Here is a 144,179-nt window from a genome sequence, read left to right as displayed (position 1 = left end):
TTACTTTGGACATTGACATTTATTTGTTGAAGATTATTTAAATGAGTTATTGACAAAACTGTTGTTTACAAAGTTTCATGTTCTTTCAATATGGAGATATCACACCATTTGCCAAACCCAGTTGAGAGTATTGAAAAACAACAACAAACATTTTTAACTTGGTTAACTTTTTGTTCATGAAAATGTTGAAGCGTTGTTCGTGCTAATTGAAACTAATTAATACCACTTGTGCTCACTTTTTTTCTTGCTTTAAAAGCTCTTGCAGACACTCATTACCATGACTTACACTGCAGCAGTGACATCATGGCCTTAGTTTGGTTTGTGCTCGTGTTGGCGATATCCGTCTTGATGGAAAATGGTGAGACCTCAGATTTTGAACCAGGCTTCAGAATTATTTTGTCTCAAAGAATGCTGATGTGACTTTGTTTCTCTGCAGGCCTGTCTGCTTCTGTTGGATCTACAAAAGGTAATTGTAATGCTGTTGTGAAGAAAGGCTGTGTAAAAGATCTTTTGTGATCAGCACATTGGTTTGTGATGACACCTTTTTACTGACTGGTCTTCTGATGAGTTTAACTCATTGGTGTACATTGGCAGTGATGTGATTCTATCCAATTGACAGTGGCAGTGAATGAGCCAATGTGCAAATGTTAATTGCACATTATCTAAAGAAAAATCACAGCCAGATGGTGGAAAGAGGTGCATGATTGGATGCTTATCACTGACTAGTACCTTTTTAGGAGTTGGGGGACAATTGGAACTTAACCCTCCTTTTGGAATGTGGCTAAGTTGAACAAAGTCTGTTGCTGTCAGTGTTTGATGACCAAGGTGTAACCCCCCCATGTCATCCATTTTAAATTTGTTATTTATGTCTGAGTTTACTTGTTGTGTCATCAAGGCCTTAACTTTCTGCTATCTGAATGATCAGTATTACTTGGTCCCTGAAAATGACACAATTGTGAATGACTGCAGACTAGTGCATAAATCACATTTTATTTGTGACATTATTGTCAATTACTAGAGTAGCTTAAAATATAACGATAATTATAATTGATATGGATAGATGTAAAATTCTGGTTGAATCTCAAAGCCACTGTCTAAGCTCTAATCAGTGATTTAGAAAAGTATTCCTTGAGGTACCTGACAATTGTCTGGTTTGTAATTGGGTTAATCTATCAATTTGATTGGTATTCATTCACTAATGTGTATCTCTTTGTGGAAAGGCCAACCAGTGACAAATGTGGAATTTAATATAAGCCACCCTGACTTGCATAATGACAAAAGGAGAAACATGACCATGGTCCAGCAGAGCGACATGTCCGACTACCACAACGCCACCTCGGGCCACCAGAGCGACATGATGTCCGACTACCACAACGCCACCTCGGGCCACCAGAGCGACATGATGTCCGACTACCACAACGCCACCTCGGGCCACCAGAGCGACATGATGTCCGACTACCACAACGCCACCTCGGGCCACCAGAGCGACATGATGTCCGACTACCACAACGCCACCTCGGGCCACCAGAGCGACATGATGTCCGACTACCACAACGCCACCTCGGGCCACCAGAGCGACATGATGTCCGACTACCACAACGCCACCTCGGGCCACCAGAGCGACATGATGTCCGACTACCACAACGCCACCTCGGGCCACCAGAGCGACATGATGTCCGACTACCACAACGCCACCTCGGGCCACCAGAGCGACATGATGTCCGACTACCACAACGCCACCTCGGGCCACCAGAGCGACATGATGTCCGACTACCACAACGCCACCTCGGGCCACCAGAGCGACATGATGTCCGACTACCACAACGCCACCTCGGGCCACCAGAGCGACATGATGTCCGACTACCACAACGCCACCTCGGGCCACCAGAGCGACATGATGTCCGACTACCACAACGCCACCTCGGGCCACCAGAGCGACATGTCTGACTACCACAACGCTTGGAAGACCAGATGTTTACAGTCCTTGTTTAAAGATTGTCATTTTCAATTTATGGAGCAATAAATAAATCTTTATCCTCTTATTTTTTTTTTTTTTTCCCTGACAGAGTATACATGGACCTAAATTACGCTTCCTTGAAAAATGAAACCTAGTTTAGATGTGGTTGGTGTTGAAAGACCAAATTTGCATTTGCTCTCACATCGCCACATTAAATGTATGGTCTTTATTTAGTGAAATGGTTTTAAGAAGTACCATTAAGTAAACGCGCTTGAATCAATGTAGTATTAATTGAGAAAAATGAGGTTGGAATTAAACAAAAATAGTGCCTGGTGTTTGGGTGATGTCAAAGGATGAACATTGATTTATTTGCGTCTTGCAATATGAAACCCTGAAATGATCTGTCTGAACGCATCATGAGACTGTTTTATATTGTTTCAGTTTCTCTTCAAATCCCCCAGAACAGCTAACTAGCACATGGCATTGTAGGTACGAGGTCAAGATACAATGCCAACAAAGCAAGCACTAGCATCAATGTGAGCATAGGTTTCATGCTAGCACCACCATTTGTTGTGCCCTTTGAACCAAAGTGCCATGTGTATGGGCAAAATACTGAGATGTACCCACAACTCAGAAAGCAACCTGTCATTCCGTGTGCCTTTTACTAGTTAGATCCCATGCAGATTCGGGTAGATTCCCAAATAGATTGTGCACCGTGTGGTTGCACACTTTTGCGCCCTGCATACACAAACAACTTTAATTACTAAGGCAAAATTAAGAAAATTCAAAATAACGAAACAGATTGTGGTTGTGGCTCTCAACATTAGTTTTACATAGTTCATATTCTTTCTATATTCTCACACCATGCCAACAAAGTTAATGGTGTTGGAAAAAAACAAAACAAACTTGTAAGGCGGGGTAAAAATTTTGATCTGATATTAAAAGGTTGCAGCTGTTTTAGTGCTAATTGAAGGCAACTATTCCCATTCGTGCACACGTTTCTCTTGCTTTAAAAGCTTTTGCAGTCTGTCTTTGTCATCACTTGCTCTATAGCAGTTTGGTTTGTGCTGGTGTTGGCGAATGCCATCTTGATTGAAATAGGTGACACATCTAGTTGTAGACCAGTCTTCAGAATTTTTTACCTGACTCAATGCTGATAAGAGTTGGTATTTTTGCAGGCCTGTTTGCTTCCGTTGGTGCTACAAAACATGATTACAATGAGGTGCTGAAGAAAGTCAGTGTAAGAGCAATGAATGAGCAAATGTTCATTGCACATTTAACTAAAGTAATATCACAGAGTGGAAAAAGGTGCATGATTGGATGGTTATCACTGAGTGGTAGCTTAAGAGTTAAGGGACGATTCACACTTGTCCATCCTTTGGAATGTGTCCAAGTTGAACGTTAATTAGTTAATGTTATTTACAAGTCATTACATTTGTTTGTCATCAAATGAGTACTTGGCATGTCAACAAGACCTTGACTGTCTGTTGTCTGAAAGAACAGCATTTCAAGGTCCCTGAAAAGGACATAATTGTGCCTGGTTACTATAGAATATTGCATAATTCACATTTTTATTTGTTTAATTATTTTGCATTACAAAAGTAGTTTAACTTTAAAATCCTTTTTCTTTATGGGTAAATATTAAGTTCTGGTTGAATGTCAAAGCCACTGTTTCTGCTCTAATCATAGTAATTTAGAAAACCCACTGTTCCTTGGTGTCTGGCTTTGTTTGATTTGTAATTGGGTTAATCTATCGATTTGATGAGCATTAACTGATGGTTATCATTTTGTGTGAAGGTCAGTGACAAATGGGGAATTATGAGCCACATTGACTTGCATAATGACCAAAGGAGCTTCAACATGACCAAGGGCCAGCCGTACCACCAAAACGCCCCCCAGGGCCAGCAGAGCGACGTGTCCCACCACCACAACGCCACCAGGTCCAGCAGAGCGACCAAGTGTTTACAGTCCTTGTTTAAAGCTTGTCACTCTGTATTTTCAGCAGTAAAACATCCTGACTTGAAATACAAACTATTTCAGAATTTCATTTGCTATCACATGTTCTCTTCAAATGTATGGTCAGTCACTAGTGAAACTATTTTTGAAGAGTTTGAAATAGGTTTCAAGGGCATTTTAAATATGCTCATCTGGATATAATATATTACACTCTGATTCCTGATTGCTAACAGTATTTTAAGGACAGCACAATTTCCATGTCTTTAAACCCAGGGAAAAGAAAACATTAAAATCCAAACATTTTCAAGGAATTCATTGGCCTGTGTGTGTGTCTGTGTTTGTGTGTTTGTGTGTTTGTGCGTGCGCGTGCGCGTGCGTGTGTGTGTGTGTGTGTGTGTGTGTGTGTGTGTATACAGACACTATCAATATTTTTTTACACCATACTAAGTTCTAATTCTAGAGTGCTCAACCAGCCTATATGTGCATGTTTTTGGATGTGGGAGGAAACTGGAGTACCTGGAGAAAACTCATGAGGCCCTCTGGAAATTGAACACTTGGTATCAGAATTTGGAGGATTAGGTGCTAACTGCCAGATTAAATAGTATATAAAAATAGGGGGTTGCTTGAGCCGATCCCAGAGACTCACCTGGATATGAACCCAGGACCCCAGAGCTGTTAGACCAACATGCAAACCACTCATTCATGCCCCCCCCCCCATGAAATTTTATTTATATATATATATATATATATATATATATATATATATATATATATATATATAAATAGGGTGGTTAGTGCGTTGACCTCACAGTGGGAGACCTGGGTTCAAATGTGGGTCGGTCCACCTGTGTGGAGTTAGCATGTTCTCCCCAGGCTTGTGTGGGTTTTCTCTGGGTACTCTGTCTTCCTCCCACATCTGAAAAACATAGAGGGTAGTCTCATACCTGTCAACCTCTGCCGATAACTGCCCTTATAAATGATTATGATTCCCCTTACAAACCCCCAAAAAAACTTACAAACACCGTACGAGTCGTACGGTGTTTGTAAGGTTTTTTGGGGGTTTGTAAGGGGAATCATAATCATTTATAAGGGCAGTTATCGGCAGAGGTTGACAGGTATAAAGTCTGGTTGAACACTATTAATTGCCCCGAGGTGAGCATGAATGGTTGTCTGTCTCCTTGTGGCCTGCGATTGGCTGGCAACCAATTCAGGTTGCCACCTGCCTGCTGACCATAGTTTTATCACCTGATCATATTACAAAAGTTACCCTTGTGAGGGTAAGCGATACAGAAAATGATTCATTGAAATTACTTTTGAATGTTTAATCTTTGTTTTTGTTCATACTTCTGAATAAAATTGCTTTTGACATTGACATTTTTTCGATGAAGGTATTATTTGAATGGGTTATTTCCGAAACAGTTGTTTACAAAGTTCCATGATCTTTCAATATGGGGAAATCATACCATTTGCCAAACCCAGTTGAGAGCATTGATAAACAATCAAAACTACATTGCTGTTCTAACATGGGGTTAACCCTGTTTATGAAAATGTTGCAGCTGTGGTAGTGCTAATTGATGCCAATTATTCCCACCTGTGTTTCCTTTTCTCTTGCTTTAAAAGCTCTTGCAGTTACTCACTGTATTGACTTGCTCTACAGCAGTGACATCATGGCCTTAGTTTGGCTTGGGTTTGTGTTGGCGAATGCCATCTTGATGGAAAAAGGTAAGACAGCCGATTGTGGACTAGCCTTCAGAAATCTTTGCCTCACTGAGTGCTGATAAGTGTTTTGTTTCCCTGCAGGCCTTTCTGCTTCTGTTGGTGTTACAAAAGGTGATTACAATACTGTGCTGATGAAAGGCAGTGTGCTAGAGAAGATCATTTTTGATCAGCTCCCTGGATTGGGATGACACATTTTACAGATTTGTCTTCATTGGTGGACATTCACAGTGATGATTTTATGTAAGAGGGGGTAGAGAATGAGCAAATGTTCATTGGACACCAAACTGAAGTAAAATCACAGCCAGAGAGTGGAAAAGAGGTGCATACTTAGGAGTTAAAGGAAAATTGACACTTATTTGTCCTTTTTGGACTGTGCCCAAGTTGAAGGCTGAAATCGGTTGCTGTCAGTGTTTCTTGAGCAGTTAACAAGGTGTTTTGATGTGAGCCAAAAAAAGTTATTTATCATCAAATGTATGAGTTTACTTGGCATGTCATCAAGACCATGACATTCTGCTGTCTGAATGAACAGTATTATTTGGTCCCTGAAATTGACTGACTTGTGAATGGTGACAATAGACTATTGCATCAATAAATCACATTTATTAGTGAAATTCCATATTACTAGAGTAGCTTAAAATATAACTTTAAAATGTTTTGACTTAATATTGATCAATGATGAATTCTGGTTGAATGTCAAGTCCACTGTGCTCTGGTCATAGTACGTTGGAAAAAAGTGTTCGTTGAGGTCTGGCATTGGCTCTGTTTTGATTTGTAATACAATTTATCTATTGGTTGAATTGCCACTAATTTACTAATGTGAATCTTTCTGTTCAGGCCAGCCAGTGACAAATGTCAACTTTAAAGACCATGCAAGACACATTGACCTGCTTAATCATCAAAGGGGCTACAACATGACCCAGGGACAGCAGAGCCTCATGTGGGACCACCACAATGCCACCCAGGGACAGCAGAGCCTCATGTGGGACCACCACAATGCCACCCAGGGACAGCAGAGCCTCATGTGGGACCACCACAATGCCACCCAGGGACAGCAGAGCCTCATGTGGGACCACCACAATGCCACCCAGGGACAGCAGAGCCTCATGTGGGACCACCACAACGCCACCCAGGGACAGCAGAGCCTCATGTGGGACCACCACAACGCCACCCAGGGACAGCAGAGCCTCATGTGGGACCACCACAATGCCACCCAGGGACAGCAGAGCCTCATGTGGGACCACCACAATGCCACCCAGGGACAGCAGAGCCTCATGTGGGACCACCACAACGCCACCCAGGGACAGCAGAGCCTCATGTGGGACCACCACAACGCCACCCAGGGACAGCAGAGCCTCATGTGGGACCACCACAACGCCACCCAGGGACAGCAGAGGCTCATGTGGGACCACCACAACGCCACCCAGGGACAGCAGAGGCTCATGTGGGACCAGCACAACGCCACCCAGGGACAGCAGAGGCTCATGTGGGACCAGCACAACGCCACCCAGGGACAGCAGAGGCTCATGTGGGACCAGCACAACGCCACCCAGGGACAGCAGAGGCTCATGTGGGACCAGCACAACGCCACCCAGGGACAGCAGAGGCTCATGTGGGACCAGCACAACGCCACCCAGGGACAGCAGAGGCTCATGTGGGACCAGCACAACGCCACCCAGGGACAGCAGAGCCTCATGTGGGACCAGCACAACGCCACCCAGGGACAGCAGAGCCTCATGTGGGACCAGCACAACGCCACCCAGGGACAGCAGAGCCTCATGTGGGACCAGCACAACGCCACCCAGGGACAGCAGAGCCTCATGTGGGACCAGCACAACGCCACCCAGGGACAGCAGAGCCTCATGTGGGACCAGCACAACGCCACCCAGGGACAGCAGAGCCTCATGTGGGACCAGCACAACGCCACCCAGGGACAGCAGAGCCTCATGTGGGACCAGCACAACGCCACCCAGGGACAGCAGAGCCTCATGTGGGACCAGCACAACGCCACCCAGGGACAGCAGAGCCTCATGTGGGACCAGCACAACGCCACCCAGGGACAGCAGAGCCTCATGTGGGACCAGCACAACGCCACCCAGGGACAGCAGAGCCTCATGTGGGACCAGCACAACGCCACCCAGGGACAGCAGAGCCTCATGTGGGACCAGCACAACGCCACCCAGGGACAGCAGAGCCTCATGTGGGACCAGCACAACGCCACCCAGGGACAGCAGAGCCTCAACTTCAGCCTTGGTGAAGATATGGATGAAGGAAACTCTGATGAGGCATTTTCAGTCACTGTTTAGTGTGTAATTGTTTTATATTGCAACAAACAATAAACGGTAACCTTTAATACTTGTGCTTACCCTTTTCACCCAATTTAAAAGGGGCATGTTGAAATGGTAATCCAACGGAGATTACTGCATTTTGCCTCACAGCTCTAAAACTGAAGGTTTGAACTGTAGAAATTGCATGTTTTGCCTAACCTCGGTTTTGAGTATTCCAACGCTTGGAGTAGGATGATCCCTATTATGAGCATCTCTGCTGGGATTCTGTAGTTGTCAACTTCCATATTTCAATGTAGTACCCAGCCCCAAATTGTTTTGTTTGGTTGAACTAGGTTAGTTGTAAAAATCCTGGGTCACTTATGGAGGAGGAAAAATACAATGTGAAAAGGAACAAAGCCTGGACAAGAGTAAACATACTGTGCTTTGCTGGTGTGATTATTCAACCAGCCTTCCCTTTTCGTGACAACTGCATATGTATTTTAGTCGCTTGCAAGTTTGAAGAAGGCAATCCAGATCATTTGGGCGATGTATTTTATTTAAGTCCTAAATACGGCCTGGTGGATGAATTGATAATGTGATGGTCTCAGTGGGGGACCTGGGTCCAAATCCATGTAGATTCAGTTGTGTAGAGTTTTCATGTTCTCCCTGGGCCTGTGTGCACTGTTCCCTCTAAGCTGCGCGTGTGCGCAATTGCGCACTACTCTCGTCTTCTCTGCGCAGCAGCAATCCTATGGCGCGCAGTAAAAAAAAAAAAAGGCTTTTTTTTTTTATTTTTTATTTTTATTTTTTATTTTTTTTTACCCCTTTTGTTCATGATGGTGCCGTTTAAGCGGCAGCCAGTGGCAGTAACTCTGTCCACTTATGTTTTTCGTGTTTTACAGCATGTTTTACATGAAAAATTAGAGGGAACATTGACATGCACCTGCTTGTGGCAGGTGTGATACTGGTGTGCCCATAGCGAGCAATGATGATGTCGTGACCGGATGATTCGCCTAAAGATGTTTCGCCGACGGACGTTTGACAGACGGACAGGTCTCCGAATGAACATTCGTTCAAACAGCGTTTAATGATTAAATACAAATACTAGTATTTGTATTTAATCATTAAATGCTGTTTTCAGCTGGATTTGACCTAATTTGAGAGCATTTTGAGCCGTTTGGCGAATAGACGTATATGGACATTTTTTTGCCTCCATCGCGACATCATCGCGACATTTTACCGAGGAATTCACTTCCCTGGCCTCGGCTCTAATGTCATAAGAGCTCCAGTATTTGTATTTAATCATTAAACGCTGTTTTCGGCTGGATTTGACTGAATTTGAGAGCATTTTGAGCCGTTTGGCGAATGGACGTATGTAGACGTTTTTTTGCCTCCATCGCGATATCATCACGACATTTTACCGAGGAATTCACTTCCCTGGGCTCGGTTCTAATGTCCAAAGAGCTCCAGTATTTGTATTTAATCATTAAATGCTGTTTTAGGATGGATTTGACCCGATTGCTGTCATTTTACGGCTCGGTTCTGCTACATCTGCCCGCCCAAGAGTGCTTATTCCCGGGCTGCCATTGATGGTAGACTAACATTGATTTTTACTATAATTTGGACAACACCGGCGGCGGGCCGGATTAAAAATCCTAACGGGCCGTATATGGCCTGCGGGCCGAGGTTGAAAAACTTGTACACACACGATCCGGGGGCGGGGCGAGCGCGCGAATCCCGTTTCGGCGAAACCTCCGTTCGGCCGAATGAACGTTCGGCGGAACGTCCATTCGGCGACCTGCCCGTCTGTCAAACGTCCGTCGGCGAAACGTCTTTAGGCGAATCATCCGAGTACCGATGATGTTGCTCACACTGGTACTCAGTGCGCTCAGGGAGGTTGACTTTCTGCTCAGACCAACGAAAAATTAGAGGGAACATTGCCTGTGTGGGTTTTCTCCGTGGACTCCAGTTTCCTGTCACACATGGTAGGCTGATTGGACACTAAAGTGCCCTTAATTAGGAGTGTAAGCGTGAATGGTTGTTCATCTCCTTGTGTCCAATTCAGGGTATCCCCTGCCTCTGGCCTAAAGTCAGTTGGGATTGGCTCCAGCATCCCCACAACCTTTGTGAAGATAGTGTTTCAGAAAATGAGATGGAAGATGAGAAATTGAAAATAACCTGTGAATATGTATGGGGAAAAAAAACTCCGTTATAAGGTAAGATGCCCACTGGCTGATGGATGAAACTCAAGATGGTAGTAAAAAATGAATACAGTTTAATGTTTTAACATGCAGTCATGTACCTAGCAAAATAAGATCAAATGAAAATTCCAGATCAGTTCTAATAATGCAGAATTTTGTTCTCTGAAGTGGCAATCAACATTTGTTCTTTTGTTAATGCACTTACCCGTGCACCCAGTTCCACTTCAACTGCAGTAGTATGGCAACACATTTTTTTACAACTCCAGTGCCTCTGAATTAAATAACACGATTAGCGTCCACTGAAAATCAATTGGTTATTTCAATTTAATTATCTTAATGGTAATCAGTTTATTCCTATGGCAATTTTGAAACCAGTAATTCTGCTATGATTTATTTCATATGTACAGATTCTGATTTCTTGACTAATCCTTTGGGGGATATAATCTCGTTATTTGCAAGATACTATGCCCATGGTACATTCACCCAGCAAGTTTGACAAAGATGCAATTAAAAAAAAGTGTTGTCCTTGTACTGTATATGAGTTCATCAGTAGACTTTTTTCCTACTGTTGGAACTGTACCACAATTCCATTGTCTTATACAATGACAATAAAGGGATTTAATACATTTCAACTATGTAGTGTGTTATAGTAACCACACCACCTACTTGGCCGACTGTAAATATGTTTCATACTTGGATGAAACAGGAAATTATGAATTTATTTTTGTGTAAATTGTCAAAAAACAAAAACAAAACCATTCAACCATCTGTATAATTAGGGAGGATGACTTGTCATATCGTGTTATGCATAAAGTGCCAAGGGATAATTTTAAAAAAAAGATTCTTTTTAATGTTCTGCTTCAACCACATTATATTGAACATGCATTTTACAAATGTGATTATTTTTACTCAAAGGAGTTGTTAAATGACAACACTGAATTCTAATTATTTGCTAAGACAAGAAAACCTAGAGAAATTTCACGTATTAATTGGGAATTCAGACCTATGAAAATTTGGTGTTTTTTTTTTTTTTATCATGGTCATGGCGCTACCTCCTGGCCAAAATTAAAGTTTTACACGTTTATTATTATTTTACGCTCTAAACATGTGCTGAACATGAAACTTTGTGCACACTGATAAATTCAGTAGGGACCGACTCACCGTAATATCTCTATTCTCTTTGATGTGACAAAGAATTCTCAGAATGTTTTAATTCCATCAATTGCCTTTGCTGTTACATCACATTGTCTAACAAGAAAACTAATTTGTAATTTTTTTGCTAGATTTTAAAATGTACAATACCTGATAACTGGGAACTATTGGATGATACATTTAGGAATCCAGAATCTCCCCATTTACTGCAGATTTCTCCATCTTCCGAAATCAAATGGAATACTGGGCAAGGTGCAGAATACTACCCAATTTACCTGTAGTTTTCACAACCACTAGATAACCACTCATTCATGGGCCCCCCATGAAATTATATATATATATATATATATATATATATATATATATATATATATATATATATATATATATATATGTATATATATATGAACATTTGCTCATTCTCTACCCCCTCTTACATAAAATCATCACTGTGAATGTCCAATATATATATATATATATATATATATATATATATATATATATATATATATATATATATATATATATATATATATATATATATATATATAAATAGGGTGGTTAGTGTGTTGACCTCACAGTGGGAGACCTGGGTTCAAATGTGGGTCGGTCCACCTGTGTGGAGTTAGCATGTTCTCCCCAGGCTTGTGTGGGTTTTCTCTGGGTTCTCTTCCTCCCACATCTGAAAAACATGGAGGGTAGTCTGGTTGAACACTATTAATTGTCCCGAGGTGAGCATGAATGGTTGTCTGTCTCCTTGTGGCCTGCGATTGGCTGGCAACCAATTCCGGTTGCCACCTGCCTGCTGACCATAGTTTTATCACCTGATCATATTACATAAGTTACCCTTGTGAGGGTAAGCAATACAGAAAATGATTCATTGAAATTACTTTTGAATGTTTAATCTTTGTTTTTGTTCATACTTCTGAATAAAATTGCTTTTGACATTGACATTTTTTCGATGAAGGTATTATTTGAATGGGTTATTTCCGAAACAGTTGTTTACAAAGTTTCATGATCTTTCAATATGGGGAAATCATACCATTTACCAAACCCAGTTGAGAGCATTGATAAACAATCAAAACTACATTGCTCTTCTAACATTGGGTTAACCCTGTTTATGAAAATGTTGCAGCTGTGGTAGTGCTAATTGATGCCAATTATTCCCACCTGTGTTTCCTTTTCTCTTGCTTTAAAAGCTCTTGCAGTTACTCACTGTCATGACTTGCTCTACAGCAGTGACATCATGGCCTTAGTTTGGCTTGGACTTGTGTTGGCGAATGCCGTCTTGATGGAAAAAGGTAAGACATCCGATTGTGGACTAGCTTTCAGAAATCTTTGCCTCACCGAGTGCTGATAAGTGTTTTGTTTCCTTGCAGGCCTTTCTGATTCTGTTGGTGTTACAAAAGGTGATTACAATACTGTGCTGATGAAAGGCAGTGTGCTAGAGAAGATAATTTTTGATCAGCTCCCTGGATTGGGATGACACATTTTACAGATGTGTCTTCATTGGTGGACATTCACAGTGATGATTTTATGTAAGAGGGGGTAGAGAATGAGCAAATGTTCATTGGACACTGGCTGTGATTTTTACTTCAGAGAGTGGAAAAGAGGTGCATACTTAGGAGTTAGAGGAAAATTGACACTTATTCGTCCTTTTGGAAGGTGCCCAAGTTGAAGGCTGAAATCGATCGCTGTCAGTGTTTCTTGAGCAGTTAACAGGGTGTTTTGACGTGAGCCAAAAAAATTGTTATTTATCATCAAATGTGTGTTACTTGGCATGTCATCAAGACCATGACATTGTGTTGTCTGAATGAACAGTATTACAGACGCTCCCCAACTTACGAACGCAATTGGTTCCGAGCGATTGTTCATAAGTTGAATTTGTTTGTAAGTTGATTCAGTGCAATATTTTGTATTATAATTTATGTTTAAGGCCGATATAAGTATATTGAAGGTTTATATAAGTGCATTTGTATGTTTAAGGCTTGTATAAGTAACACGCATTGGTTTGTACTGAAAAAAAAACATTTAATAAAATGGAGAGAATATGTACAGGACTGTGGAGAGGGAGAGATTTATGTATTAGAAACTGGCCAAAAGAAGCGACCTAATGACAATTGCAGTTTTCTTCTTTTTTTCATCATAAATGATGCGGTAGCACTGTATGGCATCATTCAATTGATTTGCAAACTTTGTGCAACGTTCAATATTTGGGTCCTGCTGCTCGATCTTTCTGTTTATAAATGGTGTTGAATGTGCAACGCTCACCACTCTCACGCGCATCAGGCTTCGTTATTATTGCCACTCGTTTCAAATGAAATGGCTTGCCTCTTCCTTGCAACTCCCTCAATAGAAGCCTTTAGCTTTTTACCAACCATATTCAATATTGGATGCATGAGATATTTAATGATACAAATGAAAAAGGTTCTTTGCACACTGGAGATACATTCACGCACTTCCGCATTGCAACGAAGAAGAAGGTAGATGCTGAATGAGCTGAGCTCTCACAGCGCCAGGCGTCGGTATTAGCGGCGGAAAGAAGTACTACTCTGAAAAAGGCGAAATACAAAATTGGACTTGCGAACATTTTTGGACTTAAACGCAATTTGCAGACATGTTCGTATGTACCGTTGTTCGTAAGTTGAATGTTCGTAAGTAGGAGAGCGTCTGTACTTGGTCCCTGAAATTGACAGACTTGTGAATGGTGACTATAGACTATTGCATCAATAAATCACATTTATTAGTGAAATTCCATATTGCTAGAGTAGCTTAAAATATAACTTTAAAATATTTTTACTTAATATTGATCAATGATGAATTCTGGTTGAATGTCAAGTCCACTGTGTGCTCTGGTCATAGTACGTTGGAAGAAAGTGTTCGTTGAGGTCTGGCAATTGGCTCTGTTGATTTGTAATACAATTTATCTATTGGTTGAATTACCACTAATTTACTAATGTGAATCTTTTTGTGTTCAGGCCAGCCAGTGACAAATGTCAACTTTAAAGACAATGCAAGACACATTGACCTGCTTAATCATCAAAGGGGCTACAACATGACCCAAGGACAGCAGAGCCTCATGTGGGACCACCACAATGCCACCCAGGGACAGCAGAGCCTCATGTGGGACCACCACAATGCCACCCAGGGACAGCAGAGCCTCATGTGGGACCACCACAACGCCACCCAGGGACAGCAGAGCCTCATGTGGGACCACCACAACGCCACCCAGGGACAGCAGAGCCTCATGTGGGACCACCACAACGCCACCCAGGGACAGCAGAGCCTCATGTGGGACCACCACAATGCCACCCAGGGACAGCAGAGCCTCATGTGGGACCACCACAACGCCACCCAGGGACAGCAGAGCCTCAAGTCGGACCACCACAACGCCACCCAGGGACAGCAGAGCCTCAAGTGGGACCACCACAACGCCACCCAGGGACAGCAGAGCCTCAAGTGGGACCACCACAACGCCACCCAGGGACAGCAGAGCCTCAAGTGGGACCACCACAACGCCACCCAGGGACAGCAGAGCCTCAAGTGGGACCACCACAACGCCACCCAGGGACAGCAGAGCCTCATGTGGGACCACCACAACGCCACCCAGGGACAGCAGAGCCTCATGTGGGACCACCACAACGCCACCCAGGGACAGCAGAGCCTCATGTGGGACCACCACAACGCCACCCAGGGACAGCAGAGCCTCATGTGGGACCACCACAATGCCACCCAGGGACAGCAGAGCCTCATGTGGGACCACCACAATGCCACCCAGGGACAGCAGAGCCTCATGTGGGACCACCACAATGCCACCCAGGGACAGCAGAGCCTCATGTGGGACCACCACAATGCCACCCAGGGACAGCAGAGCCTCATGTGGGACCACCACAATGCCACCCAGGGACAGCAGAGCCTCATGTGGGACCACCACAATGCCACCCAGGGACAGCAGAGCCTCATGTGGGACCACCACAATGCCACCCAGGGACAGCAGAGCCTCATGTGGGACCACCACAACGCCACCCAGGGACAGCAGAGCCTCAACTTCAGCCTTGGTGAAGATATGGATGAAGGAAACTCTGATGAGGCATTTTCAGTCACTGTTTAGTGTGTAATTGTTTTCTTTTGCAACAAACAATAAACAGTAACCTTTAATACTTGTGCTTACCCCTTTCTCCAAATTTAAAAGGGGAATGTTGTAATGGTAATCCAAAGGAGATTACTGCATATTGCCTCGCAGCTCTAAAACTGAAGGTTTGAACTGTAGAAATTACATGTTTTGCCTAACCTCGGTTTTGAGTATTCCAACGCTTGGCGTTGGATGATCCCTATTTTGAGCATCTCTGCTGGGATTCTGTAGTTGTCAACTTCCATATTTCAATGTAGTACCCAGCCCCAAATTGTTTTGTTTGGTTGAACTAGGTTAGTTGTAAAAATCCTGGGTCACTTATGGGGGAGGAAAAATACAATGTGAAAAGGAACAATTAAAGCCTGGACAAGAGTAAATATACTGTGCTTTGCTGGTGTGATTATTCAACCAGCCTTCCCTTTTCGTGACAACTGCATATGTATTTTAGTCACTTGCAAGTTTGAAGAAAGCAATCCAGATCATTTGGGCGATGTATTTTATTTAAGTCCTAAATACGGCCTGGTGGATGAATTGATAATGTGATGGTCTCAGTGGGGGACCTGGGTCCAAATCCATGTAGAGTTTTCATGTTCTCCCTGGGCCTGTGTGGGTTTTCTCCGTGGACTCCAGTTTCCTCTCACACATGGTAGACTGATTGGACACTCTAAAGTGCCCTTAATTAGGAGTGTAAGCGTGAATGGTTGTTCATCTCCTTGTGTCCAATTCAGGGTATCCCCTGCCTCTGGCCTAAAGTCAGTTGGGATTGGCTCCAGCATCCCCGCAACCTTTGAAGATAAAGCGTTTCAGAAAATGAGATGGAAGATGAGAAATTGAAAATAACCTGTGAATATGTATGGGGAGAAATAACTCCGTTATAAGGTAAGATGCCCACTGGCTGACAGATGAAACTCAAGATGGTAGTAAAAAATGAATACAGTTTAATGTTTTAACATGCAGTCATGTACCTAGCAAAATAAGATCAAATGAAAATTCCAGATCAGTTCTAATAATGCAGAATTTTGTTCTCTGAAGTGGCAATCAACATTTGTTCTTTTGTTAATGCACTTACCCGTGCACCCAGTTCCACTTCAACTGCAGTAGTATGGCAACACATTTTTTTACAACTCCAGTGCCTCTGAATTAAATAACACGATTAGCGTCCACTGAAAATCAATTGGTTATTTCAATTTAATTATCTTAATGGTAATCAGTTTATTCCTATGGCAATTTTGAAACCAGTAATTCTGCTATGATTTATTTCATATGTACAGATTCTGATTTCTTGACTAATCCTTTGGGGGATATAATCTCGTTATTTGCAAGATACTATGCCCATGGTACATTCACCCAGCAAGTTTGACAAAGATGCAATTAAAAAAAAGTGTTGTCCTTGTACTGTATATGAGTTCATCAGTAGACTTTTTTCCTACTGTTGGAACTGTACCACAATTCCATTGTCTTATACAATGACAATAAAGGGATTTAATACATTTCAACTATGTAGTGTGTTATAGTAACCACACCACCTACTTGGCCGACTGTAAATATGTTTCATACTTGGATGAAACAGGAAATTATGAATTTATTTTTGTGTAAATTGTCAAAAAACAAAAACAAAACCATTCAACCATCTGTATAATTAGGGAGGATGACTTGTCATATCGTGTTATGCATAAAGTGCCAAGGGATAATTTAAAAAAAAAGATTCTTTTTAATGTTCTGCTTCAACCACATTATATTGAACATGCATTTTACAAACGTGATTATTTTTACTCAAAGGAGTTGTTAAATGACAACACTGAATTCAAATTATTTGCTAAGACAAGAAAACCTAGAGAAATTTCACGTATTAATTGAGAATTCAGACCTATGAAATTTGGTGGTTGTTTTTTTTTTATCACGGTCATGGCGCTACCTCCTGGCCAAAATTAAAGTTTTACACGTTTATTATTATTTTACGCTCTAAACATGTGCTGAACATGAAACTTTGTGCACACTAATAAATTCAGTAGGGACCGACTCACCGTAATATCTCTATTCTCTTTGATGTGACAAAGAATTCTCAGAATGTTTTAATTCCATCAATTGCCTTTGCTGTTGCATCACATTGTCTAACAAGAAAACTAATTTGCAAAATTTTTGCCAGGTTTTAAAATGTACAATATCTGATAACTGGGAACTATTGGATGATACATTTAGGAATCCAGAATCTCCCCATTTACTGCAGATTTCTCCATCTTCCGAAATCTAAATGGAATACTGGGCAAGGTCCAGAATACTACCCAATTTACCTGTAGTTTTCACAACCACTAGATAATGCGGTTAATACCACCTCGCGCACACAGGAATGACACTGAATGTTGATAATAATAAAAAAAAAAACAAGCATAAAGCAGTAATAATTATAACACAAGTATCCAATTTCTAATAGTTGTAATAGTTTCTCTTGATCTAATGCTCTGGATTCAATAAGATAATGTTTTCTGCTGTATGCTTTAGGCCTGTGTTTACAATATCCAAATTTAGTGGATGACAAAGTGACTACAGTGATATTGATGGAAAGAATTCAAGTATAAACTTGAAGTCTTTCCATCAATATCACTTCTGCCTCAAACCCATTGTTTGATGAAATTCCCCTTATAAGTTGTGAAAATAAATGCCTAAAAGTGAAAGCAGGTTTTTGGTTTTGCAAATAATTTCAGAAGATAATTTTCATTACTGCACAAATTTGTTTCATACCCGGTCATTTTAAAGTATATATATAGTTCTTTGTCATAAATACACCTATGAAATTTAATTGGACAGCAAGGATACATTATCGATTTTAGCCCCAAATGCTATAATTGCATTGCATTTTGGGTACAACATTTTTTTTAAAGTCCAAAGAGCAGGTGTATACTTAAATGCAACAGTGGTCATGACAACAATATGCTTAGGGCTGTGGAAGGTTTCTCTCTGTCGCCTGCTTGATTGAAAGGATCGCGCTAAACAATGCATCATAAAAAACTTGGTTTGGAACACTGGTTGGGCGGGTGTTTTGATCTATACAGAAACGATACATCATGATAGAGAATACAGTTTGCAAGCTGTTGTTCTTCTTTTTCACAGCGGAAAGACAAGAAAACCCGAAAATGTGGAGTACTTCCATCCACCGACCAGGTTGCCCTTCTCCAATTTCAGGTAGACTTTGTCCTCCTTTTCCAAATAGAGCAGAACTGCATTTGTTGCGGCCTCACGGGTTACATCCTTGTCACCAGCGAAGGCTGAGATGACGGGTCTGCCATTTAGCATTAGGTTCACCTGAAAGCCAGACATTAAATGTGAAAAAAACTCAGGACTGAAAAGGTGAATTTGGTTTCTGTTCAAAAGTAGTCAGCAAAAAGTCCCGTCTTTTAATTTTCATGAAAAGCGCTTTTTGAGTTTTCTTAAGCAAGTCAATTTCACTTACAGTTTTCATGTAAATAAATAGTCACATTGGAATTTTAACAATAGTATAAATAAGTGTTTGAATGAGGTGGCCCAGTGGAGCGAGTGGTTGGCGTGTTGGCCTCACAGCTCTGGGTTCAAATCCAGGTCACGTACACCTGTGTGGAGTTTGCATGTTCTTCCCAGCCCTGTGTGGTTTTCCTCCGGGCACTCCGGTTTCCTCCCATATTCCAAAAACATGCATGGTAGGCTGATTGGACACTCTAAATTGCCCCTAGGTACCGGTGTCCATCTACTTGTGCCCTGCAATCGGCTGGCCACCGATTCAGGGTGTCTCCTGCCTCAGGCCTGGAGTCAGCTACGATGGGCTTCAGCCTTTTGCCCGAAGACAGCTGGGTTAGGCTCTAGCAACCCCCGCAAACCTTTCGAGGATGGGTGGTATGCGTGACCGGACGTTTCGTCGAAAGACGTTTGGTCCCCGGACGTTTGGTCCCCGGACGTTTGGTCGACCGGACATTTAGTCGACCGGACGTTTGGTAGAACGGACGTTTGGTCGCCGGGTTCGCTCGCTGTCAAATTATGACAGAGAGTTTACTGTTGATATTTTGATATTAGATATTTAGATATTAAACTCACTCTCTCTCTCATGATTATAATTTTGAGAGCTGGTTTCAACAGTAACAACCCGGCGACCAAACGTCCGTTCTACCAAACGTCCGTTCTACCAAACGTCCGTTCTACCAAACGTCCGTTCTACCAAACGTCCGGTCGACCAAACGTCCGGTTGACCAAACGTCCGGGGACCAAACGTCTTTCGACGAAACGTCCGAGTACCGGTGGTATGGAAGATGAATGAATGAAAAACAATGTAATACACTGATCAAATTGAATAAAAATGGCCTATTTCAGTAATGGCACATTTTACCGAGCTTTCTTGAGAAAATAGAAATTGGTGAATGGCAGTTTAGCTTTGCTTTGGACCTAATCAATACTTATTTCATCTAAATACAATAGAAACAGAATTGCACATTAATCTGAAGAGCCCCTGGATTATCAATATTAAATGGGAGAGTGGAAATAAATAGCAATTGGTGAATGGCAGTTTAGCTGTGCTTTGGACCTAATCAATACTTATTTCATCTAAATACAATAGAAACAGAATTGCACATTAATCTGAAGAGCCCGTGGATTATCAATATTAAATGGGAGAGTGGAAATAAATAGCTCTTTTATATATTCCTAATTCTAACAGGAACAGCAATCAAGCACTTGAGTAATGTGTAAATCCATCATGACAGTGTAATTTATTTACTTCTCTATCTATTTTGTTAATAAAGAAAGGCAAAATACCACGTACCTGTATGGTTTGACTCTGGTACACTTTAATGACATGGAAGTTAAAACTGTAGACTCCTTTTCTTGGGGACAAAAACACAGACTCAAATGTGAAAAAGTTTCCAATGTTTACAAGAACCTACAAGAGAGGATGCACAACAGAAGTTCACAAATATATTTTTCCTTTTGTTAATAGAGGACAGTATCAATGATTATCGGCAGACTATAATTCTAATTAACTTCAGAAACAATGGAAGTAAAAGTGAATAAAGTGATGTCACATAAAAGCAGTGTGTTTTTCAAAGATTCCGCAATATTGAAATGCCATATTTTACTTGTTTTTATTGGTTAAGAGGTATCTATCTTTGTTATTTATCCACACCGCTTATCCTCACAGAGGGGTGCTGGTGCCTATACCAGCCAACCATGGGCAGCAGGAGAAGACCCCCTGAAATGGTTGCCAGCCTGTGTGGCTTTTCTCCGGGTGCTCCGGTTTCCTCCCACATTCCAAAGACATGCATGATAGGCTGATTGGACACTCTAAATTGGCCCTAGGTATGAGTGTGATATATATATATATATATATATATATATATATATATATATATATATATATATACATATACACACATATACACACATGCACACACATGCACACACACGCACACACACGCACACACACGCACACATACACACACATACATACACACATATATATATATATATATATATATATATATATATATATATATATATATTATATATATACAGACCTGTTGTTAACTGCAATAGCAAACCTTCACCACTAGATGGTAGTAACTGAACGCAAAACGGCCATGCAATCTTGATTCCCATTTAACTATGCGGACATCACAGGTGTTTGCAGGTGATGGATATGCAGGATGAAGCCTTTCCTCCACACATGTACAGGGACTGACCTGATCAAAGTAAATGATCCTGGTCTTGTTGCTCATCTCGGAGGGTTCGTGGTTGTTGCTCCGCAGCGCCGAGAAAGCCACCTTGGAGTTGGCGGCGTGCACCGAGATGCCAAGTGGCGAGTTGGACCCCCGCCAGTCGGCGGCCGGGTTGGAATCACAAACCACCAGGCACTTACCCTCCAACACGATGGGCTCCGTGTCGTTTTGGCATCTCAGCATCACCACGAGAGCCCCCAGCACGCCCCATCCCAGGAGCAGCCGCATGCTTGCCAATTCTCCGCCACTTTTTCACTAGTGGGTCAGCACTTGAGCCGAGTCCACGAGAGACACCCGTTCAGCACGCTGCATTCTCTTGCAGCCCAAATTGCCGGCATGGGAACCGCCTGCGAGCGTCATCCAACAAATCAATACACAGTTCGAATCCACGATGAAAATCAGGAAGGTCCCCGACAGCACGCGGCTGCTCTTACGCTCAGACCTGAGCAGATTTGCTCAGTGATGTCGCTTGATTCTGCGCCCAAATTCAGCACGGCTCTGCGCGCACGCGCGCGCGACGTCAATTAGCAACGGTCAGGTGCGGCACTTACGCCAAATATAATTAGGGGAGAGCGGGGTTGGTTGTCATATTTTGCATTCTTTCCTGAGTCTCTTCAAATCAGCGTCAGTTTAGGATAACCATTCATTTATTACATGGGAGCTTAATATCTTAGGGATTTTACATTCTTTTATAAAACAGTAATTGTTTCAAAGACAGCTTGTGTCACATATCATGGCAGCGATGTCAAACCCATGGCCCGCTGAGCCGAATCCAGCCCACCACATCGTACAGTAAACCAAGTGTATTGACTTCAGGTTTCCTACAAAAATGGTTGTCTTTCTACTTGTGCCCTGTGATTGGCTGGCCACCCGTTCAGGGTGTCCCCTGCCTGGTGCCCATAGTTGGCTGGAATAGGTTACAGGACCCCCCGTGATCCTTGTGAGGATAAGCGATTCAGAAAAAGAATATTTCCTGTTTTGTTCTCCTTTGTTTTATTTTTCTATATTATATTGTATAATGTAATATAATAGTTAATAATTTCGAGAATACAGACACAAAATATAAAAGAATATTTTCCCAGATTTTTTTAACCAAAATAAATCTGAGAATATTTGCTTTCCCCCATTTCATTGCTCAATGAAAGAAAGGATTTGAACAATTTTACGTCAACAGTGTGCCTAAACGATTTGATTCTTAAAATAATAGTCAATTCATTTTTTCATTTATTAACTCAATTCAAATGATGATCATTGACATCAAACTGAGGCTTTTTTCAAATATTTAAGAGAATTTACAACAACAACAAAAACATTTAGATAGGAATTACATTCATTTTGTGCAGAGTGAGTTCCAAATCCACCAATTTCACAACAGTGTGTTAATCCATACAGTGGATAATTTCCTCTAAGTGCAAAAGGGACACCAAATATGAGGTAAACACCCCCAACATTGGAAATATCTGCTTTTGCATGAATCTTTAAAAAAACTAAATCCTTCTTTCAGACAAAGTCATAGAGTAATCTGCAAATGAATTTGTCCAACGGTAGCATAATTATGTTATTTTTGTCTTCACTCATGTTGATATAAATAAAATTTATTACATTTTGTAGAAGACTGGTGTCTGAAATGACCATCCATGCCATTTTTTTTGCAGGAGAAATAACGATAGACACCAAAGGGTTCATATTCACATGTTGTCTCATTGAATTTGCTCTAATGTATAGATAGATAACCATCTACATAACATCAGCACGGGCTCTGTTGAAATCGTGAATGAATTGACAGATGAAACCAAAGAGCTCCAGAGAATCCTGGCCAGGAGCCTCTCCAAATTTCACCTTGTACAAATTAAAGCAAACATATAGTTATTTTCTTGAATATTCAAATACACACACACATGCACACGCCCACACACATTATTGGATCTAGCATGAATACGCTATCTAATTTGCAAATGCAGTTCAGCCTTATAAAAGCAGAATGAGCCGGTTTGTTCTTAAAACTGGTCTTTTGAATGAATGACCTCTGAGCACGGCCGCATGCCAACAGCGCCTTGTGCTATTTGGACATGTCTAGCTTATTAAAACGCAATTGGAAAGGTAGGGCTCAACAACATTAAACTGCAAGCTTGACTTGGTGAGGTGGCCTAATCAACGTGCTATCATCAGTGTACCTTTTATATTCTTAACATTTTGTTTTACATTCATTTTCCCTTTCTTGTCTTTGGGTATCACAATATTGACTTTCATCCATTTAATTTTTAGGCGTGGTATCCTATGTTAAGAATAAAAAAAATATTTAAAAAATTAAAAAGTAAATGTTAAGACCAACCGTATGTATACATATATATACATATATAAATATATATTTCATGCAATACGCTTATTTATTTATTTACTTATTTATTGATGTCTAAAATGTCTTTTCCTATGTCTGTATTCTCACCCTCTTGCTACTGTGACAGTGAAATTTCCCGAATACGGCATGAATAAAGTTATCTAATATAATCTAATCTAATCCTTTGGTGGTTCAGTTCCTTACTAAATCTCATTCATAATGTGTTGTTTGTAAGTAGCTTCGTAGTTAGAGTCAGCTGTCTTACAAATTAATTGTTCGCCCACCTTGAGTCAAAATGAATGATAGTATTTTCTCAATAATCTCAACTATGTTGGGTGAAGATGCTAGCTAGGGCTGGGCAATTTTATGATCGAGCTCTGTCATATTTAATCTCACATAACGTAGTGTTTAAGAAACTGACAAGTTTGGCAGTCCCTCAGTGAGTTAGACTGTGAAGCGAAATACACAATGATAATTACATATGGCATGCACTAAAATACATTTTTCAAGTGTCTGCTAAATTAAGGTTAACATACAAGGATAGACGCTATTTTCTCCGGGTACTCCGGTTTCCTCCCACATTCCAAAGGCATGCACGGTAGGGTGATGGACACTCTAAATTGCCGCTAGGTATGAGTGTGAGCGTGAATAGTTGTTTGTCTCCTTGTGCCACCAATTCAGGGTGCCCCTGGCCTCTGCCCCAAAGTCCGCTGGGATAGGCTCCAGCACCCTCCGCGATCCTAATGAGGATAAAGCGATTCAGAAAATGAGATGAGATATCTTTAAGGTTTCCTATACAGTACAATATCTGCATATGCAGAGCTTCTGCATTTCTGGACATGCCACTAATATAGTTTGTATGCAAAGATGTACAACAGGAATAATCAGTGAATTTCCAAGTCCTCACATAACATCACATTGCAAGGGGTCTCTCTGGTCTCACATCCAATTTCCCTGCCTCAAACGTATTACAAGCAATCACAATGTTTAATACATTCAACATCTCGACGAGTCAAGGTCATCATTAAACATTCTTTTCCCTCGTGACAAGGTTTAATATTATCAAATACAACAAGTCCTGTTTTTGTGCTGACAGCCTGTTTTCATAAATACATTCCGATTTCAGCCTTAGCGGAGTAAATAAGAGGCGGGTGTGCTAACCACCATCCCACCGGCCCTGATTTATCTTTTAAAGTTTTAATGTATTTTTAATCAATTTATTATTTGTTGTATTATGTCTTTTTTTATGAATGTCTGTTTTGAGAACCTTATTGGAGCAGAATAATGCTTCAACAAAATAGGTCTGATGCACTTACTACATTTAAAAAATATATATAACTAAATATTATAGTAATATAAAATAATAATAATAATAATGATAATGATAATGATCATGATCGTGATAATGATCATGATCGTGATAATGATAATGATAATGATAATGACAATGATAATGACAATGATAATGATAATAATAATATAATAATAATACTGCGATCGGCCGGCCACCGATTCAGGGTGTCCCCCGCCTCTAGGTGGAATAGGCTCCAGCACCCCCCACGACCCTAATGAGGATAAAGTGGTTCAGAAAATGAGATGAGATGAGAATAATAATAATTAATATATAATATATAAATAATAAATATAACAATGAGGATAGGTTAGCGAAACAATAATAGCATGTACGATTGAGCAGCTCATCACGAAATCAAGGTTCTAAAATATTACATAGAAGATTACCAAAATGCAGGAATACAGCCTCCTCATCTCCTCACAAGACTTAATCAAGGCCAAAAGATCTGCGTTGTATTTCTCCACTGCCCCCTGCGGAATAAAGACATTGCGGTAAGAATAGTATATTAAAACAGGAATTCTGTCTTTACTAATTATCCTTTTGAAAAAATATGTTCTTTTCAGTGCCGTGTCTGTACTGTACGGTTGGTGAATGACCTCAGCGAATTAACTTCTGACAATTAAATCCCTTTTGAATGACATGGTACCGTAAAAGAGCCTGGCTTAATGCCAAATTTCACAGTGACCCATTACCCAATGCTAATCAAACTCCACATAACAAGAAGAACTCTCGAGCTGTTTATTCTTCCATTAGTTGTAAATAAAGTGTTTCTTTTGTTTTACGTTGGCATGCAAGACTGTTTATGTATGTGTTTCTAAATAGAATATGAGAAAATTAAGACATATATTGTAGTATATTTATTCATACCACATAATCGTATAGAAAGCAAAGCAACAAAACATGTTTTTTTGTATTTCAAAGTCAAGTCAAAAGGCTTTATTGTCATTATAGAACAGCTGCGTATAACGAAATTAGTGGTGCTACTCCACAGTGCGTGTTTTTGTATTTAATTTTATATATATAGTATATATATATATGTATATATGTATATATATGTATATATATGTGTGTGTATATATATATATATATATATATATATATATATATATATATATATATATAATTTTTGTGTATTTATTTTGTATTTGTTGACGATGCTCTGAAAGAGCCATTCAAAAGTTTTGTCCCCTTATCACATTGCCCTCCACTTTGAAATTTGGACATTTTATAAGAAAACAACTGCTTTTAGAAGTAAAAGAGGACGTGTAATTGCGCGAGTGCAGCCGCAAGAAAAACTCACAGGATGAGTGTTATCCCACGCTACAGCGTGATCGAGCAGACATGAGGATTGAACACTGAACACCCAGCAGATGAGCTGGCTAAGTCGAGTGAATGTTAATGTTTCTCCACTGACAACATGTAGTTTATTTGATAAAATACAAAACAACACAACTAAATTATGCAGGATGCAGCAAAGGAACGAGCAAGCTGACATTAGCGGCGCTGGAAATGTCCAAAATGTTGTGAGGCATGTAAAAATGTCATCAAAACAACTGAGTCCGCTGCATTTTTCATTTACATAGTGGCCTTGCAACAGAATCGTTCCTCTTTGGAGCGCAGAATCAAAAAGGTTGAGTTACTGCTTTCCGTTTTCACCGTTACTGTTTAAACGCGATGCCATTCCCCATCACAATGGTTTTGGTGTTGGAGCATCCTCGTGTAAACGGGCCCTTAATATCGAGTGTTAATTGTGCAGTACCTTGAGGTCTTTACTGAAGTTTGCATGATGTCCCCCCACATTTCTCTTCTTTGAGGTTTTTCCATATTGAATGATTTTCTGCAGTTCATTCTTCAGTACTGATGGAAAATCATTTAATCGGTCAAAAAGCTTTGGGGCCAACACAGGGATCTCATGAAATACAATCTACTCACCGTCTACCTCTGCAGTTAGGCCTTTGACAGAAGCTAAGACACAGGGAGGAAGCTTTTTTCATACAACGTACCAATTTCTTTCATCTTTGATCAACTGTTGAGAAGTAAATACCTCCTGGGACCGCTTCAAATTCCACCAACTCGTTGGTAAAATCGGCCAAGACAGGCTCATGCAACATGATCTGTTCCACAAGGGCGTGGAGCAAGGTAAAAGTCCGCTCTCGACCGCGAAGCTGTGACAGCTGTGAACCACGGCACTTGTTAAACAATGACCTGACAGCCAGAAAAGTTAGAAATCGTTGCATGTGTACTGTATTCTTAACTTCCTAAGGGTGAAGGGAATCAATGCATTCATCTTCAAGTAACTCCGCCAATGTATTTTTTTTGGCTCTCTTATTTTTATTTATTTCAGTTAAGGCTAAAATGGGACTGCATTCATGAAAACAGACTGCCAGCATAACAAAAGTTAACATTTTGATTTCTTGCAAAACTGAATATGCTGGAAAACCGATAGAAGAAATATGCTTTTCGATGAAGGAATGCACAGTTCTTTCATCAATAATTGGAGCTTTGGTTGTACCACATTGAAAAGGAGAGATTTGTTTTCTACTTTCATGCAGAGATATAATCCAGTTTACAAATACAGTTGTGGTCAAAAGTTTACATACACTTGTGAAGAACATAATGTCATGGCTCTCTTGAGTTTCCAGTTATTTATACAACTCTGATTTTTCTCTGATAGAGTGATTGGAACAGATTCTTCTTTGTCACAAAAAACTTTCATGAAGTTTGATTCTTTTATGACTATATTATGGGTGAACAGAAAAAAGTGATCAAATCTGCTGGGTCAAAAATATACATACAGCAGCGCTAATATTTGGTAACATGTCCCTTGGCCATTTTCACTTCAATTAGGCGCTTTTGATAGCTATCCACAAGCTTCTGGCAAGCTTCTGGTTGCATCTTTGACCACTCCTCTTGACAGAATTGGTGCAGTTCAGTTAAATTTGATGGCTTTCTGACATGGACTTGTTTCTTCAGCATTGTCCACAAGTTCTCAATGGGGTTTAAGTCAGGACTTTGGGAAGGCCATTCGAAAACCTTAATTCTAGCCTGATTTAGCCATTCCATTACCACTTTTGATGTGTGTTTGGGGTCATTGTCCTGTTGGAACACCCAACTGCATCCAAGACCCAATCTTCGGGCTGATGACCTTTATGTTATCCTGAAGAATTTGAAGGTAATCCTCCTTCTTCATTATCCCATTTACTCTCTGTAAAGCACCAGTTCCATTGGCAGCAAAACAGCCCCATAGCATAATACTACCACCACCATGCTTGATGGTAGGCATGGTGTACTTGGGGTTAAAGGCCTCACCTTTTCTCCTCCAACATATTGCTGGGCATTGTGGCCAAATAGCTAGATTTTTGTTTCGTCTGACCACAAAACTTTCCTCCAGAAGGTCTTATCTTTGTCCATGTGATCAGCAGCAAACTTCAGTCGAGCCTTAAGGTGCCGCTTTTGGAGCAAGGGCTTCCTTCTTGCACGGCGGCCTCTCAGTCCATGGAGATGCAAAACACGCTTGACTATGGACACTGACACCTGTTTTCCAGCAGCTTCTAATTCTTGGCAGATCTGCTTTTTGGTGAATCTCGGTTGAATCTTCACCCTCCTGACCAATTTTCTCTCAGCAGCAGGTGATAGCTTGCGTTTTCTTCCTGATCATGGCAGTGACAAAACAGTGCCATGCACTTTATACTTACAAACAATTGTTTGCACTGTTGCTCTTGGGACCTGCAGCTGCTTTGAAATGGCTCCAAGTGACTTTCCTGACTTTTTCAAGTCAAGGATTCACTTTTTCAGATCCATGCTGAGCTCCTTTGACTTTCCCATTGTAGCGTTTGTGGGCGTTTGCATCCAAAGAGCCCTATTTCAATGGCCTCAGAGAAGTCACCAGCTGTAGTCACTCATAATCCCTCACAATAAGTTAAGAGGCCATGCTATGAAGCTAATTTCACTGACACAACTTTCTAAGTCACCAAAATTGCTAATTTGTGTTGCTGTATGTATATTTTTGACCCAGCAGATTTAATCACCCACAAGAAGTTAAGAGGCCATGCTATGAAGCTCATTTCACTGACACAACTTTCTAAGTCACCAAAATTGCCAATTTGTGTTGCTGTATGTATATTTTTGACCCAGCAGAATTGATCACTTTTTCTGTTAACCCATAGTAAAGTCATAAAAGAACCAAACTTCATGAATGTTTTTTGTGACAAAGAAGTATCTGTTCCAATCACTCTATCAGAGAAAAATCAGAGTTGTAGAAATAACTGGAAACTCAAGAGAGCCATGACATTATGTTCTTCACAAGTGTATGTAAACTTTTGACCACAACTGTATAAGGACTTCGCTCATTTTTGAAAGCAAAATTCTCCTCAGGTCAAGCAGGTCTCAAAAATTCTTACAGGTTTTGTGCAAGTGCAAATTATTTGATATGATCAAACATAATTTTAATGTAGACTATTCAATGGTACAATTTACCGTGTCCAGTTGATTCAAATTATTATTATAATTATTTGTTTATTTATGTGTTTATTTATGTGTTTATTTATGTATTTATTTATGTATTTGTTTATGAATTTATTTATGTATTTGTTTATGAATTTATTTATGTATTTGTTTATGAATTTATTTATGTATTTATTTATTTATTTATTTATTTATCTATTTAGCTATTTATTCATTATTATTATCATTATTGAGAATTTATGCTAGGCAACTCGATTGTTCAATTGTACCTGCATATAGTGTTTTTTTTTTTAGCTTCTGCTGTAATCACTACGTCGTTACTATACTATTGGTATTGGACCTCTATGATTTGTTAAAGGCGCACTACATGCAGAATTAGTTTTCTTGTGCTAAGTTATAAAAATGGATCCCCTACTCATTTTTGTCATGAGCCACATCGTAGTTAGGATTCCCTTTAAAGGGCAATTATGTCTGCCAACAAGGGCTGCCACGATTCATGGACTAATTGACAACTATATTCATTCATTTTCCATACCGCTTATCAACACTCTTTTATTCTCTTTTGAGCTTCTGCGTTAAAAAATATATCAAATAATAAAAATATTAATTGAAACAAAAAAACAATCGCTGACGACGCTTATTTCAAATGATATACATTCAAAAATAAAAAAGGGGAACATCATTATTTTTGTTAGACAATACAATTCCACCTTGACTTATTTTGGCGGTATTTTTATTTTTTATTTTTGGGGGGAAAAAGTAGCTGTGAATATTCTCTGAATTCTTGAAGGAGAAACATGACAGGAATGCAAACGTTTTCATTTGCGGGCACACAAGATAATGGGTTGGACCGAATCTGTCCCCCCGGGTTAGTTTGGCACCTGTATTTTAATGTGGTTTACTTTCGATTTCGGAATTTTTTTCTCTTCTTTTTTACAGTATCTGTCATGTGCCTCAATATGCTTGTTTCTCTGACATTATTCTACAATGTGGTAATGAACGCTATGCTGCGATATCTTGTGCTTTAGAATGGAGTGTCTACTCTGTGCATATGCTCTTTTCCTTCTTCAGTTTAAAGAGGTTGGAATTTATGGGAAATAAGCATCAGAGAGTGGAAATCAACTTAAGTGGCCACAGCAGAAAGGCCAAAAGTGGGAATGAAGAGAGACTCAACCTTGTATATCATTATGTGGCATCTCATTAGAAATGCAGAGTGAGCAGAGCCTTACTTTAGCTAACGATGAGAGGCGGAATCCTTTGGCTTTCTCCTTTCCGGCGTTCTGGTTGAGATAATTGCCGATGGCCAGCAGGTATTCCAGCACAGAAACGAATGACCTGCAGGTGTGAAGTTGTTTGCACATTGCAATCTTCTGGCCAATCAGCTGGAAGGCAAACAAGCGACTGAATTCATTACTTTCATCAGAATTAATACCCCTACACACCAAACATGCTTAGATTGCAGTGGCGGGCGGTGTATTTTCTGGTAGCACCTTCAACGTATCAATCCAACCCTCAAAAACTATTTTATTGCTATAAAACCTCTACTGCAGCTACAGCTGCGACACATAAAAAATAATCAATAAATTAATGCACAAAAATGGGGTAAAATCCACTTCCTAGCAGCATTTCATGATTAAATACAAATACTGGAGCTTTTCAGACATTAAAACCAGGCCAGAGGGTGATTTTCCCGGGAAAAGACAGCGATGAACGTCAATGGCGTACGGGCAAACATTGCCCGTAAATGGGGTGAAATCCAGCCGAAAACAGCATTTATTGATTAAATACAAATACTGGAGCTTTTTAGACATCAGAACCGGGCCCGGAGTATCATTTCCCCGGTAAAAAGACAGCGATGAACGTCGATATGTCCATACGTGAAATGACAAAAAATGCACTAAAATACTAAAATTAGGTAAAATCCACTTCCAAGCATCATTTATTGATTGAATACAAATACTGGAGCTTTTGAGACATTACAACCAGGCCAGGGGGGTGATTTTTCCCGGGAAAAGACAGCGATGGACGTCAATGGTGAAACGCCAAAAATTAAACTGGGGTAAAATCCACTTCCTAGCAGCATTTTGTGATTAAATACAAACACTGGAGCTTAAATACAAACACTGGAGCTTTTCAGATATCAGAACTTGGCCCACAATTGAAATATTATTTAGGAATATAGCCATATTTGTAATTTTACTCACCAAAAATCCTTTTTACACAATATCCATCCTCCTTTCTTTCTCCCTTCTTTCCTATCGCCATCGAAGCTAATGATGAAAGTCGAGCCTGTCCTGTCATATTTACGGCATAGTCCGTTTTGAAAATGGCATTAAATCAACACAACAATATACTATTTGCTTGTGGAGCTAAGTTAGCGCGCTGAAAGTGCCCCACACACCATTTTCCGGGCTGTAACAGGCTTGCTAGCTTCGGAGTTGACCGCCCTTTCTTAATGATGTCCATTTTTTTCCTGAAAAAGTCCGTCTAGAAAATAGCTTTGTGAGCAAACAGAATCTATTTGTTTTTGCTTCTGTCGGCCATAGTGTGTGGAGTTTGCGATCTCGGCTGCCTCGGTACTGCTTTGGCCCGCCTACTAGCCAATCATAGTTTGTGAAAGCAATGACATGTCCCAGCCAGCAAAATGCTAACGCCTATGAAAAATCATTGTGGGGTTGCCAACTCAAAATCTGATTGGTTAAAAGCAACAGTCTAGTTTAATGCAGCAGAGCCCGCAAGAACTGATTGTGCAGGCTTTGAGCCAGATCTGATCTGGCAACAAATAATGGCTGAAATGTGATTGGTTAGATGCTTCAATATGAAAACACACATCTGGAAGCAGTGCAACCAAGGGGGAAAGCAATGAAAGGAAGCTAACAGACCATTTGGAATAATAAGTACGTATTGATGGACAAAATATAATATGATTCAGATATTTCTTAGGCCAGCAGAGAAGGCCTTGAAGGCCCTGACGGCCCGCCACTTTTAGATTGTAAGTAATAAGTGTGGCTGAAATAATACTGGGTTGTAATTTTTTTCTTTGTTTGGTTTCTATTTTAAACAGCACATCATTCGACCCAATGAGATGAATAATAAGGCCTGTGCTGTTGGGGGAGACGATTGTTTGGTATGTAACCGTGTCAAGTGCTAATATCTGTGTGGAAAAACAGAATCTCACTGTTAAAACAAGCACGAGGCAGAAGTGTAAGTAAGACTAGTTTTAACAATGAGCTCATAGAAGAAAAGGAATGGAAGATTTGGATCAGTGGTTTACCAAACTATTCCACTATAGGACATTGTGGGAACAGCATTTTATTCCATTACAATCCTTTCAGCAATCTGGTGTCTTGCAAGTGCAATCACTGGATTGCAGTCAGGTGCTACTTGTTTTAGTAGAAACCTGGATCAGTTGGAACAGAGCGGCCTCACAGCTCTGGGGTCCTGGGTTCAAGTCCAGGTCGGTCCACCTGTGTGGAGTTTGCATGTTCTCCCTGGGCCTTCGTGGGTTTCCTCTGGGTACTCCAGAAAATTGCCCCTAGGTATGAGTGTTCATGGTTGTCCATCTCCTTGTGCCCTGCGATTGGCTGGCCACCAATTCAGGGTGTCCCCCGCCTCTGGCCCGGAGACAGCTGGGATTGCCTCCAGCACCCCCCACGACCCTAATGAGGATAAAGCGGTTCAAAAAATGAGATGAGAAAATGAGATCAATTGGAACAAAGACCAGGACACACAGCGGCCCTTGAGGACTGGTTTGTGGACCCCTGATTTGGATCATCTAGTTACAGACTCCACTCTACCTGGCACCAACATCCCAGTACCACCTGTTGAATTGTCTCATTTTCCATCAACAAAAGCAGAAACTTTTAAATAAGAATATAATGGTAGTTTCACAGACTCTAGTATAAGTTGTTGGCAGGGATGTCAGTCATTAAACATAATCAGAACTTCAATGTGTTATAAGCTGCTGGGGATAATGTGTCGTAACAATTTCTCTTTATAGCTCTGAAAAATGTGTTATGCTGGCAGAGAAGACTCTCACCTATTGGCGAAACATCTCACCTTACAATTTTCTCATGTCACATTTGTTTCGCAATAATTAAAGTTTAAGTGACTTTCAGAGGAAGCAACTCACACTTGAATGAGTTTTAACATCACACGTTGTGGTACAAGAAGACGACCGTGTTGGATTGTGTCACAACGCAAGAGAAGACTAGAGAGCAGCAAGGCAGGGCTGGATGAAAAATATTTAAATCTCGAAAATGCATATTGTGGATAACCGTGTGGAGATGCTTTCCACTCCGAAAGTTCACTTCCTGTAGATTTTCAGTCCCTTTCTGATAATGCGGGGAAATTTCCAGGTCTTTTACTTGATAGGCTGCCATTAATGGTGCTAGACCACCAATCCATTTAGGCCAGGTGTGGCAAACACGCGGCTCTCAAGCCTTTTAGAATTTTCTTTAGTCTGTAACAATTTATTGTGCTTTCAGATAGCCTAACAGCTTTCTCATTGTGAGTTAAAAATTTGGTCAAGCATTCACAGTAATCTCACCCTGTATCATTTGCCCCTCATGTATCATATTATCTCACATCCAACCTGTTTTGTCCTCAGTGCCCTGAAACATGTTGGGTGAAGCATGAACATAACGAAAAAAAAATTATAACAAAATTAAGAGCTCATGTACTTTGGCGAAATTATAATCAGGCAGAGAGAAAGACTAGCAAAACCAGTTTTTGGGTCCACTTGATTCTGACGTAGCGGCACTCTTTATTCTGATTATGAGTTGAAATAAAAGAAAAGTTAGCGAAGAATAAAAACTAAAAGTGTTGAGAAAGTGCTAGGGGGTGTTGCTGTCTGACTTCAATAACTTTACAGCCTTCAGTGCCTCAAGCCAATAAATAATGATCTTTATAAGACATCTGCAGTGCTTAATGATGAAATATTGATCCTTATTCGAGCAAAAACATTTACAAAGTATTTGTTTGCTTTTGTGTGTGTGACCCCTCTTTATTCATTCGTCATCATAAAAAATGAGGCTTTCTCCGAATTAAGGTGAATGGCATTCTTTGAATTTTATGCCGCATCTACTGAACAAAGAACAAATTCCTTCAATTAAGATTCCTTTTGTCGCTCTAAATCCAATCTCAAGCGATCTTAAAGTGTTCTGTTTGGCTGACGCTTGCAAATGAAATAGAAGGAAAAACATAAGGATTCAAAGGATGGGCAGGCAAAGAGCCTCGATCCATTAGTAGTCATGTGATGGGAGCTTTTAGTGATGCGACACACATGGAAACATGGGTTTGACCTTTTCCAGGTCAGTGCACTCACAGGCTGCAGGTCCCTCATGCTGATGGGAAGCTCTCTCAGGGTCAGCAGCAAGTCTAGTTGTGTGCCCAGGTACGGAATGTCACACATCTGGAAAAGATGAGGGATGGTAAGAGTTTACATGATGACAACAAGCGAGTAAAACATTCACAAAGCAAACAGCCCTATTAGTGGGCTGAGCTGGAGCCATTCCCAGCTTACTTTGGGCACCTTAACTGGATCCAGCCAATTCCAATGCACATCTCAACAACCTTTAACATTGACTTCTTAGAGCACAGGTGTCAAAGTGGTGGCTCGGGGGCCAAATCTGGCCCGCCACATCATTTTGTGTGGCCCGGGAAAGTAAATCATGAGTGCTGACTTTCTGTTTTATGATCAAATTAAAATGAAAAGTATAGATGTATCTTAAATTTCCTGATTTCCCCCCTTTTAAATCAATAATTGCTATTTTTTAACCCATATTTTCTTTGTTTTTAGTTCAAAAATCATTTTGTAAAATCTTAAAATATATAAAAAAGCTAAAATAAACATTGTTTTAGGTCTATAAAAAAATGAATTTTCAGGGTCATTAATCCAGTTCATTTAATCCAGGAGTCCCCAAACTTTTTCCTGTGAGGGCCACATAACTTTTCCCTTCTCTGATGGGGGGCGGTGTCAGTTTGTAACAGAAAAAGTGTGACGATCGTAGAAGCTTAAAAAATGTATTGTTTTCCAGAAAGCCACACAACCAAATAACCCTTTCCAGGTTCTTTACAGAAAAAAGTCAGGAAACAAATAATAACACTATTAATGAAATAAATAATAACTAAATAACCCTCTCTGAGTTCTTCACAGAAAAAAACAGGAAATAAATAAAACTATTTATGAAATAAATAACAACTAAATAACTCTCTCTGGGTTCTTCATAGAAGATATTTATTCCTTATATATAAATCCAATTCAGAGTTGCTCCCCTCCACAGCTCTGGGTCAATGGGTCAAAAAGAACAATTCTCAAACAGGTTGCACAGTTTTTATATGCTTGAATAGTCCGCGATGGTCCCAGGGCTCCGCTCTCACCTGCGATCGTCCAGATGTCTCGGTAACACTGTGCTCGCGCATGCATCACGCATGCATCACGCATGCACCGGTGGACGTGCCCACGTGCATTAAAGGGAAACACTCTCCCTGCGCGTGTCACCAAAGAAGCAATGCGAAGCCCCACTTCACTGGGATGATTTGTGGGCTCAGTGGGGGTGCAATGAACCAAACACAAGATTAAAACGTCCCAGTCTTCAAGGCCAAATAGGAAAAAAATCAAGATAGCGACTCTGGTATTGTTCAGAGGGCCGGTCCAAATGTGCCGGCGGGCCGTATCCGGCCCGCGGGCCGTAGTTTGGTGACCCCTGATTTAATCCATTTATTTAAAAAAATCTAAATATTATATCTAAAATGGTCCGGCCCACATGAAATCGAGTTGACGTTAAAGCAGCCCGCGAACCAACCCGAGTTTGACACCCTTGTCTAAGAGTGTTCAATTAACTTGAGGCACACGTTTTTTTCTTTGATGTAATTGAAATCCAATGTACATGGAAACCCCCATCTTAACCGCATGGTGTTGTTTTCAAAAACATAACTTTTCAAATCTCTACCTTTTCTGAGACACCTGATAAGTGGTTCATTCGCTTGACTTCGGTGTGAACAATGTGGGATCAATTCACACTCTGTGGTGGTGTGATTTTCCGTGCAAATTCGTCGTCTCTGTGTGTGCCCTACGACTGAGCAGTTTAGGGTGCAGTCAGCCTTTCATACTAAGTCAGCTGGGATAGGCTCTAGCACCCCGCGAAAATGAATGAAAAATCAATGAACTACTTTTCTGATTCCAAAGATAAAAATCCACGAACACACCAAATCAATCAATAATATTGGTTAAAATTAGTTGGGGTTTAAATCCTCAGCAGTTTTTCAGCGTTGAAAAGTGACAACTATGTAAAATGAGTTTTAAAATACTGCAGCAACTGCCTTCAAAATTATAGCAGACTTTTGGCACAATATAAGTATACCACACTTTGTTGATTTTACTACATTTAAGTATTTTCTTGCACGGCCCGGCGAATTAGTGATTAGCATGTCAGGCTCACAGTTTTGGGGTTCTTTGGGTACTCCGGTTTCCTCTCGGCCCCTTAATATGACTGAGAGCATGATTTGTTGTTCGTCTACTTGTGCCCCCGATTGGCTGGCCAAAAATGCATGGTGATCCCCCCTGTTGCCCATAGAAGGCGCCAGCACCCCCGTGACCTTTGTGATGATAAGCAGTATGGAAAATGATTTACTGTATTTTGATGGACTATAAGTTGCCTGTTCTGTTTTTTAGCTATGGTAATCAGAAAAGCTGTTATTTAACTCCATTTTACTCTGCTACTTAGATGTAGGTTTGTTCTTGTTTTCTGATAAAATTTAAAAAAATTGCCCCCCCCCCAAATTTCATTCAGCAACCCTCCCCACCTAAAACACCTTCTTACACCCCTGAGGAGTGATGCTACAAAAAAGTGGTGTATTATCAATTATTTACTATACGTCTACAAGATATTTGAACTTGCCATGCTACCGACTTCTAGTGAAGAATGTCACCTTCATATCGAGAGTGTTTCCTTTTTCAATCTCGTGGAATTGTGTAATATTTTATTGTTTTTTTCGCTTGCAGCACACTGTAAACACAGATTGAGGATGTTTTATTCTGGTGGTGTGCCTGCTGCTTGTCACAGGTCACAATCGCCTGCAGGGAAGCATCGTCCTATTGAAGAGGTAATGGCCCTTCTTGCATATTAATCACCCGCTCGCCAATTCTGAAACATTTTGTAGTCTTTTTGCCTGAGCACACATGTAAAAATACACGTTTGTTGTAAGAAAGTGTCTTGACAGAGCAAGAATAGCGTGATTCAAAGGGGATCATGCGAGTTAAATCTTAAGGTAAATTGCTACCTCCATCATGTACTGGTCCACAATGTGCAGCTCACTCACTGGTCCTTTGTAGGCTTTATACATCTCCACATCCTCCACAGTGGGAACGTACCTGTTGGATTGACAGACACATTAGTCCTTTTGGATGCAGAATGCCAGTCATAAATGCAAAAACCTTGCCATGGATTTTTCTCATGTCAAATTGAAAGCAGTGGGCAGTGTGAATATATTAATTTCATCGAACTTTCAAATCCCTTTGGAGAGTCTCAATTAATCAATTAAACAGAGGGTGTGAGGAGTACTACTTTGATTTAAAAACCTTTTCTATTTCATTTACTTGTCAGAACTATATTGCTTGTAAGTGAGATTGTGGTACTCCTTTTTACGTCACTCAAATGTGGTTGAATACCCTCTAAAAGTGTTGCAGTTTTCTGTACTTCATTTTAAAGCCCCTCCAATTCACGGCTCAATGTTTTAGCTAAAACTTTGCATTTTACCAATGTTTTCAGGTTTTTTTAAATTGAGAAATGCAGGATTTAATTTTTCCATTAAGTACAACAACAGATTCCACTGTTGATTGACGTTTCCTTTTTTAAATTGTCAACAATACAATTATAGGAGTGTGTGGAGTTGCATGTTGTCCCTGGGCTTGCGTGGGTTTTCTCTGGGTATTTCGGTATCCTCCCACATCCCCCCAAAAAAGGCAGGGTAGACTGGTTGAACACTGTAAATTTCCCCTAGGAATGAGTGTGAGCGTGTATGGTTTACCATCTTCCAGTGCCCTGCGATTGGCTGGCCACCATTTCAGGGTGTCCCCCGCCTAATGCCCCTTGTCAGCTGGGATTGGATTGTGAGGATAAGTGGTAGGGAAAATGACTGAATATATATTGTACATCTTTTTGAAAAGAACGTTTATGGGAACAGTATTGGCCTGTAGCAAACTGGAGCTCAAAAATTGTCTCATAGTGCAACACTAGGGAGAATTCTGCCACTGTACTCCTTTTATGCCATTGTATAGCTTTAGACCAGATACTGCTCTCTATTTAGTCCTCACACTGTTTCTAACCCTTTCTCCTGTACGGTCAGACTTCCTCTTTCTGTCATTTGCTCGGCATGTGAACTCCAACCAGATGCATTGACTTTTTTATGAGACCGCCTCGGGAGCCCCACTGGACATTAATATTGCATCTCATGTTGGGGGAGCTTCTTTTTAAGATTGTATTTCTATGGCACATGCAGTGTCGCATTAAAATATATATTATGTTTTCATAGAATAAATAAAATCCTTCCCCTCCACAGTACATTAGATCAGTGGGTGCCCTCCAGGGGGGTCAGCTTTCAGATCCAGTGAGTTAACTGCAGGTAGGAAGCCACTTTCACTATGACCTTCCTGAGGGCACATCAATAGTTTCCATCTCCACAAATATCCAGGGATAAAAATTTGATTGCCGCACTACTCTTGTAAAGCCAACCCTATGCGTACCATCAATGCTGTAGTTTGAGAACCATGAATCATGGAGCCAAGAAAACTTTGGTATATGTTTTTTGATTCTAGTAGCTATAATGAGCCAATGGTGCGCTTGTGTAGCCTCTACATTGGCGGTGATCTGTCGAGTATTCCTTTTGGCGCCAGTCGAATCTGTCGAATCCTCATGTCCTTCTGTCGAATTTGACAAAGTTGGACTAAAATTTATTGTAAGTGATACTACTTTTGAAAAAAGTTGCAGAAGAAGAAAGTCTTGTAATATCTCAACGCTTTTAGGTCAGATAATTTTCAATTTTGAGGGTTCCTGTGGATTCCCAAATTTGATACATTTACAAAATTAGTGATAAAAGGTCTTCAAATTCCGAATTTCATTTCTGGCAGAGCTGAAAGGGGCAATGTGTGAGTCTAGATTAAAAGTGGCGTCAAAAACTCCATAATTTTAAGCATATTATGTCACCATGTAAACACGGGTCGCATTTCTGATGTAAGAACATATGTTTTGCCGCAGTTATGACGTTTTGACCATTACAGAAATGGAAATCCCCAATTATTAATGTACATAGTATATCAAACACAGGATTCGCAAAATCTTCTCTTTGGTAGTAGTTTTTGAAAACCTTTGTTTTTATTGACGAAAATGTGCTTTTGTGTATGGATGATAGAAAAATATTGTCCCATTGACTGCCATTGACAAAGTTGAATATTTTCAACTGGGAAAAATGACAGTAAAAATCTCCATTTGTATGTGCACATATTTTTACATTACAGCGTTCTTTTTTTAATTATTTTTCAATATTGTTAAAATTGCTTGGCAAATGTATGCTGAGTTCAAATGTTGAAAGAACATAAAACATGAGTTCTGTAAACCAATCTAACGCCTATTTCATTAACCTACTTCCACAGTGCTACAGTGATCGCATTAATAGCCTCTTTAAATTGAAATAGGACACCAATAAAGGCCGAATTGTGAAATGCATCGCTTCCTCTGTTCCGCTGACTCGGGCGCAAAGATCAACTTCCCTTTCATCACGAAAGAGACGGAATACCAATGAGCAGGATCCTCAAAACGCCATACCTCCTCAGAGAGGTGATGTGCTCGTCAGACAGGCCTCCGTCGTCTAGGTTAATGATGAACAGCTTGTCCTTCAGCTCTGTAGGCTGCACCGCAAAACTTTTGAGGAAAATGTCTGCAAGAACAAGAGAGAGAACAAGAACAAGGTGAGATAAGCTTTTGGCTTTGTACATTGAAAGAATGACTCAAAAAAAGAAGAATAGAAATCGGTAGCCTAACTACGCCTCCCTTTTCTCAAAGAATATCTTCTGGTTCGTATATTTATTTCAAGCTAGGCTTTTAAGAAAGTGAACATGTTACTTTGCACAAGGTTTTTAAATACTTGCCATTTCACTTGACACTGGAGCATTCATTCATTTACCTCACTAGGGTTGTGGGGGGTGCTGGAGCCTATCCCAGCTGACTTCAGGCCAGAGGCGTGGGACAACCCTGAATTGGTGGCCAGCAAATCGCGGGGCACCAGAAGACAGACAACCATTCACTCTCACATTCATACCTTGGGGCAATTTAGAGTGTCCAATCAGTCTACCATGCATGATTTTGGAATATGGGAGGAAACCGGAGTACCCAGAGAAAATCCACACAGGCCCAGGGAGAACATCCAAACTAAACACAGGTGGACCGACCTGGATTTGACCCCAGAGCTGTGAGGCCGACGCGCTAATCCACTCAAGGCGTGGGCCGCCCACCCTGGACCATATCATTTAAATTTTCATTTATTCAGGTTGGTGTCTTTTTAAAAAATATTTTACATAAAAAGCCATCCAGGAATGTATTGTGCTTGTGTATTCCACTCTGGCGTATTTCTTCTTGCCATGATAAAGCTTGTTCACGACATTTATTCGGGAGTCTTGAACACATTTCATGACTTTATGACAAACTCTGCTTTTCCCCTCTTTTCCTATAAAAAAAGTGGTGCAATTCTTTTAAAGTGAGGTGTGGTTGAAAGAGACTCAACTGATTCATGCTTAAAAGTCCTCTGTAATGAAACAAATATTGGTGCTTATTTTATAGAGCTGCACTTAAGAAATAGCCTGCATAAAGGAATCCATCCCAGAAAGTTTGTTAATTGGTGGTGTTTTGACGATTTTGAAGCACCCAGAAATCTGTTTGCGTGTCTGGAAGTGTGACGCCTATTCTCAGAGAAATTAATTTTAAATTTGGTCTCTTTGTCAGTTGTTTTTCTACAATATGGATACATTAGAATAGCTTGGCAACATGTCTTCTTCTGATTTTGAAGATCACAGTGTTCATGAAATGGCATCAACTCAATTTCTTGTCAAGTGGCCATACTTACAAATGGATGTTTTATTCAAATCAATGCCAGTTTCACTTTTCAGTAAAAAAAGACCTCAATTGAATTTTTATATAGCTGCTAAAGACCCTCTAGACCAGGGTATATGGTCGATTGGTCGCCTGTCTTTTGGTCGCCCGGAAGGTAAGTGATAATTACCATTTAAATCGTTGCTCAAATTCCCTAAATACAAACTGCGAATTACTATTTAGTCATACTTCATGCCCTAGTAATTATTAGGCTAAAGAAAAGCTCCAAATTTCCCGGACTTTTATTGTTTTTTGTTGGAGAACTTGTTAAGACCCTGACTGACGTAGCTTCTTAAAGGGACAACGCATGTACATACAAACTCTTATACACGCACACGTCGGCTCAGTGAAACTGCTCATGGCCATTTCTGGCTTTTATTGATGCGTAGACCATGTTGTTTTACCTTGTTTTGTCGCTGGTCTTTTGGTCGTCGGTCTTTTGGTCGCCGGTCTTTTGGTCGCCCGTTGTCGCGGTCCGGGTGACCAAAAGACCGCGACCAAAAGACCGGCGACCAAAAGACCCGTGACCAATCGACCGCACACGTAGACCAGGGGTGTCAAACTCATTTTTTGTTGCCGGCCACGTTGTAGTTTCGATTTCATCCGGAGGGCCAGCTAGGCTGCCAAAATTAATTGATTAATAAATTGACAGCTTTTTCAATCGTGCTGATCGATAGATCATTTTTGGACATTCAAATTTGTACAAATCGTCTGCAATTATTGATTTAAAACGAGCAAACACAGGAAATATTCCCTATACATCTATAATCTTCATTTGAATTTGATCATAAAACAGAAAATTGGCACTCATCATTAACTTTCTTGGGCCACAGAAAACGATGCGGTGGGCCAAATTTGGCCCGCGGGCCACCATTTTGACATCTGTGCTCTAGACTAAAAAGCAAAACATAAAACAAATTAAATAAATGCACAAAATAGGTCACTATTGAGTAGGCATTAAACTGAATAAGATCATTGGGTAAATACTACATATTCATTCACACACATTTTTTCCATCTTTGTGATTACATCCACGTGTAAAACACACTAGCATAACACACAAAGAAATGAACTAGGGAATGTTTTTGATCTATGATCATGAACATAAGCTTGACTTTCAAAATATACAGTAGATGAAAAAAACAAGTTAAAAATGAAATGTGAAATCATTTTTCCTTGATTTGTATATATTGTTGTTATTTTCTCAAGGTAAAATAATAGTATTTTCACCCTCCAGCAAGGAGTATACAATTGACACATTGACGCATAACACACAAAACTGTAAAGAGGCTGTGGCCAAACCCTGAAAAAGCATCTCAAACTACAAACGCAAAAGTTCAGGGATGTCAGCAGGTTAGGAGCTTGATGCAATTATAATAGCAATGGTGGAGATCGAGATCTGAGAATTAGAAACAGCTGTAATGTTGGGAGTTATTAAAAATAATAAAATTGCAAATACTCTGTTTTGCCAAGAGACAACAAAGCAGAGAGAGGAAAAACTCGCCCATATTTTCAAATTTAAACTTGACTCCAGAAGGACTTTGTGTTTTTACATCTTCATATCAGGAAATAATTGTTTGACTAGAATATACTGTATATGGCGAATAAATATCAGTCACGGAAGGGGTGCTTGAGCCGATCCCACCCAACACTGGGCATCAGATGGGGTACACCCTGAACTGGTTGGGAATCAAATTCAGGAACACTAATACCTTGAGATACGAGCTTAATGTGTTCCGGGACCAAGCTCGTATGCCAATTTACTCGTATCTCAAATAAACATTTCCCATATAAAATAACTAAAAACAGGCAACCGGCGGAGGAGGGAGACTTGACACATTCGGTTCGCTATGCTTTTGTGACACTACGTAACATAACATAAACTTTAAATTTAACTTAAATGAAATTCGCTTACATTGCACACACTTGAAAATGGAAGTAACCTTTTTGTGCTAAAGATGAGGCAAATGTGCTATTGTATTCCGCCGTGGCTTTTGAGTCGGAACTAGCTGCTTCTCCATGCCTCACAACCGAGTATATCCCCAGTTCGTTTTTTAAAGTTATCAAACCAGCCACGGCTCACGTTAAAGGTTTCAGCTGGCGTCGAAGTATCCCCTTTCTCAGCTCCTTGCTTTACTTTCAAGACCTCACAGATTCCGCTAACTGTTTCTCCTTTATCTATATTAAAAGAAGCCCCTCCTTCACGTCATGTTTCGTCTCATATCACTTCGCAACTTGAAAACGACCACCTAGTGGCCGCATCATATGCTCGTGTGTCAAATTTGTCTCGTATCTCAGGGCCAAAGTTTGCTCAGAGTTTTCCTCGTAACTCAAATTTTCCGTATGTTGGGACCCTCGTATGTCAAATTGTATACATAAATATTACGTGTGATCATATGGCCAAGGTTGATAACCTGGAGCAACATTTCCTGGATTTTGCCTAATGCTAAGCATTCTGAGGTCTTAAAGGAAATCAAAGCAATCTAGCATATTTTGTATCCATAATTCATAAACGTGGATTCTAATTATGTTGCCAGCCTGCACATTCATGCTGATTCCTTTTAACAGCCCGCCACCCACTGTTGGCTCCCTGTGCTACTTGGAAGACTTGGTGAGGGAAGCTTGTGAAATGTTTTCCCCTGATTGTGGTCTTGAAATATACAAGTGGCGTACCTTCAATTAATCAGAAGTGAAAAGCTTTTGAAGACAAAAGCAATATGCCGCACTTCTTAAAAGCCTTACATTACATCACACTGGTGACATAGTGCACTCTGCAGGCTTTAGTGAGTAGCAGTAGCTGTAAACAGAGAGGTTTGAGCATTTTTACTTCATTGGACTGCGCTCACATACTGTATTTGGCTCTACTACACACCAAATACAGTGTGATCACATCAGAACAGCCATTCAAATAGAACCGACTGTAACACTGCATCATATAATAATAATAATAATAATAATAATAATAATAATAATAATAATAATAATAATGATAATAATAATGATAATAATAATAAGAGTAGTAATAGTAATATTAATAATAATAATAATAATAATTTATAATGATAGTGGTTAGCGCGTTGGCCTCACAGTGGGGGGACCTTTCTGTATGGAGTTTGCATGTTCTCCCTGGGCCTGCGTGAGTTTTCTCTGGGTATTCCGGTTTCCTCCAACATTCCAAAGACATGCATGGTAGGCTGAGTGGACACTATATTGTCCCTAGGTATGAGTGTGAGCATCAATGGTTGTTAGTCTCCTTGTGCCCTGCGATTGGCTGGCCATGAATTCAGGGTGTCCCCCGCCCCTGGCCAAAAGTCAGCTGGGATAGGCTCCAGCACCCCCCGTGACCCTAGTGAGGATGAAGCGGTTCAGAAAATGAGATGAGATGTTCTATAAAAGGTATATGAATATGTTCATTAGTATGTGCTGTCCCTTTATTAAATAAATCAAACTCAAACTCAAAACACAATACCTTATCAACTGACACTTCAGCCGTGGTCGATTAGAAGGCTGATTTTATACTTGAAGCCATTTTCTTTTGTTTGTCAATCACAGCCTTTGTGAAAGCAGCATTACATGTACACCGGAGGATTTGTTATATATAACAGTGCATCTACCATTGTCTTGAAATCTTAGTTGGATGAAGGCTTTTTAAAGACCCGACCAAACATAGCACACTAGAACTGTATAATTATACAGATTTGGCTTATCCCTGCAATTTCAAACACACCGGAAGATGCCACATTCATCTATTCACACAATTTTGCATAACCATCAACATCATTGAATATGCAGCCTTCCTTGCATTCAAGAAGGAGTTCCACATGGGTATGAGCTTTGTGCATCTCAACCCAAAACAACTGATCCTATGATAACCTGAAAACATCATTCTAACTGTGGAATATTGGGCTAGAAGACAAAATTATCCAAGTAGTTAAAGCATAAAACTGGAAAAATTGTTCTGATTTCGGGTCAGACAGCATGTTTTAAATTTTAACTTTATTTTGTGCAATTACTTACTGAAGTTATGTGCAATCTTCTGGTTGAGCATGATGTGTTGTGTACTGCTGGGCTCCAATGTTCCAAAGGACCCGACATTCTTAATGGAGAATTGCATGTACAAACGTTTTGTGTCAACTTCAACACTTTCCTGACTTCTTTTCCCCCAAAGTGAGTTCTCAATCTGAAGAGAAAAAACATTTAAAGAAGTTATAACATACAGTATAGAAATCTTCCTCTATGATATATATGTACCACAACGTAACATAGCAATTCTAACATGGTGCTGTACCTTCGCAGGGGCAACTAGATCCCAGTGGAATGCCTTGGTGTAAATCTTTCGTGGACCGATCAATAATTTGAAAGGTAAAGGCGGTGGTGGTGGTGGTGCAAGTATTCCCTTAATTACAGGAACTTTGTCCACCAGATGGTTAGGAGTCTCAGTGCTAGAAGTTTTGAGGACCAGCTGGGATTTGGTAGGATCAGGAGTGGTCTTCATCTCAACATCAGGAACTTTCGAGGGAGAACATTGAGGTGTGCCACTAGGCGAATTTGGGTCTTCGTTAACATCCCCGCCAGCAGGCTCCATATCTGAGTTATTTTCATCCTCTCCTAGGTCTTCAGCTATACTTAGATGTCGAAGGCTTTCGCTGGTCATGAAAATGCATTCATGCTTGGACTTCCTTTTCCAGTCCGAACACAACTTGTCAATGGCTCGGACCCAGGCATCCCGCTCCCTTTCTGCATCACCAGGTATTGGCTGAGATGACGGGGCCACTCGAAAGCTATAATAAATAATAAAGTCAGATAGTCATTATCTTTTATATTGCTTTAATGATATACAGTATACATTGCAAATGTTTTCATAGGGGTCTTCACTCACTGGTATTCATTTTTGCGAGTGACAAGGGTGAATGTATCAGTGCTATGAGGTTTCTTGACGCTCGTGTCTCCATCCGACAGATGGATCACAATGCTTACTGGCATTGAGGACTCCAGCTCGCCTTCAGTGGTGCCTCGCCGATTAATGGGGGACAATGTCAGCTGGCCAGTGTGCAGCTGGACCTCATATCTGGAATGAGAGTGAAGAACGTGTGTGTTTTAACATGTGACAGTGGGAATTATTCATTCATTCATATCCACCACTGCTTGTTCTCGTCAGAGTTGTTCACTTCGGGCGAAAGACGGATTGCACCCTGCACTTATCAACCAGGCTGCACCCTCACTCGACACGCATCTTATTGCCAACCAAGGGAGGGTGCCAAATTGACGCCTAGTTGCGCCAATTCTCTTTATCAGTTCAATATCAAAGTAATGACTTAACAAACAGCTGTGACAAGTCGTTTATGTTAGCCAAAGCTGTTGGCACCACACTTAAGATCCTGATGAGAGCCTAATGATTGTTAAATGAGTCAGATATACATGTTCGAAAAAATGTGAGTATGTGTACAAAAGAGACATTGTTCAGGCCCGAAGGAAACTAATAGATGGGATCAAATCTTTCTCTCAGGCGAACTACCAATAGTACCTTGACGATTAACTGATCGATAGCAATCGATGTAATTAGTACCTCTAGCATAACAACAGTAGCTCGGAGGTAAAGGCAGGGGTCAAAGCTTGGAGTAGCCTAGTTGAAGATGCTGAGCTTCTCCTTAGGAGTGACCAGATTGGAGGGAATTAGAAATTAGACGATATGAGGGACAGTGGAGGTCAGAGGTTTTGGAGACAATGTCAGAGACACCAGACTTCAATGGTTTGGACATGTCCAGGGGAGAGATAAGAACTATATGGGTAGAAGGATGAGGATAATGGTGGAACTGCTTGCAAACCCAGTTAGAAGTCAACTTAGGAGAAGATACATGGATGCCGTGAGGGAGGACATGAAAGTGGCTGGTGTTGGGCAAGATGATGCAAAGGGCAGGGTGACGTAGAAAAGGTGGTAGTAGTAGTAGTAGTGGTAGTAGTAGTGGTAGTAGTAGTGGTAGTAGTAGTGGTAGTAGTAGTAGTAGCAGTAATAGTAGTAGTAGTAGTAGTAGTAGTAGTAGTAGTAGTAGTGGTAGTGGTAGTAGTAGTGATAGTAGTAGCAGTAGTAATAGTAGTAGTAGTAGCAGTAGTAATAGTAGTAGTAGTGGTAGTACTAGTGGTAGTAGTAGTGGTAGTAGTAGTAGTGGTAGTAGTAGTGGTAGTAGTAGTAGTAACCAGAACTAACCAGAAATTCAAAGTAAAGTAAATAACCCAAATGAGCATGTTCCTACTTGACCCATTTGAATGATGCCAGGCCTCCTCTATGCAGCATTAGGACACCTTCTCGGATTGTGTGTGATGCTTGAGGCTGCCTGAGTGTCCCTGCACCGCCTTCCTCCGTTTCAGCATGACTGTAGATGTTCCTGTAAATGATCTGGTTTACAAGATGGATTATCTAGAGAAAAAGAAGGATCAATGACAACAGGATGGCAAAAGTGTGAGCGTAAAATGAATTGTCCTATATGTAGTGATCAATTCAACCTTGTGCTTGTCGCATACTGAAGTGGCTTCCAGCTCATAGTCATGGTGGCCTTTGAATGAGATAGAGAATCTGGAACCGATGCCGTCATCACAGCTCTTGATGATCGCGAAGGGAAGTTGACGCTTGATGATGCCTTTCTCAATGGTAGACAGCATTTTGCTGTTGAAATCAATCTGGATAGAACAAAATAGATGAATAAGATCATTAAGGTCCTGTAGATAGAAGCTTAGTTACAGAAAAGTGATACCTGAAGAACCCGCTTCTTCCACCTGTAGCGTCCGTGCTTGTGTACACTGAAGTTGCACTGAGAGGGAAGCTGCTCCTGTGAAGACAGCTGTAGAATAGTAAATATTGAGTTGAAATAGTTGTACTAAATGACAAAATGACAAATAAGATCACAGCAGATTTCAAGTGTTTCCCATGAGAACAAATCCAATACCACAGTCTGACGGAGTGTTCGGACCTCTTTAGGTGCATTCTGCGATTTGGTCAACTGTTCCTGGTCCTTCCTGGCCAAGTCCAGGGCGTCGTCGATAGACAGCTCTCCAGTCTTTACTTTGTTCATGATGCTCAGCTGCATCTCATTGCTCAGCTAAAATCACATCCGATCGCAACTTGTCATTTAATTTTCCAGAGAAGTACTTCATTTGGGTTTTGGTAACTCGGGCGTATATTGTGGAGACAATATATACCCTGGATTGATCACTAGCCTGTCGCGAGACACTTAAAAACAAACAAACATTCACACCAGAGGACAATCTGTAGTTTTGAAAGAAGCTAAGGTGTATGTTTTTAGAATCTGCGAAGAATCAAGAGTACCCCGTGAAAATCCAGGTATCGTAAGCATGAGGAGATCGACTTCTACACAGTATGGCTGGTGCTGAGATATGGACACTGAACCTCCGTACTGATAGGCAGACAAGTTAACCAACAGTGTCCCATGCTCTTAAAGAACCACAGCAATGAATACAGCGTTTTCTAGCGCATTTGCTGAAATGAGGAAGTCATAAATGCTTCGGCTCTTTGCATATATGGAACCAAAGTCTGCCTTCACAGATGAGTACACTTTGAACAAGTTGCTGCTTAACTTGTTATCTTTCTCGTCAAAACGTATTACATGGTCTCTCACCTGTGGCAAGTCCTCAATGAATCTCTCAAATCTGGACAAATTGTCCTTTTTCTTTCCTCCTAAACTCGGCATTCTTGAAGTTCCTCTTCAAATCCAGCTCACCTCCGAACTTCGATTATTTACCTTCTGCGACAATGTGAGTATGTCGTCTGCAAATCCCCACCCACTTTGAGCTCAGGTTCCTCTTCATGCAGGTATGTCAGGCCCTTAGGCCCTCCCACCTTTCAGCTTCCTCCTCAGGTAGTGCACGTCTGCACATGTGTGGAGCCTGTGTCAGTGACACATTACAGCAAATTGACATTGCCATTAGAGTGGGAAATGTAGCCTTGTAAAGAAGTTTAAAAAGTGGCCTGGAACCAGATGTCACATCTCAACTACGTATGTATTCCCAACCCTTCAAAATGTGATACATTTGAAAAGATAGGCGGTGGGAAATTCCAAAGTCAAATGTGTTTTATATGAACCACGACTGAAGTGAAACGATGATGACAAAAGAGGAGCCATACAGGAAACTGTTTGTCTATTTCATTAGCAACATCTTTTATATTTTAATTTTACCAAGCAGGTGCTACCAAATATAGCGTCCCAGCGTCTGAGTGGTTAACACGTCGTCCTCACAGTTCTGGGGCTCCTGGATTCGAATCCAGGTCAGTCCACCTGTGTGGAGTTTGCATGTTCTTCCCGGGCCTGCGTGGGTTTCCTCCAGGTACTCCAGTTCCTCCCACATTCCAAAGACATGTATGGTAGGCTTGTTGGATGCTCTAAATTGCTCCTAGGTTTGAGTGTGAGCATGAATGGTTGTCTGTCTTCTCGTCCCCTGCGATTGGCTGGCCTCCAATTCAGGGTGTCCCCCGCCTCGTAGCCGGTCAGCTGGGATAGGCTCCTGCACCCCCCACAACCCTTGTGAGGATAAAGAGGTTCAGAAAATGAATGAATAAATGATGGTGCTACCAAATACCTGGTACAGTAGCTGAATGAAACTCTATCACTCCCATTTAAGGCCATAACAGTCAAACAACTATGTTAACTGGGAAAGCTGTCAGTAGAAGACCAATGACCTTGTAAGATTGTTCAACAGTTAATAGAAGGGATGGCTACTGTTTGAGCATGAAATAATTGAATGTATCTGATATTATCCATTCGCCTGATGGTGTAGTAGTTCACTCTCCTGATTTCGATGTGGGCAGGTGTGGTTTCGATTCCCGCTGGTAGCAGTATGATTGTGAGTGTGACTGGTCGTCTGTCTTTCTGTGTGCCCTATGGCTGACTGGCGACCAGTCTAGGGTGTTGTCTGCCTTTTGCCCGAGGTCAGCTGGGATAGGCTCCAGCAACCCCCGCGGGATGTGTTTGCATTGTAAATATTTAGTATTTGATATTGTGGAAGGAGGACATCGGCATCATATAGAAGTGTTTTGTTTATTGATACATTACAGTACATTTGTTTTTTGTTTTTTAAAAATCTGTTATAGGAATGATACATTTCTGGGTCAGGACGCTACCATCATAAAAAAAATCATGCATATGCTAGGTTAAGTGAACACTCTAAATTGTCCATTGCTGTGAATGTGAGGTGCAATTGGCGGGCAACCATTTCAAGGTGTACCCTGCCACCCACAGCTTGGAAAGGCTCCAGCACCCTTGTGACCTTCATTAGAATCTGTATGATGGATGACTGTACAACACATTCCAAAAAAGCTGTAAAAGCTGGGATGGAACATAAGACTTGAAAAGTCAGAAAACTTTTTAAAAAAAAATCATAGGTTAGTAAATAGAAACATTTGGGTCAAATGATTGGGTAAAATACGAGTAAAGATATGCAATAATGATACTTCTTTTTTGTTGTTGTTATAATTTGGCTTTTTTTTTTTTAACTAAATCTAGGTGTTTTTAATTGTTGTGTGTATTATCAGCCAGCTCATAACACGACAGTTGTAGTTTTAAAATAATTTTCAATCGGGGCAACAGTGTTGCCAAATGTGTCACCCAGGTAAATCACTAGTTGTGTTCATTTTACACGAAAGACACACACAAAAGAAAGAGCATTTATTGACATCAACGTGATTTCAAGCACTAACATGTCCCAGTTGGGCACATGCGCTGTTCTTCACTGTTTCCAGTGGGACGAGGGCGAGTATAAGGACACGTACACAATGGAGGCCTTGTGCAAACGTCAGCCATACTGTGACCTGAGTGAGGCCTTTTTCCCTCCAGATAAAAAATTTCAGGTCGCAAAACAAATTAGCAAATTTGAGAAAAACACCTGCATGTGTACATTGGGATGCCACGCGCTGGTTGAAGGTGTGGCACTTTAAAATTCTCACTCCAAATGAACTATTCTTGATGTCTTTCTACACCAGGAGTCGGGAACCTTTTTGACAGAGAGAGCCATAATCAATTCATATTTTCTAATGTTATTTCCTGAGAGTCATTTTCAGAATTGAAAGGTAAAAATTCATGAAAATGTGTGATTTTTTTTTTGTCATTTCACCACTTTTAAAGTAAAAAAGGTCTCTGAATTCTTTTGACAACATTGTTATGCTGTTGCTAATAAATCAGTATCAATGATATCATCAAACAAAATTATGATTAAAGTGGTGGTAGAGGTAGTGTCAACGTGACGTGACATTCCTATTAGTGGGTTTAGGACTCCGTTATCCCACCAGTGATTTCCATATTTTATATCACAGGTTAGTGGAGAGCCATATGCACCCATGGAAAGAGTCATATATGGCTCCTGAGCCACAGGTTCCCTACACCTGTTCTGCAATAAAGTTTCCTTTTTATTGCAGGGGAATCAAACCCATGACAGTGTGCCGTAAATGTCCTGAAGGCTCATTTTCCAATGAGATGGGAGCTGTTTGACGTGGACCAGGTCAATGCATTGCAATTCATAGATTATATTTTATCACCTTGTGAATCCTTTGTGGTTGCTTTGGGCTCGTCACCTTACCCCCACACACCATTGGCAGCATAATTTAGTCTAAAAAAAACAGTGTGGTCTCATATTGAACATATTGTATGTCAGCCAAGTCATGGTCATTCTTTTTTTTAATGTTTTTTAACATAAGCCAGTTAATGATGCGTTTGAGATTTCAAGGAGCCACAGTCAGTGTAACTGTAATACCGTATTGGCCCGAATATGAGACAGTGTTTTTTGCAATGAAATAACAATGAAAAAGTGTCATCTTAAATTTGAGGTCTAGACATTTTACCCATTCACAACGCTAGATGGCACCAGATATCTTTAAAGGGAATATCTGAAACACTGATGGTTAATGCAGTTATTGCAATTTTGTTGTTTTATCGTTAGTAGATTGTTTAATTTACATTTTAAAATCAGAAGCCATTCATTTAAAAATGTGATTGCATTTTAGTTTACATATTTAAATGTTTAGATATTAAGATGTGATAGACAGTTTTTGCATGATTTCATTGAGGCAACATAACGAGCTTTATCTCTCAAATATATTGTTATACAGTGGTACCTTGTGATACGAGCTTAATTCGTTCCGGGACTGACCTCGTATGTCGATATTCTCGTAACTCGAGCGAACGTTTCACATTGAAATGAAATAAAAACAAATTAATTCGTTCCAACCCTCTGAAAAAACACCAAAAACAGGATATTGGATTGGGAAAAAAATGTTTTATTTCTTCTAATTCACCATCTATTAACAAAGTAACACATAACTAACTTTTAGCACCGGTGAATCGTAATATAACATAAACAAATTTAAATGAACTTGGATTACAATGCAGACACTCAAAAATAAGTTTAATCTAACCTTACACTAAACGTAATTCTAATTTTGTTTTACATTTTTATACATTTCTCCCGGCCGGGTTGGCTCTGTTTGCCCCGCCTCCACACTGACTTTCAGTCAATATCGAGGGTTGTTTGAGTTTGTATTCCCTTCAAAATATTCCCAAAATGATCCACACAAATGTCCTCACAATAGGATAACGCACGACCACTTGCCAATGAGAAGTAGTCTTGTATTAGCGATCGCTCCGCCAACGGGAGCTAACAGGTTAAGGGGGAAAAAAAACACTCAAAAAATGCAACGCTGCGCCCAGTGCTCGCAGAGACATTACAAAGAGGGAGTTGCGACCAGAGACATTACACAAGGGAGTTGCGGGGAGAGAGACAGTGCCCATGATGTTCTTATCAGCAGCATCTCGCTTCCGCTGTCTGCTTGTATATCAAAATTTGTCTCGTATCTCAAGATAAATATTTGCCCGAAATTTTACTCGTATCTCGAATTGCTCGTATGTCGGGCCACTCGTATGTCGAGGTACCACTGTAATTAGATGCATTACTGCCACCTACCGCCTAAGAGTGTATACCACCCATTCCTCCACCTTGTGTGCAGTGGTGAACTGTCAGGGCCTGCAAGGCCTTTTCTGCTGGCCTAAAAAAAAAAAATGAATCACAGACTGGTGTTAATTATATTTTGTCAATGAATAGTCCTTTATAGATAATTATTATTAAATAATTCCAAATTATATGTCAGCTTCCTTTCATTGCTTTTCTCCTGATTGCGCTGCTTCCAGATGTGTTTTCATATTTAAGCATTTAACCAATCACATTTCATCCATTATTTGTTGCCAGGGTCAGAAATCTATTTGGAGGCCTTCATAATCAGTTCTGCAGGCCCTGCAGCATAAAATAAGTGTGGATAAAACTGTTGCTTTAACCAACCAGATTTTGAGTTGGCGACACCATTGCCTTCTCGTAGGGATACGTCATCGCTTTCATAAACTATGATTGGCTAGTGATAGAGTGGACTAGCCAGAGCTACCAAACTGTATCTGGAGCGAACTGCACAAGCAAATATATTGCTGTGTTGATTTAATAGCGGAGGAGAAGAAATGGATATGGCTGCAGATTTAAATACACGTTGTCATGAAAACAATGATTTTTTGTGTCTATTTTTAATATGCATTAAAAAGCAGCGTTCAGTATTCAAGACTTTGCCCAATTAGCTTTTATTTTTATTTTTGTTATTATCATGCATTCAAATTTTGAATGAAAACACTAACTGGTCTGGTGTTGATTTTTAATAGCAAGAACCTGTGTGGATAACTCGCACCCTCAGAAGTGCCATCAGTGGAGGTGTGAGGAATAAATACTACACTTATAGAATAAATGTATACCTTTACCCTGGGCTTGTTTTCCCTTCACTTTCTTAAAGAAAGACCTCAGGGCTCAGACCTTTTCGTTTTTAGTTATGAATGTGGTTGAAAAGATGGTGGCTTGCTTACCGCGCTCCGTGAGGTGGTTTGTCCTCCCAACTCAATGTCCATGTTTTGAAGATGACGTAGATAGTCGTGATTTTTGTGGTCTTGATGCTATAAAACAGTATGTGTCAGTACCCTAATTTTACCAAATATTAGTATTTTACATCAACTCACCTTTATTCCAGAGTATCCAATCAACGTGGAGTTAATACCAGCCAATCGCAGGGCATAAGCAGACCAAAAAAAACATTCACACTCATACATCAAATAGGCCTGCCATGCATGTCTTTGGAATGTGGGAGCAAACCAGAGCACCCGGGAAAAGCGCAGGCCTCCGGACAACATGCAAACTCCACATTGGACCGCGAGATCTGTTTAAGAGGGTTAACTCATTGGCTCCCACTGAGGGCAACGGGGCCTACAGTAGCGTTTTTGCCCACAAGAGGACGCCAGAGCGTCAATATTAAAAACTACTCTGTCTCCACCAGTTGCACGAAAGCAAATTTTGAATTTCTCAAGAAAAAAATGTCATCCTCAAAATTCTAATTCAGATTTTTTTCAACGACAAACTTCAGGGAAATAAAGCTTTTGTTGTGTAAATTCCGTTGCTAAAAAGTTTGCTGTGCAAAATAATAATAATAATAATAATAATAATAATAATAATAATAATAATAATAATAATAATTATAATTATAATTATAATTCAATGAAAATATTTTGGAAACCAAAAAAAAGGATGAAAAGTAAGTGTTCTTAAGATAAAAGGCTTCTTGACGTAACACTAGAAAGAACAATAACATACTTTCCTCACATTCCACTTCTTTGCCATTATTTGATGGACAATTCCAAAGTGGACACATTTTCTTTTATGTCAACATTGAAAGTAAAGCCTGCATGCATAAAAATGTGGCCCAAATAGAAGAAAAAAAACTCATAAAACTAATGTTTTTTTCCTTGCTTAAATCAGGTTTTATTTAAGTAAAAATCTTCCTCCATCTGCAAATGAAAGGAAACATAATTTACAGGTTTGTTGGAAAAATACATCTACATTTATTTACATTAAAACATCTTTGGTTTGGAGGCAGATTTCCAGGGATGAATGAGCTCGGATCCCCGTCGTCTGAGAGGTTAAAGTGCATCATGAATGAACATTGTCTCAGGGTCTTGGAATGTGGAGGATGGCATTAGTGGATTTTTCGGGCAGCGTAACAGTCGGGCACCAGGAGCGCACCCCTGGCGGCCCACTCGGCCCACATTCTCCCGGCGGAATGGTACGCATGTTCCGCCGGTTTCTTAATCGTCTCCGATGTGGCGGTCTCGGCAAGCGACCAGATTTTCGGCTTCGGGGTCTCTTTGGTCTCAGGATGGGCTTGCACTTGAGCGTCTTCAGCCCCGTCCTGAGATGTCACCCTTACGTCCACCGCACTAGGCGGCGCGCTCTTGCTTGCCAGCTGCATTGCATCCTTCCGGTCATCCCCGTCACAGCTCCTCAAAGGCCCCTCGTCTTCCTCCTCCTCTTCGTCCTCCGTCTCCCGTTCCTCGTCTTCCTCATCCGATTTGGACCTGGAGGAGGCCCAGCTGACGCGGTTCTCCTTTTTGAGGCGGCGACGTGCGTTGGCGAACCAGGTGGAGACCTGCGTCAGGCTCATCTTGGTGATGATGGCCAGCATGACCTTCTCGCCTTTGGTGGGGTACGGGTTCTTCAGGTGCTCGCCGAGCCACGCCTTCAGTGCCCCTGTGCTTTCACGAGTAGCCACCTTGGCCCCTCCGCGTACGGGCTCCTCTATTGGGCTGGCCCGGTAGGGTGGAAAGAAGGGGCCGGTGCGGGCCATCAGCGCGTGATGGTAAGGGGATGCAGCGGTCTTCAAGTCAAAGGTGGTACCCTGTGAAGTACACACGTAGTTAGCGTTGTCGGAAGTTTGTCACACATTGCTTATTAATAAGAAACAACCGTGAGTTGAAGTTAGTTGAGTAGCTTCATATAGTCAAAAGCCCCCAGCCAGAGACATTTGTAATTGTTAGTTGGATTAGTGGCTGATTACCGCTATTTACAGCAGTGTGGTTCAAGTTATATATTTTTCTTTTAAATTTCTCTTAAATTAACAAAAAAATGGTGTTGCACGTTTGAGCAATAAACAATTTGTCCGACATTGTCATAGGAGGGGCATGACAAAGACAGCTGTATTGCATTTAGGCAAGAATTCCGATGTTCTATTTTAATAATTAGACCATGTTTGTCATGTTTTGTTTGGGATTTTGGTGGTGTGCGCGTGTCTTCTGGGTGATGTGTGTCCCTCCAGGCTTCCCTTACTTATGTGACCTGGTGTGTTTGATTGATAATTATCCCTTGTGTGTCTATTTATACGTTGCGTCCTGGTATGTCTGGTTGTTGGATTATTGCTTGCGTTTGCTCATGTCGTCTCCCTGTCAGTGTGTTTACGTTCTATCCCTGTTAGATTTGTTTCTTTATTGATTTTTACTAAGTCCTAAATTTCTATGGCTTTCCTGGTAATTCTTATTAAAGCCTTTAGTTTTCTATCCCTGTTAGGCTTGTTTCTTTATTGATTTTTACTAAGTCCTAAATTTCTATGGCTTTCCTGGTAATTCTTATTAAAGCCTTTAGTTTTGTGCAACAGCACTCCTGTTTCCGTCAACTTCCTGCATCTTTGGGTCCGACTCCGCCGCACACCCAAGGCGCATTTATGACAATGTTGCTTTAAAGGTAATTTTGCAAGGTAACTTTCCTCCTTGGTAACTTTAAGATGCTGGGATTGTAGAAGATGTTTGCACACAGACAAATTCAAGGTTTGCATTTCTCCCTGTTTGAGTTCACATAGCTTTTCTGGCCTGACCATAAGAAATTAACCTTACATTGGCAGGTATTTAAAAGAATCAATCAACACCAAAACAAAAAATTGGAATACTTTTTGGAACTTTTCAACGAGCTGTAACATTCAATATTGGATTCTTATGCTTGACAGATCAGATTTGCCCTGACAAACTTTTGAACAGGAATTCTATTCTTTCTTTTATGCTCAAAATATTTCAGAAAAAACAAAAAAATGTTGTAATTATGTTCTTTATATATGTAGAACTCTATTTTATAGTCTCTAGTAACTTGTAAAGTTTCTTTGCAAACTGTACAGTGTGATCGGCCTATAATTTGTCATGCGAAGAGAAGTTTTAAAATACAATTGAATTATAGTCTGACATTAAGTTTTATTTAGTATGAAGGGTCACATTGATTCTCTTTCGTTCTCTTCTATTTTGTCTATCTCAAGAAAAAACTAAAAAGGCCAACATTTTCTGAATAACACAATGACAATCATCTCATAGTTTTATAATCTACTGTATTTTTTTCAGGAGGTTGTGCCTGACATACATAAATTAAAAAAAATAACACTTGCAACAGCAAACTCATTGTGTGGTTTTAGGTCTGACGACTGTTATTAACATTTCTTTTAGGTGCAAGTCAAGTTCTGTTAAATTATCAAATATTTCTTAACATGTGCACGTTTTATTTTTAAAAATTATGTTGACATCCAATGCAATATGAAAAAAGATATGATTTCAGTATTTATATTTTTTTTCATAAAGATTATGGCTAGTGGCGTGAATATAACAACCCACAATGCTGTGCAGTAAAAAACAAACCAAAAACGTATTACTTCCCAGTGTAATCTGCCCGAAGTAACGATCAGTATTCCCTGAACACGTGCGTGTAAATGTGCCCAAAAACAAATTTGGTAAAGTTTGTACAATATAAGTTGAGTAAAAGTCAATGTACATTTACTACCATTAAGTAGAAACTGACCAATGACGTTTTTCTCTGTGTAAAGTTTTTTGAAGTTTATCAGAGTAAAAGATGAGACTTCAAGATGAATAACAGATGCTTTAAAAATGCTACAATGTGCCATAAAAATATATGCCAAAATGCAGCTATGAAAAAACAAGTACTTGCTTTAGTTCGACAACACTCACCATGTGTGTGATGTGTCTGTGGTGGTGGTGGGCCGCCAAGGGGATCAAGTTGTATCCATGTAGTCCTGAATAGGTGATGGGGAGCCCAACGTGCTGCTGCTGGGCTCCCAGGAATCCGGGGTCAGGGGGGCCCATGGCTATCATCCCCATGCTCCGGTCCACGAAGAAGGCGCCAAAGTCGGGTGGCGAGGCGGGCATGTCTCCCTGCGTGGTGATTCAGCTTGGCAAAAAGAGTTGTGGGGCCACTGTGGGACGAGCGTGGGCTTATATCCTGCATGCTCGTCGGGGGTGGGGGTTCTGTGTGAGGGGTGGGGGCACAACTGCTGTTGACTGACAGGTCAAGCTTTCACTAAATCCCATCAAAGCTCTGCTCTTCCTTTTTAGTGTTTGGATGTGCTATTTCAACATTGGTAGGCACAGAAAGTCAACATTTTCTTAGATTTCAGTTGTAACAAGTTTTTATTGTTTTTCCAATCGTCTGCTGTGCGGATCAATGGGACAACAAACTTTACGTGAGCACTAGTATAATCGTATTTTACAAGACATTTTCTTTTGTTGTAAAATAAAACCTTGAGGGCACTTTTGTCATTTCTCTGTGTTGTAACACTTTAACCTGTTCGGTGGATAGCCTGTCATAAGTGGAATTAACTCTTTTTTGGTCCTTTTTTCCAATCAATAAATACATTTATAAATAAAAGTACCCTTATAGTACCATTAGAACTGACTATGGCCCCAACTCACAGTCTAAAGTAGTTTTTTTCTCAATAGTATTTAATATAATGCATGTCGTTAATGGCAAAAGAAGATTAATTTATTGAAACTAGGAGAGCGGGTTGTAAATGGTGATGTTTCAGTGCCGTTGACAATGCTCAATGTCCAATCAATTTTGACTGGCAGGGGCGAATAAACGTGCGTTCATCCCAGTCAAAATGGATTGGAGGTCTAGTACCGTAAATGGCAGCCAATGAGTCCCTTGTAAGGATTAAAAAATAAGAATAAAATCACATTTAATACGTGCAAGGTTAATGACCTATTTTCACATGCTTCCAAGTCCCTGAATAATTCTAGTTCTAATTCTAGTTATTTTTAATATTTTATGGGGTGAGCAAATGTCCTTTTTACCATATTGCTGCTCAGCTATTGTTGTCCTAATGAAAGCAGGTTAGGGGAAACAGATGTTGAGTAATGTATATGATAATTGTCAGATAACAGATGGTAATGTGTGGTTGTGTGTGGTGATCGAGATGGGGTTGAGCTTGCACTTCTGAAACACACACACACACACACCTATGACGTGTGTCATGTTTACAACTATCTGCAATGTGGTAATTTCATTTGATTGTCTGAAATAATATAAGACCACATTTACACTGAAGTCATTTTGTTTTGACCGACAATTTAGATTTCCATTTCTAAATATAGTATTTAAAAAACATGGCAGCTTTAACAGAAAGTAACCAATAATAATAATACATGAAGCACCATGAATGAATCATTTCTATAAATATTATTTAGATAGAAATGATCATCCTTACATTGACAACTACTGGCTGACCTATTAATTTGATCTTAAAATACTAACTAAAAACTGGCTTGACTTCAGATGTAAATTTAAAAAAAAATACTGTAATTTGTCTGTTTTTTTCTAGAATTCAATAAAAAAAATATCACTTCTGTTAAAAATGTCCACAAAAAATAGTCAAATATAAATTGGGATATAAAGCCAATTTTGTTGCTTTATACTAGTAAGTATGCAAAAATGCAGCAATAGTTTTTATATCCCGCTTACGTTAAGGTGTATTTAAAAAACTGCATTGTACGAGTCATAAAAATAAAATATTTCCTTGACATGAAAAAAATATATTTTTACAGAAAATTTAATAATCAGCATGGTGTATATAATGTAAAGTGCGGCAAAATCTAAAAAGGATAGATATTCAAACAAATACATTACGTTAATGAACAACATACAAAGTATTTTCTAATAATTTGATCTTAAAATACTAACTAAAAACAAATGTAAATGAAAATGTCATGGAAAAACAGATCCTAACTTTAAGCCAAACTTTGAAACGTAATAAAATTCTTTTCATGTATGCAATGCAAGCGGGAACAGTTTGATATTTGTAACGTAAATCTCTGAAAACATCGATGGCTTTGATAACAATCAATAAACCATTGAATGACTTTTGAAAAATATTTCCTAATAATTTTGCAATTAAAATGACTTAGGTCATTATTTTATGAGCAACACGGTAAGTAATTTCTCAACAAAGCGAGAAAAAGTGATATAAGCCACACACACACAAAACACTTCAATCAATTAAACTGATACAACAGCCTGGGTTAATATTTTAAAAAGATAAATTCAATAAAACATTGTCATATTTGTTATGACCAAAAACAGTCTTTACAATGTTGTGGACTGTACCATTTTCCACCCTGCATTTGTTTCAGTACTTTTGTTATTTCAAAATAAACCATCAATTCAATTTATATACAACTTTCTAGAGTAAATAGTGTATATTTTTAAAAATAGAGAAAGAAAAATCAGCTTTACTAATGTAACAAGTTTGGGGAGCATAAAAAGAAAGCGTTTGATGTTCTGGATGGGTGAAAAATGGTTTAGTTTTACGAAAGAGGGGATTTATTTGGGTGCGGCCGGTTACAAAGCCCTTGGGCAAATTTGTACGGCGGCCACAATAGCCAAGTGGAGTGCAAAGAGAAGCAGAAAAAGAGCGCAAAGCTTGCGGCATGAGAAGAAAACCCCTCAACAAAACCAAGCTCTGGTCATCCGCCTTCGTCACATCTTTTCACCCTCTTCCTCTTTTGAGCCACAACGCAGGTGTTGGCGCTGCTCCGACGGGTCAGAGCAGCGTTGTTTGCGCTTTGGATGTAGCTCGTTTACAGCGAGGAGGGAGGGAGCAAGGGGGAAGTGGCCAAATGGAATCTGGATTGTTCTCCTGGCCTGATGTGATAACATACAAGATAGCTTAGAGGATTAAGGAAAAAAAAAGTGTTATCTACTGGGAGATCTAGCCTGGAGATAACATACGGGAAAGTTAGTATCACTTAATATATCTTGTGCTAATGATAAGACTGACACACAAACACACCTAAATGCCAATTCATTATCACTACTTTTATGTTTTTATGGCTTCTAATGGCTAAATGACATTTGGCAGATAAAATGGGTAAAAGGCGTGTGTATCAATGCAATACACATACACACAAACATGTATACATGCATGTTTACGAAATTAAAAACTTAATTCCATTCTGCATTTCAAGTTGGCACAAGTTGTAAAACAAATTAAAATCGAATATTTATTGGAATTTTGCTATGAAGATTAGACATTGTTTTTTTCTGGGCAAACATTCCATTCTAAACTCCAAAATCTGTACATGCCATCTTGCATGACAGAAGTGCAATTCACACCTTGTTGCAAACACTTGTTCTTGTACAATATTGGGATGCTAAATCCTAACGTAGCTTTCATTTTTTCATGTAAATCAATTTTACCCCAAAAGAAAAAAGAACGTGCAAACAGCGACCAAAAAAAGTTCTAATCCAATCTAATCTAGAATCAGTTAAATAGACATGCAACACAAAATCGAAATTAAATTGGCCAGTGTTTTTGCAGTTGATACGTATTCGAAGATTGTTAACATACAAAAAAATATGCTTTTTTAAATTGCTATCACCTAAAGAAATGCAACAAACCTTTTTAAATTGTTGTTTTTCACCCACGATTCTCACGGCATAGTCAAATGTGACAATATAGTGATATCGGCACAATTGGGGCGCAATAGTTTTGGAGGTGCGACGCCCGTTAAAGGTGTCTGACGCAGGGCTTAAACACGTTAATTAGAAGAGTTCACCGACAAGCGAGAGGGGGACAACAAAAGCTTCAAGTGACAATCCGCAAGAGTTGTCAACACCTTTGCCTCGTTAGTTTATTTTTACGGACACGTAACGAGTGACGTGTTACATTTGAGCTTTTTTTTCGCCCTTTCTATGTAAGGATTTCGTGGAAACCCGAGAGATCTTTGTTGTGATTATTGAGGCCGCCATTTACATGGAATGCTTTACGGCAAATATCCAATTGAGCTGCCTAATGGGATTTTCCTGGGGCAAACAGCACAAATGGGGAGATGCAAGCAAAGTGTGAATGTTATCAAGCTTTCCCACTTCTTCGCTATCTAACCCCCCCCGTGCACATCCGCCACCTTTTCTACTCCCCTAGAAGACCCCCTCCCACGCTTTGTCCTTTGTCATTGCTCTTATCAGTACCACTCTATCATTCTTTCAAAACAGTATTGGCGTTGAAAGCGCTTGCAAATGTAAGCATGTCTTTGTTTGGGGCCGGCCCGAGGTCCGCCCCCCTACCCTGCTCCCTCCAGGGTGCAGGCTGATCGACGGCCCTCTGCTGGGTGAGTGACATGCGTCATTGGTTGGGGAGTGTGACAGCTGGTGCTAACTGGACAGGGGGTAGTGTGTCAAGCTAAAAGTCTATTGAACAAATGAAAAGTGTAGTATTAATCAATGTCAGAGTGCATTTACACTACAGGTGTCAAAGTCAAGGCCTGATCAGGCCTGGCGGAGTAATTTTGGCCGGCCTGTGAAAGGAAATGTGCATAAACCCTGTTGCTCTTTTTTCCCCCGTTAAACTGAATTTTAATTCAAAGATCAAATTCAAAGACTAGCGAAATTCTAAGACATTTAATCTTTCCCTTTTAAAAATATACACCTTTTAAATCAAAAAATACCGTATTTTCACGACTATAAGGCGCACTAAAAAGTCTTACATTTTCTCCAAAACAGAAGGGCGCCTTATAATGCGGAGCGCCGTGTGTAAGCTCTAAAGCCTGACTGAGAACACTTCTTGCCGACACACTTCTTATATAGAGAGAAGGCGGACGTGGGTGGGGTCAGACACTAAAGGCACGCCCCTACAAGGTACCCGTCTATAGTGTGGGCATGTGTTTATTGCAAAACAATTTCGGTTTGGTTTCTAAGGCCCCCGCCTTTAAATGCGGTGCGTCCTGTGTGTCAAATACAGAAATAGCACTCGTTACTGACACTGTGCCTTTAAATGCGGTGCGCCATATAGTCGTGAAAATACGGTAAACTGTGAACGTTATTACTTTTTTAAAAGAGAATGTTTAGTTTTTCCAATTTTTGTTAGCTCATTTATAATATATAAATACATAAGTAAAGATATAATATGTAGTCTTTGTTCAAACTTTGTTTTTTGTAATGGGAAGAAAAAAAGAGGATGAGGACCAGTTTTAGATCAACAATTTCGCCAAACATCGATCAGTCGATTACTCGTGGCAGCCATAGTTGTCAGACAAAATGGCTTTCGAAAATAAACCAGAACTGCAACATGGCCCACGACAAAGATGAGTTTGCCACCCCTGATTTGCAATAAAGCGAAAACAGAAACATTTTGTCTTTCATGTAAAGATTTCAAAACATTAAATAAAGATAAATGGTGAATTTGGGTTTTTGTGTTAACAGCTTTTTTTTACACACTTTCCTATATGTTTGGAGGCAAAAGATCGTTTTCCTAACTCATTGGCAAATTGTGGAATGCACTTCAATTTCATCTTGGATCTACCCCATCTGCATATATTCAAAAAGTGTAGACAATTAAGACTTGACTATTGAGGTTTTATTTCTATTATAGATTTTTTTCTGAATAAATGCAAATTGTGTGTTCCTATTTGATGTGAACTGATTCCGAATGCTATGCAAATGACAACATGAAAAAAATCGCCACCTTCACGTTTTTGTAGCAACTTTGAGAATGTCATGCGAACAGAACAATCATTTTGAACCTGGTAGCTTTAAATGCTGTTTCAAGAAAGAAAAGCTATTTTCAGCACCTTCGTCCCCCAATGCTAGTTCGCATCTGCACTTTGTTTTGTCGAAGAGTGGTGACGTTTTTTAGTTGTTGATTATGTATGGTTCCCATTCATGTTAATATGCACTATTTCGCCAATGTCAATCAACATACGAATGAGACCAGAGTGGATATGGAAAAATTTGTCTCGCAGAAGGACAAAGAAATATGAATTCGCATAGCCTTATGCTGCGTTGACGGTTTTACGTTACGCAAACATGTCACTCACACTACACCTGTTGCCAAAAGGAGTTTTGTTTTTGAAAAGAGAGCATGAGGTCAAAAGTCTAAACTAAAACATTTCTGGTTCACATATGCAAAAATAATCAAAGTAGCAAATTTCATCTCATAAAATTACATTTTTCTCCGTAATACTGCGATTTCCATTTCGTACGATTTAGCCGAAAGCAGTTTTGTGTTGACACAGACTTTACGTTGCCAAAAGTCGAAGTCTTCAAAATAAAATAAACAACTTCAACATAAACAATACTCTAACTATAATCTTGTAATATTACATATTTCCCATATTAGTACCAAATTACATGGGTTTTATCTTGCATAATTACCGCCTGTTGTCATTCCCCATGTGATTTCCAAGATGGCGCCATTCACGTGGCAGCCAGTGGCAGTAGCTCTGTACACTCTTATATTTTTCGTGCTTTACAGCCCTTCTATACTTTTTTAAATTACATTTTAATATTTCTTAATACATTCCTTTTTACTTTACTTTGTACTTTTTACTTCAATGTTTTTACAACTTTCCTTGTTCTGTTAGCCTGGCTTCTTTCGGCTACTTCTTTTTTGGAACCATTCAGCCATGCCTACGCTGTCAAACACATGGGACTAGTTGTTACAATACGCAGCAGAAGGAGCAACACCTCGGTGCCGCCGGAGATTCTGAGCTGGACAAAAGTGCCGGGAGAAGAGGCAACGCTTCTGACCAACCATTCCATCATCGGATAAGATGGAAGAGCTGTCGGCGCTTACCAGCAACGGAGTCGAGGGGATCTACTCTGCTACTGTTGTCTTCAGCTCCAGACTACTGAGGGACTGTGCGGATAAGCTTGGAAGAGTGACTCTGCATATTCTTTACCTCGGTCACAGTCTGCAGAAGTTTCCCATCTTCTGGAAGACTTCCTGTGTGTGGTTCCAGTTTTTGTCCAACTTTACGTCTTTTGAGTCTGTATCCGTTTTTACTACCGCAACCAAAATGGCGCCGTTCAAGTGGCAGCCGGTGGCGGTAGCTCCGTCCACTATTGCTCGTTTTGTGTTTTTGCTGCTTTTCTGTCTTAATGATTTGATTTGGTGATTCTTAATGATCCCATTTACTTTGATTTTCTTTGTACTTTGTACCTTTGCTTTGTTGTTCTGCGGCCTTTGCGACTACTGTCTAACTTATAACTATGCCTTTTCTTGCTACTGTCACAATGAAATTTCCCGAACACGGGATAAATAAAGTTATCCAATCCAATTACATTCACTTTGTATGGGAACCATTGCTCAATGAGAAAAAAACCCGGCCCTTGTGAACGCAGCATCCTTTTTCTGAGAACTGATATGTAGGTAAAATGGATTTAAACCATAGATAACCTCGTCCTTTGATCAGTGTTTAAAAAAAAATACATGTAACCCAAAATACAAATCAACACTTTTTTGGATTTGATTTTGGAATTCGTTATCTCGAACAATAATTACTGGTAGAACACATTCAGCGCATAATTTAAGTCTAGTAGTGCATAAGACGTCTTTCCCCAGGATTTATATTAAGCAACAGCTAACAGGTCGCATCAAAGTGCCCAGAGTAAAGTTGATGCAAATGTGTCCTCTCCGGCCACTAATGAGGTTATTGGGCATCTGTAACGTGACATCTACATTCGGGGGCTATTTGCGAGACAATGACGACGAGGAAGCCCGGGACGACGAGGAAGCCCGGGACATCGGGCCCTGTGTTTTCCAAGTGGAACTAACAAAAGCGAGCAGAGCGCTGGCGGGAGGCTGCGCTCTCATGGAAATGAGCAACCGAAGTGACAATGTAGCTCCTAATCTCTTCAGAGAGCAGAATCAGTTACACAGCAGTATGCTGCCCTCAGTGCTTTTCACTGGAGTCAGCGGGCTATAGAAACAGCAGCAGTCGCTCCACCCCCCGCCACACATACACGCAGGCAGGCGGCATGTAGCCACAGGCCTTACTCCTACAGGCACCAGAAACAAGGTGAGCCCCTCCTCTCCCCAAACAACAGAAGGGATGGAATAAATGGGACAGAGGGTGGTAAAGGGGTGCGAGGCCTCAAAGCATGGGATTAGAGTTAATGTGCCTCCCTGGGTTATAATCTTTTCGGAGGGGGGCTTTGTTTGAGGGTCTTGAGGGCAGTAAGATAAGTATCTATTACAGAAACACCCTCTTATACCCGCCAACATCCTTGCTTCAAAACTGAGGCACAAAAACACTTGCCTACAGCCCCCTCGGTGTCACTGATTTCCTAAAATCCCAAGAGCAAGTGCTGCCCTTTTAAGTTAATCAGGAATTAAACCACTAAAGCCGTGTGGAGAGTTTGGACCCATATTTACTCCATCTGTGACAATCAAAGTCAGGTCGTTAAAACAGGAGCCATTCATACAATTAGCTTTTTTTTAACTCAGCATGGTTGGGAAAAACACGAGAATTAGGTTTCATGCTATCAACACACAAAGGGACTTAAACTACTATAAGAAGCTTCACGGCCGTATCTACGGCATAAATTCCTCATAATGCTGGTTCATTTTTTTATTCCTAATGGCTACCACTCGCTTAGTGTCCTTGGAAAATAATATTGTGGCCGTCTTCAGAATTTCGCTTCTTCTTTCTTCGTATAACGCTCAGTAGATTCATTTATGCCGCAATGCGTGCTACGCCTTAAACATATGTAACAACGTGACTTTTTCGGGCATGTCTCAGTTTTTCTTGGATGTATCCAGGACGAATAGGAGGTATTCGAGATGATTTACTTTCTATCCATTGCACTCGTCACATCCTAACAAAACTACGTTGTGTTCAAGGATTAACAAACTGTCTGGTCAAGTTTTTGAAGAGAAACCCAAAGGTTCGTTTGCCACTTTCAATCAGCTCCAGGAATTTATGAACATTGTTGAACAAACCAAAAAAATGACAAGTAGACAGTGGAACTTCAATGCACTGGGCATGGCCACAAAATTCATATATTTTCATATATTCATTTCATATATTCTGACTTTAAGATTACAATTTTTTTAAAATCATGTGGTGGCCCACTTGAACATAACTTTTTCAGGATGCTGAGAAGTGATCTTAACATAAAATAGTTTAATAACTACAAACAATATTTCTATATTGTTCAAGCATCATAGTCATTGCTATACAAGCAACTCAATTACAACAAGAATTCTCAACAAACAATTAAAATGATGGCAAGGGACAGAATTCCCTTTGAAGCATAAATTGGCAATGTAACACTAGAAATCGCAGTGCCAAGTTAAAATTAGCACTGAAAACAGTTAAGGCACTTAATTATCAGATGCCACGTTAATTACCATAAGTTATTCGATCAAACCTGTGTGTGGAATTCAAAAGGCAGCATAGCGACACCTTGAGTTATCACTGGCATCAAACATGGCACAGACTTTCGGGATGGTGATAAAAAAAAAAGTTGTTTTTTATCCCCCACCCCGCATTTTACTTTTTTCACTCTAGTGGTTTAAAAGATTACAGCCCATGTACTTACTCACAAGAGCTACTTGCCACTCTCATCAGTAATTTTAAGCAATGTAAAATGAAATGATAATGGTCTCACGGTAATAATCTAAGAATTACAAGTAGGGTAACTATGACTTTAAATCTCATTATTCTTGTATAATGACAATAAAAGGACTCAATTCAATTAAACATACAAAAAATAAAAACTTGCTGCACACATCTCACTGTAAGCAAATGTTGGCTATCATTTAAGTGCATGATGAATATAAAATAAAAGTCAAATGAGTTTCAATAAAACAATAAAATATAAATTACTTCTAGATCACATCTTGTGAGCCACAAGATTGAAAGCAAACTTGTCATTACTGTTTGTGCAAGTATTAGCCAGTTTAGTGGTCATTGGGATCAAAGTAGAGTAAAGCATTCAGTTTAGGTAGTTGTTTAGCTTTCCCACTATACGCTACTTTTGGTCTTGGTTTTTAAAGTGTAAATGAAACAACAGGATTCTTAAACTTAAAATTGATCCTGAGCTAAGAGGCATTTAAGCTTCATATGTAACATAATAATAAAAATGTAATAATAGCGGAATTCAACTTGCAAAATGGTCCTGAGTTTGTCACCCCTCAGCGAGAGAACTTCCGGGGTCTGAAGGCAGGAAGGGCGAGCTGATGTGATGGTGTTCTCTCTTCCTCAATGGGCGCCAAGTCCTCAGCTGAGCCCCACTTCTTCCTGGAGTGGAAGAGTGCCGCCAATTTCCTGTTTCTGTTCCGTTCTCTAGCCTGAGACACTTGGAATTCTGCTGTTTCAAAAGACACAAAACTGATGGAATTGCTAATGCCATACTTCATATACGAATATATACATATAATTATACATATAGTGAGTATCCCATGTTCCCCTCCCTCACTCACGTAGATCACAGTCATCGTCTGGTGGGCCCTCTGTTTCTTTGGGGTTCAGGTAATGCAATGCAAGACGGCCGCTGTAGTCACGCAAATTCTCCTTTGCACCTGATAGAAAAATGTAATCATGAATAAAATACATTGATAAAAATGTGTTTTTTTTAATCTTAGAAACAGTCAAATTAAAATATTTAATCCAACATTAACCTTATATGGCCAAATGTATCATATTTAATCCAATAATTTTGAGCAATGGGATTTTTTTCCCCCTGACAAAAACTGATGTATCATATAAATGTGAGACAAAATTAAGGAAAATTATATTTGAAATGCCGTAGTCTTTTTCTTCCGAGAGACCATTACACACTCAGAGTTATAAGGATTTAGTTTTATTTCAATTACATTGGGGCTTTAGCTTTGAAGGGTAAGCTCCCATCAAATATTAATAAAATATTGACATATGAAATAAAAACAAGCAGGGCTACAATGTTTGTTTCTATTTTTAGCATGGAAGGATACTGTTCTTGAAAAGCATATGGCGATTTGTTATACATATAGTAAACAATTAAATATGCTTTTATGAAGAAAAACTAAGTTTGGAATATCCACTCCCCAAAAATTGTTATAACAACCAGCAAGACTTGAATTTTTTTTGTGTGAATTGTTGTTCTGTAGCACTCCTAATAACCGATTATTAAATTAATCCCATCTGAGTAAAACTGATGAAGGTATTACTTTACTGAAAGTGCACCGGTTAATAGAGTTTTTGATTATAATGCAATTTTCAGAGGTGGTTTTATTTGTTTGACTGCTCATTGTAAAAAAATAGATAAATAAATAAAATGAAGAGACGTTTTATTTTAGGGTTTAAGTGTTTCTGTCTGAAATTGTTTTTATTTTACCATAAGTCCCCACAAGCAGGTGAAGAATGTTCAGATGGCCATGTAACGCTGCGATGTGTAACGGCGTATAACCCTGCGGACATTGAGATCAGGCATTACTTGTGGCCACAGAAGTATCGGGGGAGTAGCATTTTTGCAGTACTTACCCCCTGGAGTTTTCCAGCGCCCCGGGCGGCCAACGAAAACAGCAAGGAAAGAAAATACAAATGAGAAAAACTTGTGGAAACACAATATAATGATAAAAACATAATTGCCAAGTAATTCGGTGAAAATTGCATGGTTCCCGAGCAGTGCATGCTGGGACACAGACTTGTTATGGGAGACAATTAACATGACATGATGTGATGATTTATTAGCCGAGCACCCGCACTCCCATAGTGCATTTGCACAGCTGGATCATAGCTATGAATGCTGAGGAGAACAATGTCACGGAGATGCTTGCTCACTTTCCAAGTGTACCGCAGGATACTCACATGCTACAAGAAAGAGAAAGGGTGAGATTAAAAGGTGATTGGACTCCGTTATCTTATTTTAATGTGAATCCAAAAAAAAAACCAATGTCTCGCTAACCACAATTATTGAGGAGTGGGGGAAAAAACATACTGATTTGGTGTTGACATCAGCACCAGCATTTGCTATCAGATTTGCCATGTCCTCGTTTCCATGTTTGGCAGCCCAGTGCAAAGCAGTCTGTGTAAAATGACAAAGAAGTCCTTTAGAGATTTTATCCAGCATTTTTTCCAACAATACATTGCAGCTAAGTCCAAGTCAAATAAGTACATGTATAATGAAGAGGGGAGAAAACAAAAAAGTCGTACTTGGAGTATAATTTAGTGATGTCAAGATCAGATAGTAGAAGTATCGCTTTGGTCACAAAAATGGATCTGATCCAACAGTCGAATTTTTTCAGTAACACGGTGCTTTTACGCTGCAGTAAATAAAACCATTGCCAACTATGCCAGCTGAGTGAAACTACTGCTCTTAACGAACTGTCGATAGTAACGGTGCCTCATGTAATACAGTGGTACCTCGACATACGAGCACCCCGACATACGAGCATTTTGAGATACGAGTAAAATTTCGACCAAAGAATAACATCTAGATACAGACAAATTTCGAGATATGAGAAAGCCAGGTGGCCAAGATATGAGAGGCTGTTTAAGATTTTAGCGCACTGTCTTTTTTGCCGCATCTCTTTCGTGTATAACAGATATCTACGACCACTGAGCAGAGCATTGTATTTTTTTCAGTGTTTTTTTCCGTCACTCAGCGCGAAATACGGAGCGATCGCTAATACGAGGAGTATATATCACTTCTCGTTGGCTGCTCATAAGAACAGCAGGGGCACTGGCTCTCTCCCCGCAACTCCCTCGTGCAATGTCTCTGGTCGCAACTCCCTCTTTGTAATGTCTCTGCGAGCACTGGGTTGCATTTTTTCAGTGTTTTTTTTCCCCTTAGCCTGTTAGCTCCTGTTGGCGGAGCGATCGCTAATACAAGACTACTTCTCGTTGGCAAGTGGTCGTGCGTTATCCTATTGTGAGGACATTGGTGTGCATCATTTTGGGAATATTTTGAAGGGAATACAAAATCAAAAAACCCTCGGTTCCATATGAAAGTGAGGGTGGAGGCGGGGCAAACAGCCAACCTGGCCGGGAGAACAAAGGTATAAAAATGTAAAACAAAATTAGAATTAAGTTTAGTGTAAGGTTAGATTAAACTTATTTTTGAGTGTGTTTGCATCGTAATCCAAGTTCATTTAAATTTGTTTACGTTATGAAACGAGCGTGTTGCCGTCCAAAAAACGCCCCACCCTCTGTCCGTCTCTCTCTCTTCCCCCTTCGAAATCTGTATAATTTTAGTACTATTAAACACATTTTAGTAATATTAAACCACTAGCTATGTGTTACTTTGTTAATAGATGGCGAATTAGAAGAAATAAAAAAAAATCCAATCCAATATCCTGTTTTTGGTGTTTTTTCAAAGGGTTGGAACTAATTAATTTGTTTTTAGTTCATTTCAATGGGAAACGTTCGTTCGAGTTCCGAGAATATCGACATACGAGCTCAGTCCCGGAACGAATTAAGCTCGTATCTCGAGGTACCACTGTATGTGTAAACGGAGCATTTCTTGAGGTAAAAGCAATGCTCAGTTTAATGTAAAAAATATAATTTGTCATTTGCCAGTTACTTTATTTTTTGAGGTAAAAAATACCGGATTAGGTTTAGCATCAGCAAAGCATATCTTGAAAAATACAGTTTCAAAAGAAATCAGGGACCCCCCTAGTATAAATTGTATTGTGGAGGTAAATATTTTTTATAATAGAACAAGCTTGTTTATAACCAAAAGACAGTTGTTGTGCCATAAAAAAAAATTCTCTTTTGAAAAATGGGTTAGATGAGAAAGGAAATTTTCAGTTACACGCATAGCATAGCAAACCTGTATACAATTATGTACAGGTATACAGAAGCAGGAGTATGCCTTTTTGGAAAAAGTAAGGAAAACTGACGGTCAATTTCAAAAGAAAGGATGGTGAATTTTTGTAATTTATAGTACAAGTGGCAGGTCTGTCTAAATTCTGAAAATAAAGCATGATATCTGGGGCCCTCTCTGTTGCAGCATGACATAATCTTAAGCCTCATACAGGCACGCTTGCGTGATTTCAGTGGTCGTACACACACGCAAGACTCCTCCTTTCCCGGGGCACTGCTCAGTCCCGATTTTAAGAAACATTGCATGCCAAGATTGCTTGAAAGTTGTCATTGCAACTTCTTATTGGCCACCAGTTTGACCAGCTGCACAACAAGAGGGGAGAGGATGAATGGAGGGATGTTTCCTGCCATCTAACGGAGCCTAATTACAAAATAACACAGCGCTGTGCACACAGTAGGGGGGAGCCGACCGCCTGTCACCACAGGCAAGATTGATGATGTTAGTGTGACCCGCAAAGGGGAACCCCACCCAGACGCGACTGTCAGCGCACGTCAAAGTGCGGCAACGAGCCTTTACAAAGCTACGCCCACATGTTGGCGTGCAAAGGGAAAATAACAGCGGCAAGTATGTAGTGGGGAAAAAAATACACACAGCCACCTGTCGGACTGTGATCTCTGATGTTTTTCCGTCACTCTTTAAGGTGGGTAATTATGGGCTATCAACAGGCAACAGGTGTCAGCTAAATAACCACAACCATTCTGTTGCTGTTGAACTGAGAATTTAACACAGAAAATCAAACACAAGCCACATCAGAATGACTCATTATTTTTGGACAAGTGTAAATAACCTCAGATGTGAATAAAGCCTGAAGGATGGGAGACTGGAAGTTCTTATAGCGACTTTCAGGAGTTCATCAGGTCACTTAGTTTGGGGCCAATGTCATGTTATTCTTTGACAGTATTCTGTTTCAAGTGGGTTCCATGTTCTTTGAACATGTGTCATGAGATTGCTACTTTGTACTACTTGAGACTATTACGTTTGCTGCTGCATACTAGAGGTTTTGTTCACAGTTCTTGAAATGCTTTTCAATGCCGATTCATAAAAGATGATTAAAAAAATATTGGGGGACTGCCTTTGGTCGATCACTAAAACTATAATCTATAGTCCCCCAATTTTGTCTAGAATCCGTGAGCCACATTATTCTGCACATTAGCTTTTGGTCATGGTTAATAGGAACATAAAAGTGCACATTTGTGTCTTCTAATACTCTCCCCGCAACATAATTCTTATGATTGGAACATCGGCCACTTTTTGTTACATTAGTCTGTGAACTAATGCGGTGGAACTTTTATTGGCTTTCCATCTTCATTTTTGGTACACTAAGTGGATAGAAATTAAATGTAGCATGCCTGATGCAGTAGGTTTACTTTTACTAATTCGGCAACCATTCTTAATTGTAATTTAGTCTTGTTGAGGCAGATGTTTGAAAATGGCTGTTTTGCAAAGACGGGCAAAGTTGACTCGTGCAAAAATTGAGATCTGACTTGCTGTACTGAATGTCATACTAGGTATTTGATATATGTGCTAATTGTGTCTATGACATTGATTTCTCCACTGTTTCATCACAAGACAAATACAATGAATAGCACGAAAGGATCGACTGGCAAATTTCCTCTGTCCAAACAAGGACCCGATTCACTATATTTGAGATCTACTAGTCTAGAATACCACGACATGGTCACAAGTGACATCCTATTGGACCTGACGGTCCAGATTTTCTAACTCTGTGATGCTCTTGTCAACACAAGACAGATTGCCCCCTTGTCAGGAGTCTCCCAGTGTGGAAGAGTGATGGACGAGCCTCAACAGGATACAGCATCTCCCCTTCCTGCATCCCTCGTTTTCTGTTCCTGACCCCCTGCCCGTCTGCCTGAACACTTGAGGGATTCCCTCCTGCCCCTGAATAGACCCAGAATAAGAAGGCCTACTAAAACAGTGATGGAAAAATGATCTACTTACAAACTGTGGGTAAGATCAAATCCCGGCAGGTCCGTGTCATGATGAGCGCAGAAGCAAACACAAGAAAATGACATGAGAACACATACAAACAATGTTATGTGCAAACCTTAATCAGATATTTAAAAGAATAAATGTTTGAAGAAACTTTTCTTCAGTCCTGGTCCCAGTGAAACTTGTGATTTAAAAAAAACGCCATTCTGATCTAGTTCTCACAAGTCATGTGACCTTTTTTGCCTCTGGTAAGGTGAGCTTGGATGCTTTCTGTGGCAAAAAAAGCATCTTCCTCTGCACGTAGCGGGAAGCTAAAAGGGAACATCAAAGCGAACCAAAGGGGACTTAGCACCTTCCCAGGGACACAAGCGGCATTGTTCTACAATTAATCCCAGCCTGCTCTATTACTTTCAGATTATCTTTAAGTAGGTGAAGTCTTTGTGGGGAATTAAGACTCTCCTTAATCCATGACCCCCCCCTCTCATCTCCATGCACTTCAATGACAGCCGTGCTATCTTGTCCGGGTGGGGACAGCGGTAGCTTAGAAGGTGGTCCGCGGTGACCGCAGGACAGTGTGAGAACTGTGACACTGGGGAGGCACAACAAACATGAGCTCAAATCTCTTAAGCGCACAGGGAGACAAATAAAAGGATTTGGGTTGTCAAGGGGGCACAGGAGCTAAAAAGCTATCTTTCATAATCCTTTTGATAGTGAACCTTTGAAATGCATGATCTGGATGTTTTAACACGGTCTTCTCGGAATTCCATTAAGAGGGGAACAAAAATCTCAAAACGAGCATGTGAAAGTTACACAAGCAGATTGCAGGCAAGCATCCCAGCAAGTAGTGCGGGTATAACCAATAAATACATTTGAAAAAAAAAACAGGAAGAACATGAAAGGTGCAAACCGCTCAATTGAATGTTGAGTTAGTCAAAGTATGAGAAAGGCAACTTACCCCCTGATGAATGTGGTGATATTCAAGGACAAGAAAAGAGAAGGAAATTTAAAAAAAAAACATAAAACACAAAATACATGGCAAAAGTCATATTCCATGACACAATTTTCTGCTTTATATCCCAATTTTGACACTTTCAAATAAGAAATAGAGGCAGATTTTTTTTTCTTCATAATTACAGTAACTGGGGTTTCATCGATGTTACAATGGAGTCCAATTTTTCCAATAAATAATTCTGGAAATGTACTCCAGGTCATGGGCCTTACCCTTCAAGTTTTGGAACTTGTCTAAAAGACAAAAAAAGATTTTTGAATTATGAACACTTTTCCTTTTTCCAATTGCATCCTACTAATTTTACAACAACAAATCCTGGAATGGACTCAGACTTTTGCAAAGTATAATATAATATCTTGATAGGATGCGACAAATACTTACAGATGTAAAGTCCTGTTTTGGACACACAACATGAAAGAAAATGTTAGCCAAGTAAGGATGCAACATTGTTTTTATTTCCTCAAAATGATGCTGTGCCGAATTCCAACTAAAAGGTTCCTTTAGACAGGAGTCTCAAAGGGGTCCTCAAATGGCCGTGACACTGTTAGCAGGTTTTCATTCAAACCGAACAAAAGGACACCTTTTGCAAGTGCAATCAGTTGAAGTCGGGTGCTACTTATTTTAGAAGACACCTCATTGGTTAGACCCCTGCTTTAGAGAAACTCTATACCCTAATAACCTTACAAGGGCCATTGTTATTACTGAATATAAATGCAAGTTGATGGTCTTTTAATTTTTGATCATCTAATGTCAACTAATTTATCCGATTCTGAGCATTACATATGCAAATCAACTTTAGGGTACTAAAATGATCTGTTAAGACGCAAGAACTTTATTTTTCTTCAGCTAACACTTTAACTAGTACATAAAATACTACCTTCTTGTTAGCAAGCGATGGGTCCTGTCGAAGCAGCTGACTGAGGTTAGGAATCCGAGCACCAGCTGCAAAGTAGATCCACTCCTTTTCTAGAGGGTCCAGCTGCGACAGAGAGAGTTAAAATTATGTAACGCCACCTCCCGCCAATTTTTTTTAGAATATATCTCAAAGTGAACATTAGGGTCGCAATTGATTAAGCTGATCTACTAATAAAGAAAAAAAGAAAAGACAAAGAAAAAACAATGATAGATTTGAGTGGACCCGGCAGCTGACTGGTTAACGAGTCGGCCTCACAGTTCTGCGGTCCTGAATCGAATCCAGGTCGGTTCACCTGTGTGGGGTTTGCATGTTCTCCCCAGGCTTGCGTGGGTTTTCTCCGGGTACTCCGGTTTCCGCCCACATTCCAAAGGCTTGCAGGGTGGGCTGATTGAACACTCTACATAGGTATGAATGTGAGAGTGAATGATTGTCCGTCTCCTCGTTCCCTTTGATTGGCTGGCCACCAGTCCAGGGTGTCCCCCGCCTCGTACCCAAAGTTAGCTAGGATAGACTCCAGCAACCACCACGAACCTTATGAGGATAAGCGGTTCAGAAAATGAACGAATGAAAAAATTATGTCAGAGATGAGAAAGCAATATAATTCTATTAAATTCAGATTAGTTTCTTATTATGCGAATTTAAAAAAGTTATTACAAAGGACTTACTGCAACGGCAGCTGAACCCATACTACCAGTTGACTCATCGTCCTGCTCAGACTCCCACTGAAAGTTAAGAAAAAGTCAAAGATGACTCGAGGTATGACAGAACCACACTCATACACAAAGTGCGTCACACTCGCTTGAAGTCACCCTGTTGCTGACCAAAGGGTGTCAGACAAAGCGCGCCAACAGGACAGCGAGACAGACTTTAACATGAGTGTTAATGAATAACAATCCAATTAACAGGTATACAAACCACCTGTAGCGTCACACTTTAACAAAAAAGTGAACACCTCAGGTGTCAATATGTCAATTTGGCGAGAAGTCACATGTGAACTTGCAGCGTGATAAAAAAATTAACATTCACCTTAGGTAAAATTAAATCACGTGGATTATTTGCAGTAGAATTCTAAGCACCTGAATCACTGTAAGAGAGCAAATTTTGAACTGGATGTATAATACATCCCTAAAAATGTTGAAGTGACTAAGTTAGTAAGCCACCAAACTCTTTTACACACATCCATTCAGTCAAGATCTATTTGTCGCCTGTGATGAATCCATCTTGATAGGCAAAATGAGTATTATCTTTCGAATGAGGTTCAACATGTTTCTGCTTAACATAATACCAGGGGTCTTAATTTAAATGCAGATTGGCTCCCTTTGGTCAACTCACTGGCCTGTCCTCCCACTCACCCAGGCAAGTCTCTGCTACAGTATTTCTCACTGGCTTTTGGTCTAAGGTTGCAAATTAATTTGGCGCCACCTGGTGGGCCAACATCGTTCCTGCGAACATGGAACTGAAGCACTAATACATTTTTGCAATATTAATTTCCCTAACTACCACAGCACAGAGTAGTGAATAAATTGTACACACATCCCCACTGTAGTGATCACTGTCCTTGAAAAAGTGAATAAAACAACTGACAAATGCAACAAAGAGTAAAAACTCCTCTTAAATATATTTTAGAATAAAGGACCATAAATAAACACCAGAAGGAAAAATGAAGAATTTCCATTAACTGTAATATCAAAGCACATTTCTCAGAAGAAATATTTGCGGCTCACAGTTCTCAAATTAAGGGTTTAACCTTCCACCTCAATACATTTCTGCCTCCGTTTTCTAATCCTGCACTCCAAAAAGATGCAAAGTAAATTACTTGAAATCACAGTCAATACTTGGACATTTTTGTTGTTCTTTTGTGTAATTTTTGTATTTATTTTTTAATTTTAAACGGGTTGCTTGTTTGCTGTTTGCTTATGAAATAACCAAGTGTCAAAACTGAAGTGATCTCTCACCAACTAGTTTTATGCACAATTTATTTATGAATTTGTGCTATTAGCATCCAGCTTGTTTTTTTATGTACCTAATATTAGTCTTTTGTGTTTGTCCCTAAATTCATGATAAAGACAATTTATCAATGCCTACTTCCTCATTGGCCACATTTTTTTATGTGGCGGTAGAATGATTCCTCCCTCTCCTTCCTCTTTAGAGTGTGTCATATCTGGTATCAAGGAGTTCCAACAGGCAGAAAGGCATCTTTCACAATGCAGGCTTTTGTGCACAACCGAAGGCAACAAACGCCCTTCCAGTTGACTATGGCAGTGTTTCCCAACCACTGCGCCGCGGCACACTGGCGTGCCGTGAACGATGGTCACGTGTGCTATGGGAAATTACTGCCAAGAAGTCATAGATTTCAATACCCCGAAAAAACAAATGTAATATTATGAGGTTAAAATCGAAATATGAAGAACAATAAATCCATATTGTAACATTACATGATTCAAATTGTAATATTACAGGATTAAAGTCATGTTGTTGCTTATTTTTAATGTAACATGAACTCGATGTTGTTTGATTTCATAGGCATCCATTTTTGGCGCCGAAAAATTTTCGTCACCACAAAACTGCTTTTTGCATAATATTAAAGAAATTGAAGTAATCTTGGAAGAAAAAGTCATAAAATTACAATACGATTAGACAGAATATTTTTGGGGTCCACGGACTTCAACTTTGGCGACGTAAGGTATGTGTGAAAAGATATTGAAATATTATATTTGTGTGTTTCTTTGATTGCTGTTGATAAAACTTTGATGGGAATGACTTCATATTGTAAATATGGGTGACAGCGTTTTAAATTAGAAGATTTTCAGCTGATGATGCACAGTGAGATTTATGCAATGCTAAAAATGTGCCATAGCTCAAAAACGATTGGGAAACACTGGACTCTGTAACACTTGGTCAGTCAATATCTGCGGGTATAGTCTGTAGTCAGACATTCAAAATAAAAGTGGGTGCAAGTGACGATGTGTGTTGTGGGCAAAGCGTCTTGTAATAGAGCAAAGTGTATAATCAATTAGAAAAAGTGTAAATTCACCTCTGCAGCGCTGTCTGGTTCGACACATGTGATCAGCTCATCCTGACATTCTCTCTGTTGGGAGGCAGAAGCAGAGACATCCACGACATCCCCCTGTGCTTTAGCCAGCACCGTGTGGTCCACATCTGCCGTCTGCGTTTTGTCTTTGTCTCGCGTTTGGAGTAGCTGTCTGTATTTCTTCTTGAGGAAAAGATACTTCTCACCCTACAAAAGTCAAACATCTGAAATCATGTTTCATCGAATTAAATTGCACGAGAGCAGTTTGAATAGTAAAATCAAACTTTGCAATAATAGTACTGCAACAAAGGGGATCATTATTAGAGATGCTCTGAAAAGAACATTGGGCAAAACCAAATTCCAGAAATTAAAAAAAAAGAACACCAAAATAAATAACAGTTTTAATTTTTAGGTCACAACTTTTAAAAGTTGTGTTTTTTCAGCCATAAAACGTTCAGTTTATTACTGATTCTTATAGTTCCAGTAATAAAAGTGGGAAACCATTTCAATTACAATTACTACACCACTAGAAGCTTCAAAGTCTAGGAACGCCGCACTTTGGGAGTTTACATAAATTACGGGGCTGGTAAAGTGGTGAAACGGGGATGGGAGTGATTAGCACATCCGCCTCACACTTCTAAGGTCTATGGTTCAATTCTCAGAGGGTTCTGACCTGTGTGGAGTTTGCATGTTCTCCCCGTGCCTGGGTGGATTTTTCCCGGGTACTCCGGTTTCCTTCCACATCCCAAAAACATGCATGGCAGGCCTATTTGAGTGTGAATGTTTGCCCTGCGATTGGCTGGCATTAGCTCCAGCGCACTGTGACTCTTGTGAGGATAACCGATACGGAAAATAATTTAATGTTTGTTAAGTAAACACTGGATGCTTTTGAATTAAATTATAAGTGTTCATTGTCAAATATTTATACACCTACTGCAAAGGAAAATCAAATATTAGTTATCGTCCTTAATTACTTAAAAAAAAGTATGCATCAAACGTTTTATGTTGCGATTGTATAAAGCAAGGACTCCATGTTGCATAGTATTCTTTAGATAGGTTATTAGTATAATAGGTTACTTGAAAAAAAGAGCAAAGAAAAAAGTCTTGCCAAAACAAATGCAAAAACTAATAAAATAAAAAAATAAACCACACTAAAAATACTTTTAGAGTACTCACGTTTTCTGACTTGACCACAGCAATTCTGTCAATAATGAGCTTGAATTCTTCTCTGTATTTAGCTGCAAAGACATGGGGAAAAACCTTTGCAATCATTCAGGCTATGTTTAGTGTATTGTCTACACACAATGTTATTAAATATTATTAAATAAACACCATGAGAAGATAAATGATGAAAGCGGGTTCAGCTTAATAACTAAGCATTGATCAAGACATTACAAACAAAACAGCAGGGCTGGACATAGGCCTGTTTTGAGTGGGCTACCATGAGCTTTTTATTTTGTTTCCAAGATTAATAGTTAGCCAGCAATGCCAAAAGGCAGACAGACAGGAAGACAGATAAAAAGATCATGGCCATGTTTTACCTCCCAAAAGGCCATTTTCTGACTAACAAACTGCAGTGCAGAGACTTGAATACAAATATTTGACCATTGTGCGTTAGCTAGGTATGTATTTGCGTGCATTCCTACGTGGGCAGTCAAGGGTTTCCACTGATGAACCGCTCTGAAAACAACAGGAAGCAGCAGCTAACGTGTGCTTTACGCACAAACAGTCCATGCTTACGACATCAAGACACAATGTCCACTTATCTATTGATTGAAAACTCAATTCCCACAGAAACCCCCATTCCAATGTGCCCCACTTTTCACATCTGATGAAAAATCCCTCACAACACACTCTCCTTAGAGCTCTAAATCCCATCATGAATGTAGATTTAATTGTGATTAAAATACGATCATCAAATTTACAACACCAGGAGCAGCCACCACATGTTCAGACAGACATTTCACTACATGGAGGCCTCTAATCGCCAAAAGGCCACATCAGATGGCTCTGACGTCACATCTGGGGCACATGTGGTTGTAGCGCAAGGTCACCCTGGATCACCATATATTTGGCAACGTTGACTTGTTTGCCTTTCTGCCACAGATAAAGATAATTATTTAAAAAATGTAAAACAATCATGGACAGCTGTTGTTAACATACAAAAGCTAATTCACACAAAATGTATTTTAACAAAACATAAGGATACCATTAGTCAGAGTAACAAAAAAATGCTGATGTGCTTCGATGACCATCTTAACTGTCTTATTATAATCAGCATTGTTGAAATATAAAATTGTTTTTATCGTCAGTCAATCAGCCTCACAGAGCTCCACTTGGTCCTTTTTAGCTCAAGGGTAAATTTCGCCTGTGATCCTGAATTTAACAACGATCCTTTGTGATAGACAATTTGAAGGGGGTGTCTGCCATTGATGGTGACAGATCCAATCATGTTGCTCTTTTCATCTTTCTGCTTTGAATTTCAATTTGTTCATCACTAGTCGACATCCGATCCATTTGAAGTGGAACGGTGGCAGCGAATGAATGAGCCTGCGATCCTTCTCGTCCCGACAATCACAGGCATTGAGTTAAAACACTCATTCTTCAACATTTCAGACTGGAAACATTGGAGCCAATACTAGTCACCCATATTTGTGCACCTAATCAGTTTGCCTCATTCCAAAAATGCACCACCACTGTCAGGTTCCATCACAAAAGTCCTCCTCCACTGCAACATTTTGTACCAAAAAAATTCAACATATCAACAAGGGCTGGCTCTAGAGGTGACTGTGTAGTTCCCTTCAAAACGAGTGCATTCAGCCAAAGCACCTTCTCTGTCCATGACTCACATAACTGGAACTCAATACCAATTATCCATAGGTGAACTCCCGTCTCTGAACCTCTTCGCCAATCATCTTCAAGCCTAACTGTTAGACGAACAAAATTGCGATCACAACACTGACTAAAACTATGCTACTTGTGTGTGTCATTGTTTACCTTCAAGGGACTAAAGATGGAAAATAGCCCTCCACTACAATCTTACATATTTACATATATATGTTCATGGAACGAGTGGTTAGTGTGTCGGCCTCACAGCTCTGGGGTTCTGGGTTCAAATCCAGGTCATGTCCATCTGTGTGGAGTTTGCCTGCGTGGGTTTCCTCCGGGTACTCTGGTTTCCTCCCACATTCCAAAAACATGCATGGTAGGCTGATTGGACACTCTAAATTTCCCCTAGGTATGGGTGTGAGAGTGCATGGTTGTTTGTCTCCTTGTGCCCTGCGATTGGCTGGCCACCGATTCAGGGTGTCCCCGCCTCTGGCCCGGAGTCAGCTGGGATAGGCTCCAGCACCCCCCATGACCCTAATGAGGATAAAGCGGTACAGAAAATGAGATAAGATGTTCTATAAAAGGTATATGAATATGTTCATTAGTATGTGCTGTCTCTTTATTAAATAAATCAAACTCAAAACACAATACCTTATCAACTGACACTTCAGCCATGGTCCATTAGAAGGCTGATTTTATACTTTTATACTTTTTCTTTTGTTTGTCAATCACAACCTTTGTGAAAGCAGCATTACACGTACACTGGAGGGTTTGTTAGATATTAGTTTGTTTTAGCTATTCAAAGTAATCAAAGTTATCTACATGGCCCATACAGGTCAGGTTTCAATTTGTGGTTTGTGTATGTGAGTGACAATAAAAAGTTGTTTTTATTTCTGTTAGGTAAAGTAGAGGAATCAATTCTAAACATTGCACACTGTTCATTTGCCACATCTGCCATTGGATTTGACCCATCGAAGGAGATGACCTCGTGTTATTTTACACTCTCGTCAAGCTCAGAGGGTTCGATTCCCATGCATATACATTGGAAAATGCCATCTACAACTCCTAATAAGTTTTTATCCATCAACACATGCAATTCAAAGGGCGCAGGAACACAGCAAGAGAAATGCTTGAGAGATAAAAGACACAAACTGGACACAAAATGACAGCTGTCCCAGGACCAGTTTAGCTATGACGCTATTTTGACCAGTCCATTGTTACTTACCACGCAATTGCGCGTCACTGTGGCCAATAAAAGGCTTAAAAGTCTTCAGTATGTCTGAATTTTTCACTTTGCCCGAGCTGCCCGCAGTGGAGTAGAAATAGTCCAGCAGCGACTCTTCACTCACATCGCTCATGTTAGCTTTAGTGCTTATTACGTCGAGTAATACGAGTACCAGGTGGCGGCTATTTTCGACGTTGGTTTTGTTGGGGTTGTTGTTTTTCTTTCTTCTTTTTCCTCACGTAGCCATGCACAAAGTCGCCAGTTTGGCTAATTTGCGGCTCTTCAAGTCAACAGTCCGCCCAGGCTAGCGTGCTACACTGCGCCTCCTCCAGCATCTTTCCACTTTGTCCACTTCTCCCATGTTCTCGTTTGGCTGATTTTTTGACAATGACAGTGAACGTCTCTTGGAGATAGGAAAATGTATTTCCGGTTTCTAATGTAATAGAGGTGTGTTCTTTGCTGATTATGTTTTAAAGGTAAAGATTACGTGAAAAGGACGCGTTATTTATGAGGAAACGTAAACAAGTTAGGTAGAGGTTTCAAAAATACTAATCCAACTAACATGTTAAGTACAGAAATATGGGTATAAATTGGGATGTAAAGTCCTCGTTCAACTGTTATTTAAGTTTTGGAATCCCAAAACGTTCAAACTTAGTAATAAAACCAAGTACAAAAGCACATTTTTACAAATCAAATACCTAATTTTGAAAAACTGAAACAACTCATATCATGTAGTTTAACAGCGTTCATCAGTGAGCTCAAGGCCTTTGATTTGAGTGTTTGAATTGCAGTACTATAGTCTTTTACCCACGCTGTATTGATCTCATAATTACGCAAACATTTAGTCAGACAAAAATGAAAAAAAATCAGTAAACAAACGGAAATACTAAAATTGTCGTCACTTTGTGTGATTTTGTGCTTTGTAACCTATAGTAAAACTGGTTGAAACCTGAGAAATATTTAACTATTTCAAAGTACATGTATGTTTTGCGAATAGGAAACGCAAAATGGCCAATGTGCGACAGCGGCTCACCTCGTTTGTTCATAGCGCTTATCCGACATCTTTTTATTTTTTTTTTATTTTTTTTTTATAAAATAAATAAAATAAATAAAATAAATAAAATTAATAAAATAAATAAAATAAATAAAATAAATAAAATAAATAAAATAAATAAAATAAATAAAATAATAATAATAAAAATTTAAAAATTTAAGTGGAACATGACACATAACACATAACTTCACACCTTCCTCACACAGTCGAGGACACTGTATGCGTTGCCGCGGCACACTGCAAGAGAAATGCGCTGTAACAGCCATTGACACTCGCGTGGCTCGTTTGAAACAGCCACCAGCCGGGAACCTACTTCTAACAGAAACTTCAAAATGGAGTCCCCACATACACCTGAAGTTTCGAAGGCTATGGGCTGGAACAAGTATCTATCGACAAGCGGTGCATACTTGACAGCCTTCATTGACTCTGCCTTGTTCGCAGCTGAGCACGCTTTTATTGCAGATGAAGCAATTGATGATTGAGAAAAGGTATCAACAACTGTCACATCCCACGTCAAACACTTTCCCATCTTCCATGGAAAGATTGACAAGCCGTCAGGCCTTCGCTCGTCTGCACGCACCAGGCCACTTGGCTCGAGGATTGAAGGAACACCAGCTTGACATAGTGCGCGTTTAACGATGTCGTTGATGTTGGAGTGACGAGGGAAACGACCAGCTTGGACACGGCAGGACAAGGGGTGGAGAGCTCGGCTATCTATTGAATGACCACACTTACACGGAATCGGGTCGCAAACTTTGACACCAAGACGATGAGCAATCGAGATGCGAAGCTCATCGGGGGAGAGCTTATTGCCCAAAGTCACACTTGGCAAAGCATTCAACCAAGTCCCGGAGGGAAACGTCGACGCTGATAATATTCGACTGCGGTCCCACTGATTCGAGGAATCGATCAAATTGCCTTTCATCCTCAGGCAGCCTATACCTATAGTATTCTTAAAACATTGCACATTACATGCTTACATTCCATGCCAGGATAGAGATGCTTTTATCACTACTTTCCTATCGCCAATCAATTCAATTTACTGTTTTATGACCATCATCAGAGAGTTTGCAGTCACTGGTACTTTTCTATGGAGGATCCACAGGTTCAGGGGGAAGTCAGGTGGAAAGATTTTTATTTTGTATTATTATTATTTTATTTTTAATCACAAAATGCCCTTTTGAATTTATGGATAAAAGGTAAAACAGCAAGCACCAGCCTCTGAGTGTTATTTGGGTCACGGCACTTGTAGTCATGTCCATGCGCTCATGATAGCTGCAGGTATTAGACAAAACACATTGTCAGATTAATTGTGTCTGCCCTGTAAATATTAAATGCAGGAGAATACACAATAATCCTGCTATGGCTTCTCTTTGAACGATTCTGTTTAATTTCATGAGTGATTTGTGCATCCGTGTTGGAGGACGGAACAATATTGTAATTACAGTAAGCTTCTTATGACTGATACAATTATTGAGGTGAGCAGTTTATATAGTGGCGTGAAAAAGTGGGACCCTATGCTCTTTCAATTTTGGGAAACAACACAACTTTCATAGGGATAATGATATTTTATCCTTTAGCATATGTCACGCTTATAAGCACTCGATTTGTTTCAGTGAGCAGCTGGCCAAATGTTGATCACCTTGCGCCAAGACATGATGGGACTGATGTAAGGAATAACATCCACAAGGCAGTTAGATGCGGTAGATGGTAAATATCTGGTTTATCATAGCAATTCTTAGGATATGTGTCCTGACTTATGCACAATAGTCCCGTACACTTAGAAAGAATGGAGAATGCAAGAACATGACGTAACCATGCTTACCACAAAGAGTAGCAAGAAGAAACTTTTAAAAGACGTCTGGCTGGAATCGCAGAAAGTTATTATAAATGAACACAAAATAAACAGGGCGGTGCGGTGGAGCGGGTGGTTAGCGTGTCAGCCTCACAGCTCTGGGGTCCAGGGTTCAAATCCAGGTCATGTCCATCTTTGTGGAGTTTGCATGTTCTCCCCGGGCCTGCGTGGGTTTCCTCTGGGTACTCCGATTTCCTCCCACATTCCAAAAACATGCATGGTAGGCTGATTGGACACTCTAAACTGCCCCTACGTTGGCCTGGAGACAGCTGGGATTGGCTCCAGCACCCCCCGCCACCCTAAAGAGGATAAAGCAGTTCAGAAAATGAGATGAGACAAGATAAACAAACATTTAAAGAGTGACGAAAAAAAGCTTCAGAGGTAAGAACACACATGAAAAAACTAAATCAATTCAACACTGCATAGTATTTCATTCCGGAGAAACGTATTGTTTGAGCTCCAAAGTAGATGAAAATAGGGTAAAGATGAATAATATTAGCAATGTTTTTTAGAACCTTTAAAGCAAAAACAATGCCGAGATATGAAAAATATCAAATAAAATATTCCATAATCCAAACCTATTTAGAACGACAATAGAGCAGGATTGTTTTTATCATTCTCACGGGTTGGTACCTCAGTAATTTTCTGCGTTGAAATTGACTATGGTAGACACATGTAGAAAATGCCATTTACCATATTTTTCGGACTGTAAGTCGCACTTGAGTATAAGGCGTACCAGCCAAACAAATATACGTACAATGAAGAGGAAAAAAACAATATAGAAGTCGCATTGGAGTATAATTCACATTTTTGTGAGGGTAATTTTTTAATCATATGCTCGTATCTCAAATTTGTCTCATATCTAATATATATATATATATATATATATATATATATATATATATATATATATATATATATATATAATTTTTTTGTTTTTTGCCTTGAGATACGAGCATATGAGACGATTCCTGATACGGATGCCAAGTGGCCGAGTATGCTTATGAGAACAGCATCGCTGTGTCTTTCTCACGCATCTTCCTCTACAACCATACAGGTTGCATTTTTTGCAATAATCAGTGCAACATTAAGGGGAAAAACAATGGGTCCAAAGCAATTCCATGCTATGAAGGGCTAACCATCATTCTCCAAGATGCGCAGTGACATTCATAACGAGATGGAGAGCCTTCGTTTAATATGGTTAAAAGATAAACACTTAGCGGGTGATAGCTTGGCGAAAAAGCCAGCGGTATCTACAGGGACTTGAAAGCAAAGCAAGCATCTGAAAAAGACACCAGCTGAACCCTTCAAAGCGAGTCGTGTCTGGTTCGATAATTTTAAAAAACAAACTGGACGAAACAAACACTCAGTTCTGAGTCATCGAGTTCAGACTCGGAAGCCGCGGTGGAATACATTACTACCTTTGCCTCGGTTATAGCACAACAAAGTGTTTAAGCGTGTGTGTATTGTAATCTAAGTTCATTTAAGTTAAATTTAAAGTTTATATTATGTTACGATCTCTCTCTCTCTCGCTCTTTCTTGTCCGTGCACTCCGATACCGTCTGTCTGTACTGAATAATGTCAAATTTTAGTATTGAACATCATAACCACTAGATGGGTATTTGTTACTTTGTGAGTAGGTGGTGAATTAGAACAAATAAAAAGATTTTTTTCCATTGTAATATCCTGTTTTTTGGTGTTTTTTTCAGAGGATGGGAACATTTTGTATTTAGTTCATTTCTATGGGAAAAACTGATTTGAGATACAAGTAAATTGACATACGTGCTCATATCTCAAGGTACTACTGGATAAGTCACACTTGATGAGTTGCAGGCCCAGCCAAACTATGAAAAAAAGTACGAGTTATAGTCCAGGAAATACAGTAGTTTTCTACGTGAATCACTGTGTGAACTGTCCACCACAAAATGCTCAAGTATTGCATTGTCGGGATTTTGGAATATTCATGTCTAGATTTCCAACAATGGATGAAATAAGACGAGCGTGGGTGAGATTTGTGGAACAAAGCCGCAGCAATTTTGAGGAACCTGGATCGAGGCTGCCGGGTGTTTGTGACATTTTTCCCTTCAGCTGCACCACTTCTGTGATTATTGCATTTTTTCCTCAACTTCCGTTGTTGAATGGCCACTCCTTGATTAAATACTCCAAGATGGGCAAGTGAAATTAGCATTTCTTCAATAACACAGTGGCGGTCCGTGCATTTTCTCGTAGCACCTTCAACGAATCAATCAAACCCTCAAAAACTATTTTATGGCTATACGTAAAACCTCGACTGCAGCTACAGCTGCGACACATAAAAAAATAATCAATAAATCAATGCACAAAAATGGGGTAAAATACACTTCCTAGCAGCATTTAATGATTAAATACAAATACTGGAGCTTTTCAGACATTACCAGGGGAGTGATTTTCCCGGAAAAAGACAGCGATGAACGTCAATGGCGTACCGGCAAACATTGCCCGAAAATGGGGTAAAATCCAGCCGAAAACAGCATTTATTGATTAAATACAAATACTGGAGCTTTTTAGACATCAGAACCAGGTCCGGAATTTCATTTCCCTGGGATAACGACAGCGATGAACTTCGATACGACCATATACGTCCATACGTGAAATGGCAAAATTTGCACTAAAATTGGGTAAAATCCACTTCGTAGCAGCATTTAGTGATTAAATACAAATACTGGAGCTTTTCAGACATTAAAACCGGGCCAGGGAGGTGAGTTCCCCGGGAAAAGACAGCGATGGACGTCAATGGCGAAACGGAAAAAAATTGCACTAAAATGGGGTAAAATCCACTTCCGAGCAGCATTTAGTGATTAAATACAAACACTGGATCTTAAATACAAACGCTGGAGCTTGAATACAAACACTGGAGCTTAAATACAAACACTGGAGCTTTTCAGATATCAGAACCGGGCCCACAACTGAAATATTATTTAGGAATATAGCCATATTTTACTCACCCAAAATCCTTTTTAACTGTACACAATACCCATCCTCCTTTCTTTCTTCCTTATTTTCTATCGCCATCGAAGCTAATGCTGAAAGTCAAGCCTGTCCTGTCGTATTTCTGGCATAGTCCATCTTGAAAATAGCTTTAAATCAACACAACAATATATTTGCTTGTGCAGCTAGCTCCAGATACAGTTTGGTAGCTAATCATAGTTGGTGAATGCGATGACGTATCCCTACGCCTGCGACAAGGCAATGACGTATCCCTACGCCCGCGACAATACATTGTGGTGTTCCCAACTCGAAATCTGATTGGTTAAAGCAACAGTCTTATTGACGCTTGTGTAATGCAGCAGAGCCTGCAGAACTGATTGTGAAGGCTTTGAGGCAGATTTCTGACCCTGGCAACAAATAATGGCTGAAATGTGATTGGTTAAATGATTCAATATGAAAACACACATCTGGAAGCAGTGCAACCAGGGGGAAAGGCAATGAAAGGAAGCTAACAGACAATTTGGAATTATTTAATAAGTAATGATGGACAAAATATAATATATGATTCAGATATTTCTTAGGGCAGCAGAGAAGGCCTTGAATGCCCTGACGGCCCGCCACTGAGTGACACCGTTCCTGGAACCTCACATTGCACCCCCTGATCACAACAGTACATGTCTTCAAATGTGTGAGATGTGGTCCAGATGTTGACATGCATCAATGAGAAGGTCAAATAGATGCAGTCCGAAATCCTGATGGAAGCCAGATGTCATGCTCATACCATATGCCGACTAACTCATCCACGAGAATCACACTTGTAAACATGGTCTAGCTGTGCCCCCCCTCGGACTGAAAGTGCCCTCAATCCAATCACAGCACCGTGACTGAGTAGATGATGAAGATTGGAAACTGTTACCAGCAACCCATAAATCGGTGCTGAGAAAGTAGAGGCTTATATGTGGATTGTTCGGATAGACAATGGTGTCTACCTGCTTTTAATCTGTCCTCATAGAGAGTGCGCGACTGGAGTTTAATAAAGGAAAGTGCTCCCATAATCAGGATTTGTTAAAGTGCCCCTTTGTGTTAATCGGACATTTTTTACAGCATGCTTTGTGACATCTGCCGCATCAAGTGGTGTTAACCCTGTTGCAACCCCCTCCCCCCATTCCCAGATGCATTAGCAATATTCTTAGAAAAACATCTTTACTTTGCATATGAGGTGATTTTCAAGTCATATTTTTCGGTGTCCACCAAAAGTGTTTCATGTCTACAAAAAGGCTCAATATGTTCTGAAAATGATTAATTACTTACCAAAGGCTAATAGGCCAAGGATCTGTAATTCCTTCAACACCAAAGCGGAAAACTGCATTTTCATAATTAAAAGCCCAGGGAAGTATAATAAAATAGTTCTACTAAAGTGAAGGATTACAACAGTAAATCCTGTGGTCCAGATGTGAGAATGAGGATGGGTGGGATTCTGAGGTCCAGATTAAGCGACAAATCCCGCAGGCTGGAGCGCCGTAGTTCCCCCTGCAGATTAGTGCCCCGTGTGGACTCAACATGCTGTAATCTGGAGATTAGCTGATATAATGAGCTGTAAATACAGCAAGGCCAGCCACGTTGGTTCGGCCCACCTTGGCTGTCAAGACGCTCAATTTAGCTGTTTTGCAGCAGTGACCGAATGAAGCCGGTTTAAGATAAAACCAAATCACCATGGTTTAAAAGTATTGAGACAGACTTTATCAGCAAGAATGGGCCTTTTTACTGAAATACTGCAACACTATTCAAATGATGCCCAATTTTTTTCTGGTCTAGAAAAAGAAAAATGGTTTATAATTCTAAATTTATTTTCTGTCACTGACAACAATGATTAATTATTATTAATTATGTAAACTGTGAGGACTGACTGTGAATGCTCATCTTTTAGTGCCATTTACCACAATGGATGTCCAAGCCATTTTTTATACAAGAAAATTTGGGAGCAATTCGAATCTTTCCCATTCTGCTTTTGTAAATACAAATTTAAGTGGAACAAGCAACCAAACTAAAATACAAAATGATAATTACTGGCTTTTTCAAATGGTTAAATAAAAATAAAATTAAAAATGCAGTATTTAACGATTTCCCTTTTTCTATATCGAAACAGGGGTCGGCTGGTATTATATGTAAATCGATCGTAATTTGGAAATATAATGAGACCATGCTCACGCTTTCAATACTAGGGGCACAATCTTTCAACTGTGCTCCCATTGTGGCCAATGTTCCCTCTAATTTTTTGTTTGTCTGGGCAGAAAAACAACCTCCCTGAGCACACTGAGTACCAGTGTGAGCAACATCATCATTACTCGCTATGGGCACACACCAGTATCACACGTGCCATAAGCAGGTGCATGTCTACTACACATAAATGATTTAGTCATAATAAAATGTAATTATTAATATCTATGAATGGGCGGCCCGGCGGATGAGTGGTTCGCGCGTCGGCCTCACAGCTCTGGGGTCCTGGGTTCAAATCCAGGTCGGTCCAACTGTGTTGAATTTGCATATTCTCCCTGGGCCTACGTGGGTTTTCTCTGAGTACTCCGTTTTCCTACCACATCCCAAAAAGATGCATTGTAGGCTGATTGGACACTCTAAAATTGCCCCTAGGTATGGGTCTGAGTGTGCATGGCTGTCCGTCTCCTTGTGCCCTGCGATCGGCTGGCCACCGATACAGGGTGTCCCCTGCCCCCGCCCCAAAGTCAGCAGGGATAGGCTCCAGCACCCCCACGAGCGATAAAGTGGTTCAGAAAATGCATGAAAAAAATATCTATGAATAAAACATCTTCATAAATGCCATTAGAATATGCACAAATCCGACTTAAATTTTACCTTATTTTACACATCTGTCCTTCTCACTTCTCATTCTCGTTCAAATGACTTGCTACTGCCACTGGCTGCCGCATGAACAGCGCCATCATGAGGAATGAGGGAAAAAAGTTTGGATTTTATTTTGTGCGCACCATATGATTGCTGCTGCGCGGAGAAGACTAGAGTAGTGCGCAATTGCGCACACGCGCAGCTTAGAGGGAACATTGATTGTGGCCCACTTCCAGCTTCTCTTGAGGGTTACAGACGCCGTTTCTCACCATAGAAAAAAAGGCGAATGTTCTTTCACCACCTGTTGTCTGAGTCCAAAAGGGTTTAATGCGCGTTAGCTCCATTAAGGTGGATTAATTCTTTAAAGCAGGGATTGCAACGCACTCTCCACTGTGTGCATGTTCTTTTTATTCCGTAAAACACTTTATTGTCATGATTCTGTTGCAAACATGTTAGTTACTGACGAGGAAACTCATTTTAAGACTAGGACAACAACAACAACAAAAAACGAATGTACAAATGTTGGAAGCACTTATTTATATTTATACATAGAATATAGCAGAGAATTAACAAAGGAATATTTGGACCAACATGGGAAAAAATGTAATAATCTGAGAAAATTGTGACTTTCCTAGAATGTGGCAAATTTTGCACATTTTTATGTGACATGGTTTAACTAATTTCCAATTCAATATCTCATATATATATATATATATATATATATATATATATATATATATATATATATATATATATATATATATATATGCAAAATTTGCCACATTTCCTGAATATTTTTACACATTTCCCATAGTATTACAACTTTAGTCTTGTGATTCAACTCTAGAAGTACAGCATATTAGTTGTTTCATCAGTGGGACCTTAATACTCCTTTGTCTAAAATAAATATGAAACATTGACAAAACAGAAACATAAACGTATTTAAGTTTGCAAAATCAAGTCTTCAAGTGTTCTGTCACACTTAATATTCAATACCAAACAAATTCGTCCAGGTCTTGCTACAAAATGGAAAAAAAACAACAACGATCGTGCGTGTTTTGATACAGTGCAGCACAGGAAAGCTCCAACAAAATCAAATTAAAAAAAATGCCCGCAGCTAGGAGAAAAACCTGATGGACTCGTCTTTGGTCTAACTTTTGGTCCTTGATCATTCAAGCAAAACATTGAACGGAAAATGTACGTAGTTTCCTCCTTAGTCATTCTTCTTCATTCCTAAACAAAATGTCTTTCTTTCCTCTTGTCGAACAAAATCAAAAAGCCACAAAAACCTCCACTCTGGGTCTTGTACAAGATTTTGGGACCCCCATTTGTCCTTCTAGCGGCCTCCTCTGTGGCTAAGTCCTCCGCAAAGTGCAAGCAGTGAAAGAGTCACTTGGCCGCCACTTGCTCCAAGCTAGCGGTTGGGACGGGGGAGGAAGGAAGCGGTGCTTGTTGTTGGTGCACGCCATAGCGAGCCAGGGCAGCGTCGTGACATTGAGAAAAAGCTTAGAAGAGTGCAGTGGTGTTTCCCGCAGGAAAGACAAGCTTATGGTTACACCTCTCTGTTGAATGGAGAAGATTCAAAATCAGTTTTCAAGAACTACAATGCATCAATCAAGTGTAGGTTAGTCATGAAAACTTCAGGATGGAACTAAAATGTATGATAGACTTTACAGATGAAATTCACATTTCGAACCTTCTGGAAGAAAACTTCCACAACAAACTTTGTAACATTTTATCTCTGAGGTTTCAGTGGTGAGGAACAAAGGCCACATCATTTTGTGTAGCCTGTGAAAGTGAACCAACCGTGTGTGACAGATGCATGTTTCTAGCTTAGATAAAATTTACAGAAAAATTCTAGTCATCAATGAAAAATCAATGACAAAAAAAAAAAAAGAAATTGTATTTTTTCTATTTCTCTCTCTTTAAAAAGCAACAAAAAATACTGTGTATTTTTGGAAGATAGGATAAGATAGATTGGAAAGAATTTTTTTTTTTGCTTTATTCTCCTGGACTATAAAATGCATTCGGTGCAGGATTTCATTCTAAACCAACAGGATAAATCCTTTTCACCAATCTGGCGTCTAACAAGTGTAATCAGTTGGTTGTAGTCAGGTGCTACTCATTGTTTAAACTTTATGTGCTGGATTGGTAGGAACAAAAAACAGGTTTAGGCCCTGGTTTAGGGCAGGGGTAGGCAAACTATTCTACAAAAGGTTGCAGTGGGTGCAGGTTTTTGTTCCAACCCATCAAGAAGAAATCTTTTTACCAATCTGTTGTCTTACAAGTGCAATCAGTGGATTTCAGTCATGTGCTTCTTGTTTCCCCAGAAACCTCACTGGGTAAACTGTCTGTGCTGGATTGGTTGGAACAAATGCGTGCACCCACAGCGGCCCCTAGGCTAGAGTTTGAGAATAACACCACATTCTAACAGTAGAAGACCTAAGACACGCCACTACAGCCACTTGGTCTTCCACTTAAGATTTGTGGTAAAGTCTCCATGGTTTCAAAAATATCAGCAATTATGCAATGTATTAAGAAAGGACATTTGAAGCAGTGTCATATTAATATAGCAGAAACACTGGATTACTTCAACTGTCTAACTTATAACTATGCCTTTTCCTGCTACTGTCACAATGAAATTTCCCGAATACGGGATGAATAAAGTTATCCAATCCAATACAAATTTGAACTGATCCAGGAAATAAATTGGCCCAAAGTCCAAAATATATTGACATGTTGATGCAATTGATATGCCGCTTAAAAAAAAACAAAAACAATAATTGTCTTTAAAATACTTGAAATGTTTAGCAAAGTTGTAAAGAAATTAATTTGTTTTTTAATTGTTTCAAGTGCAATGTAAGTGTGTTAAATGTGTCCATAATATTTAATCAAACCAAATGAAGGCCCTTGAATCGAATTATGGCAGACTTTGTAAAATCAGCAAATATCGTATTGTAGCCCCCACATAAAAAATAATAATCGAATTGCTGATTCAAACCTCTATAAATGAACCTTCACTAACAGAGCCAGTTGTGAATAAAAATCAGCATATGCCACCAAATGGTACCGAAAGCTATACTAATTGGACACATTGATCAAATAAGCTAAATCAAAAAACTGATCTGAAATTATCCAGTGCCTTTTAGGTTAATGGCGATTTCAGCCAAAAACCCAGTTAATCTAACTTTTTGTGAGAAGTGTATGCACTTACGATGCGGTGAGCGTAGAGTTGAGGACCAGAGAGGTACGTATTCGATAAAGCTGTGCTAGCGTCAGTTTCTTGTGCTGCTGGGCCGGCGACTTCCTGGGTCTGGGCGACATTTCTTTCAGATCCGCGCCATCCGTTGGTTTGGACTCCCTTTTTGCAGCCTCATCTGTGACACGGGGAAGAACCGCATCGAGGAGGTCCCGGCGGAGGTCGACGGATAAGAAGTCGGCGCCGTTGCTCCCGAGTTCTGACAGGCTTTTGCTGTGCGCTAGCGAAGAGGTGTCTGTGTGTGGCGGGTTGCACGAGGCCGGAGTTTTGGCGGAGAGACGTTGCAGGAGGTTGTCCTCGGAGCGTGATAACGCCAGAGGAGACTGCTTCTGGAGGCAGAGGAGTCTTGGCTGTATATGAGCCCACCTTCGAGGTTTGCATGGCTGGATCACCGACAACTGTGAGCCAAGCGAGGCGGAATCTTCCTCCTCCTCTTCCTCCTCAGTGCCCTCTTCTTCACTTTGTGGTGGCTGAAGTTCTCGAAGGAGTGACACTGGGGAAAGCGTACCGTAGGCACTGTCCATGGAGAGAGAGCGACACTGAGGGTCCAGCTCTTCGCTGGAGGAGGTCCTGTGGATACCGGCGGGCCTTTCAACTTCTGACAGGGTGGACACGCCGGAGGCTGTGTCGGTGTGTCCCTCCAGAACAACGCTGGCAGCAGAAGACGCTTGCGACTCGGTCGGCATGTCAACTTCCATTACTGACAACGTCTCAGTGGAACCGTCCGATTGACTGCAAGTCAACAGAAGAAAATATTAAGTAAACCTTGGCTAACCATTCTTGCATGTTGACTGAAAATGGCAGGCAATGAGTAAATTGTTCTGAAATTAACAAATAATTTTAAAAATTATGATTGTGGCCATCAACAGAGTGTAGTTCTGTTTTTATTCATTTTGATTTCAACTAGTGTTATTTTTATTAACATTATTTTTCAAAAATGTCATCAAAATATTTTTAAAAAAATGCTCGGCAATAAAAAATATGTACTACATAATTACAATTAAGACAGGGCATCCACACATGTGGGCAGCCATGTAGGCCAGATTTACATACCAAATATTGATATTTTGGCCGACACGACAAAAATGTGATGTCCACAAGTTTGAACAAAATTTTGATTACATGATTATAATAAATTTAAATTAAAAAAAAAACATTTTTATACATTTTTAGGAATATGAAGATTTTAACTTAAGAAAAATGTAATTAAAAAATTAAAACATTAAAATGAGAAAAATCAGAAATACATAGTTTTTTTATGGTCCCCAATAACACTCAAATTTGATTTTTTATTATTATTTTTTTTAGATTTCACAATATTTCCCTTATTGCCTGCCATTGACAACTCATTGAAAACTGGAAGGGCTGGCTGTGAATGCTTATATTTCAGTGCTGTTAATGGCGCTAGACGTCCAATCCATTTCGCCTTTGTGGCCTGGCAGTGATTATTCCTCTCCCAGTCACAAGAGATTGGACGTTACAGCCCATCTATGGGAGTTAAATGGGTGCCCAATAATCAATCTTCTTCCTTCACCTTAAATTATGCTGGTCTTTGTGTCTCAGATATGGCGAACTTGCAGTAGAGTTGCTGCTCTCATCACCCTCTTCCTCATCCTGCTCTTCCTCACCCACCGTGCAACTCATGAGAGAAGTCTGCAGTCGGGTCTCTTCCTCAGTGTGGAGCCTTTGAAATTGATTCTGTCATTAAAAGAGACAAGTTAGACGAAGCGATGTCACCTCCCTGCTGCATCAACGTTGGAGGAGATGGCAAGAGTGCAAACCTGGACGTTGCAGATTGACTCGATCCAGCTTCGCCCCTGGGCGGCGCTGTTGGCTTGGAAAGTGTACGCGGCCACAACGTTCCTGAATTCATTGAGGTAGACGAGGATGAAGGAGCCTACAGAGATAGAGGGGAAGAAAAAAAGAGTTCACAGTTACAAAAAAATGTTGACAAAACTCTTACCAATTCTAGCATTTACAACCCACGTGGGAGAAAATCACTTCACACCTGTGTCTTTCAAATCCTTGCAGACAATGTTGTGGATGAGGAGAGGCTGCCGGATAATTTTGACCTTCTCTACTCTCTTCACGGGCTTGGTAATGAGCAGCAAATCAGTGAAAAGGAAGCAGTACACATCCATCTAAAGTGAAGATAGTTAGTCAAAATTTTGAAAAACAAACAGGCAGACAAATCGAAAGCAGGAGCATTACCCTGCTGTCTTTGCCCTCTTTCATCCTAAGCGCGCCTTCCAGATGAAGCTGTCGAGTCTCCTCGACTGATGTTCCTTTCATGGGAGCCATAAGATCGAAGTGGTTGTACTCTTTGAGGATCTGAGCAGGAACATGCGTGTTGATTATGTCACCAAATACTCTCCTCTAAAAGTTATGTCTATTTTTCTGTTTCCAAAAGTGATATTTCCAGAACGGCACGGCAACACTATCGTAACATAACATAAACAAATTTAAATGAACTAGGATTACGATGCAGACACACTCAAAAATAAGTTTAATCAAACCTAACACTAAACTTAATTCTAATTTTGTTTGACATTTTGATACCTTTCTTCTCCCGGGTTGGCTCTTTTTGTCCCGCCTGCACACTGACTTTCAGTCAATATTGAGGGTTGTTTGAGTTTGTATTTCCTTCAAAATATTCCCAAAATGATGCACACAAATGTCCTCACAATAGGATAACACACGACCACTTGCCAAAGAGAAGTAGTATATACGCCATCCGCACTGACTAACGGGAAAAAAACACTGAAAAAATGCAACGCTCCACCCAGGGCTCGCGGAGACATTACAAAGAGGGAGTTGCGACCTGATAATTCACACGAGGGAGTTGCGGGGAGAGAGACAGTGCCCATGATGTTCTTATGAGCAGCATCTCACGTCCGCTGTCTGCTCGTATATCAAAATTTGTCTCGTATCTCAAGATAAATATTTGCCCGAAATGTTACTCGTATCTCGAATTGCTCGTATGTCGAGGTACCACTGTATATATACACATACATATATACATACACACACACACACACATACATACATATACATATATATATATATATATATATATATATATATATATATATATATATATATATATATATATATATATATATTCATACATACATACATACATACACACACACACACACAGTTGTGGTCAAAAGTTTACATACACTTGTGAAGAACATAATGTCATGGCTCTCTTGAATTTCCAGTTATTTCTACAACACTGATTTTTCTCTGATAGAGTGATTGGAACAGATACTTCTTCACAAAAACATTCATGAAGTTTGGTTCTTTTATGAATTTATTATGGGTTAACAGAAAAAGTGAGCAAATCTGCTGGGTCATAAATATACATACAGCAACACGAATTAGCAATTTTGGTGACTTAGAAAGTTGTGTCAGTGAAATGAGCTTCATAGCATGGCCTCTTAACTTCTTGTGAGTGATTATGAGTGACTACAGCTGGTGACTTCTCTGAGGCCATTTAAATAGGGCTCATTGGATGCAAACGCCCACAAACGCTACAATGGGAAAGTCAAAGGAGCGCAGCATGGATCTGAAAAAGTGAATCCTTGATTTGAACAAGTCAGGAAAGTCACTTGGAGCCATTTCAAAGCAGCTGCAGGTCCCAAGAGCAACAGTGCAAACAATATTTTGTAAGTATAAAGTGCATGGCACTTCAAATTCTTCAAGGTAACCTAAAGTCATCAGCCCGAAGATTGGGTCTTGGGCGCAGTTGGGTGTTCCAACAGGACAATAACCCCAAACACACATCAAAAGTGGTAATGGAATGGCTAAATCAGGCTAAAATTAAGGTTTTTGAATGGCCTTCCCAAAGTCCTGACTTAAACCCCATTGAGAACTTGTGGACAATGCTGAAGAAACAAGTTCATGTCAGATAGCCATCAAATTTAATTGAACTGCACCAATTCTGTCAAGAGTGGTCAAAGATTCAACCAGAAGCTTGTGGATGGCTACCAAAAGCGCCTAATTGAAGTGAAAATGGCCAAGGGACATGTAACCAAATATTAGCGCTGCTGTATGTATATTTTTGACCCAGCAGATTTGATCACTTTTTTCTGTTCATCCATAATAAAGTCATAAAAGAACCAAACTTCATGAATGTTTTTTGTGACAAAGAAGTATCTGTTCCAATCACTCTATCAGAGAAAAATCAGAGTTGTAGAAATAACTGGAAACTCAAGAGAGCCATGATATTATGTTCTTCACAAGTGTATGTAAACTTTTCACACACACACATAGTGTATATATATATATATATATATATATATATATATATATATATATATATATATATATATACACACACACACACATATATATATATATATATATATATATATATATATATATATATATATATATACACATATACATATACATACACATACATAAATATATACATGCATACATAAATATACATATATATATATATACACATACATATATATATTATTTTTTTGTTTTTGTTTTGTTTTTTCTCCTGAGAATTGGAATTATGTTAAAAAAAAAGATCTAAAATGTATTTGATTCAAAATTTTAAGGTGTACTTAAAATGGGCTGTTCTGAGCTCTTTCATGTCTCCTCACCTTCTCTACCTCTTGGCTACTGGCCTCTACTGCCTCGTAGGATTCAATACGGGCAGAAATGGTAGCCAGCTTCTGCTGCTCTTCACGCTGACGCATGTGCGAATTGACACTGTCGATGAAGCTCTCCACGGCGGCCACCTATACAGGTCAAGGGCCATGCGTGATTTTTAGGAAAACTGGCTTTAATGAAAAATGTGTGGCCACTGGACAATCAATCGGCACCTACCATACCGCTGATGACATCACGGGTGACCGAATCGTCTGTCTTCTTGAGCACGCTCTTCAGCAGGAGGGGGTATTTGGTCAGTCGCTGGTGAGGCTTTGCCAACATGTCCGCCAACTTTAGACGGTTGCACTGTTTGTGTGTCTCACCCCACTGTCGACAGACAAGACACTTATTAATACGTAACAAGCACAGAAACAACAAAACTATGAGATGGATGAAACATTGACTGACGGTGACGTAGGTCCTGAAGAGCTCATTGTCCCTGAGAAGCGCTCGCATGTTTTCCATGCAGCTTTCCTCCTCCATGCAGTAACAGATATACGGCTTGAATCTGGAGGCAAACTGAACACAAACGCCAACACTACACTTAGTATATGCAGTTTAGTCCGCTATCATTTACTAGGTAAAACATGCAGTAATCTAGTTAGTATAAATGGCAGGGGGATGGTTAAGTTATTGCCTGATAATTGCCAGGGCTTTTTTTTGCATGTACCTTGAATTTTATTTTATAATTTTTACATTGTAATACTTGTACAGTGGTACCTCGACATACGATCGTAATCCGTTCCGAGACTGAGATCGTATGACGAGATTCTCGTAACTCGAGCGGACGTTTCCCATTGAAATGAATGGAAAACAAATTAATTCGTTCCAACCCTCTGAAAAAACACCAAAAACAGGATATTGGATTGGAAAAAATGTTTTATTTCTTCTAATTCGCCATATATTGACAAAGTAATAAATAACAAGTGGTTTAATAGTAATAAAATGTGTTTAATAGAAGTAAAATTAGACGCATTTCGCGGAGGGGAAGGCAACGACACACACGGAGGCAGGGGGAGGTGTTGGGGGGGACTTTATCCACGGCAACGACGCACTCGTGTAAAACATGTTTTATTTCTTCTAATTCGCCATGTATTGACAAAGTAATAAATAACGAGTGGTTTAATAGTAATAAAATGTGTTTAATAGAAGTAAAATTAGACGCATTTCGCGGAGGGGAAGGCAACGACACACACGGAGGCGGGGGGAGGTGTTGGGGGGGACTTTATCCACGGCAACGACGCACTCGTGTAAGACATGTTTTATTTCTTTTAATTCGCCATGTATTGACAAAGTAATAAATAAAGAGTGGTTTAATAGTAATAAAATGTGTTTGATAGAAGTAAAATTAGACGCATTTCGTGGAGGGGAAGGGAACGACACACACGGAGGCGGGGGGAGGTGTTGGGGGGACTTTATCCACGGCACTCGTAAACGAACAAACAAATTTAAATTAACTTGGATTAATATATACAGACACTCAATGTTTAATGTAACTTCACACAAAACTGAATTCTAATTTTGTTTTAATCTTTTTTACCTTTGTAATGGGTTGACCCCACCCCGACGTTCCGCCAGAGCCTTCAAAACGAACGCATCAAGAGTTGTTTGGAACTTGCCGCTTCCCCGTGTCTGATTACCGAGTGTATATTCCAGATCTTTTCTTTACAAAACTCTGCCGATCCATTGTTGTTTACCTGGTATGTAAATGTAGACCAAGTGGGGGGAAAACGGGTGTGGAAATGCAAAGTCCGCCCAGTGCTCGTAGACATATTTTATACACGAAAGAGATGCAAAAAAGACAGTGCCATGGCCACCTGGCTTGGTCGCATCACGAAATTTTGACCGGATCACGGGCGAATTATTCGATCGAAATTTCCGTCGTAAAACGAGAATATTGTATGACGAGCGGTCGTATGACGAGGTACCACTGTATCATGAAGAAACTGATGAAAGCGATAATGTTGTGAACACAATTTTTTGTAGAGTCATTTCTCATAACTGTAAATTTTTGGGTGTCAGATCTAAAACAGATCATTTTTACTAACAATTTGATCCCTGTTTTCTTATTTAAAATGTGCCTCTTTGGTTGGTTATTTTATAATAAAAAAATAAAAAAATAAAAATATTGACAAAAAATGAAAAATGAACTAAACTAACACACGACTATAATGTTTATTTACTATTCATGTTTTTACAAAGTTATGGCTATGGTTATGATTATGATTGTGTGCAAGAAGTAACAAGATGTTGAGAAAAATATGGCTACTCCAAAAGAAAAAAAAGACTGACAGTTTTAATCACAATCCCCTTTTTTATCTAGACAAAGACAATAATTTGACTGTTCCAGGTTACATACCATCCTAAATCCATGCTGGAGATCAGTGGGGTCAAGCAAAGCCCGCGCCTGTCTGGCCTTCTCCAACAGTGGGCGCATGACCTGGTTCCAGAGTGACGTGTGCAGACGCAAAATCTCCTGGATGTTGCTGAAGAGACGTGTAGGTTCCACTTCAGTCAGTAGGCCGCTCTCTTGCAGGTTGAGTAGGCCGCACATGAAGAGCTGCAAGGAAATCAATAAAATTAACAGAGTTCACTAGAATCAAGTTCCTTTTACACATCACAGGTAATTTAATCTGCTCATAGTATACACTTTTTTGATTGGATGACTGATGATTAATGCTTTGAGGAGGTGTACAAAAGCCACTTTATCTTTTAAGACTTCCGACAAAGTTTCAATCTGTGACTTTTGCGTGCATGCCAATGTACAGTATCTGTTTTGTTGGACTTACGTCAGTGATGACTCTGAGTTTTTTAATGTAGGTGGCCTCTGTGTGTAGCAGCTCCCATATAGCCTCCTGTTGGTGGAACTGTTTCCTTGTCAAAATCTAAAACATACACATAAACAAGCGTGAGTCAAACAGGTCTGTGGATACAAAAAGCACACACAGTAGAACAACTATGTAAATTTCCAATGTTATGTAATCACTGCACGGACACTATCAAAGCAATAAATGGTCAGTCTGGTAGTCATGGCTAGTCATGAACATTTGCTTGCAGTTAACACTGATGTAATTCATGTTTTAAACATCCTTCTGGGAAATTAGAAAAGATAAATGATTGTTGTAGTGAATATATATAGAATAGTACAAATCCGCTTTCAGTAGGTTCGTAAGCATTTAAAATACTACGTCTCTTCCCAGGTGTTTGTGATAAATCACCAGTATAATTTGAGACGTTTAGACTTTTCCGGAACACTGCTTTTGATAGTTGGGAAGGAACTTGATGTTTGCACATGTACTGTAAAATCAAAAGGTGTGAAGGAGGAAGAAAGTTTATCAACAGTACGGTATCCGAACAATAAGTGTTTCTAGGGGGAGCAAGTGGCGAGTACACTTTTATTTAGTACAAACAAATCAGAAAGTATCATCTAGAATTCTGTCCCTCAGAGACCTGCTACTCCACTGCTAAGTCAGTCCACCTCCACTCCATGTATTATCCTAAATCATTAAAAAAATGGAAGAAGCTAAACATCAATCGGAGTGGAGCTACATGCAAGATATAACCTCATGGGGTCCACAGTCTATCCCAGCTGACTTCGGGCGAAAAGACACACTACAGCCTGGACTGGTTGCCAGCCGGCCAAAGGGCACACAGAGATACAGCCAACCATCCTCCCTCATAACAATACCGGCACGAGCGGGAATTGAGCCCGTGCCTCCAGGACCGAAGTCAGTTGAGTGGACCTCTACGCCGACTAATTATAAATATATATACAATAAAAAAAATAATTAATGAAATGGATAAAACAGAAACACACCCCTGGTATAATCCCAAGTACGTAATACTCAAAAGTTTTTCTTTTTTTTTAAGTATTTAACTCATTGCATACTATTGATGGCAATTCATTTAAACCAGAAAGGCTGGCTGTAGATTCTTATGTTTTGATGGTATTTACAGGACGAGACGTCCAATCCATTTTGATTGGGAGGGGCAAATGTACGAAAACTTATCAAAAGCCAATGAGTTTAAACAAGTGGCCTGTAAGTATTAAAAAAAGACAAATTGTACATGACAGGGGCAAACCCTGGGCAGTGATTAAAACGTCACCTCCATTGCTGAGGGAATAGTTTTCAACCGCAAATTTGTTTGGGTTACCTCAACGTTGTCCAGCAACATCTGCCAGCTGTCCTCCAGGACCAGGTCGGGCTCCTGTTCATCCTCCTCCTCCCAGGAGTCCTGGTGGAAGGAGAGCTGACGAGGTATCTTGGGCAGCCCGAAAGAGGTGTACGAATGCAGCTTGCTCTGGAGCTGCTCCAGTCGGTCCACCTCCTGTTAGGCACACAGTTATCCACTGTTACGATGAAAAATAATGATGCAGGCCCGTCCACGCGATAAGGAAAAACTGTTGTGTGTATGGGATATTTTTTGACAAAGGGGTTTAAGAGGGGGAATATTACTCGGGAAATGGGTCATTGATCATGTTTGGTCAAAAGATGCAACGGGTCCCACTGAAGGCTCTCGGGCCAAAGGGGGCTAAGGCCACCCATAACAGGTGACAGACGGATGTATGTCTGTCTTTATGTGACATCTGTCACTGTGCGATGTGGTCTAAAATGGAGTAACAATGTTTATATGTCGTTTTTGCTGAATTTGAGTAAAGACTATTCACAATGGTGGTCCACAAGTGGAAACATTGCCAACAAAGGTATGATACTAAAATAAAAAATATATAAAACCAATAACACAAACACACAAAAAAATAAAGCTTTCTGCTTGAGCAATTTCATTCTAGTGAAATAACCACTTTTAAATTGAAATCAAATCAAGTCCAGTAGTTTGAAATGAGTTGATCTGAACAACAATAATGATGATAATCAGATGATAACGAATGGTACTGTTGTAATCACATGTTGGGTTAAGATCACATTATTGTATTGGTCTAGTGAAAAGGTGGTTTATACAATAATTGCTAATCATTGCATTGATAAAGTAGGTAGGGAGCTGAACTTTTTCTTGTAAACATATTTAGGTTTTTTTTTTATCTGGCAAAGACTAGTCAGTTAGTGTCTCTTGCAAGTAAGACATATTGGATCATTGTTGTTAATTATTCATTATCCTCCTATGCCTTCTTGTCATAACACTCCAAAGTAATAGTAGTAAAAACTAACACAATGCTTAAAAAGTTCGAATCAGAAATACTGTAATCACTTTTAAATAATCAACACAATGAAATAAAAATGGGACAGAGAAAATACCGAGTGTAAGGAGAACCGGTGTTAAACATTTCCTTTGACAACTCATTTCCATAAGTGCTGGCAGGAAAATATCTGAGCCAACAAGATTTGGAGGGAAATGATCTCACCACCTGCACCCCGACCTCCTCCCCCTGTTGCCTTTCTACTGTTTTGTCCTAATGTTCTCTTTTCCCTATGTTAACAATCAACGAATGCACGAAAAGCAACAATGCTACTTTGTCTGATGCTATTATCCGAAAAAGAAGCCTTGTCAGACTTACCTTGCCGAAGGATGGTGAAGCAGCGTTGGAGCTGAAGAGGCCACTGAAGCGGCCTGCAGCTCGGTTCTTCCAGCTGTCAGGACCGGAACCGGCACTGGGAAGCGAGCCACCCAACTGCCCGAGCGTATCTGGTGTGGGAATATTCGTCTCCCCTAGAAACTCAGTCATGTTCTTCCTCCGCCGGGACTGACCCTGCAAAATCGGACAAGATGAGACTTAACAAGGAGAAAGTCCAAACTTGCGATCAAACCACGCATGCCTGAATTGATCTAAAATAAGATGACCTGATCATTAGAAAAAGATTACATGATAAATGAAAGAGAAATAGCTTCAGCTTCTGGGAAAGCAGACATTTTCCAGATGGACGAATGGAAATAAGGATATACGCAATTGGGGGATACAAACAGGAAGTTGTCAGGGGACTTTGGAGTTAAAGACGACATCAGCAAGACCATTAACACATTCAGACACAAACAGGAGAGGGAAGAACAGCCACTTCCTCACAGGGAATGCTCATTACATCACAGAAGAGTTGCTCCATTTCAAGACTGACCATACTCCGCCACCATTGTTCCCCTGTCAACATGGCCTGCCGTGCTCACTCTACTTTACAAGCACCAACAGAACAAACAAACAGGGGCCGCTGCTCTATCTGAGGAAGTACTTGTTTTTACCGCTTGCACTGTCAGTGATGAGGAATCTCCCGGTGGGGGGTCAGCTAGAGAATCCCCCCCACTAACAATTTCAATTGTCGTTGCGAGGACTTCACATTCCAAAGCATTGACACCAGCAAAGAAACGACAATTCCAATGGAATTCTTTTGCAGACGCAAACAAACACCAACGAGGTGTTTGCGCTTAAAGCTGATTGGCTGAACGGTTATACAGTCAGGCCAATGAGACGTTCTGTGCATGCAGCTGGAGTTTTCCAGAATTTTACCAATGTCCTTGGAGGCTAACAATTACACAAGATGCGTGTACACGGAGAATGATAGGAAATATATTCAGTAGCTTTAAGCATGTTTTTACTAGTAAATGAAAACATTAAAGGGTTAGGCCAACCGTTTCCAGCAAAAGTCAGAAAAACAGAATCATCCCGTTTCAGAAACAAAAGTACACTCCACAAGAGACGCCCTTTGTCTCGTATTGTTATGGAACTCGAAAATAGTATGTACAAGGAACGAATACTGGTAGGGTGCTTTTTAAGAATATGCATCAAAAGGAAATCCACCACCGCTACTGCTTATTGAACAATGAGCATGCAAGTATTACAATTACAATTTGAAATCGTGCTCATCTCATTGTTCCATGCACGGTCGATTGTCATGAAGATAATGGAAGAAAACATGGCAGAAAATAATGCGGCACATACATATAGAATATTTTTTTCTTAGAAGTTTACTTTGCTGAGAAGAATTATATGGAGTGAGATACCCAGGGCATACTAAACAATATAAACATTGCATATTCGTTTGATTGTAGATTTTTAATATATATTTTCTAATTAAAATACATTATTGATCATTATTACTCATCATTATGCTGTGCCTATATCATTAAAATATGCACCTAATTAGTTCATGTTTGTGTCAAATAATATATATATTTTTTTTTAAAACACACAAAACATAAGGAACTAAAGGGTGATGGTTATCGGGCAAGCTTTTTTTCCAGGGAGTTGGCAAGCCTAAAGGGAACCTGGCCTGTCATGAAAATAGATTTATAAACAAAACTACTGACCTCCAATACCAATATATGGTTACAAGTTTTATAAATATATAGTGATGAAAATTGTTTTTGTCAGCAATGTAAAACGAGCGAACTGCTTTGTTTTCGGGACCGCAATTCATTCTGGAGTGTAGGAAGAGCTAAAACAAATATTGGAACATAGTGAAGGTGACAAACCCTTTTCATTATTTGTGTGAATAAATGAAGTGCTGACAAGTATGACAAACCCAAAATGAATGCAAATTTAAAATTCCTGTCTAAATCTCATAATGATCGATCACCATGGATAAATAACATTTTAAATAATTCTGTCAACAACTGCTGCTTTTATGCGGTTGTGAATAAAACAGTACAATCTGGTATTGTTTTCACCAACAGGTTCAGTGTTTACATTGATTTAAGTTAACAAAAACAAAGCTCTTCTGTTCAAGCAAACAACATTCAAGTAGTTATGATTATCTTAATTCTTCACTCACCATTGAAGCCAGGGGCATGTCAAAGTTAACAAAAACCATAATGATCCCTTAAACGGACAAAAGTGTCGCAGCCCATTCGGGAACCAGCTTCCTTTCTCATTCGGTTTCTTGTTCCAAATCTGTCTTGCATCCAGTCAATTTGTCTTGCTGTAGGCTTTAATGTCCAGGGCTCGGTTGGAGTGGCCACAGGGTAACGCCGTTCGTTCCTTTGAGTTTATTTGCTAAGAATGGGGATCCCCATATGATGTTCCAAAGTTCTTTGCTTCTTGCATATCACGTGGACACTGGCCTGATGTCATAGCAACTAGGAGGATCCTGCCTCATTGTGTTGGTCAGGAAAGAGGAGGGAAGGCAGTAGACCTCTGCCCACCTTCACCTCCACTCGCAACAAGAGGGTGATTTGAATATATGTGCAGGCAGAATGTCAAAGTAATAGCTTGTGAGGCTGTGGTCCTAATAAAAACAACTTGTACGGGGTTGACCCTACATATTTCCATTTTTATTATTTCCTATTTGTTTCAATATATAAAACATTCAGATGTGACCATCCCTTGAGTCACACATTTTCAAACAGGCTTGCAGTATAAGCAGACGCTGGCAGTGTGAACCTGGCCCACACAACAACAAAGCCTCCATTTACAGTAATGATATTAAACCTTGCCCTCAGGCTTATCTTATCATTGCCATTTGTGGCAGTAACCTTGCCCGAGAAAGAGGAACATCTTTACATGGGAGTGGACTGTATGGTAAAAAGCATTGGAAGAGCCTCCCTTCCCACTCTTGTAATGGATAACAACCCTCCTTGATCAGGTAGGTTTGATTAACGATGGGAAAATACCCCAGACTTAATGAAAGCTTCTAACCAAACACTAGCCTGATCAAAACATTTGCGCAACCTAGAAATGGATATGATGACAAACTCCTACGAGCATAATGCGTTCCGGGACTGAGCTCGTATGTCGAATCAATCGTTTCTCAAATCTATGTTTCCCATATAAATGAACTAGATACAAATTTGTTCCCACCCTCTGAAAAAACCCCACCAATAAATAGGATATTATAATGGAAAAACATATTTTTATTGGTTGTAATTCACCATCTACTAACAGAGTAACAAATAACTAGTGGTTATGATGTTTAATAATAAAATGAGACATTCAATACAACGGGGAGTTGGCGGCTAGGGGAGAGAGAAAGAAAGAGAGAGCCTTGAAGGATGCGCTCGTAACGTAATATAAACTTCAAATTAAACTTAATTGAACTTAGATTCCTATAAACACTTATAAAAGTTTTAATCTTATGTTACACTAAATTTAAACCTTCTTGTGCAATAACCAAGGCAAAGAGGTTAATGTTTCCACTGTGGCTTTCGAAGCGAACTTCCTGTTTCTCCATACATATTGGCAAGCCAGCTCAGTCACGCGTACACTACTCATGCTTTTCAATTATTTTGTTCTTAATATCGATTGTCATCATATGCCTTTTCTTTGCACTACCTGTCATTGCACCTTTGGATCCATTGTGTTTCCCTTTATTCTGCACTGATTAACCCAAAAAAACATGGAAAAAAATGCAGTGCTCCGCCCAGTGCTCGTAGAGATCTTTGCACGAGGAAGATAATTTGTCTCGTATCTCAAGTTAAATATTTGCTCGGAATTTTACTCGTATCTCAAATTCCTCGTATGTCGGGGCACTTGTATGTCAAGGTATTACTGTACATTTCTAAAATAAACCAAAAGTTTGCAATTGATTAATGTAATTAAGCAGGGACAAAAAAAATCCAAATCCAGCCCAGCGAATTAATGACTATATGTCCAAAGAACACACCTACCGAATTTCATACCGATCTATCCACAAATACAACAGGAATAGCTATTTTAATTTTGTGATCGACCTAATTAAACAACCCTAATACAAAACAAAAATTAAATACAGCACCAAGCCTTACATATAAGCCGACAGAGAATATACCTACCACATTTGATTCTGATTCATCCATTAAGAACGGCAGCCTATCAATTTTAGTTTGTGAACTCCCCAAGAAGAACAAAGTAAGAGAGAACTTGAGACCTCCCCCTGGGTAGTCAAAAAATGTAATAGTGACGGAAACTAGACTTTATAGACATAAGAACCAAGTCCCCATATTTGGTCTAATACAATTGTGTATGTGTAGGACTGGGTAATCTAACAAAAAAATAACAACACTAATTCATACTGTCAACATAAACTTTGTCTTTAAAATATCTCCACCTCCTGCAAACATTGATAACATGAAACTTGTTTTTATCATCATACAGTACCCCACTTGGTGTGTTATGACCTGAATGAAAACCATTAACATTGGACTCTTTTTGTGGGCATGTTCAAAATGTGCCAAACAGGTCAATTTGCATCTGCATATTGTTAATTGAATATGACAAGGCTGATCAAAGAGACTGATCTATTTTTTTTTCTCGATCTCCAGTCTTAAAAACCGCAGGCTGTAGTTTTCTGTTGGATCTATGGCTGCATTCAAGCATTATCAATAAAACCAAATAAATGAAATCTAAAGGCAAACAAGACCAGTCCTGATCAGTAAAAGTTCAGACTGCTAAGTAGACTGCAAGAACCTGGTAAACCAGGAAGAACATCAGTCTTTATCCAACACACGTGTCATTTGTGATAGACTCTAAGTGCACATAGCACTAAATGTACATAACAAACACTGTCCGAATTCAACGTAATAGCAATATTGGGTGCTAAGACCAAAGATTCTCATTGCTAAGTGGACGAACAGATTGAATAGTATTGTATGTATAATTTATAATAGGTCTGCAGTAGGTGTGAACTAAGAACTTATTGTAGCTAAGTGACACATGTCAAACAATAATTGGTAATGCCCTCAAACATTTATGTTTTAGCTATTGCACTAGTTAACCCAACCTACGGTATATAGGGGCGGCAGTTATTCTTTAAGGACACAGGCTTTAGAAGTCGATGTTGGAGTAAGTAAATGTAAAAATAGTCAAAACAAAACATCTAAAAAAATGCTAACATTCTACTTGATAGTCATCGCCCTGGCAGCTAGAGGTACAACAAATCCTTTGAACCTTTGACTCTGACATAAGTGCAAGAAGAATTTCTACTTGATTAAATCAAATCATTATAGCACATAAAAAGAAAATTACGGAATCTTGCTTCTTATTTGTTTGTTACGCAAATATGGTGATAAAATGTAAGTGTTAATGGGAATTGGCAAATAGGGAAAATGCCTTTTTACATGGCAAGAGTATTTTTGGAATTGCATTTTTGCTAAGTGGGATTTAAATGGGGGAGGTTTTGACAAAATTATAATTTTATTGATCTGTGTAAAACAATCATTAAATAGTAAACAAACAAATTCTCTTGTTTGAATGCATAGATTATTCTGGACTTGAATAAAATCTGAGAAGATCAGTAACACGTGAGATGTAACAATCCTAACTACTGGCTTGACAGTCATTTCTTCATATTTGTGTGAACAGGTTTTGACAAATTGTCTGAAAGTCAAAAGTTTTCAAAACGGGAACATATCTAAATGAATCCTACCAACAAGTTAGCAAGGCTGAGTGCTTCCCACCTTAAAGTCAGCGGCTTGGTTATCTTCCTGTGGTGACTCTGGGATCTCTTGAAGAAGGTCCCAGCTGTGCCATGACGACAGGCGACTAACACGCATTATTTGATCACACAAAAATAAAATTCTATTCCCTCAGACACACAGTCCTCACAACAATAGTAGTAAAGTTCCAAACAGACTGTCGCTGGTAGCCTGCTCTAATGCGACCTGATCCTGCAGGTACACAGTGCTATAGGCCAAAGGTCACACACGCAAACAGTCATGAGGTGTCAGGAGATACCTTTTGTACTACGACGTACACACAAAACACCACCAAACACACCTCTGCTGCTCCACCCACATACAACAGTATAGTGACACTGCAGGATCATTTCAGCTAGTAGACGGGTCAATGTCCTTCAAGAAGGCGCCATTTTTTATTTTTCTTCTCTGGGACTATTTGACAAACATTTTTAACCTCTGAAAAAATCTGGAAGATTTAGTAGTGTTGGGAGATAGCCAATAGGAAAGCAACTCTATAATGAGGAGAGAAAAAAACAATACAGGAAGTGTATTTCTATTTCTGGGGATGTTTGATTTCGTTTTTTTCCCCATTGAGGCTTTTTGTAACCTGAATATTCTATTTGTAGAAACATTTTTAAGTAGAGGTACCACTGCATATGAAAGAATGAAATGTAATTAAGTCTGTTTTGATGAATATAAATCATGTCATTTGTTAATACTTTGGGGTTGGTGTTTGTGTTAATTTTTCTGCCCAAGACACAAAATTAGCCAGGACCACCTCTGGTTACACGCAATATCACTTTCCATCAAAATAATTTCCCCCCCCCTTTGTAACATATGAGTCAAAATGAGTGTGACTTGGTTGAAGTTTGACTATAATTGTCCTTAATATTGAAATAGCTTTGCGAATGGGCAGGTTTGAAATACATATGGGGTCCCAAAACCTAATGTCACTTTCCTTGTCACTCTTTGGCATGCAGCCTTGAGGACGCACGCGGCCGCTACTGAGTCAACCGGTGATTTTCAAAACCACCCACCAACAACCAACCGAAACTCCCTATTGAAAACCATGTGACAGGTCCGATATTGGCTGGCGAGTGCCTTAGCACGACACACAATCCTTCTGTGCAATAACTTTGGAGTGTGCAATAACATTGTGCAATATTTTAGAATTTAACTTGCCCGGATGTGACTTTTTATAGTTTTATATTACTTATTTATGTTTTTACTGGGAAAATGCACTTTGTGGAGTAGCACCACCAATTTCGTTATACGCAGCTGTGTATAATGACAATAAAGGCTTTTGATTTGATTGATTGAAATCACTTAACACAATAGCTTTACACAAAAAGGCAAAGGAAAAAAAAATACTAAGAGAGTGCTTAAATACATTATTTCATTTGACAGACTTGTCAATGTCTTATCACTGATGTAGCATTTATGTGGGGCCTGGGGTTGTCTTCCCACAGTGCAGAAATGATCATGTGAAAACTGGAACCACCTCAAAGGTCAATAAATCTATAGTGGTCTTTAACTGGAACCAGAAAGGGTGCCCACAAAAGATTTATTCTTGGAAGGCCTTTTGTTCTTGCTACCTTTATCCCAGTGACAATAGCTATTTTATAGACTTGCGGAGTGTGGCAAAATGTCAATTCTATGGCCAATTATACTTTACAGAGGGGACAAACTACCAAAAAAAATATTGTTTACTAGAAGTTACAAGGTCTGAAAGTGCTTGGACAACTTTATATACTGTAATACTTGCACTTTGCCTTGTTGACAAAAAGACAAGCCAGGGCCTGAAATGTGCACGCTTGTGTCAGAAGGCAGAAGCCGTCTTGCATTTTACTTCACTTGCCAGCGATTCATGTGAACAACATTGAGGGAACTCGCATGAGGGTAGGTGGGATTACACTATATTACAGTGCAATTAAGTGCAATCACTTTATGTCTCTGCTTTGCTACACAACATCGCTGCAATTACCTGTGAAGCCAAGTGTGATTAGAGGAATGTGAAGCAATTCTTTTGGGCAAAAATCATCTTGAAGATATAAATCTCAACTCTTTCTTTCATTTTCAATTCTATATAGAATCACCAAATCATAAACTAAGGTCATGTTTTAGTAAACATGTTTGTTTTGTTGACATTGGCTTTCTCGCTGCAACATCCTACCTACCCTCAGTAGGGCCTACGCTAATGGTTATTGGAACTTGAAGGTGGCTGGGTGGGATTTAAATTAAGGGAATTAACACAATATAATATTTTCTGATTACAATAGTAATTTGGTAAGAGTTTGAAAGGTGATTAATGTAACTAAGGGAAAATGAGGACTGCCCGTTTTTTAAGCAATAGTCAAATGTATTTTTTGTGTTTCATTTATCATAATACAAAGAATAAGAGGCAAGCAAAAAAATAATAAAAGGAAAGCAGTAGATATTGGAGAGGCTGTTGGCTCAATTCATAAATTTATACATGGTACTCCAAGCATCGGTTTCACATACACTATCTTGGATATTTCTTATTGGTGCAGCTTGGCAATTGTCGGCTAGATTTCACATTATGAAAGAATTTTATTTGTTTGGTTTGGAAAGCTCAAGTAACAAGATGTGGCCGTTTTGGCTAACTGCTACAGTTGCAATGGAATGACACTGAATACCTACTAAACTAATAAGCAACTCAAGGTTACAACACTATGCACGGTTTTCAGTTATTTGGGCTTCACAAATGTATAAGCATAGAGCAGTGTTTCCAGTTAAGCAACATCATGATGGAGTAGTATGTGAATTTACTTATTGCTGAAAGTAAAAGTTCAACTTGAGGTCAGTTCAAAAGTTCAGTCCCTGTCTTTATAGGAACTATGAAAGAGTATGGCAAGTATGCAATTCTGATCAGAGTGCAGGGCTTATCGCACCAATAAAAGGACGATTCATGCAGCAGCAGAAAGCAAAAGGGATTAAACAGGATTTTAAATTTTTTGTACCAAAACGCTTGAAGGTACAATTATTTAGGCAAAGCATACTAATTTGTAAAATACATGTTTTAATTGCTAATATACCGTAGGCAGCGAGCAGGCGTTTCTTAATGTTTTACTCATTATTTATTGATACTAATACAGACTACCTAACTTTGTCCTCTCCCTACATCACGACTATTGACTGGATAACTAGTCATAATGACTACCTTTGTGCTTCCAGACAGAAAAAAAAATGATGCAACAGCGTGTGCGTGTTTGGGCGTTTATGACTAATTTTACAGACTTGCTGCAACAGCTGTCTGGAAAGTATTCAACCGTTTTTCCTCGCCCTAAGCAATAACATGCGTACCTGTCTCACATCTTATCAGCTTCACCTGTGACAACTGGTCTGGAGACAAAAAAATTCTGGTCAAAATCTTTGAAAATAGAAGTATCAACAGCTAAATTAGGTGTTTTTTCTATGAAACCTCAGTTGTATTATTCTATTTTCATTATTTTTTTAAAAAGAAAACGAGTGCTGTGAAAGCAAATGTATTCTTTCTAACAGCCAGCAGGGGGAGTGGCTGCAAAGGAAAAAGTTGTCGTGAAAAACCTGTTAAATCCTGCTCTCTCAACTTTATTATTCTAATAAACAAATAAAAAAATAGTAATAATGAGTGCTAGAATAAAATATATCTCAAATTTGATGGTGCCTGGCCTTCGATACACTACAAGATATCATCTTATAAAGGGACTCAAAAATGCAGTAGTAATGTTTAGATGTGATTTTTTTTTGATGAGCTACCATATTAAGCACAGAGAAAAACTTAAATGAATCCAAACAGGAGCGGTGTTCGGTAGATAACTAACCCAAGTACAGTAGAGATTTAATGCTAAAGTTAATCTGAAGTGACGTGCTTAAAACTGGAATCTAGTTGCTCATCCTTAAGAAATAGAACTCGTGGCTCTTGTGACAAGGGTCATTAGTTCCCATAAACCTGATGACTGGACTGTCCTACTTCCATGCAGCCAAGCACTTCAGTATAAAACAAGTGGACTTTAAATATTGATTCACTTAATACTAGCACGGGCTACTGAAATCCACAAACACATTCCCACAGTACAACTGAACAAGATACTCCTTGTACAACAAAGTCCCGATGGGTGTACGAATGGGGGCTGCATGGGCACAAGGCACAAGGGGGAAAAGAACAATAGAAGGTGAAGTGATGGAAAGGAGAGAAGGGTGTGTACATATATATATATGACTCACCAATGGATCCGTGCCCTCACGACGTCCCAGAGAACCGTGCTCCACCCTCCCGGTGGCTGGCGTGAGAATGTAGGGGGTCTGACTCTCGGCGGGCTTCATGTTGGGCAGGCTTAACGACCTCATGTCCTTTACTCCCTGCTCCACTTTTAGCTCATCGCCAGGCCGTGCTTCATGACAAAGGAGCATCGTTAAAATCAAAACAATGAACTAGTCTACAGATTATGGATGTTACAGAATAGCACAAGGTTGAGTTGCAAAAAGCATTTGGTATATACGTAGTAAAGTCTGCAATCAATTTTAGTTTTGTGTATTCTCAAGAATGTTTTATCTCACTGCTGTTTTTTTAGTGTATGTACCATATTTTCCGGACTATAAATTGGACTTTTTTTCATAGTTTGGCTATGTTGTTCTTTTTAGGCTAGAGTTATCTGAAAAACTTGGGTTAACAGATGGCGATTCAGTCTCTTGTTCTCCATATTACTATTGTTACTTTAACATATGTTTATGCTTGGTTTCTGAGTAAATAAAGTAAATTTTCTTGATCAGAACAGTTTTAAAATTTGATTTTGATTATTCTGTATTTTTTTTCCACCTGATGTACTATTTCGCTACAAAAATCCATAGCATCGGGAGATTTACTTCATTTCATTTTATTTAATCTGTCCAATAGAATGCGAACATATTCAGATTTGACCAGAGCTGCTTTTCTGTACTGAAAGAGTATTTTTACATCACTGTAATTGTCTGTAGCACATGTGTATTGTAACAAAAATGAACATGTTGGACCTCTATTGCTAGCTGTATTGACTTTTGAGTGAGTCCACTCCTTTTCCTCTTATAGTCAGGACGATGGGTGTGAGAGGAAACTGGCCCACGCAGATTACCCTCGACATTGTGAAGGTCACTTCAGATAAGAGTACGCATGTCAAATACACCACTTGGCATTGAATCAAAAGCCTCCTTACATTCTATGAACAAAGTGGCATTGTTGATACCAGTGTCACAAGTCTCTTTTTAGCTTGTTAAAAACAATAACATCTGGCTGACAGCAGCTTTTGAACACACAGAGCTCACAAACACAAGTTGATAGTTTGGACTCTCGACTTGAAAGTTTCAGCTGATACTCAAAAATGACAATCAATCAGACATGACACAAAGCAGCGTGTTTTACCTTTGACTTTGAGATAGTGTCCACCAAATCGATAGGCCTCAAAGTTAAGAGACAGTGGTGTGTTGGACTGATCCAGGAACAAGTCAACACGTGACAGTTCGATGCCGTTCCTCTCAAACACTGGACCTAGAACCTCTCTTGCAATTTGGAAAAACATAACTGAATTATTTGATGTCTAAGGGGGCTGTGGTGACTTGCCAAGAAATAAAAATAAAAAAACATCACAATATCAACACAAAAACGGCAACATGTTGGGGAACACTATATTAAAAATCACCTCACCTCAAGGTTTTCTTTTTCATAGCAGGCACTATTTCTGTGTTGATGTCCACATTCAGGTCAAATTTGAGACTGAAGCACTCTTTGCTGGGGTCCTGGAAGAAGGAAAGAGACGACAGTATTAGTTAGCACTGAAGCTTCCACAAGAAGGCTCATGACCTACATCCGTGTGTCTCCTCCGTGGCTTCTTTTTTACCAGCTTCATGCCCCCAGCTTTCCTTTCCCTGTAAATAAGGAGCAGTTATGTAAATTAGTTTTTTTTAAAGTTACATAAGTATAACAACACAGAAGAACAAGTTTACGCAACCCGCGGTCACTGCTCCCTTCATCCTCTTCTTCCAGGTCAGAGGGGGCACTGGTACGTGGGGGGCAGGATCGAGTAGATACGTTCCGAGCCAGGATGGAGGCTGGAGAGAGAGAGAGCAAAAATAATTTGTTGACTGTAAAATTAAAAAATGATTCATCTTTTCATTCACCTTGCGTGCCTATCCTATCGCGATGTTCGCGAGGGTGCTGAAGCTATCCCAGCTAATACAATATTAAAAGAACAACTACATTGACTAATTATGGAAATTGGAAAGCTTGTTTAATTTTAATTTGCTTGGTCCACTGCTGTAAAAAGATTTATGCGAATTGGTTGTGTGTATTCTTGCTAACTGAGAAACAATACCATAATAAGAAAAAAAAGAATGCAATAATACCTTGAGGTTGTAAGTCAAATCGGGGGTGCCGATCAAAGTGCATACTGTTGTTCTTCTCTGAGTGGCAGCGCGAGTCACATGACTCACATAGGTGAAGTGGACTGTTGCTATTCGGGCCTTGGCAATCAGGGTGGTGGCAAACCTGCAAATGACAAATATAAGCATACAACAAATCATGTCAAACCAACAGAAGACAGTGATCAGAATAAAAAGCAAACAGAACAGTACAAACTTAATGAATTAGTGCCAAATTTTGGTATGAAATCAAAATATCTATTCACAATCCAAGATCACTACCGGAAGTTACTCAACAACACTGACCAGAGGCCAGTGCTGAGTTGGGAGCAGTTTTTTTCTTCTTCTTTACAGTCCAGACAACAAGCAACAGAAGGTTGGAGGATTAAGGAGATCTGTCTCGAACCAGACAGATTCAACACCCGCACAAACTAACCTCTTTGACCTCTCCTCATCCCTCACCTCAAGGGGTGGTGGTATGATAAAACAGCAGGGGGGCTCTTCTAGGCCTCCACCTCCATCACGCACAACAACGTCAGTAAATGAGGATGTATAGGGAGATACAATGGAGGTCCTGCAACCGTATACTTCCTGTCATTGTGTGTGTGCGCGCGTGTGTGGATTCTGTGCATGTGTAGTCTGGATATTCAAGTTTTTATAAAAGTGTTATCTCACTGACATTTAAGATTTTACTGTAGCAGATTGAGTGCTTTGAAATATGCTCTGCAGTAAAATGGCTGTACAGCAATACATTGAAATAAATCATTATGAAGCGTCATGAAAGATAAAAAGGTAGTATCATAATATTTATCCAATACCAACATATTGATAGTTTACATTAGAAAAAAACTTGACATCTGTGATGTGTAAATTGTTTGTCTGGTAACATAAAGTAGCAAAATGTATATCATTTATAGATCAAATATTGTATTTATAGCTAATTTTATGCTAACTCAAGCCTTCACTTAAACAGGTAACAGAGAAGTGTGACTAAAATATGTTCAGAATCCGAACCATCTAAACAAGAGGTAAAAATATACTGCTTCCTGCCAAATAGGAAGTAGTCAATTGACATCACCGGCAAACGGCTAAAGACATCACCAAGCTTCTGTTGCCTTTATGTGACACAGTTTCCTATCTACACTACACACTACTATCTAAACGTAAAGTCTCTAGGCTGCTTACAACCCCCACCTTCTTTAATTAATAAGCCCTCCCTCTCAATGTCTAGCCAGGTATAATCACAGCTCGGAAGGGACAAAGGTGGGGAGGAGAACGAGGAATCCAATGAATATATAACAACAAGGAAGAAGAAAAAGAGGAAAAACTTTGCTCCAGAAGCTTTTGAAAACAAGTTCCTCGTCTAATCTTGGTGCCTAATTGATGCATGTGCTCTGTCAAAACCATCTGACGGTCCAACAGAGATTAAACAGAGCTGATCGACCCACTACGGGCCAGAACCACCCCTTTCCTCTTCTCACCCTCCCTTCCTTGCCTTTCCAGTCAGGCTCACAAAGGAAGAGCCAGACTGAGATGGGCTTGGCACAAGAAAATGTTATATTTAGAAACTAGATGAGCTCTTAGTCAGTGCATCAGTGTCCAAAACCGATTTATTGTACTGCACAGCTACCTAATTCTCTCCCTCAACACAGAATATATCACAAAAATGCTAACATTGAACATTTGAAGATTTTGAAAGGAAAAACGTCTCTGAGGCTAAATTTCTATTGTATATACAGTAATCCCTCAAATATCGCGGTTAATGTAGACCAGACATGAGCGCAATAATCGAAAAATCGCAAAGTAGGATCACCCATATTATAACTTTTTCTTCTTCTTCAGTGCTGAGTCCTAGTAGCAAGAGTGGCTTCCGCTTACGAGTTTCAGCGTGGATTTTCACATTTTTATGGTCTTAAAAAAAACATTTTTTTAAATAATTAATAGCAGAAAAAAATTGGGAAGTAGTGAATTCACAAGAAGTGAAGACACAATAATCAATTATTACTGTACTCACTTCTAAACTCCTGCTGTTAACTTCCAATTTGGTTTGAATAGAATTACAGAACTACCACTCAAATATACAAAACAAAAAAATCTGTTATCACAAATCGTTTTGCTTGTGATAGACATTTTGTTTTCAAGCACAAATACAGTCCCAACCTACCAGAGCACAGGTTACACTTTTTAACAGCATTCATCATGTGCATGCTTTTGTCTGTCCAGTCCAAGAGGGACAGAGGGTGGTGGCAAAGACTATACTTGGGTATACTGTTTGTTTCTGTCTGATAAACTTTAAACATTGCATGCACAATTAGAGCACCAAATATAATAAAAAATAGGGGAGAGATGCACACATAATTTACCTGGGTGGACGCAATGTTGCATGTTCGCATCTTAATGTTATTTATTTATTTAATGTATAATTATTCATATTCTTTGTTTTAACAGCTCATATGATTTTTGGAGTGGGAAATGAATAACCTTGACTCACATTCTAAGTCAATGTGTATAGTATATTACGACATTTAATATGATGAATATAAATTTAGGCCGCCCACGCCGTGTGGTTAGTGCATCGGCCTCACAGTTCTGGAGTCGTGGGTTTCATCCCAGGTCGGTCCTCACTGTGTGGAGTTTTTCTACACGTACACTCCGGTTTCCTTCCACATCACAAAAACATGCAGAGTAGGCTGGTTGGACACTCTAAATTGCCCCTAGGTATAAGTGTGAGTGTGAATGATTGTGCCCTGTGATTGGCTAGCCACCGATTCAGGGTGGAACCCCAGCTGGTGCCTGTAGTTCTTGTGCGGTCGATTGGTCGCCGGTCTTTTGGTCAGGGTCTAAACAAGTTCTCCAACAAAAAACAATAAAAGTCCGGGAAATTTGGAGGTTTTCTTTAGCCTAATAATTACTAGGGCATTAAGTATGACTAAATAGTAATTCGCAGTTTGTATTTAGGGAATTTGAGCAACGATTTAAATGGTAATTATCAATAACCTTCCGGGCGACCAAAAGACCGGCGACCAATCGACCGTGTACCCCTGTAGTTAGCTGGGATAGGCTCCAGCACCTCCCGAGACCCTTGTGAGGATAGGCCTTTCAGAAAACAAATAAATGAATGAATATAAAGTATACCCAGGTACAAAGTAGTATATTTAAATTGTTTGTAAATAAATAATTTTAATAATATTGAAAAGAAAATCAACAATTAATTACGCTTTATGCACCTTTTTTTGAAAGATCTGGAAAAAAAGACTGAAGCAATTATTTCAATAAGGCAACAATTACACTGTTAAATAATGCCCGATGTTGATTAGGTTCCTTTTCTTTTAATCTACAGGAGAAAGAGTCATATGTCAAAATTAATTCAGCCATAAAGAATTATTTTATGTAAGAGGCCTTAGATTATTTTTAAACAAATCAATAGTTTATCAAAATCAATTCATCATCTTTCATTTAAGTTTTAAAAACAGGAAAGGAAATTCAATACCAACTCCAAATCAGCAATTGGCCTGTGAGACCTTATGCATCATTCCCATCTAATTTGACTGCAGAGACAGCAACACTTTAATAAAATGCATGTAACTGTCGTTACCGATTATGAGCCATTTTATTATCAAAACAATTCAATATAGATTGCTCAGCTTTTCAGCCTTTTGACCAGGTGGAATATCTATCAGCACTAATAGTCACATGGAAACTAACTTACTAGAAGTCAACGTCTACAAGAACAGCCTTTGAGGTGCATCTGCTCAATGTTACTTTCCCCTCTTTTGTCTTCCAGACAGTCGGCTTTGTGCTCTTGGGAACAAAACACCTCACCCGACAAGCCTTCAGAAGTTTTCACCGGGAAAGCCTAAATTTGAAAGCATTTGTGTTTTACGTCGATCCAGTTGGTGAGAGGAGGATATTACTAAGATCAAGGGGGGCTGAGCAAGGGCCCGCCCATGTCTGATTTATTGTCAATAAATAGAGCGAACATGTGTTGAACACGGCATAGCAGATACAGTGTGCCTGAGAAACGCTTAAGCAACAAGACTGGCCACAGGTTTGCTCGCCTGCTTCACATTAAACAACTTCATTGGGGTTGTGCACATGTGGAGCTACTCAAACAGAGGCACTTGGTATTTGATCCTTCAAGGTGAAAACAAAATGACCGGGGGAGACTTCATCCGTCTGTTTATCTTACATGTACAAAATTACACTGCAGAAGTCTACACAATCTGGATAATTGACATACTCCTATTTTCTTTCAGAAGAAATAACAGAGAAAAAATATGATCTCTTCACCCACCATATTTATTTTTGTAAATTTTACAGTTTTTAAGAAACATTTCAGTAGGTTTAGCACTCAGGTAATATCAGCGCTTTTGGTGATAACTAGACCTGTTACCGAAAATAGTATATCAATCAATCATCCAATATATAATACAGCCAACGACAGTTTTTCAGGGAACAGGGTGTGTATGTGATACTGCATTTTGGAACTGATAAGAATTAGGTGACTACTCATTTTCCATGACATTTAAGTGTTTTTATGGTGATTAAAAATAAATAAATAAAACCCAATACTAACATTAATCACAGTCGTGTCCGAGAAAAAAATATTGTCTTCAAAAACTGTTATTGTGACTGGCTCACTAAAACCTTCAATGTAAATTTCTTTAATTTTGCACTAACACCTTGGCATAACTAAAGTCGTACAAAATGTTTACATTAGGCTACTAGGGTTAATCGACTAGTCACGATTACGTCACCCATCAAAATTGTTATTAATATAAAAGGTCAATATTTTTACATTTCGAAAACTTTAATCATTAGTGCTGGGCACATTTTGCATGAGTACTGAAGAAAAAGTGTGATGCAAAATCTGCAAGAGAGAACTCCAGGTCCCAGATGATACTATATATACCATTAAATTCACAGGGCAAGGACTGGTCTGAAGTGATTTACAATGATACCTCTACTTGCGAATGCTCCTACATACAAAATATTCAGGATATGAAACGCCTTGATGGGGAAACCTTCAGCTGACATCATTCTTAGAACACATAGTTGCTCAATCTAGACCTGACCAAATGTAGAAACCCCAGATTATAACACTGCACTTTCTGCTTGTATAGTAGGCAATAGGCATGATTGGTGCATCGCTTTTATCTGCCTCACTTGTTACCCTGATGTGCCCTTAACTCTAGAAGAGGCTAAATCTGACCTTCTCCCATGGCCCAAGAGTCCAATCTATAACCTCCCCAAATTGAGGCTTTTTGAACTAATGGAAGTCACAGCTGTCCAACTCTAACATCATCAATGAAAGATCTTGAAAGTTATCTGAAAAACTAATAAAACAATGAATGGCAATACATGTTGTGACATTGCAAAAGCTTATCAAAACATTGCCACAGTGAATGCTTGCCTTAATTAAGGCTAAAGGGGTTCCAACCATATATTAGAGCGTATGACCGTTTTGGCTGGACAGTGTAAATCAGATTGTTCACCCTAAAAAAATCCAAGTTTGAGATTTTAAAAATAAACATAGCTTGCGTGTTGACCAAAAGTCAAACAAGAAAGTTACGTGGACTTTGAATCCATGTTTCAGCATGTGCACTACAGACACAAAATACACAAATAGCCAGCATAATTCAGTGACTAATGTGAGACTAGGTAGTCTTACTTCTGATGGGTATAAGGTATAAAATGTATTGAACTAATAATTTTGATTCTTAAGGAAGCGGTGTTATTTGTAAAAATTACACTAATGATGATCACAAACATCTAAATAGAGAAATAAAATACTCTTTGGAACTTGATAAAATGACAAAGGTTCAGACACAATTAGTCTGTTGGTCAATAAACTGACTGATTAATCTTTGTGTGTGTGTTAATCCAATGACAAAATACAATTGACAATTCAACGATTTTTAGAATATCCCCAAAAAATATTATTCAACAATTGGGGCTTGTATTTATAGTCCAAATAGGTTGCTGTGAGTCACTGTCTGAGATCAACTGTGATCATCAACTGTGATCACTGCTCAGTGATGCATCATGACTTTCCCAGATTGGGAAATGGAAAAATTTCAAAAAGCAGTAAAAAAAAAAAAAGTTACTCCAAAACATGAGCTCACAATCACCAGTACTCGCATTACAATTATTAGAGGGTTTTTAAGTATTGTTCCATGTTCTTGAAACCCTAAATACAACCCCATTGTTTTGGTTGGATACGACCCGACTTGCCCAGTTTTGGTCAATATGGCAATAATCCATTGTGTGCCATTTTTCTTTCATTATTATTGTTTTTCTGGATCTTTCATTTTATCAAGTGCAATATTCAATGTGATTTCAATATTCAAATCAATTCAATAGTGTTATCCGAATTGTGTCCTTTTAAGCCTATTGGAGCAAAAAATGTTATATATTTCTATAAGAGGATAAAACTACAGTGGTACCTCTGCATACGAGCAGCTCTACCTACGAGATGCTCGAGATACGTGGAAAATTTCAAGCTAATAATTAGTTCTAGATACGAGAAAAAATTCGAGATGCGAGAAAGCCAGGTGGCCATGACATGAGAGGCTGTTTATCATTGTAGCGCACTGTCTTTTTTTGCCGCATCTTTTCCGTGTATAACAGATATCTACGAGCACTGGGCAGAGCGTTGCATGTTTTTCAATGTTTTTTTTCCCGTCACTCAGCGTGAATGGCGAAGCGATCGCTGTTACAAGGATTAGTATATATTACTTCTTGTTGGCAAGTGGTTGTGCGTTATCCTATTGTGAGGACATTTGTGTGCATCATTTTCGGAATATTTTGAAGGGAATACAAAAGCAAACAGCACATCGATAGAGAAAGCAGGGTGGAAGCGGGGCAAATACAGCCAATATAGTGTAAGGTTAGATTAAACTTATTTTGAGTGTCTCCATCGTAATACAAGTTCCCCCCTTCGAAATCCGTATAATTTTATTACTATTAAACACATTTTATTACTATTAAACACATTTTATTACTATTAAACCACTGGTTATGTGTTACTTTGTTAATAGATGGCAAATTAGAAGAAATAAAACATTTTTTCCAATCCAATATCCTGTTTTTGGTGTTTTTTCAGAGGGTTGGAACGAATTAATTTGTTTTTAGTTCATTTCAATGGGAAATGTTCGTTCGAGTTACGAGAAGATCGACATACAAGTTCAGTCCCGGAACGAATTAAGCTCGTATGTAGAGGTACCACTGTAATTCTATAAATCCAGATTTTCATCAAAATGCCTAACATCAGCTGCCTTCACTGCTTCTTTATTCTTAGTCATACATACGATTAAAAAGAACAACTATTTTTCGCCTAAATGCAGCAACTATTAAAAATTGAAATGATAACATGTGAATTGAACCTTCCGCCATGCTTTAAGTGTCCCCTTTGGATATGATAAACATAAACTCCAAACCTCTCCTATTTTTTTAACCACAGTGGATGAAGACTATTCACAATATTTGATGCACCGCCTATTAAGTCAAGAAAACAACCAATGATGAGGGAATTATCTAAAACGCAAATAAAGCATTTTTGTTTCCAAAGAAAACCGGAAAACCTTCCAGCAGGAAGTACGGCAACACCGGTTTAGTGAGCCTGATGGCGCACTGTAGCAACAGATCAGTTGCACCTCGCAGTAATCTTTCAGAAAAATATCACCTCCACAGCTTTTCTTTCAGTTCCACAAAGTTCCGACTCTTCCATTATATATAAATATACATGAAAATTTGATTTAAAAAAAGCAATTTTTGTTTAAAGATTTATATATGTTGGATACACTTAATGTGCCCTGTTGTCGTCATACAAAAAACACTTAAAATTCCTCTAACATTATAAAACTAAATGCTGAACATAGAAACCATGACAGCAAAATAAGTGCCACTCACGTGCAGGTGGGGCTAGCACAAAGTCAAGTGTACCAGCAATGGCTGACTATGTTTCAAAAGCATTGCTTTAGGGCATCCAAACATACAAAATGGGTGCTCAATGCCCGAGAATATTAAAATGTGAAAACTTACTGATGATTTGAATAAGAACTGTTCTTTGAAACAGATTTGAGAGAAGGATTTGTTTTAAACTTTTTTCTATGTTTAAAAGAAGGCTGGCGTGTGCCAGGAAAGAGGCTGGTGTGTTAATATGAGAAGCAGATGTGAAATATACACACTTGGGAAGAAAAACAGACAACGTGCTGTTCCACTCAGATGTGGAAAAACAAAAGCCGGCATTGTAAATTCTAATGTCACACACCTGCTTTTACTTTGACCGGGAACTAATGGAAACTTAATGAGAAGTAAAACTTGAGTTCCGATCAAAATTATGTGCACATTCAACAGTTACTTACCATGGAAAATGTCAACTTCCCAGAAAAAAAACACAAGCTTTCAGAGTTTCCTCGTAAAAATTGATCAATATCGGCAAGGTCCAAAAAGACACAGTAGGGAAGGTCAAAGTTCGAGATCCAATCTGATTTAAATGTGTTCTTCTGTGCCTGAGAACCAGTCACTGTCTGGCTTGTATGATATTCCTGATCCACAAAGTATGACAGTGGAAGTGTTGACTTTGTTTATGACAGCAGTCTGGGAGTCACACAGTAACACACAGACAGAAAGTCATAGGCCCCGCCCACCCTCACAATCACATCCACACAAGGTCAAACACATTCAAGCTGACTCACATAAAACTCACATATTGTCCTTTAACGCATTACATTGTCATTTCAGATGCAGTACAGAAGGAAAACTTTACGGGCAGAGGTTGGCGTCTTTATTTCGCGTTTCATTTACAACCTTGAAGGGTTAATAACGATATCACCTTTAGAAGAAAAAAATTGGGTCACTCTAGTTTTCAAAAAAGTCAGAATGGTATCAAATAAAATTTGGACAGAATTTAGAACTTGAAAAAAATATACAAGAGCATGTTGATGTTGGTAGTAGTTATGTGGAAGAAAATCTGAAAACCAAATTGCACAATTAAAGGTATTATAGCTTGAGGCATTCCATTTTTGCTTTATCACTTTGTCTTGCACAAGAATCATATTTGGTGAGGCAAAAGTCTTTCTCACTATGAGGCAGTCTAATCAGTTTAGGATACTCCTTTTTTCCATTTGGTTTCACAACAGCACACTTGAAATAGTGCGGAAATAGAATTAATACCAAGTTTACGTGCAGTAAAACGGCATTGACATTTTATTGTCAAAATGATTGGTATGTTAATGTGGGGGAAAAAAGAAAAAGCAAACAATGGAATAATCCCAAACTTACCAAAACAACAAGGCAATCAAAAAAGAAAAGGAAAGTAAAATCATCTTTTTTATTTCCAAATTGAAATTCTGACTTCCAAGATAAAGGGCAGCAGAGTAAAATCGTTTTTTTTCTTCTGTTCTTTGGGCTAATCCAAGCTAACTACATTTAAATCCCTGGCAATTAGGTAGCTCACAAAAACAAGAAGGCACCCCCAAGGCCGAAGTTTGAGGAGGGGGGCTTACATGTTTGAAGTAGGGTGAAGGAGCGGGTGGTTCTTAATGTGAAACCCCCCACGAGTAGTTCAAAATAAAGCAACCTGTTGAATCTATATCCCCCACTGTCAGTCTTAATTAGAAGAGTCTACTCTTAAAAGAGGGGAGGGCAGCAATGCAATTACCATGAAGGATTAGACCAAACTGGCAATACCATTGTTGGGTGAGGAATGAATACCGGGGGGCCGAGGAGGGTCTCGCCTTGGTGACACGGCCTTGGCATTAACCCCCTGACCGACCATGAGCTTTGAATTCCACTATGTCTTCCTGGGAAGTGTGCAATGTGAGGGCAAACAAAGGAAAGCAGTAGTGTGAGGATAACGAGGATGAGCACGTCGGCATGGGAGACAAAGCACGGGCGAACAGAGAGGATTAAAAGCACATATTTCCCCGGAGATACCGCTAGAAGTTTCCACATATTCTTGGCCAGTTGACTGGTTGCTTGGTTGGCTCCAATTTCAGAGAGAAATCGCACTGGACTCAGGTAGCCGTAATGATACATTGTGAGTTATGTAGCCAAGCCATGCAGACTATCCATTTAATTAAGCTGCAGTTTACATGAGCAAAACATGATTGTAGGCTTGTTTTGGGGGCTTTGTTATCTTTACCCCTTTTGGCTTGGGGCCTACGCTTAAGTCTCTGAACCCCAACTAGTAGGCCCATACAAGGAACGTTTTGATTGGAGCACCACTCAGTTGGCCTCTTCTTGTTCTTCCCTATTTATTGTAATGCTTCCCAAATCCTGACTGAAACGCTCTTGAGAAGGTGGCGTCAGTTGTGTTAAAGGGAAAGACAACACCTACCATATGACATGCATTCCAGCAGAACGTATCTGGTTAACACAAAACTAATTCTTTTTTTCTGATGTGTAATAGTGGTGGAAAAACACAAATGAAAACCAATTTTTCAGGAAGTTTCAAACCTCTAACTCGGGGTTCGGGAACCTATTCCTCGCAAGTCAGACATGTCTCTTTTGATAGGTGCATATGGATCTGCTGACCACTAAGCTAAAATATGGAACCCGCTGGTAAGAGACCCGAACCCCGAACGCACAAATAAAAGCCTCGCGTTGGCACATCAAAGTGGCGCCAACACTCACTCTAGTGCCACTACATTGACCAATGGGAGCGACGCGTTGGCACATCTCTGTTTGACACTACTTCGAGCGACGCTACATCGACCAATGGGAGACTTGCGTTGGCATAGCTCTGTCTTCCCGTCATTACCTCGAGTGCGCGCCATTTACCAATAGGAGGTTGACTATTTAATTGGTGTCGACACGAACTCTACCACTGTTTTAGTTATAATTTTTGTTTCATTAAAATCCCTAGCACATTTTGCATATAGTCACTGATTAGCAACAGCTTAACAATGTTATTAAAAGAATTTGGATACTTATTGTACTTTAAAGGTGTTTAAATGGGGCAGCCTAGTGGGGCAAGGGGTTAGAGTGTCGGCCTCTCAGCTTGGGGGTCCTGGGTTCAAATCCAGGTCAGTCCACCTGTGTGGAGTTTGCATGTTCTCCCTGTGCATGGTTGTCCGTCTCCTTGTGCCCTACGATCGGCTGGCCACCGTTTTAGGGTGTCCCCCGCCTCTGGCCCGGACACAGCTGGGATTGGCTACAACCCCCCGCGACCCTAATGAGGATAAAGCGGTTCAGAAAATGAGATGAGACGAGAAATTTTATTTTGTCTTCAATGTTTTGAGCACTCTTTTTCCATAGTTGCTGGAATTAAACAATGTATTTTAATTAATTTGAGTGAAAAAGACTAGAGGTTAGCAATTAGAAGGTTAAATAAATGTACTTTAAATGATCAGCTTGAAATTTGTCAGGAATAATAAAAAATAGGAGGGTTTATGTCGACACTAGTACATGAGCCTCGGTAAAAACATTGCACTTACGACAACATTTTCTTACACTTTTTATGACGTGATTCGCAATTCCAAAGCACTTCCAGGTTGTTATTTTCCTAAATGTCACAATTGTTTACGTTTGTCCTGAATTCATGACTTGAGTGTGATGTAAGAGCAGAAATTCACTCGTTTGTTTGTTTTGGCATTTTTCATTTAAAAAACAGGAATTATTATTAGATCATGTACTCTCATCAATCAATCATGAGTGCGTCAAGAGCAAAGAGGCAATGTTACTATGACTACGCTATAGTCATGCCACTGGATTTACTGTTAGGCCTCAACTTTTCCCCCACTCCCCCTCCTTTCATTAGGCTTCGACAGGACAAGACAAGTCATTAGGTTTGTCTTGTCGTGGAACCGGGCCCTCCCCTTTATACAGCTGCGCCCTGAAGCTGTCTCGTTGTCATGTTCACCTCCGTGGTTTACTCTTTAGATTGCCTAATTTTTATTCTTCCTCACCTTTTGTCCAGATTGGTTTTTAGCCCTTCTGTTTTGCCTCCAATGCTGATAATTTCACTTGACAGACTGAATACTAATAGTCAATTTATTTTTCATCTCTATCTGTTTTACCCTCATTATTGTTGTGGATTGTTTGAGTTTTTCCCCCCAAATATTCATTTTCTGAACCGCTTTATCCTCATTAGGGTCGCGGGGGGTGCTGGAGCCTATACCAGCTGACTCCGGGCCAGAGGCGGGCGACACCCTGAATCGGTGGCCAGCCGATCGCAGGAGATAAGGAGACGGACAACCCTGCACACTCACACCCATACCCAGGGGCAATGTAAAGTATCCAATCAGCCTACCATGCATGTTCTTGGAATGTGGGAGGAAACCAGAGTACCTGGAGGATACCCACGCAGGCCCGGGGAGAACATGCAAACTCCACACGGATGGACCTGACCCGGATTTGAACCCAGGACCGCAGAGCTGTGATGCTAACCACTCGCACCACTGGGCCGCCCACAAAATAAAATATGCCCTTTAAAACAAATAGTTTTTATTGATCCTGGAATATTTTATCATGCTATTTTTTTCCAACTGATCCAGCACCACATAGTTTGGGGTTGAAACAAGCACCATCTGACTGCAATAAACTGATTTTTAAGAATGCTGATTGGTGAACAAAAGTGCTCATTTAGCTGGAATGAGATCCTGCACCTCGGCGCACAAGGAACATAGTGATGGGGAGTTGTGACTGCTGTTTCTTTTTTTTGGGAACAAATATGGTTTTGTACAAGGACATGCCACCTGCCTCTTCTTCCTCACTCCTCGATTTCATCATTTCAACGAGATTCTCATCAGTTTGGGGGGTTGAGTGGCCCGCGACCATGACTCCACTGTCGTTTCTGAGAAGCCTTGCTAGCCTAGCCCAGCCAGCTTCACGGCCTTATCTATGGCTGAGTGAAGAACCTCCTCAGGGTTAAATCCGTAATAATCATGGATGATTTTTTTGGCCACAAATTTTTCCATCTTGAAATTGTTTTTTCCTTCATACCGTTAATGGCATTCTTCTAATTATAGTAAATAGGCCAACCGTTTCTTCTTCTCCAGCCGCCGACCATTTTTCTTCTTCGGCGGGTGGCCGGCTGTTCTTCTTTGGGCCTTCTTCAAGGAGGCTACAGCGAATTTTGACATTTTTATGAATATTTTTTGATTTTGCATACTTATGAAAAATACTGCGATAGAGTGAGGCCGCATACTTTGAAGCTGGAAGAGAGATGACATTACAACCTTTTGAAACCTATGCCAACTCTATAATTGGTTAAATGTTTAACAGGACGGATGTGCCAATGTTGTTTGAAGGAAGGTTTTAAGTTTTTGTCTCACGTCAGTTGCTAAGGAGAAACGTTATATACAACTGCTTATAGTCTCCATCTGTTTTCTTCTTTTGGCTCCGGAGAGTGGGTTATTCAAACTTAAAAGCGGAAAGGGGAAAATCCACATGATGCCAGGGTGGAGAGTTAGTAGGAGGATGCAGAGCAACCAAAACAAGCAAGCAGGCACTCGTGTCGTCTCCCTTCGTCTTCTGGCCAGACTCCCATTGTCAAAACTGGCAGGTTCAAAGCACTAATTCATTAAACGGTCCAGTGGTCAGACACAAGAGGCCCGTCACCCCTTTTCAACTACCCAAAAGAAGTACATAAGCTTTAGACCCTAGCCTGACCTTATAGATGAAGTTTAATGTTGCTAAATTTGATGGGGAAATTTACTGGGGTAGGGAGGTTCTCATGTGCAGGCTACTTGTTTCAGTCTCAGTTCACTAGCTTTGTCTGTAAATGTCATAAAAAGGTGACAGGTAGCCTCAACTGGAGTGTACCAATCAAATGGTCACACTTAAAAATTGCCATTTTAAGGCTTAGGCTTTTCTTAATTTAATGTGATATCACCTCAAATCTGGTCAATAGGTTTTCTAATTAGTGAAAAACAAGAAAACCTACAGTATAGTGATATGAATTGTATATCATTTTTATGTTTAGAAAAATAGTCAAATAATTTTCTTTTATATTCATTAGTTTTTGGTCATCTATGGTGCTATACTGTCTTCCGCTTAATAATCTTGGTAATAATTGGTCACAAACCAGGAGAGGCAATAGAATATCTTTGCCCGCATATTCTTAAAAAGCACCCAACCAGTATTTGTTCTTTCTACAAATTGGACAACTACTTTGCGAATTCAATAATAATACGGGACAAAGCGCGTCACTTGTAAGCTTAATACGGGACAATTCCATTTTTTCACACTCACACCATGATCAAGTGGGAACTAAACCCACGTTGCCTCCACCTTGTTTAAGTCAAGCTAATGTATCATTACCCAAACGGCAACCTGAAATTACAGTAAGTAGTTAATCACACACACACGTACACACACAAAACTACTCTAAAACAAAATAATGATTTTTTAAGTGCATTACATGATTTTGTAAGTCCTTAATAAATGTAACAATTTGGAATAATAAAAACAATAAATTTTGTACAAAACATTTGAGACCTCACAAATCAAGGTTGTTTCTGCACTGTAACACAATGCCTTACAAATAGCTATAAAACAGGCTCACAAAATAAAGGTTTGTACATCCTTTTCTTAGCTTTAAGTGCTTTTGAATACCAACTTTTGAAACATTAATAGTTTTTTTAACATGACATACTATTTCTTATTTAGCAGTGATGTGACAAATGTGCACTTTGCACAGAACAAACAAAGGCACGGTGGTCCAGCTTTGCTGCTGTGGTTGTGACGTGCTCACTAATGTCAATACACACACGCTTTTCATTCTAGTCCTTTTCAAAACATTGCACCGTATATTTGATTTTTATGAGTGTCTATAGATTATTTTTACGTGTGCATTGTGTAAAATGCCCAACAAAAGGTTGTGATATTTCTTTTTTTTTTTTTTACCTTTGAGGCCCTTCGGCGATCAGAGCACTCAGGGTGTTGGCATACCACCCAGTCTTCCTCCTGGACGGGCTTGTCATCTGAAAGAAAGGAAAATCAGATACATTTAATCAACTTTCTACCCCCTCCCCCAAAAAATCTTATCTTGATCTAATTACATGCATTCATTAATACTCCTTGGTGAAACTGCTTAAAGCACTCATCACCTTAGTTTCAAATTAACAAAGTATAGGGGGAGGCAAGAATGATCTAAAGGCAGAGAGAGCAAAGGGAGTCAGAGTAAACACAACCTTGGGGGGCATTAATAGGAGCTCAGACGGACCTGAATAATGAGAGACGGAAAAAAACAAAGCAAAGGAGACAGATCCAAGTCGCTTTCTTCAGTAAAGTGCACTCACTCGATGGTCCACGATAACAAATCACTGATGTCAAATAAACCTCTGAAAGCTACACTGCAAGTCAGTATTGAGTACAGATTAAAGGCTTTGTTTACGTTTACATCTTGTGTGGGTACATACATGAGATAAAGACATGATAAGGCTTGGTCATATTTATCCGCCTGTCTAATGAGGCCCACTTTGTACACGGAGTGGTAAGAAAAGCGCAGTCGGTGTCACCTGTTCCCTCTCAAGGTATGGTATATGTTTCACCACAAAGTCTTAACTCAGGCCCTTTCAAAAGGTCACTCCTGAAACAAAGATATTTTAGGCCATGCTGGGGAAAAGTCTCTTTTATCCACCCACGAACCCACAATTACACTTAGGGGGTCAATGTGCTTGTGCGAGTGAGATAGTTAAACACTACCATAATTGCTAAAACCTCATGGTCAGCTATATGCCTGCTGGGAGAACAAGGCACAATTTGTCTACTGTGAACTTCCTCAGGCATATGGTGGTCTCTCACTGAGCTATTTTCCTCTAATTGGGGTGAATAAAGCAAATCAGCTGTGGCCGCTAGAAGACAAGGACTATGACCACACAGTTCCACTTTTGGGGTACTGAAACATGTAGACTTGCTGGGACGATGGCTTCTTGTCACTGTACAATTCAGATAGGACATTGTAAATGAAACAAACCAACAAACAAAAAAAGAAACACCAACAATAATGAAATAATAATAATGGTAAGCAACAAGTGGCAGTCCCAATAGTTTAGGACTCAGGAGGCTAGGACATGACTTGGTATCCAACCATTCTTTCTAAAAACTTCATTTTATCAACGCATAGGCTTTGTTCGATTTTTGATGCTGCCACGGAAGAACAGGTCAAAGCTATATGTAGGTACTGAGACAGGATACCAACCGGTTTGTAAGGACAAACGCACTGCCAGCTTTTGAGTCCTTCAGTTACACCTTACAGTGCGGAAAATATGGCAATAAAATCGATACACACTTGCATCAGGTCAGGTCTACTTATAAATAACACGCTCAGAAGACATGATAATATAATATACCTTTGACTGCAGGTTATTGTAATCCATAACATATCTAAGTGTCTGAAGTGCAAAATGGAAGATAGCTCATTATCCTCTTGAAATGTATGATTTATCACAAGTCTTGTATTTTGCTGTATTTATAGTGCGCCCCCATTTTCCCAACTTCCTTCAAATCATGCTGACATTTCCTTTCCTACTCTCCATTTCTCTTCCTCTCTATGATGAATCAGAATCCCTCAACTCAGCAGTGCTGATAAAGCCAAACGCGAACACAAGCTATACGGATGCACACGTGACGATACACAAAGAACAGACACAAAAGAGACACTGGAGAATCGCATCTATGCTACTAGCTGCAAAGTGAGAGCAAACTACATGTATTATTTTAATACATTGGATGTGTGCAACATTCAAGAACAAGCGCGAGAATATTAAACATTGTTTATGCATGAAAATAAAATTCCCACTTGAAATTCCTATTTGGATTGCTAATTGCACATGCATACGTTTGCATTTTCATATTTAGCATGCGACACACAATTAGAGGTGGATTGGGTATTCAGCAAATACTGAATTATGCATTATTAATATTTAGTGTCAATTGGATCGAGGGCACAGTGTGTGTCTGTGTGCGCTCCTGCGAACTATACCAAAGGAGTCTACAGTAACCATCTCTGAATGTAATGAGAGACAGCCATTTTGATTAGTGGATAAATGTCAGGGCTCCCTCCTGCTTTCCCTTTGTATTAAAATAGTTCAGAATAGTAGAAAGTATCTATCATGTTCCTGAATTTACTTAATTGCCACTTCTACGACAAACACTATGCTCTCATCCACATTGAACTCCAAAGCCACATGACAATAAGAGAAAACTGTTTCAAAAATGGGAGTTGGAGGTGTAGTTTTAGGTTAAGAGATGTTAGCAAAATAAGTTGCTTTTGACAGACTCACTCATTATAGAATAGTTAGATGACAGCGACGCCGACTGCTGGGACAGTTTGGTCACCCCGTTCAAGAGTAATCACGAGGAGATTAGTGCATAGCTCAAATCTCTAAGGGTATTTGTGTCACGAGGTACAGTAATTGGACAAAAGAGGAATGATTATTATGCAACACTGTGATTATCTTAAATGTTGAAGATCAAGGCCAACTCCCAACCTTGGAAAACAACGGTTTGCACAGTGGAAATGTTGGTTAAAAGAGTGAAGGCATATAGCCTGGTGTGATATCATTGCACCACCTTTATACTCTATGTCCCCAAGTGTCCACATAGATTTGGAATTTAAAACTACAAATTAGGTTAAAATGTTTTACATGAAGATATTAAATGTTGGGAAATTGGGGGGGTTGTATTTCATTGACAGATAGTTTGCTATAAATAATTTGTCCACATCAGTAAACATCATTCTTAAAGAAGCCCGGAAAGTACCATCACTTTTAGGCTGGCTGGGACGGAGGTTGAGGAACATTCCTTCACAGACCTGTGATATCACATCCTTCTCTCTAATGCCATGAATGAGGAAATGCAGGGGAAAGTAAGCTGTGCCACATCATGCATAAAAAAGGCAGAGACAGGATACAAAGAAGTGGTTCAAAGCAGACCCGTTTTCTTGGGCAGCGTATACGCAATTTTCCTTTGTTTTGTGTTAATGTGCAGTTGTCTTTGTGCCAGGTGGCTGAGCAACTTCCAGAAGAGATGCAAAAAAATGGTTGAGAGAGAGAAGGTGGTACGATGACAGAGGAGGAATGCTTTTCAAAATAACATTGATGTTTAAACGAAACCTGGCAATCACGTCATATCATTTTCTAAGCGTGGCATCATAACACACAAAACAATCACACAATAATGGTACATTTTCAATAAAGGTTTAACAGGAGACAAAAAGTTCAGCTGTGTATCAAACGTTCAACTATTTTTTTTTAAATGAGAAAAGTCATAGAAGTTTCGGAACATTGACCTCATTGTGGAACACTGACCACACGAAATGGTGACGCACGATTTTTTATGCCAGATGCACCAATTGACGCAAGTCTACCACTTATCCAGGCTTGGGACCAGATTCCTAGTGGTTGGTTGCTAGGGCATTGGCCAGGAAATGATGACAGTGACTGGTGACTGTTGCATCAAAACACAAGAAGGTATACCACAAAACTACCAATGGCTAGAATGTGGGCACTACCAGAGCTCACCTCGCTTGGATGCCAAATTGAAGGGTTTGGCAAATAAATTTCATACTTACTGTACCAAAATTAGTATAGAATTTAGAGATGTTTTGTACAAGCTAAAATGATCCACAACCAAAACAGAAATTTCACTTGTAAAAGGTACACGTACAGGATCAGTTATTCATCTTACCGCACAGATCATGAATGGCGTCCAGGGATGATGACCAGAAGTAGCGCTCTATTCCCTTTTGTGAAAAAGACGGTGGTGGTGTCTCTAGCTCATAGGCGCCACGTTTCTTCCAGTACAGGAACATTGTCGGACGTAAACCAATTTAAGTCTATAGTCATTAATGACAAAAGATATCTTTCAAATGTTGCTAAAAAATTGTAATAGACCCAGCTGTGAAGCACGTGTGGAGCTGGTGACCAGCCTGTGCACTCCCAAGAATGAGCTCATCTTTCAAAATAATAAACTTCCCAGTTCAAACACAGCTTTAAATGCCTGCCAATACACCCAATCCAAATATCCACCTGTACAATGAGCTCATGCAGTAAAGCGGCCAAGACTTGCTGTCAAGATTCTTCTTTCTGCACATCAAGGACAGAAGTTGGAAAACGTTCCTCGTTAAAAAAATCAACTTTTCGACTCAAATGATGAAGTAACAGAATCAAACGATGCGATAAGTCACTCTCATATGCTCCACTGTTGAGTCCAGCAGTCACCACGTTGACAGACTTTCCAAAGTAATTCTGAGTGATTCATTCCGCGTTCTCACTGGGACTGAATCTCATCTGTGTCAAAGTTTTCCCAACTGTATAACACTTGTGCGATCTGATCTCCATGAGTAGGATGTCTGGGCCATAGGGGGGCTTTTAGGGCCCACACCATCAGACAAGTAGTGTATTCATGAAGGGGTGAGAAACATGCTGGGGCAGTCTGGGCCATTGGCCTTTGGACCGAACTGGACAAAGATCTCTTTTAAACACCCCTCCTACATACAGAGTCGACTCTCTTTATATTTTGCACTCACTGTAAAGCACTGACATAATCTGCATTAATTTGTCTGTGCCCGTTTAATGTGTTCAATAATTTTTTTGAATAAGAATGTTGTGTGGGGTGAAAATCCACATTATGCAGATGAACGGCAAGCGATGATAATGATAATGAAGGGGCACATACAATGACAATGCCAATAGGTTAAAGCAACAGGTAGTGGCATATACATCTGGCTAAATTTATATTGCAGGTCAAATCCGATTTCTTTGCCCGTATGCGACACATTTTTTAATTATATTTTTCAAATCTAATCTGGGCTCATTCGTATATGGACATAAAATGGTTAATGTCTCAGCAGTATGAACGCAATGGGTACACACCTGACCTGGACATCATCAACAGGTGAAAACCTCACCACTGTTCGACTAAACAAACAACAGAGGCGAATGAGCAGCGGCAGATGCAAATAAATATTCCTTCTTGACACCACACATGAACCTATCAAGTCACAAGCATACAGTCCTCAAAATTGCCACAAGAGTGTCACAGCTGAGACCTGGCGAATTGACCATAATTTTCATAAACACTGATACATATGATGTGTTAACTGCACGTGCATATCACGTCACCAACGTATTCCATTCACCTACAAGTCACGTTTGTTTATGTAATGTGAACAGGAATAAATATAATCTGAATTGAAATCACAACCTGCAGAATGAATGTAGCCCTAGTATCAGCACTACATTATTGAACTGTGTGGGTCAAATATAACTTATATTTCTTTGCTAGAATATGCTTTCACATAGTAAAACATAACAGAAGAAGTTGTAATTTAAGTACTGTAGTACCTAATTCAGTAATAGTTTGAAGAGTTACTTGTCTTCGCATACTATTTCTACAGCTTGTTATTGGTCACCAGAACTGTTAAGTCTGCCTTTTACCTAAAGTCAACTGGGATAGACACAGAAAATAGATGGATGCACATGGTAGGGTTATCAAGTTTTCCATGGTAACAGTTTTCCCAGCATTCTTCTAGCTTTAACGCAGTTCTGTTGCACATCTAAAAATAAGAGAAAGAATAGTGAGACAGAGTCGAGCTGGGCCGCAGAAAGGGAGGGACAAAGTCACATGCAGCGACCAATATGTCCAATTTGGGTTAAGAAATTAGAGGGTAGGATAGAAGCCCAGATTGCAGTGCGGCTCTGGGCTTTGCAGACATGTGGTAATAATCAAAAGCAGCTTTGGGCATGAAGCTTCTCTTTTAATGAAGCAAACAGATGTGCAGCATGAGAACTAGGCTGCCAACACAAGGGCCAATTTCCACCTCCTGCAGAAACAAAAGAGGAGTGTGGGGAGGTGGAGATGGAGGGGGAGGGGGAAGAGGCTGTTGTGGGTAATGCAGATGAGATATTAGATTGCCACGCTTTCACCAACAGGTAACCCTTTCAGTATAGCATTTTCCACAAATAAGACATTTGCAGGGTGCTCTTGCAAAGATTACCTCAGAAATTACCCTCACAAGCTCTCCATTAGAAAAACAAAGCAAAGTACAGTACTACAAGTAAAGACCCCAAAAAAGAATCTGTCAACTTTGTTCAGGCCAAAGCAACAATTGTAGCTATAACCCCTAAATTTTAAGCAACGATAGCTGTGCATTAATCCAACGAAGTCATTTTCTGAAAGGTACACCATCAAAAAATTAATAGAAGTGGAAAATCACACAAAGACCACCCTTAAGATGTTTGTTGATTCACTAGAGACTCTAGCATCAGTACCATTTACTATTCTGCAATAAAATTACCAGCTCTTTTAAAGGAGACCCAACTTGAAATTGAATTGGTGAAACACTGGTGATTTTAAGAACTTTAAAAGGGCATGATCCAGTCTGATGACAGAGGGACAACAGATGTAGACTGGGGCTAGGACATATGCCCACGTGTAGGTTATAATTAGCCCAGCAAGCCTTCAACGGCACTGGCAATAACCTATTAGCAGCCAGCTATGATCATGTAAAAAAGAACATCACCCATAGCATTAGCCGGCCTCCATTTGTGTGTATATATCTATATGTATGTATATGTATATATGTAGTATATATATATATATATATATATATATATATATATATATATATATATATATATATATATATGTATGTATGTATATATGTATATATATAATATATGTATATATATATATATATATATCATGCAACACGCTAAATTATTTACTTATTTATTACCTATTTATTTATGTCTAAAATGTATTTTCCTGTGTCTGTGTTCTCACCCTCTTGCTACTGCGACAGTAAATTTCCCGAGTACGGGATGAATAAAGTTATCTAATCTAATCTCCCTACCACGTCTCTTGTTAAAGGGCAACGCCATGACAGTTCTACATGTTTTTCTTGCCTGTGAAGAAGCCATGATTTAATGAAAATATGGACCCTTTTGGAATAAAAACAACAGATCTGATATTGAAAGCCAACAAAGATGCATTGAATCAATGTGGCATAAAAAGCAGAACAGTGTTTTTAAAGAGCATTTGGGGTAGGGGTGGGGGGTTGTAAGAGGAGCCCAGGAGTTTAGTTCAGCATTCACTAAGAGTCACGTTATAGAGAAAAGAATAATGGGAAAAGAGACACAAGAAAGGGGTGGGAGGCGTCTCCAACTGTGACCGTGTTTATGGCGGTGACTTCATCAACGAATGAACACAGTTAAAGCAACACCATACTGAATAGTCACAAAGGCAATTTTACAAGGCTCAGCCCTCACACAACACTTGCGCTGCTTGTAATCTGATATCTAAACATTAGCGCACGAGTCGAGCACATAAAAAATAAATAAATAAAATGATCAAATGATTATTAGCTTTTTCACATTACTAATAATTACTATGAGCCAGGTGAGTGTTGCCAAATGATCCAACAGTTTGTACAGCATTGACATTTTTTTTATTCCCATAAAAAATGCTTTTGATTTTGTATTCTTCCTATTCGAAAGGTGAACATTCTTTGTCCACCAATTGACAACTACAACCGTGCTCTGTACTAAAACAAGGAGGCAAAGGCACCTAACATGGATCGCCGATTTTATTCGACAAGTCTGAACATGTTTTATGCACACCACAACAAACACAATAAGAACTACACATTCCTAAAATCATACAATGCATTGCCCTGATTAAATAATACTGACAAAGTAAGGTTAAAGTTCATTAATAAGCTTTTCAGTATAAAGAAATATGGACAATCTAACTGCAGCATCAAACATGTACGTGACGTTATTCTTCAAAGAAAAAAGAACAGTGTCAGTGACCTGGATGACCAGGATGAAGTAGACAACAGAGAAAGGAAATTACTGTCAAGTATAAAGCAAAACAAAGGAAGAGGAAGCAGTGGTGCACATACACTTTTCTTCTGCTTGACTGAAAACATGAACCTCTTGACTTTTAACTTTTTGTTAATGTGCTTTAACGTCCATTCAGAATAATGTGGTCCAAACCAGCTCCATCAGGGAAATTATATCATTTCAGATTCTTGTCCATTAGAGTGCTTGTCCACACATAGAGGCTGACGGAGAAGGCTTGCACAAAACAAAACAAAAAACTTGACCACACATGGAATATCATTTTCTTCTGAAAGGTCCTTAGCCCCCGGACTGAGAGCTGACAGTGTTGGGAGTACTCAGGGAGACCACAGACTGTGATAATTTGTGAATTATTCTTTCTCCGACAAGAGCCACCTGTACTTTCACTTTCTCACTGTGTGACAGAGGGCATACATACTGCATTGTCAACAGCGTCATAGCATATTGCTATAAGCCCGTATTTAGTTTATAACTATTATAATGCCCAGTGTTATCTGTCTGTTTAATTTTTTTTTTTAAGTTTTAATATCAACAGTGGTAAAATTATTTTTCTATTTGTATGACAGTTGAAACAGTCGAGTTGTAAAAAACGCTATACAACTACAAAGTGTTCCACATTGGAATGATTCAGGACAGCGTTCAAGACTGGGTTGAGTTCCACATTAATGTCACTCTATTGACTAAAGTGAAAGAAATATACTGTAACAGTGCATACTTAGGCCCGAGTCTTAAACATCCCTAACATAGGTAAATGTGGGACTCACGTTTGTGTTATGGTCACTCGAAAGAGACCAGATGAGACATCTGGTCCCAGATTAGACCAGTGACTTAAAAACCAATTTAAGACTCCAGTGGCCTGGAACAGTGAAGGGTTCCAGACTCAAACTATTAAGGCTGCTGAACCTAAACATTGTGCTGATGCTATGAACCCGTTGAGTTCAGGCAGTACCAACAACACGTGGAGTCAAGATGGGGTTGTAAGAAGGTTGAAACATTCAAATGGCAATTATGATTTTAGTTGAGCCGCCCACAGGGGGTCCCCCTGTTGAACAAATAAATTGTTCTGGCATCATAAACAAATATCAATCCTCTTTCTGCTTAATTACGCAGCCAAACAGGACACGTTCATTACGAAAAAGAAGACATTAGTTTGTGCTTTTTGCTTTTGCTTTGTTGTTCTGCGACCTTTGACTGTACTGTCTAACTTATAACTATGCATTTTCTTGCTGCTGTCACAATGAAATTTCCCAAATACAGGATGAACAAAGTTATCCATCCAATCCAATCCAATCAAACAATATTTCAAAAGCATTTTCGATGACTTTCTAAAGCTGAAAAAAAAACAGAAGCACCCTGCCTATAAGTAAATTAAGTTGAGAAACTTGGGGTAACATATACTTCTCAGACAGTTGAATCTTTCAAGAGTGTTAATACGATACTATTTGATAGTTTACAGCCAAGAAAGAAGTGGATGTGATACGAAAAATTCATCAGATCCTCGTGATTACCGGGAAAAAAAATGTTGTCCAATCACATATATTTTGTAATTGCGCAATCTATGTGACGTAATTGGAATACTGCAAAAGAATTTGGTATCATTGGAAACCTCTGAATGTCCCCTATAGAGCACAAAATGAGTTAATGTGATTGGATGCACTGGGTAGGAGACATTTAGGTTTACAAATGTCCTCGACAGAGGACAAATTTCAATTACTGGTAGCCAGGAGGATAATAATGTCTCAACTGCATTTGTTAGGTGCTTTCAAACCTGTACCTGCACTAGAATTGTTTCAAGAGGCTGATTAGATCTTCCGCTGAATGGCAGGGTTAGTGACTTTTTGGGAGTTTGCTATATATTGCGATCTCCAAAGTTAAGATGTTTCCCCAGGTGACTTGAATAGCTCAGTTTGGTAAGACTTTGGTTGAATCACCATGACCATATTGTATTCATATTATACTATTTAATCCAGGCGAAGGGTGTTCATCTATGAACGATGAAGATTGCTGTATATAAAAGACATTTGCGGTTTCAGAAATACATAGAAAAAAACTTAAAACAATTCCATTTCATGCAACGGGATAATTGCGCATGTGCACATCATGATGGCAATGTTCAAATGAGCTATCGACATATTTCCCACAAGAATAATGTCTATGTGAACTGTTTGCCTGCCTTTGACAGCACCAAACATTCAACTCATTTTGACTGGGCCTCCCAATCGATAATAATTGGACGTCTATCGTTGTCAATGGCAGGCAACATGTTAAGACACCAATTTTGTTTAAAAGAATGTTGCAATGATATACTGTTGCTGTATTTATTTACCAAAATATTTTCCGTATGTGAGAAGGTCATGAGTTGTTGACAGTGGGGGGAAAAACAGTCTATTTTTATTTTATTTTAAAATAGCCTGTTCTTTAACAGTTGTATCAAAGAATATCATTGATTGATTTCCTGACCAGTGTATCGATAATGTTCATCATCATATTGTGAAATAATCGCTTTCATGATCCTTATATCGCCAATTGTATCGTGAGCCAGAGGTTCCCACTATTTGCGATAAATACATCAAAGTTTCAAAGGAATAGCTGACAAAGTAAGAAAAATACAGGGTCTTCTATACCATGTTTTGGGTCAGTTTTTATTTGTATGTTTTGAATTTTTAAAAAAAGTTAATTTAATAATTGTACATAACATATCAACATTCTTGGAAATCATGTTTTTCCAGGCTTAACATGCCAGAATTTCAACATTTCTGTAACTTTCGTTAATGACAGACAACGGAATTCCGTCTTTAAGTAAATTCCCCCCCAAAAAACTAAGCCTAATTACAATAATCCATACCTCAGGAATTATGCGTGTAGAGCACAAATGAGACGAGGTATAAAAGAGTCTCCGATGGAAATGATTAAATCATGTGACTTTTTCCATCAGTAAGACAACAACAAAGAGCATCTAAGCCTTTCTTCATGAATAATGTAATGGCTACATTTCCAAACAAAAAACAAGTCACTTACTGAGTCTCAATTTGAGTCCGAGCCAGCTCCGAGGAGGGGATTTGTGAAGAACAGAATTCATGGTCCACTTGCTGGGAACCATGGGGGCATGCGGTTCTTCTTTTTCGGTAGTGTTTTGATGCAATGCTGCAATGGGGGAAGCTAACACCGGTTGCGAGCAGGTTCGCGTGCCGGCCGGTGTGCTCCAACCTCCGATGCTAATTTGCTAAGTTAGGTCAGTAGTCCGCTCGAAAAAGATCCCACATTGTCCTGCACTTCACGGGTGAAGCTCCCACATCACCCCGAGCGCGTGCAAGACAAAAAAAACGGACTAAAGACTTTTTTTCAGCTACCCTTTCTTGTCTTCAGGCCAATTAAAGCAACACATCGTAACCTGTTGCCGTGTTTTTTTTCACATTTAAAACCTAAATGTCCCTCGTTGAAAACGCGTTTCCCTGGCTTCCGCGTGTAATTTTGATGCCCTCGCCGAGGGAATTTAAAGAAGATAAATCGAATCTATGGTGGTTTAAAGTACGCGTCATTAGTCGGTGAACTTTTAAACAAAGTGCTGCTCCTTTTTTTAGCTTTGTGTCTGCCCCTCCAAAAAAATGCCGACTGCCTTCCATTCATCCATTTGATCTCCTTGTGCTGTAGTAGAACGCAAATGCCGCTAGGGGGCGCTACGCTAAAATGCAGAAGTATAGTATACTATACTAGTACTAATGCTTTTTCATTTATAAATCATTAGGCGTTTAAACTACTTATTATGTTGACTACTTATTTATTACTTGTTTCTTGATTATTTATCTATTTATAATTATTTTTAGTGATTGTTTATTTATAATTAT

The 144,179-nt window shown here is 39.6% G+C and overlaps 8 protein-coding genes and 1 long non-coding RNA gene across 20 annotated transcripts in view; 4 read left to right on the top strand and 5 right to left on the bottom strand.

The window, feature by feature from the left end:
- Positions 1-2,042, top strand: part of LOC144086313 (uncharacterized) — a 7,621-nt gene extending 5,579 nt beyond the window's left edge. The window contains exons 2-4 of the mRNA XM_077616226.1: positions 257-358; positions 437-466; positions 1,221-2,042. Coding sequence (XP_077472352.1) covers positions 257-358; positions 437-466; positions 1,221-2,023 — 935 coding nt within the window. The 3' untranslated portion in view covers positions 2,024-2,042. The remainder of the gene's footprint in view (positions 1-256; positions 359-436; positions 467-1,220) is intronic.
- An 896-nt stretch (positions 2,043-2,938) lies between these two features.
- Positions 2,939-3,982, top strand: LOC144082412 (uncharacterized). Its single transcript, XR_013303295.1, has 3 exons — positions 2,939-3,058; positions 3,136-3,197; positions 3,755-3,982. It is a non-coding gene; the product is annotated as an uncharacterized LOC144082412 (long non-coding RNA).
- A 1,534-nt stretch (positions 3,983-5,516) lies between these two features.
- Positions 5,517-7,982, top strand: LOC144086598 (uncharacterized). The gene is made up of 3 exons (XM_077616527.1): positions 5,517-5,635; positions 5,714-5,743; positions 6,467-7,982. The coding sequence occupies exons 1-3, from the start codon at positions 5,581-5,583 to the stop codon at positions 7,933-7,935; spliced, it is 1,554 nt and encodes a 517-aa protein (XP_077472653.1). The 5' UTR covers positions 5,517-5,580; the 3' UTR covers positions 7,936-7,982.
- Positions 7,983-12,462: 4,480 nt separating this feature from the next.
- Positions 12,463-15,407, top strand: LOC144091219 (uncharacterized). Of its 2 annotated transcripts, XM_077623428.1 has the most exons (3): positions 12,463-12,550; positions 12,629-12,658; positions 14,228-15,407. In XM_077623428.1, the coding sequence occupies exons 1-3, from the start codon at positions 12,496-12,498 to the stop codon at positions 15,358-15,360; spliced, it is 1,218 nt and encodes a 405-aa protein (XP_077479554.1). In that variant the 5' UTR covers positions 12,463-12,495; the 3' UTR covers positions 15,361-15,407. The 2 variants fall into 2 exon arrangements, with proteins under 2 accessions (XP_077479554.1, XP_077479637.1); XM_077623511.1 differs by lacking the exon at positions 12,629-12,658 and having other exon boundaries at positions 12,488-12,550.
- Positions 15,408-15,925: 518 nt separating this feature from the next.
- Positions 15,926-21,591, bottom strand: LOC144091339 (cerebellin-4-like). The gene is made up of 3 exons (XM_077623635.1): positions 21,081-21,591; positions 20,165-20,281; positions 15,926-18,681 (listed from the first exon to the last, which is right to left on the bottom strand). Exons 1-3 carry the CDS (start codon positions 21,342-21,344, stop codon positions 18,484-18,486), a joined length of 579 nt encoding a protein of 192 aa, XP_077479761.1. The 5' UTR covers positions 21,345-21,591; the 3' UTR covers positions 15,926-18,483.
- A 732-nt stretch (positions 21,592-22,323) lies between these two features.
- Positions 22,324-49,202, bottom strand: LOC144090837 (uncharacterized). Of its 8 annotated transcripts, none has more exons than XM_077623054.1 (17): positions 49,047-49,202; positions 48,357-48,509; positions 48,165-48,251; positions 47,917-48,090; positions 47,667-47,830; positions 46,295-46,483; positions 45,704-46,196; positions 45,433-45,595; positions 40,096-40,207; positions 37,556-37,646; positions 34,599-34,685; positions 30,502-30,654; positions 26,853-26,982; positions 26,741-26,773; positions 26,568-26,665; positions 25,195-25,278; positions 22,324-24,194 (listed from the first exon to the last, which is right to left on the bottom strand). In XM_077623054.1, the coding sequence occupies exons 1-17, from the start codon at positions 49,116-49,118 to the stop codon at positions 24,132-24,134; spliced, it is 2,346 nt and encodes a 781-aa protein (XP_077479180.1). In that variant the 5' UTR covers positions 49,119-49,202; the 3' UTR covers positions 22,324-24,131. The 8 variants fall into 8 exon arrangements, with proteins under 8 accessions (XP_077479180.1, XP_077478865.1, XP_077479258.1 ...); XM_077622739.1 differs by having other exon boundaries at positions 22,324-22,955; XM_077623132.1 differs by having other exon boundaries at positions 22,324-22,955; positions 26,853-26,922.
- Positions 49,203-55,315: 6,113 nt separating this feature from the next.
- irx7 (iroquois homeobox 7) lies at positions 55,316-58,519 on the bottom strand. Its single transcript, XM_077602260.1, has 2 exons — positions 58,269-58,519; positions 55,316-56,170 (listed from the first exon to the last, which is right to left on the bottom strand). Exons 1-2 carry the CDS (start codon positions 58,464-58,466, stop codon positions 55,472-55,474), a joined length of 897 nt encoding a protein of 298 aa, XP_077458386.1. The 5' UTR covers positions 58,467-58,519; the 3' UTR covers positions 55,316-55,471.
- An 8,821-nt stretch (positions 58,520-67,340) lies between these two features.
- On the bottom strand, positions 67,341-83,577 carry LOC144091416 (uncharacterized). Its single transcript, XM_077623740.1, has 9 exons — positions 83,141-83,577; positions 80,263-80,324; positions 79,090-79,293; positions 76,721-76,777; positions 76,005-76,118; positions 70,294-70,380; positions 69,691-69,763; positions 68,798-68,896; positions 67,341-68,685 (listed from the first exon to the last, which is right to left on the bottom strand). Exons 1-9 carry the CDS (start codon positions 83,271-83,273, stop codon positions 68,510-68,512), a joined length of 1,005 nt encoding a protein of 334 aa, XP_077479866.1. The 5' UTR covers positions 83,274-83,577; the 3' UTR covers positions 67,341-68,509.
- An 8,684-nt stretch (positions 83,578-92,261) lies between these two features.
- On the bottom strand, positions 92,262-143,979 carry plekhg5b (pleckstrin homology domain containing, family G (with RhoGef domain) member 5b). 4 transcript variants are annotated; one of them, XM_077605309.1, is made up of 21 exons: positions 143,353-143,979; positions 132,371-132,447; positions 117,503-117,644; positions 117,109-117,208; positions 116,965-117,025; positions 116,805-116,896; positions 116,523-116,659; positions 115,352-115,518; positions 105,324-105,515; positions 103,964-104,137; positions 102,598-102,693; positions 102,168-102,368; positions 100,217-100,327; positions 99,986-100,135; positions 99,760-99,897; positions 97,346-97,465; positions 97,143-97,275; positions 96,916-97,031; positions 96,669-96,832; positions 95,090-95,866; positions 92,262-93,437 (listed from the first exon to the last, which is right to left on the bottom strand). In XM_077605309.1, the coding sequence occupies exons 1-21, from the start codon at positions 143,432-143,434 to the stop codon at positions 93,428-93,430; spliced, it is 3,240 nt and encodes a 1,079-aa protein (XP_077461435.1). In that variant the 5' UTR covers positions 143,435-143,979; the 3' UTR covers positions 92,262-93,427. The 4 variants fall into 4 exon arrangements, with proteins under 4 accessions (XP_077461435.1, XP_077461444.1, XP_077461462.1 ...); XM_077605318.1 differs by lacking the exons at positions 132,371-132,447; positions 143,353-143,979 and adding an exon at positions 125,884-126,083; XM_077605336.1 differs by lacking the exons at positions 132,371-132,447; positions 143,353-143,979 and adding an exon at positions 118,712-118,730.
- Positions 143,980-144,179: the final 200 nt, after the last annotated feature.

The sequence above is a fragment of the Stigmatopora argus genome, chromosome 1, assembly GCF_051989625.1.
Source record: "Stigmatopora argus isolate UIUO_Sarg chromosome 1, RoL_Sarg_1.0, whole genome shotgun sequence".
Lineage (NCBI taxonomy): Eukaryota > Metazoa > Chordata > Actinopteri > Syngnathiformes > Syngnathidae > Stigmatopora > Stigmatopora argus.
This window is presented reverse-complemented; position numbering and strand designations above follow the sequence as displayed.

Bases quoted from the DNA above. Each gene is read 5' to 3' on its own strand.
- LOC144086598 (XM_077616527.1), top strand. From the start codon at position 5,581: ATGGCCTTAGTTTGGCTTGGGTTTGTGTTGGCGAATGCCATCTTGATG. The intron at 5,636-5,713 runs GTAAGACAGCCG...GTTTCCCTGCAG, and splicing joins TGCCATCTTGATGGAAAAAG to GCCTTTCTGCTTCTGTTGGT. The intron at 5,744-6,466 runs GTGATTACAATA...CTTTCTGTTCAG, and splicing joins TTCTGTTGGTGTTACAAAAG to GCCAGCCAGTGACAAATGTC.
- LOC144091219 (XM_077623428.1), top strand. From the start codon at position 12,496: ATGGCCTTAGTTTGGCTTGGACTTGTGTTGGCGAATGCCGTCTTGATG. The intron at 12,551-12,628 runs GTAAGACATCCG...GTTTCCTTGCAG, and splicing joins TGCCGTCTTGATGGAAAAAG to GCCTTTCTGATTCTGTTGGT. The intron at 12,659-14,227 runs GTGATTACAATA...TTTTGTGTTCAG, and splicing joins TTCTGTTGGTGTTACAAAAG to GCCAGCCAGTGACAAATGTC.
- LOC144091339 (XM_077623635.1), bottom strand. From the start codon at position 21,344: ATGCGGCTGCTCCTGGGATGGGGCGTGCTGGGGGCTCTCGTGGTGATG. The intron at 20,282-21,080 runs GTCAGTCCCTGT...CCTCTCTTGTAG, and splicing joins GGATCATTTACTTTGATCAG to GTTCTTGTAAACATTGGAAA. The intron at 18,682-20,164 runs GTACGTGGTATT...TCTGGCTTTCAG, and splicing joins ACCAGAGTCAAACCATACAG to GTGAACCTAATGCTAAATGG.
- LOC144090837 (XM_077622739.1), bottom strand. From the start codon at position 49,118: ATGCCGAGTTTAGGAGGAAAGAAAAAGGACAATTTGTCCAGATTTGAG. The intron at 48,252-48,356 runs GTATTGGATTTG...ACTATTCTACAG, and splicing joins GAACACTCCGTCAGACTGTG to CTGTCTTCACAGGAGCAGCT. The intron at 26,983-30,501 runs GTAAGGCTCTGC...CGTGGTTCACAG, and splicing joins GCCTCTCATCGTTAGCTAAA to CTGTCACAGCTTCGCGGTCG.
- irx7 (XM_077602260.1), bottom strand. From the start codon at position 58,466: ATGCCCGCCTCGCCACCCGACTTTGGCGCCTTCTTCGTGGACCGGAGC. The intron at 56,171-58,268 runs GTGAGTGTTGTC...TGTACTTCACAG, and splicing joins ACAGACACATCACACACATG to GGTACCACCTTTGACTTGAA.
- LOC144091416 (XM_077623740.1), bottom strand. From the start codon at position 83,273: ATGAGCGATGTGAGTGAAGAGTCGCTGCTGGACTATTTCTACTCCACT. The intron at 76,778-79,089 runs GTGAATTTACAC...CTTAACTTTCAG, and splicing joins AACCAGACAGCGCTGCAGAG to TGGGAGTCTGAGCAGGACGA. The intron at 68,686-68,797 runs GTGAGTGAGGGA...CTTTTGAAACAG, and splicing joins AGACGATGACTGTGATCTAC to CAGAATTCCAAGTGTCTCAG.
- plekhg5b (XM_077605309.1), bottom strand. From the start codon at position 143,434: ATGGTTCCCAGCAAGTGGACCATGAATTCTGTTCTTCACAAATCCCCT. The intron at 117,209-117,502 runs GTATTATTGCAT...CTCTCTCTCCAG, and splicing joins ATTTGACTTACAACCTCAAG to CCTCCATCCTGGCTCGGAAC. The intron at 105,516-115,351 runs GTGAGTCATATA...CCGATTTTGCAG, and splicing joins GTGAGGGCACGGATCCATTG to GGTCAGTCCCGGCGGAGGAA.